This window comes from Monodelphis domestica, chromosome 1 (assembly GCF_027887165.1).
Source record: "Monodelphis domestica isolate mMonDom1 chromosome 1, mMonDom1.pri, whole genome shotgun sequence".
NCBI lineage: Eukaryota > Metazoa > Chordata > Mammalia > Didelphimorphia > Didelphidae > Monodelphis > Monodelphis domestica.
The window spans coordinates 494,499,986-494,644,164 of NC_077227.1; the positions used below are offsets into that span (position 1 = coordinate 494,499,986).

Sequence of the window (144,179 nt, forward strand, 5' to 3'; positions counted from 1 at the left end):
CTCCAATAGTTCTTCCTTTGGAGTTGAATAGAATTCTTTATCATAAGTCCTTCAGAATTGTCCTGGATCATTGTATTGCTGAGAGTAGCTAAATCTTTCACAGTTGATCATGCCACAAGATTGCTGTTACTGTGTACAATGTTCTTCTGGTTCTGCTTATTTCACTCTGCATCATTTCATGTGGGTCTTTCCAGCTCTTTCAGGGTGAGTTCATCCCATTCATGTTCAAAGTTATGATTGCCACTTGTGTATTCCCCAGCACTTTGATATCCTCTCCTAGTTTTGCCTTTTCTTCTTTTGCTATATCCTTTTAAACCAGTGGTTTGCTTTTAATCAGTCCCCCTAATCCCCACCCTTAATATGCTTCCTTTTCTGCCCCCTCCCTTTTTGTTCCCTTCTTATTTTGGGGGGGGGGTCTGTTAAGTTCCCTTCCCCCTCTCCTTCCCTCCCTTTTTGTACTTCCCATCCCCCTACCTTCCCCTTAGTTTTCCCTTCTCACTTTCCCTATAGGATAGGATAGAATTTAATACTCCAATGGATCTAGATGCTCTTCCCTCTCAGAACTGATTTCACTGAGAGTAAAGTTTAAGTATTACCTATTAACACTCTCTCCCTCTCCTTCTTATAAGAGTATGCTTCCCCTCCCCTTCCCATGTGTATCTTTGTGTGATAAAGATTATCCTATTTATCTTATTTCTTCAAGTATCTCTTGGTGCCATCTTCGATTCCCCCCCTCCCTTTTTCTTTTTTTGCATATCATCTTATACCACTTATTACCCCAATCTCTTCCTGTGAGTGATTCTTATAATTACTATTATAGTGAATATAATTTTTGATACTTACAAATAACATTTTCTCCATATATTAGTATAAATAATTTGATCTTATTAAAGCCCTTAAAGAAGAAAGTTTGAATAAAAAAAAACATTTTCCCCCCTTTTCCCTCTCTTTCTTATTTACCTTTTCATGTTTCTCTTGATCTTTGTGTTTGGATATCAAACTTTCCACTTAGTTCTGGTCTTTTCTTTACAAATACTTGGAAATCCTCTATTTTGTTGAATGCCCATACTTTCCTCTGGAAGTATATAGTCAGTTTTGATGGATAGGTGATCTTTGGTTGAAGACCCAATTCTCTTGTCTTTCTGAATATCATATTCCAAGCTTTGTGATCCTTTAGTGTGGAAGTTGCCAGATCTTGTGTAATCCTGATTGGTGCTCCTTGATATTTTTTCTTTTTGGCTTCTTGTAAAATTTTCTCCTTACCTTGGAAGCTCTTAAATTTGGCAATTACATTCCTGGGAGTTGTCTTTTGAGGATTTAGTGTAGAGGGTATTCTATGAACTCTTTCAATGTCTATTTTTCCCCCTTGTTCAAGAACATCAGGGCAGTTTTCTTAGATAATTTCTTGTAGTAAGATGTCAAGATTTCTGTTTATTTCCGGGTTTTTAGGTAGACCAATGATTCTCAAATTGTCTCTTCGTGATCTGTTTTCCTGATCCATCATCTTGTCAGTGAGATATTTTATGTTTTCTTCTATTTTGTCAGTCTTTTGACTGATTTATTAATTCTTGCTGTTTTGCAAGATCATTGACTTCCAATTGCCTGATTCTGGTCTTTAAAGACTGGTTTTCTTTTTTGGTTTGGTCTATCCTGCTTTTTGTGGCTTCCAGCTGTTTCTCCAATTGGGACTTCTTGTTCTTTAAACTGTTATTTTCTTTTTGAACTATCTCCCACTTTTCTTGCCAGAAGGCTTCCATCTTTTTTCCCATTTGAATTAGTTTATTTAGTCAATTTAGAACATTATTCCTTGGTTACAATAATCACATTGTTTCCCTCCCTCTCCTCCACCCACCCTTCCCACAGCCAATGTGAAATTTCATTGGGTATTACTTGTGTCCTTGATCAGGCTTCCATCTTTTTGATAAGATCCAATTTATATTCTTCAAGAGCTTGTGGACAATTTCCATTTTAGGGGGGGAAGGTTTTGGTGCATTTATTTGTATTTCCTCTGTAGCCTGGGTTTCTCCTCTGTAAAAATTATCTAGGGTCAACCCCTTCTTCTTGTTTTTCTTGGTGTTGGGAAGTTGTTGTTCCTGGGCACTGTTTGCCATCATTATGGTGGTTTTTCCTTCCCTTTCTAGTCAGAAATCTGAGTGAGATGGGCAGACTCTCTGTATATGGAGCTAAGAAACAAGGATTTTGCCTGAGGCCAGCTCTCAAATCTCTTCAGCTTCTACTGTTTGCTGCCCTTCTCTGTGCTATCTCCCTGTAAGCACCCATGGTCTGTGCTCTTCAGTCTGCTGGGGTTTCAGGTCTAGCTGCTCTCAGGGGTAAGTCTTTGGTGGTCCTAGTCATCTTCCAAGGATATAGAGGTGCACTCACTCTAGAGGTGCCCCTCACTCACTAACTGATTCTAGCCCATGCTGACTCTGACTCTGGCTCCGTAGGTGGGGTGGAGGAGGGTAGATCAGCTTGCATTTTGTTGGGAGCTTTTTCATCCCCTTATAGCATGGAAATGCCCAAATATCACATACCTTCAATGCTGCACCCTACTGTAGAGTCCCTTCATTCATATGAATTTGGATTTTTTGGTCTTTGAGGTAATCTATATTGGTAGGTGTTAAGGAGAGGAAGAGTCCTGAGTCTAGACTGCCGCCATGTTTACTGGGACTTTCCAGCTATTTCTGAAATCATTCTGTTCATCTTTTCCTACACCACAATAGTATTCCATTAGAGAGTTTTAAAATTTTTATATTTGCTGCAAGAAAATCCAAAATTATTTATGTCTTTTGAATTTCTAAATTTACATTCATTTCAAAGTACAGAAGTTAGACCATAGAGTTGGAAGAAAGGCAATGACTTGGTTAACCTAAGTGTCATTTCATAGTGGGATTTTTCTTGATTGTTATTAACTGGCTACTGAGGAAAACTGCCCCAGTGGCAAGAATGACTTCTTAGGAAAAAGCCTTCAGAGAATGACTTTGGCAGAAGCTCAGAAGAAATTATAAAATTCAATGTAAATCTATACTGTTTTAAAAAATAAATAGCATGTAGTGCTACAAAGGACAAAATGTATATAAGAAAAATTATGTAAGATATTATTGATAATATTTATGACAGGAAAGTGAGCTTGGCTTAGCATGGAACAAGAACAAAGGACAATAGATAGCCTAAGAATACATTGTTACACCTAAAACATTAAAAACAAATTAAAAAAACCCCCAACCAAAAACCAAATCCAGAGAGTTGTGTAGATCTGTAGTAAAGGACATATGGGAAAATATGGAAAGAGTTACACAAGATAAGACATGGAGGGATTGTAGCCTGGGTTCATTTGAAAAAGATTTGGGGTTCTGGTGGCCTTCAAGTTTAAGAGGGGCCAGGAGTATGCCAAAGCAGCCAAGGAAGCTAATGCAATCTTAGGCTGTATTAAGAGAGATGGAGGAATAAGAAGGAGATAGTCCTAATGTATTATGTACCTGTCAGATTACAACTGTACTACTATATTTAGTTATGGGCATTACCTTTTAGGAAATGTATTGATAAGTTTGAGAATGTCCAGAAGAGGCATGTTTAGTACAGTGAAGAAAAGACTAGAGGGGGGAAGAGTCAATATGACGGCCTAGAAGGAGCAGAAGTTCAGACCTCTGAATACCCTTCCTAACCGATCATAAACTGAATGTTCTCAGAGGACTAAAAAACAAACTTATCAACAAGACAGAGTCAAGGAACACTCCTGCTGGACTTAATTCAAAAGGTATGCCCCCCCCAAAAGCCAGAATCCAAGAACACTCAGGTTTAAGGGGAAGACAGAAGGAAGGTCCCAGGACCCATACCTCCTCCCATCCAGAGCACTGAGACTCCCAGACCCTAGAGGCAGCGGGAACTTCTAGGCGGGCAAAGGTGCTAGTCTGGAGGGCTTACATTGCAACCAGGGCTGTGATAAGTTCAGAGTCTCCAACACAGATGGCAGGGAAGGAGCTAGAGAGGGAGCATAGAGCTGGCAGCCTGACCAGAGCTGTGGGGATTCTCCATATTTGCTCTAGTATTCTAGGAAGTTTTGGCTTCAGAGCATACCCAGCCCAACCCAGCTGAACTTAATCCCATCAAAAGTCTTCAGAACTCAGGGAAGCCCAGGCTCCACACCCATTCTCATTGACTGCTGGACTTTAATCCAAATAAAAGACTCCAGAGGACAGGGAAATTCAAACCCCAACAAACCTCCACCAGAGACTACACCAAGAGATCTCCTGTTAAAGCTCCAAGAGGGGAGACTGACAGAAGCCCCCAAACCAAAAAAATGAGAGGAGCAAAAGCACAGACAAATACAGGGAGTAAAGAAGGGGTGAATTTGAGCAAACAACTGAAAAAGAAGAAAGAAACTATAATAGACAGCTTCTACTCAGCAAATGGAACAGAGGGGGAGTAATCAGCAAATGATAAATCAGAAATCCCAGTGAATTGGATACAGGCTGTGGAATAAATCATATATATATATATATATATATATATATATATATATATATATATATATATATATATATAACTAGAACTAAAAAAAAAGAGGCTAATACTAAAAGAAATGGGAATAGAAACAAATGGAGGTAAATTGATATGTCACAAAGTAGCTCATGGCGGGAGGGGGGGAGAACATCAATACACTGGAAGGGTAAAGAGGTTGAAGATAGGAAATACTCAACTCTTACGTGCTTTGAAATTGACCTAAAGAGGGAAGAACAATCCAATCCATTGGGGCAGAGAATAGATTTGAGCCCTATAGGGGAGTAGAAGGGTAAAAAACGGACTGGTGGGGGGCAGCTGGGTAGCTCAGTGTATTGAGAGCCAGGCCTAGAGATGGGAGGTCCTAGGTTCAAATCTGACCTCAGACACTTCCCAGCCGTGTGACCCTGGGCAAGTTACTTGACCCCCATTGCCTAGCCCTTACCACTCTTCTGCCTTGGAACCAATACACAGTATTAACTCCAAGACGGAAGTTTGTTTTTCAAACAAACAAACAAAACTGGACTGGTGGGGAGGGAAGCAGTACAAGGGAGAGAGGGGGGGGGATTTTAAAAAGACTATAGGGGAAAATAAGGGGGGAATAAGAAGGGAGGGGGGGTAGAAAAGGAAGTAAAATAAGGGTGGGAACTAGGGGGACTGATTATAAACAAACACTGGTGTAGAAGGAAATAGTGAAAGAAGAAAAGGCAGGACCAGGAGTAGAAATCAAAATGCTGAGAAATACACAGCTAGTAATCATAACTCTGAATGTGAAAGGAATGAACTCACCCATTAAACACAAGCACATAGCAGAGTGGATTAGAATCCAAAACCCTACCATATGCTGTCTGCAGGAAACATACATGAGGAAGGAAGATATGCATAGGGTGAAAGTAAGAGGATGGAGCCAAATCTATTGGGCATCAATTGATAAAAAGAAGGCAGGATTCACAATCATGATATCTGACAAAGTGAAAGTAAAAATAAATCTAGTTAAAAGAGATAGGGAAGGTAATTACATCCTGATAAAAGGCAGTATAGACAATGAGGAAATATCTGTGCTCAATATGTATGCACCAAATGGCAGAGCATCCAAATTTCTAAAGGAGAAACTAGAGGAGCTCAAGGGTGAAATAGATAGAAAAACTATACTAGTGGGAGATCTGAACCTTCCTCTATCTGAACTAGATAAATCAAACCAAAAAATAAATAAGAAAGAGGTGAGAGAAGCAAATGAAATCTTAGAACAATTAGAGTTAGTAGACATGTGGAGAAAAATATAATAGGGACAAAAAGGAATACACCTTCTTTTCAGCAGCACATGGTATATTCACAAAATTTGACCATGTATTAGGGCACAAAATCATTGCAAGCAAGTGCAAAAGGGCAGAAATAATAAATGCAACCTTCTCAGACCACAATGCAATGAAAATAATAATTAGTAAGGGTACATGGAGAGATAAATCAAAAATTAATTGGAAATTAAACAATATGATTCTCCAAAACCAGCTAGTTAAAGAACAAATCGTAGAAACAATCAATAACTTCATTGAAGAAAACGGCAATGGTGAGACATCCTTTCAAAACCTATGGGATGCGGCCAAAGCAGTACTCAGGGGTAAATTTATATCCTTGAGTTCATATATAAACAAATTAAGAAGGGCAGAGGTCAATGAATTGGGCATGGAAATTAAAAAACTAGAAAGTGAACAAATTAAAAATCCTCAGATGAAAACTAAATTAGAGATCCTAAAAATCAAAGGAGAAATCAATAAAATTAAAAGTCAAAGAACTATTGATTTAATAAATAAGACTAGAAACTAGTACTTTGAAAAAACAAATAAAATAGACAAAGTACTAGTCAGTCTAATTAAAGAAAGGAAAGAAAAAAACCAAATTGCCAGTATCCAAGATGAAAAGGGAGACCCCACCTCTAATGAAGAGGAAATTAAGGCAATCATTAAAAACTACTATGCCCAATTATATGGCAACAAATATGGCAATCTAGGTGATATGGATGAATAATTACAAAAATATAAATTGCCTAGAGTAAAAGAGGAAGAAATAAATTACCTAAACAACCCTATATCAGAAAAAGAAATTGAATAAGCCATCAAAGAACTCCCTAAGAAAAAATCCCCAGGTCCAGATGGATTCACAAATGAATTCTATCAAACATTCAAAGAACAACTAATCCCAATATTATACAAACTATTTGACAGAATAAGCCAAGAAGGGGTTCTACCAAATTCTTTTTATGACACAAACATGGTACTGATCCCAAAGAGAAAGAAAACTATAGGCCAGTCTCCCTAATGAATATAGACGCAAAAATCTTAAATAGGATACTAGCAAAAAGGCTCCAGCAAGTCATCACAAGGGTTATCCACTATGATCAGATAGGGTTCATACCAGGAATGCAAGGATGGTTCAATATTAGGAAAAACATCCACATAATTGACCATATTAACAAGCAAACCGACAAAAATCACATGATTATCTCAATAGATGCAGAAAAAGCCTTTGATAAAATACAACACCCATTCCTATTGAAAACACTAGAAAGTATAGGAATAGAAGGGCCTTTCCTAAAAATAATAAACAGTATATATCTAAAACCATCAGCAAACACCATCTGCAATAGGGATTAACTCAAAGCCTTCCCAATAAGATCAGGAGTCAAACAAGGATGCCTATTATCACCTTTACTATTTAATATTGTACTAGAAACACTAGCAGTAGCAATTAGAGAAGAAAAAGAAATTGAAGGTATTAAAATTGGCAATGAGGAGACCAAGCTGTCACTCTTTGTGGATGACATGATGATATACTTAAAGAATCCTAGAGAATTAACCAAAAAGCTAGTTGAAATAATCAACAACTTTAGCAAAGTTGCAGGATACAAAATAAACCTGCATAAGTCATCAGCATTTCTATATATCTCCAGCCCAGTTCAGCAGCAAGAATTAGAAAGAGAAATTCCATTTAAAGTCATCCAAGACAATATAAAATACTTAGGAATCTATCTGCTGAGACAAACACAGGAACTATATGAACACAACTACAAAACACTCTCCACACAATTAAAACTAGATCTAAACAATTGGAAAAAACATTGATTGCTCATGGGTGGGATGAGCTAACAGTAAAAATGACCATCCTACCCAAACTTATCTATTTAGTGCCATACCCATTGAACTTCCAAAAAACTTTTTTACTGATTTAGAAAAAAACCATAACAAAGTTCATTTGGAAGAACAAAGGATCAAGGATATCCAGGGAAATAATGAAAAAAAATACAAAGGAAGATGGCCTTGCAGTCCCAGATCTCAAACTATATTACAAAGCAGTGGTCATCAAAATAATTTGGTACTGGCTAAGAGAGAGAAAGGAGGATCAGTGGAATAGACTTGGCATAAATGACCTCAGCAAGACAGTCTATGACAAACCCAAAGACCGCAGCTTTTGGGACAAAAATCCACTATTTGATAAAAACTGCTGGGAAAATTGTGAGATAGTGTGGGAGAGATTAGGTTTGGATCAACACTTCACACCCTACACCAAGGTAAACTCAGAATGGGTGAATTACCTGAACATAAAGAAGGAAACTATAAGTAAATTAGGTGAACACAGAATAGTATACATGTCAGACCTTTGGGAAGGGAAAAATTTTAAAACCAAACAAGACTTAGAAAGAGTCACAAAATATAAAATAAATAATTTTGACTACATCAAATTAAAAAGTTTCTGTACAAACAAAACCAATGTAACTAAAATTAGAAGGGAGGCAACAAATTGGGAAACAATCTTCATAACAAAAACCTCTGACAAAGGTCTAATTACTCAAATTTATAAAGAGTTAAACCAGGTGTACAAAAAATCAAGCCATTCTCCAATTGAAAAATGGGCAAGGGACATGAATAGGCAGTTTTCAGTTAAAGAAATCAAAACTATTAATAAGCACATGAAAAAATGTTCTAAATCTCTTATAATTGGAGAGATGCAAATCAAAACAACTCTGAGGTATCAGCTCACACCTAGCAGATTGGCTAACATGACAGCAAAGGAAAGTAATGAATGCTGGAGGGGATGTGGCAAAATGGGACACTAATTCATTGCTGGTGGAGTTGTGAATTGATCCAACCATTCTGGAGGGCAATTTGGAACTATGCCCAAAGGGCATTAAAAAACTGTCTGCCCTTTGATCCAGCCATAGCACTGCTGGGTTTGTACCCCAAAGAGATAATAAGGAAAAAGACTTGTACAAGAATATTCATAGCTGCACTCTTTGTGGTAGCCAAAAATTGGAAAATGAGGGGATGCCCCTCAATTGGGGAATGGCTGAACAAATTGTGGTATATGTTGGTGATAGAATACTATTGTGCTAAAAGGAATAATAAAGTGGAGGAATTCCTTGGAGACTGGAGCAACCTCCAGGAAGTGATGCAGAGCAAAAGGAGCAGAACCAGGAAAACAATGTACACAGAGACTGATACACTGTGGTTCAATCGAACATAATGGATTTCTCCATTAATGGCTTTACAATGTCCCTGAACAATCTGCAGGGATCTAGGAGAAAAAACACTATCCACAAGCAGAGGACAGACTGTGGGAGTAAAAACACTGAGGAAAAGCAACTGTTTGACTACAGGGGTTGAGGGGATATGATTGAGGAGAGATGCTAAATGAGCACCCTAATGCAAATACCAACAACATGGAAATGGGTTCAGATCAAGGATAAATGTGATACCCAGTGGAATCGTGCGTTGGCTAGGGGAAGGGGTAGCTGGAGGGGGGGGGAGGAAAAGAAAATGATCTATGTTTCCAATGAATAATGTATGAAAATGACCAAATAAAATAATGTTGAAAAAAAAAGAAAAGTCTAGGGAGATCATAATAGCTATTAATCAAATATTTGAAAGACTATTAGCAGAAGGATGATTAGGCTGGTTCTGTCTGGCCCCACGGTATAGAACCAGGTATACAAGGTAATAAGAAGAACTCAGAAAGGAAGCCTTGCTTCAGTCCTGCTGCTACCACTAAATGGGCAATCTCCAATTTTATTAATAGACGTAGAGTGTTCAGTAACCAATAAGGTGATAGTTCTGTTGTCTTCTAATCAGTTGTCCTAATCAGTGCCTGCTTGGCATTGTTTTTATTTATGACCACCTAATTTTAGGAAGGATAGTAATAAAATGATGCAGATGCAGAGGTGGGCAAATAGATTGCCAAAGGGCTTAAAAACCATGCTACCTGAAGATCATTTGAAGGAACTGGACAGGATTTTCAGGGTAAAAAGATGGAGAGAGAGAGACCCAATAGATATTTGAAGGGTTGTCTTATGAACAAGAGATCATACTTGTTCTAGTTGTCTGAGGAGGACAGAATTGGGACAAAGAACTAAGGCACAATAGGTAGCATTTACAGAAAAGCCAGATGCTGGCTAAAGATAAATAAAAATAGTTTCCTAACAATTATTTCTATCAAATAGTTTTGTGGTTTACCCCTTGTGGGGCTCTGAGTTTCCCATCCCTGGAGATTTCAAGCAGAGGCAGAGAGTGGTGATGCTTCATTCCATTCCTGACTCTGCCACTAATTGGGTCATTTTGGGGTTCTGGGGGACTATAAGTTCAAAGGAGCTAGAAGAATGACATGGCAGCCAAGAAAACTGAGGTGATCTTTGATGAATTAAGAGAGGCAAAGGGATATTAAGGTTTATTGGGTTAAACCATTTCTGTGGTACTGTGCTTGCAGCTGAATGACCTTTGAGGAAGGGCATTGATAAGCTAGAGAATATTTGGAAAGTGGAAGAAGGGATTCCTGCTTCAGGCATGGTTCAGACTAGATGACCTCTGAGGACTCTGACAACTTTGTGATTCTGAGCACGCTCTAAGATCACCAAATTCCCAAAGCCAAAGCATGTATTAATAGGCTTCTAGATGAAAAGGACTGAATCTGCACTGGGTCAATAGCATGATTTCCATGAGTAATGTTCTGTTGTTCTATAAAAATGCCATTTCTGAGATAGTAATGCCTTTAAAAACCAATGTGGGATTTGTCCTAACTGTTTACTGCTTAATGCCAAAAAAGAGTTCTGAAGTGAGAGATGACTGGGAACTGGGAAGCCAAGGGGAACTGAATATGGCTAAACTCATTGCTCTTTTTTTTCTTCATGAATATCAAAGAGCCAAATGTCCGGTAAATTACATTTTCTAGTTGTAAATGAGTCTTTTGAACCCACCATAAATCATCCTTTCAGTTCTTAAGGTCCACCCCTTTCCTGAAACACCCACAAGTCATTCAAATGAGCATTTCCCTATAAGAACTATTATTGGCCACTTCAGTGTGGGAGAAATGGTCAATGAGATATTTGATTATGCTAGCATTATTTGGGGCTGATCTTACAAATTGCCCTCAGAGAAAAAAGCAGAGGGTGGATACAACCTACAAAACCATAAGGGGGAATGTCCAGGTTGACTTCATCTCTATAATGATATTTTGTCAACTTTGAAGGCTGCTTTGATGCTCTTTAGTGACCATTTCAAATTTTTCTTAGTGTTGCAACCACTGGCATCTTGCTGGTGGGCAAACTATCCAGCTTTAGATTGGAAATGTGCTAGAAAAGGTCAAAAATATTAAGTTTCAGACAACTAGAATCAGACAAGTATTTTTTTTAAAAGGCAATGCTTTATAATTGAATAGCTTTTTACACCTGTCTGAACACCTTTATGGGCTACCCGAGTGGCACACTTGATAGACTGCTAGGTCTGAAATTAGGAAGACTCATCTTCCTGAATTCACGTCCAGTCTTAGAGACATACTAACTGTGTGACCCTGGGCAAGTCACTTACCTTATGTTTTCCTCAGTTTCCTCATCTGTAAAATGAGCAGGAGAAGGAAATTGAAAACCTTTCCAATATCTTTGCCAAGAAAATTCCAAAGGGGTCATGAAGAATCAGACATAACTGATATGACTGAGCAACAACAAACACCTTCATAGTCCTTTTCTAGTTTAATGCTCACAACCTCCTCTTCACAACCTCCAATGCTTCATCATTATGCTCTGGCTACCCTGGGTTTTCCAAGTTTCTGCCTATAAGGCACAACTTCTGGCAAGAACTACAAAGATTGAAAGGCTTTGAGGATGAACCTAGTGATGACTTATATACCTACCATCTGAAGATCATTTGAGCTCAGTTTGGAGAGGCTTGGTTGGTTGGTTACAGGTCTATGAATGTTCTGACCATAATCACTGTCCTAATTTATTGAGAAGTTGCAGTCTGTGTTGGTGGAGGGAGAGCCTGCACAGAAGAAATCATGGATCCTTTCAGAGGTCTGGCATGATAATCCCTATTTTCAGATGAGGAAACAGAAGTAATGGAGAGATAGAACAGCCAAGTAGCAAGTTAGAGCCTCCAGGAAGTGAAATGATTATCATCAGCCCAGGTCCCCTGATCAATGGTTCAGTGCCCTTTCTATGATAGAGTATTGCTACTTAAATCCTGTTGTGGAAAATGTTCAGATGCCTCTAAACTGCCACTTGACTTTCTTATGCCTGCATTTAAAGGTCAGAACATTCCAGGACACAAGCACATGGAGTGACTAAAATGTTTCTAGGGACTATTGTGTAAAATATGAAGAAGAATTACTGACAAAGGAGAGTTTTCATTTTTCACACAGATGGTTTATCTATGGTGTTCATATGCCCACATTTTTTTTTCTTTTTTAAAACCCTTACCTTCCGTCTTGGAGTCAATACTGTGTATTGGCTCCAAGGCAGAAGAGTGGTAAGGGCTAGGCAATGGGGGTTAAGTGACTTGCCCAAGGTCACACAGCTAGGAAGTGGCTGAGGCCAGATTTGAACCTAGGACCTCCCGTCTCTAGAACTGGCTCTTAATCCACTGAGCTACCCAGCTGCCCCCAATATGCCCCACATTTTAACAAACATGTTGGTAGGCCTTAGGTTATATAGCAGCCCTTGTGAGGTGATAGTTGAGGCACAAGAGAAAGTACACAGAGATTTGTAAAATTATGAAGTTGTACCAGATGATCTCAATAGTCCCTTCCAGCTCTCCATCCTGAGAATAGCCCAATCTTTGCTTTTAAGTAGTTTGGAGTACAGGAAGGAGAATTAAAAAAAAAATAATAACAGTATTTGTATAGTGCCTTAAGGTTGCAAAGCTCCCAATAAAATCTCTTCTTTTACTAGAATTCTTCCTTTTGTTATTTTTTTAAATTTATCCTGTTTATATATTGGTTTGGATATATTTATTTGCATGCCATCTCCCCTATTAGACTATAAACTCTTTGAGGACAGGATTGCCTTTTGCCTCTTTTGGCTCCTCTAGTGCTCACTTAGCATAGTGCCTGACACATAGTTGTTATTCATGTATTTCAGTGTCCTATTCTTTGTGACTCCATTTATAGTTTTCTTGGCAAAGATGCTGGAGTAGTTTGCCATTTCCTTCTCCAGCTCATTTTACTGTTGAGAAAACTGAGGCAAACAGGGTTAAATGAATTGTCTAGGGTCACACATAAGTTTCTAAGACTGGATTTGAACTTAGAGTCTTTCTGACTCTAGACCCAGGATTATATCTACTATGCCACTTAATTGCCCAGTCTGACACAAAGTAGGTACTTAATATTTATTTATTGATTGAAACATCCCATCCGCTTAGCTTTACCATAACTCTGGGAGAGTCAGGCTATTAATATCCCCATTTTACACATGAGAAAACTGAGACAGACAGCTGTTAAGTGACTTATCCAAGGTCATGCAGCCAGAAGGTGTCTGAGACTGGATTTGTCTAGTCTTCTTGAATCCAAGTGCAACACTCTTTATCACCTTGCCATCTGCCTCTGGCTAAGACAAGAACACACACAATTATCCCACAAAGCAGAGAGGTGATCAGTGTCTCCATAGCATGCTTCATTTGTACATACTCTATACATTAAGATAAAAATGTTAAATGCTCAAAACCGCACCCAAAATTTATATAAATAACACACAAGAATAATAGTGATGATGATAATAATCAACATTGTGGCCCTGGGCAGCAGTTTGTGAGACCTGAACTTGAAATCATGGCTCTGGCATCAAATTTCTTTGGAGAAATATGTGTGTTTTTTTCCCATTTGGAATTGTGGTCTGTGCCACGTGTACGTTAACCTGACAAAAAACATTTATACTGTTAACACCCCACCCCCACCCCTACCACTGGTATTTTTAAAAAACTAGTTTTGGGCAAAGAAAACACCAGGGTGAAGTAGCTTATACATGTTGTACTTCAATGAAAGAAAAGATTTCCATGGAAAATAATATTAAATTTCATATATGCTAAAATAATTTGACTTTCCAGGGCAGATCTCCTTTCATCCACAGGTCTTCAGGTCCTATACAAATACAGATCTTCATTCCCATTTTACATATGAGGATACTGAGGCTAAGTGAGCCAAAGAAAGTGCTTCCCATTTTGGAGAAAACCTTTTCTGTGCCAAGGATGAGGTCTTCATTTTTGTTTCCATATAACTTTTCTATCATTACAGATGAAAATGAAGTCCCATACCTAGCCTGAGTACTGCACACACCAGCAGCATTCTTTTCTTCTTTTTATTGCCTTGGAGACATATGCTGACTTAGTCAAGATCTCTCCAGTAAGCTGTGACGGATGATGTATGAAATGAAAAATCCTTGTCCAGTACTTGGAGAATATTGAGAGTGCTGTGAAGGCTCTCTGCTTTGTGGGGGACACAACAAAACAATACCTTATATTACAATCTGTCTTTCATCCAGGGGAACCTAACCCCCAGGTGCAGAGTAGACTAATATGCATATCAGATTGCACCCTTCTGGGATGAAGCACGGGGTGCTTTCACCATCCGTGCTCCATAAGTAGCCACCAAAAGAGAAAGCTTGAGGGGAAACTGGATAGGCCCCAGGAAAGTGACTAGGGTTGCTGCCTGGAATGGGGGTTGGAGGAAGTATGGAATACAGAGCAGAGACTGCAATGGACTTTAAGAAATGCTCCCCAGCCTCACACCTTAAGAATGTTTTTTTCCTGTTCATGAGAAAATTTCATTCAGTGAAAAGAGCCCTAGTTTTAGAGGAGTCAGAAGATCCAAGTTTGATTCTAGCTCTAATACTTAAGAGTTTATGACTTTGGGTCACTCAATTAACCTCCATGTACCTCAAATTTTCTTCCTCTATAAAAAAAGAGGAGGAAACCTTGCCTCCCAAGATTTGCTTTTTTATTATTGTGAGGGAAGTGCTTTAAAGTTATCCTTAAAGCACTCTAGAAATGTGTTATTGTTTACCGTAGTCACTTATTAATAAATTATTCTTTGGCATGGCATAAAAAGAAGTGGCTAGAGAAATTAATTATTCTTTTTCTTTAAAGGAGTTTATAAAACTAGATGGACAATAATTTAAGAATACCCCAAAGGACCAAATAGATTTCTTTTTGCATCAGTTGACATGCCTGATTCTTCTAGTGTTTAAGACCTGCCTCTTTCCTGTTTCAGCTCGCTGGTCCCTTCTTTCAGGGTCCAACTTAGATGCTATGTCCTCTATGCTACCTTACTTTATTATCCCTTTCCCTAAGTGAAGGTAGCTCCTCCCTCCTCAGAGCTCTCATAGAACTCTGCTTGCTTCTTTGTAATCATCTCATTCTCTCCTGTTCTCCTTTGTTTACTTATCTCCCTCTCCCTATCTGCTCAATTAGATTGGAAAAGCCTTGACAGCAAAGTCTGTAACATATTTTTTAAAAATATCTTGTATATTTAAGTCAACATTCAGACAATCAGTACACACTCAATTCACTTCTTAGCACCTCGTTTTTTTTTTTTATTTGTAAACTGAAGGAGTTGAATTTTATGAACACCCCTTCCATTTCTAATTTCTATAATTCTATGATCCTACCAAGTTGTAAAGGCATCTGGCAACAGATCATGTTTGAAGGACCTAAGTACAGAGAAGCTCATTACCAGAAGTTTGGTCATTAGGTGATGATGATTCCCACCCCCACCCTGTTGGCAATTTAATCTACACTGAGGTCCCTATTAGTGCAAATAATGAATCTAGTGAAGTGGGCTCATTATTTGAATTCATATTCATGTTTCCATTGGGCTGGAATCCATTACCATATTTTACTTAATTATAACTCTGAATTGTATAAATCCAAATACCCAGGACCATTTATTTCACAGGATTCATTTGTTATTTGCACTGATTAGGACCTAGCTGCATTTTAAGTATGGAGAGTTTGTGCTCTGTATCAGAGGAGGGATTACCCACCCAGATGAAATCACAGATCTTTTGAAGTATATTTTAACACATGTTTGTTTTCTTTTCACCCAGATGCTCCACACTTGTAGGAGCTCCTGGGACTCCTTTAAGGTCTCTTCAAACTGAGATTCTGTGAGTCATTGTACTGAGCTCAATCCTGCCAGCCTGCTCCTTTCTATTGAATTGGGAGTTCAGATGTGGATTCTAGTCCATCTCTTATACTCACTGGTTTTGTGACCTTGGACGAGTCACTTTTACTCACTTGGAATGGTTTCCTCATTTATAAACTGAGGATAATAGTACCTGTACCACCTTATTTACAGAGTTATTGGGAGGAAATGGGAGCTATTATTAGGTTTGCCTTCTGAAGCAATATAACTGTAGTCATTCATTCAAAAAGCATTTATTGAAGGTCCACAGTGATTGCTATGAAATGTTTGGGGAATGATGCATAGAAGACAACTACCACCTCAGTCCAGATGGACCAGAGAGATAAGTCAAATTGAGGGTTGTGGTGTTTAGGAAGGGGATCTTATCTATACAAAGGTCTCAGATAATAACCATGAGTTCATTGACTCTCAAGCTTGCATTAGAAAGGATGGCATGCCTAAGAAAATAGCTAGTTGACCAGCTGCTTTCCTGGGAAACAGAGTTGGGAGAGATAAAGTTTATTTATCACAAATATAGTAGGATTAGTTTGCTTGTAGTGGAAAGTACACTTTTTGGAGAAGAGGGTTTTTAGTCTTGGTTCTGCCCCTCTGAGCAAGCTACTTAACCTCTCAGTTTCCCTTCTATAAGATGGGACTAATAATACCTGCTCTTTCTACTTCACTGGATGGGTGGGAGAGTCATGTGACAGTCAATGCATGTGAAAGTACTTTGAAAAGCACTAAGGGCTCTCTACAAGTCTTGGGGTCCTATTTCTTCAGAGGGATAACATTTTCTCTGTTTTTAGCATTTTAGACCACTCAAAAAAGTCAGAGATATAAATACATAAAAGGTAGCAATTTAAAATTATGCCCTAAGTGCCTACTTACCCCACCATTAAAGCCTTATTTAAATTTCATTTAGTTGTCCCAGTTGGTAATGACCTTCCTTCCTTTAGACTTTTATTTAATAATTCTCAAATTCACATAGTTTTGTGTATTAATCTATCTCCATTAGTGTTTTATCCCCCAGCAAATTCCTTTTTCAGGGACCCGAGGTCCTCTCAACTTCATTTAGCTATAGTGGGCATTTGTTAAACATCATATTATATTTTTCCTGTTAGCCAGGCTCCTCCTTCAGTCAGCAACTCAATGGCGTGAAGGCTGGAGATCAGTCAGAGCAGTCATATTTGGCCTTCCCAAAGGAGAGGCCTGCAGGGTGGAGCCACCCTCCCCGGAAAAAGGAAGACCAGAGAAATATTTGCTTCAACTTGTTCTTCCCCTCTTTTGCTACCCATGTGTGCATCTACCCATTTGGAACATCTCACAGTTAGAGTATTGACTAGAAAGGATGCCCATATCTGGGTTCTCCTTGCCCCTGAAGTGGAGTGCCGATAAGGGTCAGAGAAGAACCCAAAAGGAAATCACCCCGACTCCCAGCCCACCTGTAGAACCTTGAAGCTCCATCCCCTTCCAGGAAAGGGAGGTGGTAATTAATTTGCTTTGTTAGGTCCTTTATCCTCTAGTTCTCCTGACCTTGGTAAACTATGTAGGTCAGGGTAGACTCTAAACAAAACAAAACAAAACAAAAGACAGCTACCCTTCTTGAAGTGCTTCCCTGGGATCCTCCCCTGGCACTAGTGGCAGCAGCTGGTGGGTGGGTGGGGCATAAGGGTGTCGTTGCTGGCAGCTTTCCGGCCCAGAATGTTTCTTCCCTTGGGCGGGAGTGGAAAGTGTGTGTGTGGTGGTGGTGGTGGTGGTGGTGATGGTGGTGATGGTGGTGGTAGTGGTGGTAGTGGGAGGTGGATGGGATCTCCTTCTATGGATACCAATTGAAGGGGGGAGGTGGTAAGAAGATAGTGGGCTCAGGTGGAATAGTGGTGGGGTCACAGTTCTATTTTTACCCTTTTTCATTTCTTTACAACTATTGTTACTGAGTCCTGAAAGGCTCCATGCACAGTTTGAAACCAGCTTCTAAACTACTTAGGTTAATTTAACTGCTTGTGAAGAGCCCACCCTGCTTTGAGCCCGAAGCCTCTAAAACATCTTGAAAAGAAACCCGGTGAGCTCTGGGTCATAACATGGTTTTCTTCTCAAAGCAGTTTAGAGTCTGGCTCTCTGTGTGAGTGAGCTTGTGTGTGTGTGTGTGTGTGTGTGTGTGTGTGTGTGTATGTGAGAGAGAGAGAGAGAGAGAGAGAGAGAGAGAGAGAGAGAGAGAGAGAGAGAGAGAGAGAGAGAGAGAGAGAGAGAGAGAGAGAGAGAGAGAGAGAGAGAGAGAGCTCTGAGTTTTACTGGCTGCTCCTCCCACTAGATACAACCTCCCGCTGCCTCTGTCTGCAAAGCAACATTCAAACACCACTTTGAGACTTGGTGTGTGTGAGAAGTGAAGAGAAGAGGAGAGCAGAGCTGAGGACACCCCCTACCTCCAAGAGTTGAGAGCAAAAATCAGTCCGCTGGGGAGATTCATCTCTGTCGTGTGTCTTCTTTATGTGGATTTTACAAAGTGAGGAGGAACAAAAGCAATATTGAAAAAGTTAAGCCATGAGAAATGCCTTGCAGTGGCTATCTGGGGAAGTTGTGTAGCAAGTGACCAGGGCTCTGAGGCAGCCTCTCTTTTCCTCTTCCCCACCAAACTTTAGCTGTATTTAATGGTCAAGTATTTATTTGGATCCCCAGGCTAGCCCAGTTGCTCTTTTTCTCCCCTGCCTGGGGAGCCCTGTGAAGCAGGAGAGATGCATGTGGTGTGGCTCAAGCCGGGACCCCCCAGCTTCCTGGTCCTCTGGACTCCACTCTTCCTACTGCTGCGCTCCATCCTGGCCGACTTCACCCTGGATAACGAGGTGCACTCCAGCTTCATTCATAGGAGGCTCCGCAGCCAGGAGCGCCGGGAGATGCAACGAGAAATCCTCTCCATCCTGGGCTTGCCCCACCGGCCCAGGCCCCACCTCCATGGCAAACAGAACTCAGCCCCCATGTTCATGCTGGATCTCTACAATGCCATGTCAGTGGAAGAGGAGGGCGGCGGAGAGGAGGGCCAAGGTTTCTCTTATCCCTACAAGCCCATCTTCAGCACCCAGGGTCCTCCGCTGGCCAGTTTGCAGGACAGTAACTTTCTAACTGATGCAGATATGGTCATGAGCTTCGTCAATCTGGGTGAGTGGGGTCGATGAAATTTGCTCTTTCCCACAAAGTGGGAGAGAGGGGTGCCGGTGCTCCAAGGTGCCCCTATGGGAAAATTATGGGAAGGAGTCTGTTTGATAGGCAAAGGAGATCCCCGATCTCCTCTGGGAGTCCCGAAGGTGAATTGAAAAGGGAATTCGGGTGTTTGATGGGAAGAGCTAGGATTGGCGATATTTGAAAGGGCTCACGATTTTATTCCATCAGATCGGAGGAAAGCCGACTTTCTTCCTGAGATCGCTTTGAAGTGACTCGATTTCTCTTTGCTACAAGGAGCATTCATATTCCTTTAACGATCTGGGGTTCCCCCTTTCCCCTACACTCTCCCACCAGACACCTTTCTTCCCACCTGAATTCCTCCTCCTTTCCAAAACAGAAAGCGGATGTTTTTCTTTGCCGGTTCTAAGATGAATGTGAACTGGTAAGGTTCCCAGGTAGGGAAACCCTGTGTGTGTGTGTGTGTGTGTGTGTGTGTGTGTGTGTGTGTGTGTGTTCTGAAGTCTCTTTCTTTCCTCTTCCCTGACTGCTGCACCTCTTGGGGAAGATGTAAAACCGGGAGAGAGGCAAAGAGCAAGTGAGATTCGGCACAGTTCAAAGCATCAGGCTTTGAGTCATGTGAATGCTCTCAGCTAAGGCAACTGCAAATGGACAGATCCCAGTGGATTGGGGGAAGCTGCCTTAGTCAGATTTAAAGGGCCAAGCTTCTGTTAACCTGCTTTCTTAATGGCCCCTTTCTCTCTCTCTCTCTCTCTCTCTCTCTCTCTCTCTCTCTCTCTCTCTCTCTCTCTCTCTCTCTCTCTCTCTCTCTCTCTCTCTCTCTCTGTCTCTGTCTCTCTGTCTCTGTCTCTCTCTGTCTCTCTCTGTCTCTCTCTCTCTCTCTCTCTCTCTCTCTCTGTCTCTCTCTCTCTGTCTCTCTCTCTGTCTCTCTCTGTCTGTCTCTCTTTCTCTCTCTCTCTCTCTCTTTCTCTCTCTGTCTCTCTGTCTCTGTCTCTCTGTCTCTCTGTCTCTCTTTCTCTCTCTCTCTCTCTGTCTCTCTGTCTCTCTCTCTCTGTCTCTGTCTCTCTCTGTCTCTCTCTGTCTCTCTCTCTCTCTCTCTCTCTGATGTGATCGAATCATGGCCATTTAACATACCTTCCTGGTCAGACTTCTATAGGCAGAGTTCTCTCTACCACCTTATGAAGTTGTACCTGCCCTTTCATTTGGCTTCCTTGCATCCCTTTTACTGGGTTCTCTAGGACAGATGGATTTGGTTTGCATTCTGACAGCAATGCCCCTTCTTGAGTCAGCCAAGTTTGAGTGAAAACATTGCCATTGCAACCATTCTATTTAAAATATATAATGATAGGTCCCTGGCTTACTGAATCCATTTTAAGCATTTATCACGTGTGGCTCACAAACCACCAAACATAGAGATTGGGTGTCTCCAAATCTCGGAACTGAATCTAGAGGGTAGTTTAGGGAATGGGCCTCATGCTCCAACTCCACCAAGCATGACAGAAAGCTTTGGGGGTATTGAGATATTTCATATTTCATAGAGTGTGTGTGTGTGTGTATTGAGAGAGAGAGAGAGAACACAGATGGCTGTCCCTCCTTTTACTTTGGCCTTTGAAGGTGGAGGCCACCTGCTGGAAGAACTTTGGGATCTGTGGTCTCCTTAGAACCCTCATCTCAAAACCCCCATCACTGAGCTTCTCATCTTTGGTAGAAAGAATAATATTTATAGTTCAAGTGTTGTGATACTTGAAATATTGAAATGTTTAAGGTTTACAAAGGTGCTTATTTCCCTCACTTCCTCACTCACAATTTGTAGAATTCTGTGAAGCAGGAGATTCAGAGTCACTTGCTCGGAGTGATACAGACAGTAAGTGTCAAAGCCAGTATGTGAATCCAGAGTCTCCCAATGCCCAAGTTCAGGGCTTTCTTCCTTCTGTACTTTCGATTGGGTTCTTCTTTTCTACTTGTGGCTTTTTCTCTCTCCTCTCCCTCCTACTGTTTCATCATATTTAACCAGACTGTTCTCTCAAAACATTTAAGATGTAAAGTGTAGAGCTGGTGCTCAAATATTTGGTCTCTGAGATAACATTATTATCAGAGTTTTCTGTGACTTTCATTTTACATGTGTAAGCTACTGCTATAGCATAGAGAATGCTGGAACAAGCGACTTAAGCTAACAAATTTGTCTGTATGTTCAAACATGGAAATAATAATACTAAATCAATAAAAACTTTACTAAATCAAAAGTGGAGGGAGGGCAAATATTATTTCCCACTCCAGATAAGTTCTTAGGTTTTAGTGAGGCAGCCAAATTTAATGGAAATGGCATGTGATTTATAGTCAAGACACCTGGGTTCACATCCCTAGTTCTGACAGTTAGTATATGTCACCCTGGGCTAGTCAGCTTACTCTCTCAGCTTACTCATCTGTAAAATGGTAAACTTAACTCATAGTGTTATGGGAAAATGTTTAATAAACTGCAAGGACTTTATATGTGAACTTTTGTTAAATATTTAGTTCCCAGGAAACAATTTGCCCTTAAAAATTCATTCTCATTCCTCCCTCCCATGACTCTCATCCGACCAAAAAAAAAAAATCATTTGAGCTTCTTTAAATGAGACTACCAGAATGCATTTTTCCCCTTCTAAACTTTCTCTGGGAATATGAATGCCTGGCTACTCCTCTTCATTTTGTATAATATGCTGTGTTAACTAGTTTCTTTGGTGGGGTGAGGGAGAGGAGAAAGGGAGAAAGGACTACAGTTTTGGAAGTCTCTTCAAAGAGTTTGCCAAGTAGGGAAGTCGAAGGTCTATATTAAAATCCTGACTTGGTCCATTAGGGAGACATTTGTTCAACCCTGACTTTCTTTTGTAGTCAACTCTGAAAGCATGAAAGTGTCCTCCGTGTAGAAGGCTCCATTATATTGAATTACTGTCATCGTGGTCAGTCATTAGTTACTGGGCAGGCCAGCTCCAATCGTCTCTTATAGACAGGTGGAATGATTGCTAACAAGGCACTTTTGAGAGGTTTATCTGTGCTGTTTTGTTCCCTTGTCATGGGTGCATGCCGGGACAAGCTTAAAAAGGACCCAGATCCCAGTGGCTTTCCTCATCACTGTGTGCACACCTTTCAACCCGTTATACTCATGCTGCTTTCATCTTTAAAGGACAAAGACTGACTTGTTTGTGGACGTCCTAATGAATTAGACCAGCTACCAGCTAGAAGACATTCAAACGCTGCTGGCTCCAATGTGTGTAGTTTTCTGGTACTTCAAGGGCAAATTAGAAGAGATATTGTGGGGGAGGAGTTTTGTTTTGTTTTGTTTTTCTTTAAGGTGAATGAATGAGTATGTGTAGTCTGTATTAAACCTTATCCCCATTTGCTAACAGGGACAATTCCCACAGATTACTGTATTTCAGAGGCAAGATTTTGTTTCTGTTCAGAGCCAGAAAAGATGCAAATATCATAAGCCTAAAGAAACTGCCCAATTTTCTGTAGTGGGGACAATGAGTAGATCCCTGTCTTGTCTGTATGCGGATAGAATCTGAGCTTTTTTTTCTGTAAGTTGTTACACTTGTTATTCAGAAGCTTGTGTACGTGAGAGACAGAATGTGGTATGTAGAAGAGGCAAATTTAGCAGAAAGCCAGCAGCAATGGGAATGAAAGTTTCAGAAGTAGCCTTCCAACAAAGAGCAGCCTCTACAATAAAGCAGAATGTAATGTTAGACAGTTAATTCACGTTCAGATTTTAATGGGCCTGGATATTTCAGTTCAATAGCAAGATTTGTAAACTGGTTTGGATTAACAAGCCCCCAACTTCTCTGTGTAGATTAATTTTGGAATTCAAAACAGGCTACTCACTAGAAAACAGTCCCAGGGCAATGCATGGTTTCTTAACTGAATCCAATTGGAAATCCATTCCACTTCTCATATGGAAAGTCAGGCCACTTCATAATTCTTCTGAAGAACCCCAGGCGTCAGGGATGTGCGATTAGTGTTTATTCCCGGGTGCAGGTTATAAAGGAAGTAAATAGTTTTATCTTTGAAGTGAAAGAAAAAAATGGAAAATTAGTCCTCCTTGGAATCTACACACAACAGTGACTTTTATTAATATAACTCAAGAAACCTGAAGAGCCTCTAAGTTTAAAAAAATTTTTATTTTATTTTATACCATCTGGCTATCCTTTTTGTTGACAAGTGTTTGGCATAAGGAACTATCCTTTTGCCCTTTAATAACAGGCCCTACCACTGTAGAGTATTAGAAAAAGATTCTGTAACAGTTTAAAAATTTCCTTCAGGGAATACTTTATAAAGTGAGCATGGGCTACAGGCATCTGCAGCTGTAACCTGGCTTGTGTTAAAATTTGGAAGGGGCTGCACTGCATTCCAGCACACTACAGGCCTTCATTGGTGTGTAGCCAAAGGTTAATATAGATGTCACACAGTTTTTCTGTGGAGAGCCTTAGATATAAGAGTGCACATACAGCTGTGTTTTTAGTAACCCTTTCATAATCACTTCTTTTAAACCTCATTTTCCTCTTCTATAAATCAAAGATTTTTTTTTTGGGGGGGGGAGGCATATTTGACCTGGATTTGAACTTATTTGATCTTCCCTGTACTTCCCACTTGAAACAAAGCAGATTAAATCTTGGCCCTCAATGCCAGTTTAGACTCCCATGATTCAGGTCATTCTTTAGGCTCAATTGGTCAGATTTTTTTTTCTTTCAATAAAAAATGAAATGAGAACAACAACCACAAACACAAATAAGGACAAAGTCAAAAAGATTTGAGCAAAGGCAAAGTTTTTAAAGACAAAATCTATTCTTTGCACATAGACAGTCAAATTTATCATGATAAATATAGTTTATGTAACATCCACATACAGTTTATAGCCCTATCAGAATTCCTCTTGTCTGAGAGAAACAATTACATAGCCAAGAAACTAAATTGCCAGAGAAACAAGTGGGGATTTAGTGTTGGGGAAACCACTGTCTCAGCTGATTAAGGCTTAGTGTGAATATCATTCTCTAAGGATCTGCTTAGTCCACTGCATGCATGTTAGTGAGTGTCTTGGATCTTTCTTGTCTCAGCCAGGCTGGAGAGCCAGTGAGGGTTATTTTCTCTCAAGAAAGAGGGAGCCGTGACCACAAGAAGCTGGACTCATTAATTTCTTAAAGATAACTAGTAAGGCCTAGTCAGGACTGTTGACAGGCTCCTTTTTGGCAGGACACTGCTGTATTTTACTTTAATACATTTTGGCAGTGTCACTAGGGTTAAGGCTGACACAGGGATGCGTGGATCCTGTCATGTTATTGTCAGAAGGAATGCAAGGATTAGGCTTAAAAGTGGTGGTGGGTGAGTGGTGCAGCTGTGTACACTTATTATAAAAGATTTAAGTCCCACTGGTAAAATCAATATATTAAATTGCAAGACCCTCTGTTTTTAATTAGTTTAAATCAAATATGTTGTTAGTACCATTATGCTTTCCTCTTTTCCCAGTGAGTGAGGAAATGCCAATATTTACATAGAAACTGTTAATTTGTGGTGAAAATGATAACACATTTAGCTTTACACATCCAAATTGTTCTAACTTGATAAATACCAGAGCAATGCTGAGTTGACAAATGAAGTCATTTGACCAAAGGCATAGTGAAAGGACATATATTAATGATGGCAACCTATAAAGAATATTAGAAGACTCCCAGCACCCAGAGAAAGAAGATGTATTTGGTGTTTGGGGCTGTGCTGCTTTCATAGGTCAGGTTGATTATTTTAGGAATAGTAGGATGACTCTTAACTTCTCTGCACCGATCTAGTATCAAAATATTAATTGAGGTTCACAATTCATCATTCTGCCTTTCATTTTTTAAAAAATAATTTCTTTTAAGAATCACTAAAAAATTAGTGTGCAGCTGTTTTGAGTTGGAACATGGGTTTCAGCTCCAACAGTAGACTGGATCCTTGCACTGAGTAAAATCAAGGGCACAGTATTTTATTACTAGGCTTCAAATAGTTTTCTTTCCTAATCTTGAGACTGTTTATAGAGGAAGAGGTTTTCTTTTGCTGCAAATGATCCCCCAATGCAAAACCACTGCCATCACCATACTGGCTGCTGATTATTAGCAGTTGAATCGATGGCGTTCAGCTGCAGTTGAATTCAGGTTCTTGGAGCAAATAGTATTTGACAAATAATATTTGACAAAAATGTGACTTGATATTTCTTAATACAAAACAGATATTTGGTATCGTTAACCTTCACTGATGAAAAATTGCCAGCATCAAAAGTGGACTAGCAATGCAAATAAACATTGGGTTCCCTTTCTCCCAATAGGAAAAAAATAGGAGTGTTTATGATTTTGAGGAATATTCCAAATACATGAAGTTTGACACATACTTATGTAAAATTTAGACTAGCATGGTGGATTCTGTTCTTTCAGCGTTTGTGTCAAGCTACATGTTGAATGCAGTGGAAAGCCTTCCCTGATCCAGATTGAGTGGATTGAATTAATGGCAACTCGGAGAGTACAAGTTTTAGTGTAATTGCTTTATTGTTTTGGAACCAAGATGCTTATAATCTGGTTCCTGTGCAAACATGTTTAACGTGTGTTAATGTGTTTCCAGACCAGACTCTCTCAGCAAAATTCTGCTTTTCATTAATTGACATCGGTAGCATGGTACAGTATTTCAAAGAGCTGGCCAAATATAAACTGTGTTTCCAATTTCCTTACTTTCCTGTGTTTGGAATGCCAATGTTAATTTGTTCCCGTGGAAGAGTGAGGGCTGCCAACCACAGTTTTATATAAATGGCTTTACAGTGCACAGCTCCCAGTGTTCAATGATGCTTAGGAATGTCCTAGACTTCTCATCACACTTTTGTACCTAATATTCTGTGGTGAAGAGGGATACAACTGGTGATGCTGTGCCATAGAGAAAAATATTCATCATTAGTGGAGTGAGATAGTAGAAAGAACTCTGGAGTTCTCATTCTGGGGGAACCTAGATTTGAAGCCCTCTCTAGCTGGTGAGATCATGAGCCAGTAAATTTAGTCCCAGGGCCTCAGTTTCTTAAGTTGTAAAATGTAGATTATAATACTTGCAATGCTTACTTCCTGGGAAGACTGTGAGGAGAGTACTTTAAATTGCATGCTGTTGTTTTGTTTAGTTTTCAATGTTACCCTATGAATTTTTATCAGTGAATTTCCTTGATCACCCTAAGATATGCTAGTGGTGTTATTATTCAGTCATTTCCCACTCTTCTTAACTCAGAAGTTTTCTTGGCAAAGATACTGGAAGGGTTTGCTGTTTACTTCTCCAGAACATTTCACAGATAAAGAACTGAGGCAAACAGGGGTAAGTGACTTGCCCAGGGTCACATAGCCAGTCACAAATGTCAGAGGCCAGGTTTGAACTCGGGAAAATGAATCTTTCTAAATCCAAGCTCAGTGCTCCATCTGCTAGTCTCCTTTGTCTCACATATGATGTGTTCTGTAGGCCCTGAGCATTATTCAGTAGCTGTAGTTAGTTCTAATTTTTTGCTTTGTTGGTGATTCAAAAGTTAGTCTTTTATTACTTGATGGGAAAATACTTTGATAAAGTGTAGTAGGCTTTGTGTTTGTTTTTGAGAGCTAAACTAATGGTATCTGGTGAGAAGTGAATGAAGTGTCTTGTCCACGATATATTGTCATCCTGACCTTTTAAAAGCAGTCAGTCTTATATTTTAATTTGACCCTAGTAGGGGGTAGGGTGAGAGAAGTTTCCCTTCTGGAAGACAATCAAAGTACAAATTGTCCTACCCTCAAATGAAGTTCTGTTAATGAATGCTTCTAGTTTGCCTCTCACAACTTTCCCACTTTATTGCAACAGGTGTGGGATCTACCCTCTGTACCAGTGTGATGCTATAACAACAAGCAAAGTGTTGTTTTGGTTCACTGAATTTAGAAGTCGTTCGAGAGTAGGGAGAGAAGGTAAAAAGCGCCTAGCTAAGGAAAGGCACTTCAAATCATGTGCTTCGTCACTCAAGTCTTTCCATAAATTACCTTCAGCTATTTCTAAACTGTTTGAAAAATTCAACCCACCGAGTATTAAGTTTCCATCCATCTCTGAGCTCACGTGGTAGTCTTTAACATCTTTATCTTCCTGGAGTGGCTTTCAAGTTAGAACCTTTTGTTGTCTGGTTTAATTAAATTTGACTGGGAATGAGAACTTTCACCGTTTCCAGAACTAGAGCCTACATATTTTCATTTTCACAATTTGATTTAGATTTTGATGACACTTTACATTCAATCTTGGCTTGGTAAAAGGATGTTAGAATCTTGTAAGGTAGGACTTAGCATGGCAATTTTCAGATTTAGAGAGCCAAAGGCCCTGCATCATTAAACTGTTAGGAGAGAAAGGTCTTTTAATGTAATCAGGCCATTCCACTCTTGACTCATGGGGTATTTGACTTATGACTGGGGAGAAAAATAAAGCCCCTTTTGGTCCATGTGTCTGAATTACAATGACAGTACTGGCAGGGACACTGGGGCACCTGACACTATATAGCACTGATTCAGAAAAACATTGGTCACTCTAGTAAGGTAGAAAGCTAGGGCAAAAGTTTCACAAGCAAGATTCACTCACCCTCATTCTCTTTTGTATAACTTATATATGCCTTTAGGATGTCTCCCCCTCCCCCTTTGGAGAAATAGAACCCTTTTTTGCCAATTGAAATGCTCATCTGGCTCTTGATATTTAAAAAAGCAGCAGTGATTCCATTCAGTTTTACCTTGTACCCAATGAAAGAAGGAAACATACTAGCACTGACTTTTGTTTTAAAGGTATCAGTACAGAATGAATGAAAGATTCAAACTTTCCTGATGGGATGTTAGGTATTGCTTGTGCCAAATGAGGGTTTTGAATTTCAGTTATTTCTTATGCCAGATACATGCTATCTAGCATACTTCATCCTTCTCAAATACTTTTGGCACCAGAAGTTTTAGACTATGTTAACTGTTTGCTTATTTTTTTTAATGATATACTTTTTTATGATATACTTAGACATTTGCCAGTACACAACTGGAAACGTTGTCTTTTTTTCCTTTCTGGAAAGTGATATCTCCCATCATATATGTCTTTCATATGTGACATGGAAATATTATTAACTTAGCATCAGTTGAATGTGAACTTTGGATCATGCTAGTAATAGGCATACATGTGTATTGACCCATCTCCATTTTCTCTGTCAGAGCCCTTTATTACAGAGGACACGTATTTGGAAGAAGGTTGCCTAATATCAGGGAGCATTTTGGCCACTGGACAGATCAGGGCTTACTTTCTAATTTGCCACTTTGCTGGTAATTTTAAAATTATAACGTTTTATTACTTGATCTGATAATATTGTATTCAATCCCTATAGAGATCAAATTATGACCTTAGGCTCATTAGCTCCATGGGTTAATCAACTGAGCTAATGTGTAGTTGTACAATAGTCCCCTTTGTGTGTGTGTATGTGTAATTTTATTTTAATAATACATTTCCACATAGGTTTTCCAAAGTTATAGGATTCGTGTTGTCTCCTTCCTTTCTTTCCTCATTCCTGGAGTTGACAAGCAATTCAATCTGAGTCCCTTATTTTGCCCCATTTTTTTACAATCTCCCCATTTTGTCCTCTTATCCAACATTGATATTCAGGTCCTTTTACCTTAATTTGCATCCAGTGCATCAAGGTCAGTAAGGAGATACTGAGAGAGGTTTTGAACATGCCTTTTCCCAGAGTGATGCACTCAAATAAAAAGACAGAAAGAGATGCTCTACTTAAAAAAAAAACAAAACCTGTGCAAATGGCTAAAAAATAATGATTAACTTTTATGGAGTGCTTTAAGGTTAAAAATAAATTATTCATTCACTATTTCATTTGAGTCTCATAACTACACCACAAGGTTGTTGCTGTGGGAATAATGTTCCAATTATCAGGTAACTGAGGCTAAGAGAAGTCAAGAGACTTGCCCGTGATCACATAGTTAGGAAGATGAGAATTTTCCCTTTGGGAGAAAAGAGAAAGGGTGAGTTTGCACAATGTTCTTTATTCTGCAACCCTCAAACTTAGTAGCACTGGGATTTAAAGACCCTTTAAAGTCTATGGATAAGTTAGACTGGGTAAATACTGAAATGATTTGAAAACTATAGCTTTCCTCCACACCTCCTACCACAACTTTTATCTTGGTAGTGAAGGTAGCCACTGGGTCAAGGCATCAACATGAAAAGAATGAAAGGCCCTTATTTTCTAGCAGAATTATAGGTAGGCTTGGTGTTCTCACTAAACAGAAATCTTGCTAAAGCAATAGTTCGGAGATCTTTGAATGACAGTAGCTAGAAGTTTAAAGGGAAGAAAATGTATTTAAAAGTACCATTGTGTCAGATACTGTAGCTGAAGTAAAAACAAAAAAACAAAAAACTAGAATCAAATTCTGGCTTGAGACATCTACTAGCTAAATATCCATGGGGATCTTCTCTCAAGTGGAAGTTTATCTCTCTGAACCTTATCTTTCTTATCTGTAAAATGGGAATTATGCATAAGAGCTAGGTAGCATTATATGAACAAAGTGCTTTGTAAATCTTTTAAAGTGCTTCTTTTACTACTGGAAGAGGAGGGAAAGTCCATTTATTAAACAATTACTATGTGCAAAGCATTACATTCAGTCAGAGAGGTTGCAAGTTTAGATAAAGCATTCTGCAAAGATCATATTCTAGCAGAGATGAGGCAAGTGCAGGGTATCAATACAATTTGGAGATAACTACACCTTTAAGGAGTCAGTAAGGATTTTTTAGCCACTTTATTGCCTGATCCTTGTGAAGTCATTCTTTCCCCAGTCCTTCCCACAAAAATTCCTTTTCTTTCCCCCTAACTTGAAATTGAACATTCATTGAGAAAAAGACTTTTAAATGGCTGTGGGTCTCATAATCTATGTTGAGTAATAAATGTTTATATGATATAGGTTGCTGGTTGACTGTTTCCTTTTGGAGGAAACAATAAATGCACCCACTTGCATTTTAACTACTTTACCACTGGGCTCTTAATTGCCTTATATCCACTTAATAAATTGAAGGGGAGAAGAACCAAAAATCATCTCTGTTTGCTTATTGTGGCTCTGGCTGTTTTGTGTCTTGGAAATTCCTTCCAATTGGGTGCTGGATTATTTCTCAAATGGGATACTGGAAAATTAAGGTGAAGGCTTTAATATGAACCACACACTCCCTTCTTTCTCTTTCTCCTCCCCCACCCCGCCTTCACATGGAAGTCAGTAGAAAAAGTGGCATTTCAAGGCTGATGGTCTCTGCTTTATTTTCCGGTTGAAGAGAACATAGATTGTAATCAAAATGTGAGCCCTCTCTTGGGAGCTTAGTACTGCTTGGGACTGAGATATTTTGGTGACTTAGAAATGGAGACAGGAATAAATATGAGCCTGCCCTGATGGCAAACCTATTAGCACATCAGAATCTCTGTACTTAAAATCTCTGTACTGTAAAATTCTTTTACACAGTTTTCACCTAAAGATGAAGTAGCATGGTACAGTGAATAAAAACACTGGATTTGGACCCAGAAAACCATGATTCAAATCACTGTTTGCCACTTTCTATCTATGTGACCATGGGCAATTCACTTTAACTTTCTGGGATTTGGTTTCCTTATTTGTAAAATCAAAGTGTTGGGCTAGATCCTTTTCATGTCTAAATCTATGACTGCATTAAATTTATCAACAGACGGTTATTTCCAGTGTATTCTTACCCCTGGGTGATCATACTTCTGTCTAAGTACACCTTTGCTTCTCCTAACTGACCTCTGCAAATGTCTTCTTGTGAAAGGTGGCCAGAGGTTACTTGGTGTAGCATGCTTCAGTGTTGGAGAGAGAGAGAGAAGCTCTGAGTACCCCCAGGTATGGAAAGGGAATATCCAATCCTCAGGTAGCCAGGACTAGTCTGAAGCACTGGCCTCTTCCTTGGCAAGCAAAATAGAGCAGAAATCCACGTATCTTAAAAAAAAAAACAAAATAGAAAACTTCAGCTCCTCTATTCCACCCCGAGTCATTTAAATAATGTCATAGGCAATGCCTTATGAGTTTTTGCCAAGCAAACATTTTTGTCAACTCTTAGGCCAGCCTATCTGCACGACTGGTTTTGTTAACTTTTCCACCAGGAAACCTCTGAAGTGCCTCCAGACTTCCTGGCCCAATAAGAAAGTTTGCAGGGGGTAATGACAAGCCCATTTGTGCCAAACTTCATTGGGTTGACCTAGCTGCACCAGAACAAATGTTTTGTTTCATGGAAATGATGGCAATTTTTCAGTCCTTGAAACGTTTGTGGGCAAAAACAACGTTCTTGGCTGAAGTATTTACACGGTTAACATTGAAGTAAAACAGTGTTTTGGGGCTGCGACAAATGGAACAAGTAGTTTACTGGCCTGTATTTGCCAACAACATTGTCTAAAGTGTGGCACAATGGAGGGATTGCTAGATTTGGAGTTAGAGGACTAGGGTTCAAATCCTGACTTTCTCATTGTGTGATTTGGAATAAACCAGTGACCTTTTCTGGGCTTCAATCAGACTAGAGGATTCTCTGAGGTCACTACTGTGCCTAAATCGAAGGGCCTATGATCTAGCTGGGTGATGCAGAAAATAGATGGCTCTACTTGAAGTTGGGAAGACCTTGTTAGCTCATTTGCCACAGTTCCCATATGACTGGGCAAGTCTTTTAATCTGTCTTAGCCTTAGTTTTGCCACCTGTAAAATGGGAATAATAATAGCACTTTCTTCACAGGGTTGTTTTGAAGAACAAATATGGCAAGTATTTTGCAAGCATTAAAGCACTAAATATCATCATCATCCTTGTAGGGCTCACTGAAAGATACAGAAGCCCAGACTCTTGTTATAGCCACTGGAGTTCCCACCCTCAGCTGCCTGATTTTATAGGTTTTATTAGTAGACTTGAATGGGAAATCTTCCATAACTCCAGGGAATAGGTCAAAAGTATATCAAATCATGGTATCTAATAATAATTCTTATTCTAGCACTATATTCACAACCACCCTGAAAAGGAATGTGGAATCGATAGTATCCCTATTTTAAAGACAAAGAAATTGAGGCTCAAAGAGGTTAGGCAGTATATATCAGGGCTAACATATCTAAATTCTATTGTAGCGGAGCAGGGGATTGAACCCAAGCCTTCTGACACTAAGATGGCTATTCTTTGCTTTCCATGATGCTGTCTCCCAATGTATATGTGTCTTGAGAGAACTTTCTTCAATATAATGGCCTGAGATAAAAGTAAACGTTTACTTGTGTTGAAAGTTAGACACAAAGTAAAGTAAGTTCAGTCTCCTAGATCTTGTTCTACTAGAAAGTTGGCTCTTGTGATTCAAAACTGTCTTTACTCAGCATTAGCCTATGGAATGTAAGGCAGCTTAAATGAGGTTATGTCTACACATGCAAGCTGCTTTAAAATTTTTATTTTATTTTGGGGGGAGGTACATAAATATGTTGATGGTTAGCAGAGATGATAATCAGCTTTTGGGCTAAATTTTGTTTTCTCTATATTATTTTGCATATAGACCTGGAGTAAAGTTATATTAAGACTTATGTAAGAGAAACTTCATTTCAGTGTATGTTTTTAGAGATTTACTGAAGAGGGTTTTCTTTTCCTGGCCTTAGTAGTAGTCTCTGACCAAATCTGTGTGACCAGACAAGGACATTTACTAATCAGTAAAGAAAAGTAAAGTTGGATGGACTGTGGGAAAACAAACACATTAATATACTCTTGGTGGTGGTGTGAATTAGTTCATTCATTCTAGAAAGCAATTTGAATCTATGCTCTAGAAGATAGTAACCAATTCATGATCTTTGACTCAATGATGCTACTATTACATCCATATCTGAAAGTAATCAAAGAAAGAAGAAAAGGATGTATAAATACAAAAAATATTTGTAATAGCTATAGTATCAAGGAACTAGAAATTAAAGTGGTTTCCATGAATTGTCTGATAGGTACCTGCCAAAAGGGCTGAATGAATGATAGATTAACAGAATACTATTGTGCTATTAGAAATGATGAAAAGTTTGGTTGCAGAAGAAATTTGGGAATACTTCTATGAACTGATACAATGTGAAGTGAACAGAACCAGGAAAACAATGCAATAACGATAATGTTGTAATGACAAATGACGTTGAAATATTTAAGAACTCAGCTCAGTGATTCTGAATGATGACAAACAAGTATTGATGATAAAGCTTGCTCCTCACCTGCTGATAGAAAGGTAGGCGATTGATTCAAGATGACGAATGAGATGTATTCATGGATGTGGTCAATGTAGGAATCTGGTATGGGAGAGATAACTTAAATAAAGGCACAAAGGAAGGACTGATTTTGGTGCATTTGGGGGGAACAGGGAATAATCCAGTTTGATTGCTGCATTGTGATAGATGGAAATAATAAGAAAAAAACCTGAAAGATAAGGTCACTAAACTTGTAAGTGTCCTTGGATGTCAGGCAAAGGAGTTTGAACTTGGTAGACAACAGGGAAACTTGAGCAGAGGAATTCCATGATCAGTTCTACTCATGAAAAGAATTTGAAATATATATATCCTGGGGCAGCTGGGTAGTACCTGGATACTGGAGGTCCTGGGTTCAAATATGACCTCAGACACTTCTTAAAGACACTTCTGCTACGGAACCTATTCTTAGTATCCATTCTTAGGCAGAAAGTAAGGATTAAAAAAAAAACAAAAACAAAAAACATATATTCCTGAACTTCATTTAGAGATAATGTGAAGTCCAGATGGCAGTTTAAAACTGTTGTTCTCCTAAAATCAGCTCCATTTAGACAATACTGGAGTGCCTTTTACAAGCAAAACAGTCAGGTAATGAACATGGATAGAGCACTGAACTGAGAGCCAGGAAGATCCAGGTTCAAATGTGACTTCAGCTGACTAGCTGTGTGACCCTGATTGAGTCACTTAACCTTTGTTTGCCTTGGTTTCATCATCTGTAAAATGGGCATAATAATAGCATCTACTTTCCAGGGTTCTTGTGGGAATCAAATGAGACTATATTTGTAAGGCATTCTGCAAATGTTAAAGCCCTATACACATTGTTAAGACAGTTTGCTTAGGATTGAAAGAGCTATCACAAAAAGTAAGATTATAAACAATAAATAAACAATATTATATTATTATATATAAAATAAATAAGCAGCTTACACTCCAGTAGGGAAGACATAGAAGTCATAAAATGAAGAAGACTCACAGTTGTATTTTTAAGGGAGACAAACCATGTATGTTGATGTAATGAGTCTATAAGTCAAGACATCTGCCCTAAATTTAACTGCCTCTTTGGAAACTGAAAGAACTAGAGGATTTGATTGTTGTCGTTTGTCCTTTGTTTTCAGAGAGAACTAATTGTGGAGCTACTCTCCGTAATATTTGAAAGATCTTCCAAACAATAGAGGTACCTTAAAGACTTGCTATTCAGTCATGTCCAAATCTTCATGACCCCATTTGGGGTTTCTTGGCAAAGATACTGGAGTGATTTCTTCTCCAGCTCATTTTACAGATGAAGAAGCTGAGACCAACAGGGTTAAGCGATTTGCCCAGGGTCACATAGCTAGGAAGTGTCTGAGACTGGATTTGAACTTGGGTCTTCTTGACTCCAGACTCAGTGCTCTATTCCCTGAGACACCTAACTGCCTCACCATAGAGACTGGAGAAGGGCAAAGGTCACATTTTTCAATTAAAGGGAAGAGAATGTCTATAAAAACTAGGATGGATGATTAAAGAGATAGTAAACATCCCAATAAGTAAGTAGTAATCACCAAGAGCTATCATGGTTTCATAATAATAATAATAATAGCTAGCATTTCTAGATATAGAAATAGAAAGCTCTTTACATGTATTTGATCTAGTCATTTCAACAACCCTGGAGGTAAGTGCTATTATTATTACTATTTTACAGAGGAGAAAAGTCAGGCTGAGAGATAAGTGACTTGTAGGGGATCCAGCCTCTAAATTAAGTCCAAGACAGCATTTTAACTCAACCAAGCTTTAAGGCCTGCATTTTTTCTATATCTAGCTGCCTGCCTTGGTTGGTTGTCAGTTTTGCAGGATTCCAGAGCCTGTGACTGAGAACCCTTTAGAGGAGAGACTATCTTTGGTCCCTTTTATATCTCTTCTTTTGCCTCTTTTGTCCCCCCATGCTTAGCACATAGCATTGGCACGTAGTAAACCCTTAATAAATATTCATTGACTGGCTGTACTATTTAATATTTTTACCAGTGGCTTGGATAAATACATAGATGGAATGTTTATTAAATTTGCAGATGAAATAAAGGTTAGATGGATGGCTATCATAACAGATGAGAGTGAAGCTTCAAAAAGAACAGCATTGGTTCTGAATAGGAGCAAAAGATGGAATTGCAGAGAGACAAAAAAAAAATTAGGCTTACTCTCAGGGAGAACTAACAATTTGAATTATACAAAAAATGAATTGGCTGTGTCAGGACATAGTAGGTATGTTGTCACTGGAAGTCTTCCAGGAGAAGCTGGAGGACCAATTATTGGGCATGTTGTATTGGGAATTCTTTTTTCAGACATGGGTTGAACTAAATGACTGTGATTCTGTAAATAATTGTGTATCCACGGCAATATTCTGGATTCTGTGAGGGATACTATACACTATTGTATTCTCTCTTTAACCATAATGGGATATCCATGAAGGCAGGGATCATATCTTCAACTTCCCTATATAATATATGAAAAGTTCCCTCCTTCCCTTCCCTTCTTTTCCCTCCCATCCCTTCCATTTTTGAATCAATACTAAGTATCAGTTCCAAGGCAGAAGAGTGGTAAGGCCTAGGCAGTTGGGGTTAAGTGACTTATCCAGGGCCACACAGCTAGAAAGTGTCTGGGATCAGATTTGAACCCAGGACCTTCTGTCTCTAGGTCTGGCTCTCTATCTCCTGAGTCACCTAGCTGTTCCCATATATCATTTTTAAGTTCTTTCTCTAGTATGTATGTATATATGTATGTTTGTGTTTAAATATATATATATATATATATATATATATACATATATATATATATAATTTTTCCTTCTTTCCTAATGTTCTCTCCATAAGACTTAGTGTACAGATACAAAGGGGAAGGGCTTGCTAAATCTTATAATCTTGTAAATCAATGATTCTGTGACCTAAATACTTTTCACATTTTTGCCAAAGGCATATTGAAAACGTGAAGATCCATATGAAAGAAAGTCATGTGCACTCATGGGGGCTTACCCTAAGTACTAAAGATGAGCCAGCTCATGATCTCCTTCCCCAAGCCACCAGAGTTCCTCTTTGGTACTTAATCAGCTCTGGTTGAAACATCTGGTTTCCAGTCATTGTGCTCTGGGCTATTCATAGGAAGTGCAGGACCCAGGGCAAATCACACTGGGTGGCCCCTCTTTTCCAACACTCATCTCTTCGTGAAATTAGGTTAAGAGGACCATCAAGGGTAACCTTTAAGAGGGAAAATCACAAAACCTGTAACCTGAGGGCAGTTGGTAAAAGAGCAGTCCCTATCTGCTTTGCTATCATATTCATGGAGGCTTATGCACAGATCATGTTGTGAGCCTGGACTCTGTTCTTTCGCAGAAATATCATCCAATCCCTTCATTTTACAGATGAGGAACTAGAGACACGGAAGGAGCAAGTGACTCTCCCAAAGTCACATAGCTACTGGTTAGAAGAGGCAGAACTCCATCCAGATCACAAGTTTTTTCTCTTATTTAGCAATCAAGGGGCGCCCTCTCATTTCTCCTCCTTACCAAATGCTTCCCTGAGTCATTGCTCAACTGCTTAGTTGAGACATGGCAGACTCCCCAAAGGACCATTTTTTGAATTCCCCTGGTGAGGACTAATCCTCAGGTCCAGGTAGAGCTCATGGATAGTGTTATATTGGATTTGTCCTGACAGCTCAAATGTCAATAAGTTGCTAGCATGTAGAATGGGGCAGGAGGACCTTTGATATAGAATAGGCAGAATGGTCTCATGATTACTGAACTTTTGAAGGTTTTCTGTAAGTATCTGTTATAACACGGAGAAACTAAAATAATATGAAAGAATTTGCCTCCCCTGTGATAAAGTTATGAAATAAAATGGGTTTGTCTTTGGAGCTTCACGTCAACGTTTGCTGTCTTTTTGTGGCTTTCTGACTAATTAGGATCTCCCAATATGTCTCTTCAGCTTTCTATTTCAGATCTCTGTTATTTCTTCCCTGCCTTTCATATTTATACCATCACTAACCTGTCCCCCCAAACCACCATCCTATGTGCGCCTAATCAGCTTCTGACTTTGGATAATATAACAATGGGTTGACACTTACAGTTCATTTCCCAATGTATTTTAATAGGTCCTTCGATATTTTAATGAGTCTTGCCTAATTTCTCAGTGTACCAGTTTTGGGTATAATATCAAGATATATATTTTTAAAAACCTAGTCATTACATTGTTTAAAAAAATCTGAGTCCTTTTAGAGAAAAGAGGCTTTGTAAGCTCAAAATATCTTGATTAAGGGAAGGGATTGTATTCATTTTTGTTTTTCCCATCTATATCTTCTTGGTACAAAGCTGTTTTCATGTTGTATTTGCCATTTGACTGTAAGCTCCTTGAGAGCAAATGTCTTTTGCCAATTTTTTTTTCTCGTATCACCAGTGCTAAGCACAGTAATTGGCACATAGTGGGTACTTCTACTTGATACAGCATTAAATATCTTAAGCTAGAGGTGTCAAATTTAGCAAAAGTCATGCTCAGCAAAACTCTCAGAATGGCCTGAAGGTTAAAATGTAAGGGGCAGCTGGGTGGCTCAGTGGATTGAGAGACAGGCGTAGAGGCAGGAAGTCCTGGGTTCAAACCTGGACTCAGACACTTCCCAGCTGTGTGACCCTGGACAAGTCACTTGACCCCCATTGCCTAGCCCTTACTTACCATTCTTCTGCCTTGGAACCAATACACAGTATTGATTCTAAGACAGAAGGTAAAGGTTAAAAAAAAAAGATTAAAATATAATTGTGGATTATTTAAGAAAATAAATTGAAATACAATTAAATGTAGATAATGTTAATTTATGATGTTTTAAGTCAATATGCTGACAACAGAGATCTGTTTTTATTTGAGTTTGATACTACTTTCTTAATTAAACTCTGAGAAATGGGAGGGTCCTCAGAGGTCATGTAGTCTAGTTCATAACTGAACAGAAAATAGAATCACTCCCCAGCCACACTTCTGTCATCCAGCTTCTCCTTAGAGGTTAGTGAATAAAAATTCTAAGATTATGTCTTTTAATATGCTAAACTTAGGTTTGTGAATGATAAACCAGCAAGAGATAGTACTATTAAGTCCCATTTTCTGATTTGTGGATTTAAGATTTATCTATTATGTACCTACCTCTTCTACAAACAGGATTAACCTAAAGTGCCTAGCATAATGTTATATATAGTGTTTGGTAAAGTTTGTGGGTGAATTAATGGTGCACTTTCTCTGCTGTGTAAATTGAGAGAGTTAATTGTTGTGAGGTAGAGGGTTATTTTGTATAAGTTAAGTGACTTGCCCAATTAAAATTAATTTACTATTACATTCAACAAGGACTCTTCTTGAACTAACATTTTTTGAATGAAGTGCCCATATATAGTGTACCCATGACTGAGATGTACAAGGATCACAAAGACATACTTTTGTCTTTACAATCCATGTAATAATGCCTTATTTTATTTATTTATTTTTAAGGCAAACAGGTTTAAGTGACTTACCCAGGGTTACATAGCTAGGGAGTGTCCAAGGCAGGATTTAAATTCAGGAAGATGAGTCTTCCTGACTTTAAGCCCTGTGCTCTAACCATGGTGTCACCTAGCTGCCCCATAAAAATGCTGTATAACTTTCATTTAATAGAAGGAAATTTAAAATAAGCAACTAACCTAGTAGGATCAGTGTTGAATTGCCTTATTTTTAACAAAATTGAGAAGCCTTTAGAAACTTAGTTTGCATCTCAGAACTGAGGCTTGTGATGTAATGCACTTATTTTAAAAATCCAAGTTATGGCTAAAGTTAGGCTGGCTTTTTGGTTTGTTTTTCTTAACTGAGATTTCTTCAACAAAAAAAATACAAAAGAAGAACTCCAAATTAGGATGGTTATGATACCTTCCAGTTTGGAAAATTCTGAAAGCTGAATGAATTTAAGACTTCACAACAAAGATACTGTTTTAGCCAACTCCAGCTCTAAAGTGTCTATTCCACATTAGTGCAAATGTGTGCACATTCCATTTACAGAAACAAAGCATTTAGAGATTCTATCAAGTGATCTCTCCTGTTTTAAGTGCTGCCAATAGATGAACAATGTCCGCATATGCTTTTAAAAGACTTTTATTTTGAATGAGAGATGCAAATCTGTGGCATTAAGGAAAAGCAGAACAATCCTTTATTTAACTGCACCTGTACCCTCCTGCCTAATGAGTTTAGGCTGATGGAATCCAGACCTCAGGAAGGATTATAAATTCTCATTTACTTCTAAAATGCCTTAAACCAGCTGTGCCACTCTAGAATCCAGTTCTCCCTGGCTGATTTGGTAAATGATTTTGAATCTCCTCTTGTCTTAACTCTTCAGGGAGCCCAGAACTGAACCCCAATTTCTCCCACTCCATAGAACATGGTTCCCTGGCTAGGATTTAGCAAACTCATCTTCACTGGAGCATGAGGATGAAAGGAAAAGTTAGAAAAACTTCTGGGAAAACGAGTCAAATTTTTCAGGGTTTCTCCACATGTTAGGATCTTTGGGTAATGTGCCCCTGTCTGAGTAATAATTGAGATCTGAAATGTGTAAGAAAGAGAAGCAGTGGAGAGAACCCAGGACCTGGAGTCAGAAAGAGCTGAGTTCAATCCCTGCCTCAGATCACGTACTAGATGTATGACCCTGGGCAAGTCATTTAACTTCTGTCTGCCTCAGTTTCCTCATTTGTAAAATGGGGATAATAATCACATGGATCTTCCAGATTTCTTGTGAGAATCAAATGAGATGTTTGTGAAGCACGTTACAAGCCATAAAGTGGTATATAAATACTAGCTATGATGACAAATATGAGACGAGAGTAACTTGTTCATCCTTTGAAACCTCCCCTGAGATTGGACCAGAAAAAGAGCAGTCCTCTTTATAATGTCAGTATGAGTTCTCTGGGGAACTTAGGCAAGATATCTTTTTTTTTTTCCATGGAGAAATTATATTTATTTATTTTAAAAAATATTTTCCATGTTTACATGATTCATTTTCTTTCCTTCCCCCTTTTCTTCTCCCTTCCCAGAGCCAACAAGCAATTCCCCTGGGTTGTACAAATATGGTCACTTGATACCTATTTCGATATTATTCATTTTTGCTATAGAGCATTTTTTAAAGCCTAAACTCAAAATCACATACCCATATAATTTCTACTCCTATAGTTCTTTCTCTCAATGTGGATAGCATTCTTTTACATAAGTCTTTCAGGAGTTTCCTGACTTGTTGCATTGCTACTAGTAGCAAGGTCCATTACATTGGATTTTTCCACAGTGTTTATGTTCTTCTGGTTCTGCTCATTTCACTCTGCAATAGTTTTTTGAGGTTCTCCTAGTTCACATGGAAAGCCTCCAGATCATCAATTCTTACAAGCACAAAGTATTCCATCACCATCAGACACCACAATTTGTTCAGCTATTCCCCAACCAAAGGGCATCCCCTCATTTTCCAAATTTTTTGCCACCACAAAGAGCGTAACTATGAATATTCTTGTACAAGTATTTTTCCTTATTATCTCTTTGGGGTACAAACCCAGCTGGATCAAAGGGTATACATTCTTTTAAAGCTCTTTGCATATAATTCCAAATTCAGGCAAGATTTCTTAACTGAAATAAGGCTGAACTATGCACCACAGATAGTCCCTGGCAGCAACAATGGTTTATGATAATAACAGTAGCTTGTCTTTTTATATAGTGACTTAAGTCTATAAAGAACTTTACATATATTGTAACATTGAGTATAAAAGTAGGTAGGTAGTTGTTTTTGTTCAGTCATTCAGTTGTGTCTGACCCTTCATAGCCCCATGGACCATACTTTCCATGAGGTTTTCTTGGCAAAGATATTGGAGTGGTTTGCTATTTCCTTTTCCAGCTTTTTTTACAGATGAGGAAACTGAGGCAAACAAGAGTTAAGTGACTTGCCCAAGGTCACACAGCTAATAAGTGGTTGAGGCCAGATGTGAACACAAGTCTTCCTGACTCGAAGCCCACCTCTCTATCTATGGCTATATCTAGCTGCCCCTTCATGGCAGTAGGTATTCCCAAAGAACATAAACTCCTTGAGGGCAGGGATTCTTTTTTTTTTTTTTTGTATTTGTATCTTGTATACTTCACAGGGTCTGTCACATAGCAGATACTTGATATTAATTAATTAATTGGTATTATTACATAGAAGATGAAGCTGAGCTACAAAGTGACTTCTCTAGCATTGTATACTTAACTATAGGATAGTTAGTAGCAGAATTGACTCCTAACTGACCAGAGCACTTTTCCCCCAGAATATTTTAGCTCCCATTCTTCCTCCTCATCATAATTCCCAGTCTGTGTTCTATACCCACTATTTTGCCTAGCTTTCTACCTGATTTTTCAAAGTTCTGAAGGAATAGATCTATGGAATACTATTAGGAAAAACTAGCAGCTTAGGTTGTGAGGCATCACAGAGCAAGTCTTTGTTGCTGTTTTTATTTATTCTCTGAGTACCTGCGGTGTGTTTCAACCTTTCAACACATGCCAAAACTTGGTCTTCTCCCTTGAGGGCCTATAACCTGAAAGAGATAGACAGCACAATTCAGACAGGAAGAACCAGATGAGAAGGTAGTTAACTCTGGGCAGGTTTCCACTGCCCTACCCCTGTTCTTAAATGTTCCTCCCCCTTCCCCAAGCTAATTTTGAAAGCTTTTCCTGAAGAAGTCACTTTTAAGAGAGTCTGAAGTTTTGGTAATATAAAGAACACCTGAATAAGAAGACCAGAGTTCTGGTCCTAACTTTGCTACTAACAATGTATGACTTCAGATAATTGATGCAACTTCTATGTCTTAGTTTCCTCAACTATGAAATAGGAATAATATGAATTCTATAAGAACATTGAAGATCTAATCAGATATATAAGTACATTCAAGAAAAGTTATTTTTATATTTATGCAATTCTATTTTTCAGCAGTCCATAGTTTGGGACTTATGGATAAACATTCAAATATTTGTTGATCTTGGACTCTCTCCTAAAAAGTACTGCCAATGAGACACCAAAATTTTTATTTTATTTTTATATAGGAATATATTATTTTTTATTTATTATTTTATAGGAATTTTTATTTTTTATTTTTATTTTTTATTATTATATAGGAAGCCTCAAACATTGATCTTAATATAATTTCACATGTATAATGGATATTGTATTGCTTGCCTTATCAATGCGTGTTAGTGGGGCTGGAGAGAGAGAATTTGGGACTGAAAATTAAAAAAAATTAAATTAAAAAAAAGGATAATGCTATAGCATTATCTGAGTACCCCCCCCCCCCCCAAAGGAAACAGAAAGCGATGGTGTGATAGACTGAGAAAAGATGACTATTGTAGTGGGCTCTTTCACAATTCACATGTAGAGTTAAGGCAAAAAGATAACTTGTGGCAGTGGGTGGGTGAGAAGTAGGTGTTTTAGTCTATAGTCTAGTCATGTGGTCAGGAAATCTGAATACTTGATTAACAAATGGCAACTCCATTTCATGTAATTTGCCTAAATAACATATATAAATATGGAAACCAAGGGATCTGGACACTCACAAACTGGGTAGTTGTTTTGCTTTTTTAAAATTTGTTTTAGCTTTTTTTTTTTTTAAAGCTGGGTGGTTTTGAACAAGTTGTTTAACATTTTCTGAGCCTTATTTCCTCCATATAAATGAGAAGAATGTTGTCATGGCCATCTCAAAGAGCTGGAGGAGGAATGTCCTTTGTTAATTGCTATGGAAGTATGAAGGATGGCTAACCCCCAACCTCAGTGAATTAAAAAGACGCACCACATTGGAGATGGAGACTGGTTAAAAGATGGCTTGGACAGAGCAAAGGAGCATTGTAGTAGGATTATGCCAAGGTATAAGTCTAAACTTCACCTGTGGGTAAAAGAAAAGTACATTTGAACATATATTTAGGTCATTCCTCTAAAAGTTTGGTAAGCATAGCTTCTCTTCATTAGAGAAGACGTGCCATTCTTAACCACTATACCTGACCTGTTCCATTATATTTTGAAAAATGAAGTATCTTTTGTCAGCATTTTGATGACTAGGTGTAACAGAGTCCTATTTATGCTATAAAGGTGTAATTGGGAAGCTCCATTTATTTACTTAAATTTCTATATTAATTCTTCTTTATTTTTATTCTTAAAATAACATAAATAAAATAAACATAGTGATAGGAACTAGACTTGTGATTTCACTGATCACTTCCCAATAAGGAAATTCCCTTTATCAATTCAGATTGGCACCTTCTCTGTAATTTATAAACTTGATAGGTTGGCTGGAGCATTGAATGGTTAATTTGTCCATGGTTATACAGACTTTATGTATCTGGAATGACACTTGAACCCAGGTCTTTCTAGCTATGAGGCCAATTACCATTATGTTAGACATCTCCATACGATACTATTAAAAAGAAAAAAAAGTATGACAATAATGAGAATCTCTAGACTGAATAATTTAAAATTGCAGATAATCCAAAAGTCATTTCTATACTAAAAATATTACAATTAGCATTGATTTGCCTATCTAATAATTTTTAAATGTTGGCTTTGGAGGAAGCCCTTTATGCTATGTGATATAATCTTTCCATTTTATAGGCTAGGAAACTATGGGCTAAAGAAGTAAAATGACTTGAGCAAGGCATTCCAGCTCCGGGATTAAGACTGAGTTTCTTGGCTCCTCCTATAGAAGAGTTCTTCCCACTAAATCATAGCTGTGCTATGTGACCTCTACTAGTCAGTTTGTACTATTTACATTCACATAGGGCTGGGTCAAGGAGGTCACCTAGAAGAGTACAAGGTGGCAAAGCAAGCTTTTGTTATTTTTTAGTCATGTCCAACTCTCTGTGGCCCCACTGGAGGTTTTCTTGGAAAAGATCCTAGAGAGGTTTGCCATTTCTTTCTCTAGCTCATTTTACAGATCGATGCTAATTATAATATTTTAAATATAGAAATGACTTTTGGATTATCAGCAGTTTTACAGATGGGGAAACTGAGGTAAGTAAACAAGGTTACCCAGAGTCGCCCAGCTGCTGAGTATTCGAGGTCAGATTTGAACTCACAAAGATGAGTCTTCTTGACTTCAGATCAGGCACTTTATCCATTATGCTATGTAACTGCCCCAGCAAAGGAAGCTAGCTAGAGATTAAAACTCTACTAAGGGATGACAAGGTTGGGCTAGATGATCTCTCAATTTTCTTACAGCTCTGACATTCTGTAGCCAAATGAATATAAAATCACAAGGACTGACTATATACTACCCCAATTGCTATGTCTTTGTACATGTGTATTCCAGCATCTTTTTGAGACTAGGGAGCCTTATTTACCAGCATTTGGATTTCTCCTATAAACAATTTGCCTGTACTTGAGAGATAATTAAACCCATCTTTCCCACCACTCTCCCAAGCCCTACACACACATTTTCCCTATCGGTTTAGTTCATTCAGTTCACAATGATAACATTGTTCAGAACAGGGGAGCACACATGTTGACACTGAAATGTTTAATCTTGTGGTACAGTATTCCATTCTTTCTTCTCCCCCTTCTTCCCCCTTCCATCTGTGCGGGATAGAGAATGAGGGTGACAAAGGAACTGCTAACTCTGATGGCTGACTAGCTGAACCAAGTAGAGCTTTCCAGGCTCCATTGAGGCGGCCTTTCCCATTTCTGGAGCCTGGCACAGATGTGCTATGCACCATTGCTATTAGCACAGTGGAACACCTAACAAGGAATCAGTGTTTCAGAAGACTCCCCAGAGAGCCCTCATTTTGTTGGTGCTCCAGGTGGTCCTGTTGGCAGCTGAGCCATTTGGTAGAAAGATGAAAAGCTAAAGCAATAATTAAGGAGAAAATATTATCAGTGGAGGGGATTGTCTTATTCCCTCCCAAACACCATAGATTGCCAAATTTCTATGCCCGAGTTCCCATTAGGAGATAGGAATGGCCAGATTGGATAGAAGTGGAGGTAGATTAAAGGAACCTTTAGCTATTGGTCTCTTTAAAGGGCTGATGCTTCCAGAGGCCAGGTAGCCTCTGAGGGCAATTTTTTGGCCAGTTGGGGAATTTGCCAAGTCTCTACAGACACGATATGATATTTGGGGAGTATTCTAGTGGGAGTCTTTGAACCCCAAAGTTGTACTGGCAGTGTAGACTTTGAGCCAGTTCCTGTTTTTTGGAGGGGCAAGGGGCAAGGGGCAAGGATTTCTCTAAACAACATGAACAGCCATTTTTCAGAATAACTGGATAATAAAAGTCAATCAGATGCTGTAGTTTTGTCCAAGTTCTGTATTAGTAGTGTTATAAAAGACCATTTTCATGTCCATTACTCCCCTAAAGTGGTACATTTGCTGTGTTTCCAGAATTTCCAATTTATTGCGTGCCTTTGGCTGCTTTTTCAAGCTCCCTAATCTCACCATGTAAATCTTTTGGTCAAGGGGGTTGAATGAATGAAAACCAATCATTGAATTTCACATTCCCAAAGTCCTGCAGCAATAAATTCACCCCAACAGCAGCTCCAGTAACTCTTTCTGTCAAATCTAACAAGAAAGTATATGCCTGAGAACACCCTATTCCCAGTTGAGTGCATCCATGTGGAATGGGAGCCCTGGGGGAGAGAGAACCAGGGAAGGGAGGTTGGGGGGAAGGGACTAGGGTATCTGTGTCCTAAGAATTTTCACAATTAAACAGTCAAAGTTCTGTAAAAATGCGCTGTGCAGTCTTCCAGATAGATGGCCCAAGGAACCTTAGGGCTCATTGGGCTGAATTTACAGATCAATACCAAGGGAAAATAGAAATATTTGTTCAATTTCTGCAAGTAGTGAGAAGCTATTTCTGATGCACCTGAGACAAAGGGAGATGAAAGGGGTCTAGCTGGAGCTATGGGCTGAGAGTAAAACACCCTGACTTTTTAAATGCTGGCATTCCTCATTTGTGATTATTATCTTGTGGAAAATCACTTTCCTTTTATACAGTAGTTTCTCTTCCTACAAAATGATGTTTAAAACAACACTTGACCCACACAAAGGGATGCTGTTGAAAAAAAAAGTGAGGTGGCTATATCTCACATATCTTACAGGGCTGGAAGAAAGAAGCTTAAGAACCCACAAGTCTGGAAGGAGTACATTTAGGGAAATCAAATTGTTTTCCATCTATCAGCTCTTCAGAATACTAGCCAACAGAGCAGTTTCAAATAGCAAATGAAGGCCACAGACAAGAATTTTGTCTTCTTCACAATCAATTCTGTCTCTCTGTCTCTGTCTCTGTCTATCTCTCGGTTTCTGTCTGTCTATCTGTCTCTCTTTAAAATCCCTTACCTTCCACCTTAGAATCAATAATGTGTATTGGTTCCAAGGCGAGTCAGCTCCCTCTCTTCTTTTTTTTTTTTTAACCCTTACCTTCCTTCTTGGAGTCAATACTGTGTATTGGTTCCAAGGCAGAAGAGTGGTAAGGGCTAGGCAATGGGGGTCAAGTGATTTGCCCAGGGTCACACAGCTGGGAAGTGTCTGAGGCCAGATTTGAACCTAGGACCTCCCATCTCTAGACCTGGCTCTCAATCCACTGAGCTATTCAGCTGCCCCCTCAGCTCCTTCTCTTAAAGCACTTGCTTTTTTATTTTGTTGAATTTGTGAACCAATGGAATTAGTTTCATTAGTGGAATTCTTGTGAGTTTGGTCTTTACATATGTTTGTGATATTGAGGCAGAAATAAATATAACCTCCTTCCTAGATGAGAACACTAATGATGTACCAGAAATAAGATGTGTGCTCAATAGACATTTTTCCAGGAGGATAGGTCTGAGGTGAACCACTGATAATTTCTTATCTTGCTCATTCTCATGGCAAACAGCAACATTTGGGGAATGAATGAATGAAACATTTCTTAAGTACTACTATGCACAAAGCATTATGTTTTGGCAATAGCAGTGCCCTCCAAACCACCAGACCAGCTTCCTATCCAGCCCTCACAGCCATCATGAAGAGGAGAAATCATTGTGGAGAGAGAAACCCTTTCCTCACTGCTAACCCACTGCCTCTAACAGGCAGAAAAGAAGATCTGGGCCCTGGTCCTTAAATCTCCCACTAACTTACAGATCATTTTAAACCAGTAAATTAAATTTCCTAGGCCCCAACTACCCCCTTGGATATCATAAGGATCAGAGAAGGTATGAGTCACTATGTCATTTAACGTGGAAATGTCAATGTAAGATCATTTGGGTCCTTAAATATCACATGTGCACATTTAGGCTACCAGCATTTTAATTCAATGTTTGCAGTTGAAGTAAAAGGTGTAATCCTTGATTCCCTCATCCTTTTATTATAAGACTGTAACTAATCCCTGCAGAAAAAGAGGAGGAGGATGGGATTTGTTTTTTAAACTGTTTTGTGAGTGGTGAGGGCCAAAATATTCAGAACCTAGCAAGTCGGCTTCTGGTATGAGTCTCTTTGTACTTGGTTAGGCTGATCCTAAGGTACTGAGAATATTGGAAGCCTTTTCAGCTTGAGGGTTTCTCACAGGAGTCTGTGCTATGATGCCTTTGAGAACTCAAGGTCATCCTCTGGAGGACTATGCATGGCTCACCTTCTAGAAGAATATATGAAAAAATTCTTTCCAAAGAAAATACTACCTATATTTTTTATTGGGATAATAGTCCTAGCAAATAGTACTAATATGCCAATGAAAAGTATAAATGGTATTTGAAATCTTTCAATAGGGTTAATTCAATTAATAATGATTTTTTTAAAAATCAGAAATAGTCTCTAGATGAAGGGTTCTTATCATTGGGATCTAGATTTCAGGACTTCCATGAACATAGATGGGAAAATAATTTCATCTTTATTTTATTTTATTTTTTCCCCATTTTTCATCTTTAATTTAATTAACCTCTAATTAAAATAGAACATTCATTTCAAATATTAAGAACAAAACAAAACAATTTCCCCACCACTGTTTTGAGAAGTTTTTACCAGATTGCCAATGGGACTCACAATCTACCCACAAAAAAGTTAAAAACCTCTGCTCTAGAAGCCAAGCATCCCATTTGAAGCCTTAATTAGTAATGATGTCATTCCATTAGCTCTTCTGCCCCAAGTCCACTGGCAGCCATAATAATGGAACAAGATGATTTGGACTTTTTTCCTGATGGAGACTACAGGCCATTCCTAACAATGATTGATGTAGGCTTAGGTACCATGGAAACTCATCTACCATAGGTATATAATGACAGTAACAATGAGGTAGAAAGACTTTGATGTGTAATTATTGTAATCCACTTTATACTTACTATAGAGAAATCCAAGTTGATAGGTTATATTTCTAGATGTTTAAAATTTCTATAGAAGGACGTCTATAGGGCAAATTGAAGATATTATAGGAAAGATTCCCCTCCTTTGGTGCTCCTAGAAAAGTTTTGCTTGAAAAAAAATATTCCTATTGGCCTACATCCATTTTTAAAACCCAGTTGCAGTATTGGAGGGAAAATCTCAAAGTGTTTGTCTCTTGTTCCCACCTCACTTCACTTTATGAAGCAAACTAGAACAAAGACTAGAGGCAGTGTTGTAGTGGTTATTGAATTTAAAATAATTAAGATATGGGTTCAAATTCCGACTCAGATGCTTACTAGCTATGTAATCTCTAAAATGATAAGTATTGTAATTGCTAACTCCTAAATTCCCTCCCAGTTGAAAATTGATGATCCTATGATCCATCATAGAACATAGAATCTACTTTTTTTGTTTTCACCTAACTAATATTGGGATTATTGAGTTTGATACAGCTGTTTGTGACTAGAATTGGCTGTTGTGACAGTCACAGGGCTACAGACTCTGTCAGAACAGTGTTGTCTTATGGAATGCATTATCCTTTAACTTATCTTTTGGTCTCAGGAATCTGGGTCCTTAAAAAGATTAAAGATTAAAGTCCTTTGCAAATCCCTGCCAGCCCTTCTTGGGGGTTGGGGCAGGAATGTTAGGAGGGAAACAAAGCTTATGGAATTCTGACTCTATTCTCCATCAGAGAACTTTCATTTATTTATATGTTTCTTTATTGGGTGGAGTGGAGTACAAAAATGTTTCATGAGCTTGTGCATGAAAATCAATTATTGGGAAGGAGAACATTTTTGAAGTCAAGAAAAGAAATTAAGGGAAATAAGTAGTTTTTAACCTAAAAATTTATAGATTTGTGCATTTGGTTTAGGCAATGATTATTCAATTTCCCTTTTGATATGGAAATAAAGTAACAGTTAACATGGAATTTATTCATGCTCTATGTAATATTTAAATAATAAATAAATAAACAAAATGACCCGCAGCATGGAGTTTACACATATTCTATGGGCACCTCAGGATAAAAACCTTTTCCAAGGTAACTTTTGGTTTTAAAGCATGTGTTTGAAATACATTTCAACCACATAACTATTTCATTGAAATCAGCAGTTGGCCTGTTTTTCTCATCCTCTTATTTCCCCAAAGCACTTCAAATTCAGGATCTCTGCTCTAGAGTTCTGTGAAATGACAGAATGCTGGTAACTGCTTTGGATTAAAGGATGAAAGGGTGACTTTTATGTTAAAGCCCAAGGCTTGCCATTTTCTTTAAGAGTATAAAAGATGAAGAGGGTCTAATTGGTGTAAAGGATGGGTTGCTAGAGTTGGAATCAGGAAGACTTGAGTTCAAATATTGCCTCAGATACTAACTCGCTGTGTGACCCTAGCCAAGTCATTTAAACTCTCTCAGCCTCAATTTCCTCATCTGAAAGGTGGGAATAATAATAGCATCTGCCTTACAGATTTTCTGAGGATCAATTATAGCATGTAAAGTACTTTGCATGCCTTTTAAAATCACTAAATGAAAGTGACATTAATTAAAATTAAAATCTGGCATTCTAAATGTATATAGTTCTTGAGTCTTAAAAATCTCATGTATTATAGGAGCTGTCTAGTCTTATCACTTAATTTTATTGTGGAGGAAACCAAGAAACTAAGACCCAAAACAAAGAAATTCTTTACCCAAGGTCACATAGGAAGTAAATGGCAGACCTGGGATTTGAACTGAGATGTTCTAACTGAAATGTCTTTCCTAACTGCCCTTTATTTGCCTTAATGATAATTTTATTCTTCAAAAAGTAAAAGAATCAACATGGGGAAATTATTTTCCAGGTCTGATTCTTTCTAATAGACAATTCTTGTTATGAAGTTGAAAATGATGGGAACCCTGTGGGCAAGTGACCGCTCCCTATTAGAGTTTGTGACAGAGAAGAAAAAGATATTGGGCATGATCTGGTATGAAGCCTAGATTAGGAATAAGCAGTTTTCAAAGAACTCAAAGGAAGAATAAGAATGCTCCCACGAACTAAAATTCTATAGGGGAACTCAGCCAAAGAGAGATGGGAAACTCTCAGAAATGGAATTCCAAAGACAAATGGAAACAATTCTAAGGAGAAGGAAAAATAGAAATGTATTTGAAGAGACCCCAGATGATAGAAAAAGGGGCAGGTACCCAAGAATGAAATAAGACTATGGGATAGCCTTAGGGAAGTCATAATAAAGCTCAGGAAGAGGTGAGGCTGGAGAGGGAATCTAAAGATAACAATATTGTTGCTGTTGTTTTTTTTAATTGAGGAAAGAAAAATGAAAGAAGGAATGGGGTCTTTCTATGACATGTATGCATAATGATAATTGACAACAATTAGCTAGTAGGTCAGGGGAGTGCTATAGCTATTGTTTCCTTAGAATTTAGAAAAACAGTCAGCAGATCACATCATACTATTCTTGTGGAAAAGATGGAAGGTAGTGGGTTTGATGATGAAAACAATTGCATTTTCAATGGATTCTGACCTGGTTGAATGGCTAGACTGCATGCGGTAGTCATTAGTGGTTCAATGATGGCTTAGCAAGAGGGCTTCCAGTGAAGTGCCCCACTTGACCCTGGGCTGTTAAGTATTTTTATCAATGACTTGAATAAAGGAATAGATGACATGTTAAATGTTGCTGTGCATAGAGTGCTGGGTTTGGAGTCAGAAAGACTCATCTTCCTCAGTTCAAATCTGGCTTCAGACTCTTCCTAGCTGTGTGATCCTGGCTGTCATTTAACCCTGCTGGTCTCAGTTTCCTTATCTATAAAATGTGCTGGAGAAGGAAATGGCAAACTGCTTCAGTATCCTTGCCCAGAAGACCCCAAATGGGGTAAGCTAGGTGGCCCACTGCCAGGCCTAGAGTTGGGAGGACCTGAGTTCAAATTTGGCTTCAGACTTGTACTAACTAGGTGACCCTAGGCAAGTCATTTAACCCCAATTGCCTAGTTTTTACTGCTTTTCTGCCTTGGAACCAATATTTATATCAATTCTAAGTTAGAAGGTAAGATTAAAAAAAAATTTTTAATTAAAAAAACCTGTTACCTTATGTCTTAGAATCAATACGGTATATTGATTCCAAGGTGGAAGAGTGGTAAGGGCTAGGCAATGGGGGTTAAGTGACTTGCCCAGGGTCACACAGCTAGGAAGTGATAGAGGCCAGATATGAACATAGGACCTACTGTCTCTACACCTGGCTTTCTATCTACTGAGCCACCTTGCTACCCCCAGTTTTTTTTTTCTAAAAGAAAGCCAAATGGGGTCATGAACAACAACAACTCACAAAAGTTAAAAAAGATTCAAAGTTGGAAGTGTTGTGGGAGAAACATACCAAGTGTGTAGCAGGATCTCCCCACCAAGAATGGGAGATTCAAACTCCATTCAATCCTGAAGTAAGAAAAGAATTTTGTTTGAAGAAGAGGTTTAGGGTGTTGAAATAGCCTAATAGCTGGTGGAATAGTCTGGGTGCTAATCCAATAGCTTTAGGATTGATGGATTAGCCATGGGGCTGTTAGAGTATCCTCTCTGGAGCTGATGGCATAGCAGCTCTCCAGGTTCAAAGTAGCAGTTCCAAGGTAGCAGTCTTGGAGCTGATGGAGTAGCAGCTCTCAGGGTGATGGAGTAGATCTTGGGGCTGATGAAATAGCCCAATAGGTAATGGAGTAGCAGCCCCAAGTGAGGAATTGCAACCTGAGGAGTTGATCAGGGTTTGCATATGTATTAGGGCCCGGAGGCTAGTCATCTCTCATGCCAAGGATGTATCCATCTTTCCCTAAAACCTTGGAAAATAGGCATGGCCCGATTCAGGTGGAGGTGTGGTTTTGGGTTGGACAAATATGGCATAGGGAGCACGTGCAATGGAGCATCCTTCTGGACTGCCAGAGCCCTTAGTAAGCAAGTCCATTGTTTCAGCCATTGTCCACCTGTCATCATTTGTCAATGTGGGAAAGGCTTTGCTAACCTTCTGGGATGAGAACTTGGGGGAGGGGGTAGGTATAGCATGGTCCTAACAGTTCAGAACCAAGGTAAATAAAGAGCAATGTGAATAATTAATAAAATGGAGTGGCAAAAAGCGGATGCCCAGTATAGAACATTATAGATCCAGGACAGGCAATTGATGGTATAGAACAGGTAACTGATCAATAATATAGATTCTGCAATTCATGCTTGATTAATGCTGAAACCACACATCTTGCAGTTTATGTTGAACTAGTGCTAACCAGGGTTCTGCTTCTAAATGGACCATTGCCAACCTCTATCAGAAGGAATAGTTAATACACTGAATAATAAAGTTAGAATTCAAAAGGATCTTGATAGATTAGATCAGGCTAAATCATGTAGTAAAATGAAATTAAATGGGTGTAAACATAATAAATATAACAAGGGTTTTAAAAATCAACTTCCTAAATACTAGATAGTCAGACAGTACTATAGTTTGTCTTAAAACATTTCTAAAGGGTAGAATGAAGTGTTGCTCCGTATGAGTAAGGGGTGTGATATAGTAGCCACAGAAGCTAAAATGATGTTGACTGGCATAGCTTCCGGCAATAAGGAGATGATAATCCCTTTATAACCATGTTGGGGAATCTATGGCATGCATGCCAGAAGGGGCTGTTACTCTCTCCTCTCCACACATGCCTGAAGACATTTCTCCCATCACCTGCCCCTCTGCCCAGCAGCCCAATGGGAGCACTTCCTCCCTCCCCTGTCTGGGGCTTACATGTAGAAGTCTGGGCACTTGGTCTCTAAAAGGTTCTCCATCACTTCTCTGTAATAATCCATGGTTAGAACAGACCTGTGGTGTTGTGATCAATTCTCGGTAATACAGTTGAATAAGGACATTGTTACGCTGTAGGGTATTCAGAAGAGAGCATCCAAGATAGTGAAGGCTATCGAGGCTGTTCCTTATAAGGATTGGTTGAAGGAACTGGAGCTATTAGTCTGAAAGAGAGACTATGTTGGCAGGGGGAGAAGGTGAAGATCATAATAGCTGTAATAACTGTAGTGGGAGTTTATTGGACACCTCTGATCAGCTGATTTTTTAACTTTTCCCCTTCCCACTTTCAGTTGACTAAATCACAGAAAGGGCAGACAACAGAGACAAGGTATGACTGTCTCAAAACTACAAAGGAAGGTTTTTACTTTTCGCTCCTTTATGAAGTGTGAAGACATACTTTTTGATGGAATTGGGGAGCAGAGAACCATTGGTTCTGACAGCTTGCCCAGAGCCCTTGTGCACATTAAAAAAAATGGCTGAAAAAAATGATGACATGCTCTCTAAGCAAATGGGTAGAGGCAAAAAGCAGTGCTGAGGAATATGAATTGTGGTAACAAGAGAGTCACATGTAGAAGAAGAACCCAGATTTTTTGAGGGGTTCATTCCTTAGCCCTGGGGGTGGAAAGGCAGAGATTTCCTCTTTCATCTCAATTACCCCTTCCTCATCTCAGTCATGGCTACTTTCCTGGTAGGAGACACAAAATCCAACAGGGAAAAGAGAAAAGGAATAATGGAGGCAGGAGACTACCCTGAGGAGTGTGATCACTGGCAGCAGAGAAGTGGGCCATCAATGAAGTTGAGACAGAATGATTCTGTTGGGCAGCAGCCCATCTGCTGGTAAGAAGAGGCCCTGGAGCCCGGCTCACTACCGCATCCAGCAGAGATGCTATACTCAGGGGGTAGCAGTGTGAAAGCACCATGAGAAGACAAAATGTGGGAGGCATGATTTGCCTTGATCATGTAATTCCTGAAATGATGCTTCTCTTCCAATGTACTCTAAGTCTGCATCCATCCGCTCTTTTTGTTGATTCTACGTATTTATTGAGCAGTGTGTCCCAGGCTTATAGGAGTAAAGTTTTGTAGCTACTGTCCTTACGCTGGCATCTCAGGAAATGCTTCCGTTTTGAGCTAACTCTGCCCCCTCACTGACCATTAAAGGTTACGTGTACCAGTGAGGCTCGTGGGCTATGGATTTAGAAGTGTGAACCCACAAAATATTTTTAACCTGGGACAAGTAATCACCCCCCTAGGGACTCAACCTGCCCTATCAAGTAGAAGAGAGATTAGTTCTTATTTCATTTGATCAGAGAGGGAAGAAGTCGGCGGAATGGTAGAAGGTGCTTTAAACTGGATGTTAAGAAAAACTTTCAGGGCAGCTAGGTGGCTTGGTGGAGAGAGGGTTAGGCTTGGATACTTCCTAGCTATATGACCTTGAATGAGTCACTAAGGGCCATTTGCCTGGCCCTTACTGCTCTTCTGCCTTGGAATCAATACTTGTATCAATTCTAAGTCAGAAGATAAGGGCTAAAACAAAAAGAAAGAAAAATAAAAACTTCCTAATGATTAGAAATCTCTGTACACAGAATGTGATGCCTTGAGATTTGGTGGGTTGTCTGTTACTGGAGTCCTTCAAGCAGAGGCTGGATCACCACTTGTCAAAGGGGTGGGAAGGCAGATTCTTTTGGGCGTTGCTTGTATTATGTGGCCACTAAGGGCCCCTTCCAAACTATAAATTCTTTAATCCTGTGAATTCCCATTGATCCTCAAAGCATAATTCAAATGGAAACTTGTGGGAGGAGGGTGGATATACAATATTGCATATACTATCAGACAAAATTGATGGGTTGGTTGGTTTTGGTCTCTCCCTCTCCTAAAAGAAAAAGGATTTACTGGTGAGCAGTATATTTAGAAATAATATATAGTAGGTATTACTTTATTCCTTGTATTTATATTCTCATAGGCTAGCACAGTGCTTGGCACATTGTTGTCACTTGATAAATGATTGTTTTCTGATTAATTTAAAAACAAGCTATATTAGTAAAATATTTTTTAAAAAATCAAATGATACTTTTCCCAAAATATTTTTCCTGGTTTCTACTCCATAATCTTGGACCTTACAGCGTGCTTTTGCCTTATCACTCTGTAGTGTATTTATTTAGTATGAGTCTGATTTTTTGTGCGTAATATTCCTGTGATACTATAAGCTCCATGTAGGTAGGGATTATGTCCTTTTTTATTTTAAACTCTTACCTTCCATCTTAGAATCAATATTGTGTATTGGTTCCAAGGCAAAAATGTGGTAAGGGCTGGGCAATGGGGGTTAAATGACTTGCCCAGGGTCACATAGCTAGGAAGTGCTGAGGTCAGATTTGAACCCAGTACTTCCTAACTGTAGGCCTGAATTTCAGTCCACTGGGCCACCTAATTTTCTCCAGGGACCATGTCTTTATATAAACCTTGAATGTTGCTCAGTACTTTATATATAGCATGTTCTTTATATTGAATGTTGTTAAATATATACGTATTTTTTAAACCCTTACTTTTTGCCTTAGTGACAACTCTAAGAGAAAAGGGCAGGAGCTGGACAAACAGGGTTAAGTGACTTGCTCAGGTCACAGAGCTAAGAGGTATCTGAGGCCAGATTTAGATCTAGGACCTCTCATCTCCAGGCCTGGCACTCTATCCACTGAGCTACCTAACTGCCCACATTTGGGGTTTTCTTGGCAAAGATACTGGAGCGGTTTGCCATTTCTTCTCCAGCTCATTTTTTTTAGATGAGGAACCAAGGCAAACAGGGTTAGGTGACTTGCCCAGGGTTACACAGTTAGTAAGTGCTTGAGGTCAGATTTGAACTCAGGAAGTTGAATCTTTCTGACTCCAAGACCAATATTCCATCTTTTATGCCATCTAGCTGCTTCTAAATACATAATTATTAACCATTTTTCCAGAAACCAAGCCCAGAAATGTTCAATCAAGTGGCTTTCTCAGTCCTGTTGATATTTATAAAGATCTTGACTTTATTCTGTCTTCAAAGGGATTTGATTGTTCAGATATACTTCATTTGAAAGCTTTATCAATATATTTTTAATCACCATCATTTGAATCTGCCTTATAATCAAGAAAACCTAACTCATCAACTCTATCTGACTGTGTACGTTATGGGTTCCATCTATATTCCCCTGTTCCCTACCTCCTTACAGGAAGGAGTGAAATGTATTTCCTCATCTGTCCTCTGGGACCAAGACTGACCGTTACCATTTCTCAGAGTTCAGTTGCTTTTCACTGATGTTTTCATTCATATGATTGCAGCCATTGTGGGTAGTATTCAACTGATTTTTCTTACTTCTCAGTTGTACAATAGGGATAGGATCTGGACTTATGATTTCATTGATACAGGGAACTTCCAGGTCAGGAAATTCTTCCTACCAAGGTAGGTTGGCACCTTTTCTGCAACTTGTAGTCTTACTTTTTTTTTCAGTTTTAAATATTGCTTTAATTTAAACATTCATTGAGATATTAAATGACTTGCCCATGGTCACACAGTCAGTATGTGTCAGATGGGCCTTAAACCTAGGTCTCTCTGCTTCTTATTTTAAAGTTGGCAATGTACTTCCTTATCTAGCTATAAAAGTGGAGTTTTTGAAGAAAAGTAATTCACCATTATAAAGTGTTGTACAAGGGCAAATTACTATTTATTTTATACATAACATAGATAAATTTACAGGACTCTCTTTGAACTGAAAGGGCCATCAAGGTCATCAAGTTCATCCTTTACCTGAAAAGATATTCCCTTTATACCTTCTCTGAAAAGTGAAGACCTTAAATGAAGGCAAACCTGCTACCTCTGGAGGTAATCTATTTTGTTTTTTGACACCTCTAATTATTAAGGGTTTTTTTTTCCACGTTGGGGTAAAATCAGTCTCTTCACTACTTATATTCATTGGTTTTATTCTTCCCTCTGGAGCCAAGAAGAATAAGAGTGGTCCCTTTTGCCTGAGAAGTATTGTGTCATGTTGGGAAGAACAATCAGGCTTTGGAGTCAAAAGACTCAGGTTCACATTTTGGATCTTGAGTAGGTCACTTGAAGGGCAGCTAGGTGGCACAGTAGATAGAGTGCTGAGCCCAGAAATCAGGAAGACTCCTTTCCTGAGTTCAAATCTGGCCTCATATACTTACCAACTATGTGACCCAGAGTCAGTCACTTAACCCTGTTTGCATGAGTTTTCTCATCTATAAAATGAATTGGAGAAAGAAATGGCAATCTGCTCCAGTATCTTTGCCAAGAAAACCCCAAACGGAGTCATAAAGAGTAGGATATGACTGAAAAACAACTGAACAACAACAGATCACTTAAATTCTCTGAATGTAAGTTGCTGTACTTGAAAATAAGGAATTGAAGTTCCTCGTGAGCTCTAAATTTATCAGTCAATGACTATGATGGGTCTTCAAATATATGATGCTATGTCCTCCCCTCCCCTCCAAGACTTTTTTTTTCATGCTCAATTCCCATAATTCCTTCAACTTTTATATCAGGTTCCTATCCTCATTGTCCTCCTATGGTTGTTTTCTACATAAGTGACTAGAACTTAGCACAGTTCTCCAGAAGTAGGATACAGGAAAAAAGAATGCTATGTCTAGAATCAGAAGTCCTGTTATTGAATCCCAGTGATTCCCCTTACTACATTTTCTCTTTTGTGACATTAGGGGCTTGGACCAAATGACTTCTAAGCTTCTTTCCATCTCTAATCTATATTTATGTGATCCTCAAGTCCATATCCAAACTGATGTCAACACCTGTCAATGTCTTCTTTGTAATATCTCAAATATACTCCCTTCTCTCCTCTGACACTACCAGTTCTAGTACAGGCCCTTATCACTTCACACATGAATGATCTATTACAATAGGCTGCTGGTGAGATTGTCTACCTCTAGTTTCCCAGCTCCAAGCCAGCCTCCATGCAGCTACTAAAGCAGTTTTCCTAAAGCATACCTCTGATCATAGCAGTCCCTTATTCAATTAACTCCAGTGGCTCCCTATTGCCTCCAGGATCAAATTCATAATGCTCATTTGGCCTTCAAAGTGCTTTATAATCTAGCCCCCTCCTACCTTCCCAGTCCTCTTACACCTTATTCCGTACTACATACTCTTCAGTCCAATGACCTTGGAGCCTTCTGGCTGTTCAACAAGCAAGACATTTCATCTCTCAGCTCCAGGCATTTTCTCTCACTGCCCCCCATGTCTGGAACATTCCCTCCTCAGCTCTACCTACTGACCACCCTGACTTCCTTCAAACAAACTTCCTAACTTCAAACTTCCTAACAAAATCCTACCTTTTCCAGGAAGCCTTCCCTAACCTCTCTTAGTTCTAGTGCTTTCCCTCTTCTACTTATTTCCTAATTGTCCTGGATACAGCTTGTTTTGTATATATTTGTCTGCATGTTATCTCTCTATGAGATTGTAAGCTCCTTGAGGACAGAGACTTAACTTCTGCCTCTTTTTATACCTCCAATGCTTAGTATATGTCTGATATATAGTTAGTGCTTAAAATGTTGATTGATTGATTATAGAAGAGCACAATGGAACCCTTAAACTGTCTTCTTTTGGATGCTATATCTCTCCTAATGTAGCATAAGATTACATTAGATTTTTTTTTGGCTGCCATTATCTCAGCTTCATGTTTTATATATATATATATATATATATATATATATATATATGTTATTTGTAAATCTTACAAGTTCATTATCTATTTCTTCATTCAAATTATTGTTAAAAATGTTAATTAGCTAGGACTAAGGACAGATTCCTGATGTATACTATTTCTGTATACTTCTGGGGTACATACAACTTTCATCTAGCTTGATATTAAGCCATTAATGACTCATGTATTCACTTGCCCAGCTCTGAGACTACCTGATTATACTATTGGCCTAGAGCAGTGATGGAAAATCTTTTAGTGCCCAAACTGTACCCTTAAGCTACAAAAGAGCTGCCTACCTACCTCAGAAAATGTAGGGAAGAAGTGCTCTCATTGGGCTGCTGGGTAGAGGGGTGGGTGAAGTGAAAAATGTCCTCAGGTGTGATGGAGATGGGGAGAGGAACAGCCCCCCTCTGACATGTGTGCCATAGGTTTACCAGCATGGGCCCAGAGTTTCCTATATGTGGGCTATGGACCTTGTAGAGGATGGGGGAATATAGTTATCAAAAAGTTGTTGAATCCATATTCATGTCAAGCATTGTTATTTTAATCTATTCTTAGTTTCCAACAAAACAGGCAATTCATGATTTTGTATAGAATGTCTTACACATCCATATCTAACTGTTCTTAAAATATATATAGGTGCTGTTGGACTAAATAAGATATAAATTCATTTAAAAGTGGAGATGAAATCCCAGTAAATTTTTAGTCATTATGCATTTTCTCACTCTGAATATATGAATTGTGTTCCATTTAGTCAGAACTTTGGTTTTTCCATTATCAATGTATGACTCTGAGAGTTGAACTATTAGGAAAGCTGAGCACCACAGTATTAAATTTTTTTTTTTAATTGTGGTACTATATAAGACTTTTATTAAGAGTCTCTTGGACAGGAAGGAGAGCAAATCAGTCAATATTTACAGAAATTAATTCAGACTATTTCACTAGAAGGTCAAATGCTGAAGCTGAAGCTTAAATACTGTGGCCACGTAATGAGAAGGCAAAAGGAGAAAGGGGCAGCAGAAGCTAAGATGGATAGAGAATACCATGGAAACAATAAACATGAACTTGGACGGACTGAGAGATAGTGGAGGATAGAGGACCTGGCATGGGGCCATGAAGACATGACTGAACAACTGAATGATGACAATAGTATGACAATGACATTTTAAAAAAGACAACAGTGAAACACTAATTTATCTCTGTCTGGTTGACAAAGAAAGTTTGAGACATCACATACTTTTGCTGAAATCCAGACCTATTTCCTCTATGGCCTTCTTCTGAACTAGCAGTAAGTACTATTAACCTTGTCAATTCAATGGACAATTCACCCTTCATTCAGTGCCAACTGTATGTAAGCTACTATACACAAAAAGGGAAATAAGGTTAGTTTGTCTTGGCCTGGTCTTGGATTGTGGATAGAGTACTAGACCCTGAGTCTGGAAGACAGGAGTTCAAATTGTGCCTCAGGCACTTGTTATATAACTCTGAGCAAGTCCCTTGTTTGTCTTAGTTTCCTCCTCTATAAAATGAAGATAATAACAGCACTTGTTTCCAAGGATCAAATGAAATAATCTTTGTAAAGTACTTTGCAAACCTTAAAGTGCTATATAAATGCCAGTTATCAGTCATGCTGTCTCTTAGCAGCGTTTCACACATCCCCACAACCCCCACCAAAAAAATAAAGCATCACCTCCTTTAATGACATAAGAATAAATATAGCTTGTCAGGACCAATATTGTCTTGGTGTGTTTGTGAAGCCTAATTAAAGGAACGGCCAACAGTTAAATACAGATTAGCTGGGAGCTCTACTAGTAAAACATGTTGTACCATTAGAACTTTAGTGATTTGGCAAATAGCTTAGATTCTAGAGTATGTTTTCATTTGAAGAATCAATGGAAAGTTTGCAAAAACACTGTTTATCAATCCCATCATATTGAGATAATATTTTTAAAAGCCTTTGGCACAATGCCTGGCATATAGTAGGATGATATAAATACTTATTCCCTCGTGCCCCCCTTTTATATGCTTTTTTCATGGGCATCTTTTTTTCTTTGTCTTTTACTTGTCTGTTATTTTACCTTCTAGTAAAAAGTATTACATAGAGAACATTTCTTATATTCTTCCTCCTAACCTCCACCCTGTGCTTTGTAGGAACTAAAAAAAAATGTTAACTAATAAATCAACAAGGGAACTTTGGGCATCTTCTGAATTTTGACTAGATTTAAATACTCAAGTGCCAGTTGCCACCCTTCCTGAGCCTCCAGAGGAACACAGAGTATGCACTGGAGGTTTGTACTTATCTCCTTAACACCCTGCAAAAGACAGTGAGACAGTTATGGGCAGGTCCTGAGCAAATCTGTGGTGGGAGCCTGTGAGGGAGAGGCAGGAAGGACTGAGAATCTTCTGGGTTGTGAGCCTTCAAAGTCTATCCTTCCTCTCCCCCCAGGTATAGGGGAAGAGCAGCAGATGTTGACTTGACCAGCTAGAATGGGTCCAAAATTGTCATCATGGCTTGTATCAGCAGCCACCCCACCCATGTTATGTCATTGAGGCCCAGAAGGAACCAATGCAGGCTGGGTCTGTTGGATTCCTGAAACCTGCTCTGGTTTCAAGTGTCTGTCCCTCACATGGAACAGATTTCCCCCTCCCCCTTCTTTCCTTCTTTCAAAAAGCCAGTCTCCCCCTCCTTCTCACCCCCACCCCCCACCCCAGGCAGTTAATCAGACTCCATGGCACATTGTCAAAAGGCTAGCTTACACCCACAGAAGCTGGGGAAATTCAGACCTAAGGGCTCAAGCTCCATGCGGTGCTTACCTCATGCTGTTGTGTTTAAGGTATTGCTAGGGTCACCAAACAGTGCACGATTCCTAACTCACCACATGTGCTACAGTTTTGCTTTGAAACTATTTGCTGCCCTTTCTTAGGGCCCCGCCTCCATCCCTGCACCCCCTGTCCCCCACTCCTTTTCTTTGTTTCTAATTATAAATGATACATTTTACTATCTCGATCTAATATGTGGATTCTGGGTCAGTATTTCTCATAAATTAGGTCTGAAAAGATTTGTTACTTCTGGGTCAGGAGATCTAGCTGGAGTGTAAAGGGAAAGGGGAGAAACTGTAAACAGGGAGAAGAATGGTTCCTTGAGATTCCTTTGAGTTCCATTCCCCCACATGTTACCAGGATTTCAACAGCTGCAGTACATTCAGAGAAGCATGTGTGTTAATATCAAAGATCACATTTCCAAAGGGCCTCTCAGAATTCATGGGTATATCCACTTACATAGACTCAGAGTAATTAAATGAGCAATTACTTTATCTGTGCTGCATGCACAAATGAATGGCCCGGTTTGGGGTAGATTTAAAAAAAAAAAATCCTTTCAAACTGTAGTTCCAAATGTTTTCAGAAACCTTAGGAATTCTTTTTTCTTGGGGATCTATCTATCCTTTAAAACTTTACCTGATGATTCCGGTCCTAGAGCAAAGTTTAAACTAATTCTAGAGTTTTCAAAATTCATTGGGCTAAAAATGTCCACTTCCCTCTCATCCCAATCTTACTTTCCTTTAAACTTCACTCCCTAATTGTATCTTAATTGATCTCTTTGGGCCTTAGCTTTTTCAGCTGTAAAATGAGAGGACTGGGTTAGATCAGTGGTGATGGTCAACCTTTTAGAGACTGAGTGCCCAAATTGCAACCCTCACCATGCATGTGAGTTATCCCAGACAGGGGAGGGAGGAAGCACTCCCATTGGGCTGCTGGGCAGAGGGGCAGATGATGAGATAAATGTCCTCAGGCACTCCTGGAGAGGGGAAAGGGAGCAACCCCCTCCAGGACTCTTGCCATAGGTTCACTAGCAAGGGGTTGATGGTCTAAGGTCCTTGCTACCTCTAATGTTCTATTCTTCTTGAAAACAAAACAAAACAGAACAAAACAAACAAAAAACAAACCTTACTTTCCATCTTAGAATCAATTCTGTTTATTGGTTCCAACGCAAAAGAGCAGAAAGAGCTAGACAATGGGGGTTGAGTGAATTGTCCAGGGTCACACAGGTAGGAAGTATTTGTGGTCAAATTTGAACCCAGGATCTCCTGTCTCCAAGACTGGTTTTTTATCCACTGACCTTGTTCTATTATCCTTAAGGTTTCTGAAGTCCATCATAAATGCCTCCCTTCTAACCTTGTCTTCCACTATTTTCCTGCATAAAACTTTGGCTAGACAAATGAGTACTATTCCCTTTGCCCTTCTTTCAAGTTAACATGTTCACTCTTGCTGAATACACACACCCTTTGTGTATAGTTCTCTTAGCTCTGACACATTTTTCAATTCAATTATCCAGAATGAACTCAAACACCTGAGCATTCTGCTTTCTGTAGGAAATATTTTCTTTCTTCTCTCTCTCTCTCTCTCTCTCTCTCTCTCTCTCTCTCTCTCTCTCTCTCTCTCTCTCTCTCTCTCTCTCTCTCTCTCTCTTTCTGATTTTATGACTTTAAACAGTACTGTTTGATTTTGAGATTAGTATAAATCTTCAGCCTCCCCAGCAAAATTTTGTGATGGGGCCTTCTTCAGCCACCTCTCTTTTTCAGAATACTTGCTATGTATTTGGTCTCTCTTTGTGGTTATACCAAGTGTTTGCAAGGTGTTGAATTAATAGTTGTGAATATGAACCTATAGCACTTATAGGATCCCAGGATTCAGTATCAGACAGAGATCTTAGTTATCACTGAGCCCAAGCTTCTCATACTAAAGTAGAAGAAACTGACTTAGAAGGGAAAGTGATCTGTTGAAGGTCACAAAGGTAAGATGTAAGAGAGGCTAGAGTCTTTGACCTGAAATCCAGTGTTCTTTTGTAACTATACTGTAGGGTCCAAAGGAAAACTGTCACCAGCATAGCAGGAGAAGATACAGACTAGGTTTAGCTCTTCAGTAGAGAAGAAAGTGATAAAGAAGTATGGGAAATATAATCAATTGTTCCTTGTTTCCATCTTATTTCCTATTTATCTAAAAAGAAGTCATTATGATAATATAGAAGATACCTGCTAGAAAATTTACAAATGGAAAGTCAGTTACCCTTTCTTTTTTCCTTTTTTTTTCCAGTGGAGCATGACAAAGAGTTTTTCCACCAGCGCTATCATCATCGGGAATTCAGGTTTGATCTCTCCAGGATCCCAGAGGGAGAAGCTGTGACTGCTGCTGAGTTTAGGATATACAAGGATTATATCAGAGAGCGCTTTGATAATGAAACTTTCCGGATCAGTGTCTACCAGGTGCTTCAGGAGCACACGGGGAGGTGAGGATGAGAAGATTTACCCTTTGGTAGACATTATGGGGGCTGGGTGAAGAAGAAGGTGACAGGTGGAATATTGTGGGTGGCTGCCAAGTTTGCATTGTGAATGCCAAAGGTAATGGACAAATTTTTCAGCAGAAACTTATTTAGAACCATTGAGAAGAAGACCAGGTTGACATTCATTAAATTCTCAAATTGTATTCAGACTATTTACTTGTCTACTCTCTGTCCAATGTTATTTTTGGTGTTACTGGGGATGTGGTGTGGAGGGCATAAAGAACTGAATTGAAGATATAGAATAGAGTTATGTGAATTAGCAAGAACATTTGCCACTCACCATAAAATACAAAAATCTTTAAGCATTTCAAGAGCTGAAATTGCCAAGATTTGAGGGCATAATAACAGATCTGAATCAAAAGTGGCCTCCAAGGTCATTTGCTTCACTGTGTACCATTTAAAAACTTAATTTCTTATAAACATACTTTGAAAAGATACTCATTTTGAGGTCAGATCAGATTGGTAGGTAAGACGATAAAAAGCCGTATAGAAAAATCATTTCTAGCTTTTTACTCATAAGGTTAAAAAATACTGGTGCTATTTGTAAATTTCAAGTTAGTAGAGTTTGAATGAATACAGTCTTGGCAACTGGCTTTAGAAACATGGGGATATGCTGAAAAGGAGCCCTTGTCACCATTAGCATCTCTATGGAAAGACATAGGGAATTGATCCCCCAAACTTTCCAGATTTAAGACTTACCTTCCTCATGGCCAAACATTTTTGTTCCTTTTGGGAAAATTGATTTGGAGCTAGAGTGCAAAAGTACCTTAGAACTGACTAAATTGACATCATCAGAAAGATACCTCAGACATTTCTTTGGAAGTTTGATTTCTGGAAGTATGGTGTTCTCCCTCTGATGCAGGTTGAAACTCATGCTCTCTCCCACTTAGAGAATATCTTAATTGCAGTACTTTATTAGCAAAGGCATTTAGGCACCCTAATTAACTCAGACAGACCGCATCTCAGTCCTCCCATTGATTTATTGTTTTGCGTGTGCAAAATTACAAGATGAGCCATTAAACTCATTCCAAGCAATTATTAATGTATTCTCTACTCTCTGACAAATCCCTCAGGGCCCTTGAACAAGACCATATGTTTGATTTTTCTCATCTAGGCTGATTAATTGGGACTACAAGAACCTCAAAGACCATTTATCAATAACACTCAATCAGTTCTGTTGCATGATGCCTTGCTTACACCATTAGCCCACTGGCAGTCATAAAAGCTTGTTGTCGTTATGTTCACAAAACCTGCTTCAAAAATATTGGTCAAGAAGTTAATCTCAGGAATTTGGCTGGCCTGCTTAAATGCTGGGCCAGGCTCAACTCAGCTGTTCTGCATATCCAGTAACTATGGGACAGACAGCACTCAGTCTCTGTATTGTCAGGGTACAGACCCAAGTCATAAGAGAAAGCTTTGCCTCTAGCAGGGATTGTTTTTAATTGCTTGGTGCTTTCCTTTTCTCTTTCTTTCTTTCTTTCTTTCTTTCTTTCTTTCTTTCTTTCTTTCTTTCTTTCTTTCTTTCTTTCTTTCTTTCTTTCTTTCTTTCTTTCTTTCTTTCTTTCTTTCTTTCTTTCTTTCTTTCTTTCTTTCTTTCTTTCTTTCTTTCTTTCTTTCTTTCTTTCTTTCTTTCTTTCTTTCTTTCTTTCTTTCTTTCTTTCTTTCTCTCTCTCTCTCTCTCTCTCTCTCTCTCTCTCTCTCTTTCTTTCTTTCTTTCTTTCCTTCTTTCTTTCTCTCTTCCTTCCTTCCTTTTTTCTTTCTTTATTCCTTCCTTCCTTTTTCTTTCTTTCTCTCTTTCTTCTTTCCTTCCTTTCTTTCTCTCCCCCTCCCTCCTCTTTCTTTCTTTTGTTCATTCTTTCTTTCCTTCTTTCTTTTGTTCATTCTTTCTTCTTCCTCCTCTTCTTCTCTTCATTCTTTTCCTTTTTCTCTTCCTCCTCCTCTCTTCTCCTTCTCTTCATCCTCCTCCTATTCTTCTCTTCACCGTCCTCCTCTTCTATATCTTTCTCCTCCTTCTTTCTTTCTTTCTTTTTCCTCTTTTTAAAAATAACACAACAGATTCTCATGCCAGGAAATCCTTTTTTCTTCCTTCACCTTAACTTTTCCCTTTTCAAGAGGGCTGCATTCTCTTTTAACCTCTTACTGGCTTTCTGTGATTTCTTTTACTGTCTGCTCTAATTATCAAAGCTCTTTGGATTTTAGTTCCATCCTGGATCACTTTGTCTACCTATTTGATCTGACACAGAAGTCATCAGCAGATCGAATTTATAGCCCAGGACACTGAGGCCCTGAGTCACTATTGTTTGAAGATGAATCTGGTGTCATGCATGGCGTTTCTTTGGCAAGAAGAGTCAGGAGCCAGGCATAACATGTTGCATGTTGATGTGCAGTTCTGTTCCAAGATTACTTGGGTATGAGAAGTGCTCCTTTGGGACCCATTCCTTTGCCTGGGATTCCTGCCTCTGAGCTTTACAAGCTTAAAGGCCTTCAAAGGTAAATCTGCCTGGGTCTTGGAGAAAGGAATTGCTCACAAGTCATTTTCCAGGAGTGATCTTTTTCTGAAGCCAAATAATCCTTATTTGAGATACCTCATTAGATGCTGCATCTCTGAGTGAAGAATATGAGGGACTGGAGGCCAGTCTCCTAGTTCCCCTAGCCCTTCCATCTCCTCTTACACAGTTGGGCTATACCCTTAAACTTGTCAATTAGAACTGTCTCAATTAGGGTGAATAATGAATCCTGTGACGTGATTATAGTATTTATTCACTTTCTTACTGCATATTTCCTTTGGCTTGGAACCAGATGCCATATTTTATAGAATTACAACTTCAAATAGTATGAATTTCAAATATGTTTAATTCCTTCAGAGGATCAATTGTTGACCTTAATGGGGACCAAACTGGGCATCCTGCAAACAAAATCCAAAGAAAAAGAGACCTTTAAACTAAACTTTTAACTTTTCTCTAAAAGGGGTTTATATTTCTTCACCCCCCAACAATTGGCCAGAAAACTTATTGGATACCCAACCATTTTTGTCATCTTGGAACCTAAGGTTATGCTGGGAAGATGTCTGCTATCAGTGGAGTCCATGACCATGAAAGCCCTAGCTCTCTTTCTTGCATTGCTCCCTTCTTCGCGTCATTCCTACTCTCTTGTGTCTTTCTGCCTTAGCCAGGGGAGCAGTTTTGCTCATTAGCTGCAGAAGGCACGCAGTGTGCTGACTGAGGTTTCATGACTGGGCTGTGCAGCTGTAGGAGAGCTAGAGCATCTGGCTCTCTGGCTAACCTTTGTATACGCTCCATGAAAGCCTTGGGGATGCTTTGGGATTAACCGGCTTTGGATCTGGCTGCATTGTCTCTTCCCTCATGGGGGTCACTTTCCTTTGACTCCTCTTGATCTCCTATCCAGATAAAATTCCGATAATAAGTCCTTGTGGATGCGTTCCAGGCCTAGTCCTTTTGTGCTGCTCATTAAGGTGAGGACACAGACTCAGACAGGCTGGACCAGACAAGACCAGGCTGGAGTGGGGAGGGAGGAGGGTCTTGGTGAAACTGTAGTGTAAATTAGGAATGAGAAACTCTGGAGCCATTGGCAGCAGTCCTGGCCCTGGAAGGGTGGGGAGAGTGAAGAGAAGAGGCCTGGGTTCAACCAGGGAAGCAAACTGCAAAATGGGTGAAAAATGGAAGGGTGGGAAGGGACGGGACCATACTCTGAGCATATTGTTTTAAATACAGAGACTATAGCCTGAGAAAATGACCAAGTAGGATCATAGACTTGAAGGTGGGAAGGACCTTAGAGACTATCTAGTCCATCTTCATCACAGAATCATAGATTTCAAGCTAGCAGGCACCTTAGAAACTATTGAATCCAACCCCTTATTTTTCAGATAAAAAAACTGAGAATTAAAAAAAGCTGAGTGACTTATGGTCATATAGCTAGGATGTATCTGAGGTCCAAGTCCAGTGTTCAATCTTCTGTACCACTTAGCTACTTCTACCTTTTACAATGAGAAGACTGAAGTGTAGAGAGGTCAAAGATCACATAGGTTTTTAGGAAAGTGCTTTAGACTCTAGGCTCCCTGGATTCTAAGGGACCTGGGAATTTGTTTATTTCTCTTTTGAGTCTTGATTTTTCTAGATCAAGGTAACTATTTTCAGAGTCCAAATTGAGGTGGGGAGACAGTGTGGGTGTTATTAGAAAAGAAGAGAAATACAAAACTCAGTCAGATGCCATTAACCTTTTAATTCTCTGCATTGGGAACTGCCCATCCTTTCATCCCTGAAGCTTCTTAAATATTTTACAGGCTCTCCTTCACTTTTCTGTAGCTCCATCTGGGTAGAACGTGGCATTTCCTTCATAGCTGTGCTCCAAAACCTCATAGGGGCAGGATATTTGATCCAGCTGAAAGGGCAGGAGGACATCTGGGCAGCAGATACGACCCTGGTGACACTGCAGAATCCACCAAAGAAGGGTTTCCCTTGGACCAAGGATGAAGTCGTGCAAAAACTGGGCCTGCCAAAGGACAAATGATCCCTGGCGGTTGGATGAAAAAGTTACCGTGTTTGTTCCAAAGACCCAGGTCCTTTCCCTTAGACTCCTACCAAAGTCGGGATAAGCTCAAAGTCATGAAGAGGGCAACTTGCCACTAATCTGGTCTTGGCATTCAGAACACAAGTCAAGTCTAGAAGATATTTTTTTTCCTTCTGACACTTGACAAACTAGAGTGTCTCCGATATGCATACATTATGATTAGGAAAGGGAAAGAATAGAAACTCAAATTGGCTGACCTCTCCCCTCAGCCTAACTGTAAGTAATGGGAACGCAGGATTAGAGATGAAACAAAAGTCCTTTGTCTCAGGAGATAATGACATAGAAGCTTACGCCACCCAGGGCGTGACTAACAATACAGACAGCTGCCTTCCCCAGGAGCGGGGAGCTACTGGCCCGGGAAGTGGAGGACTTGGGCAGGATTGATTTGTTTTATTCCTCCAGTTGGGCTACCCAAGGTGCCAGCATTCTACCTTTCTCACCCGTGTCCCAGGTAAATGAGAGGGACAAAGCAAGGGAACTCTTCCACAGGTAAGCAGAAGCTACCAACAGGCTCTGTTTAGCTGCAAAATGCACACAGGCTCTCCCTTTTAGCTAGAAAATCAGTATTTATGCAAATAAACTCAAAACACATGCATCTATTTAACCCTGGGGGGGGGGGGTAGGGAGAGCAGGTATATGTTTGTTTAAACCTATAGGCTCTAACCAGCTTAGAGAGCTCAGTTGAGCCAGTCTCCTGCTTACACTTCTGAATAGAAGAGGGTGGAGACAACAGGATGCTCATCTTGAGGTTTTAAATTAGTCTATATGGCCTTTATCTGGGATAACAATCTAGGCTGAAACATCTCCAGGAGAAATTTTTAATCTACAGTCTATGAACCTCACTCTTACTCATTCTACAGAGCTGATCAGCTGCTAAATCTTCTGTTTGTGTTCAGTCATTCAGTTGTGTCCAATTCTTCATGACCCCATGGACCAAGTACTGGAGTGGTTTGCCATTTCCTTCTCTAGTGGATCCAGTGGATTCCACTAAATCTTATTGATTTCCATTTCTAAATATCTCATGTATGTTCTCTCCACTCACACAGTCACTAATCCCCTTATTCGAGATCTTATCACCTTCTCTTAGATAATTGAAATAGTTTTCTCAATGGCCTCCCTGTCTCAACTTGGATCCACCTTCCACAACAACTGTCAAAATGATTTTCCTGATCATCTCATCAGTCTACTAAATAAATTCTCAAGGCTTTCTATTGACTCTAGGATCAAATGTAAATTACTTTTGGTTTAAAATCTCTTCACAACCTGGCCCCCTTTTTTATCTTTCTTGTATTCTAATACATTATTTCCCTCCATACACTGTATGGTCCAGTGATACTGGTCTCCTTACTGTTCCACATACACAGGTTACCTCATCTCTCATCTGTTTGTTTATTTGTTTTTTTTTGTACATACTGTCCTTCTTGGCTGAAATGCTCTCCTTCTTGCAAAATTCCTGGTTTATTTAAGACCTAGCTTACCTACCCCCTTCTACAGGTGACCTTTCCTTTCTTCTCAGTTGCTAAGACCTTCCCTTCTAAGGTTGTGGTTCAGTTGTGTCCAACCCTTCGTGACCCCATGGATCATAGTTAGCCTCAGGATATTCTTGGCAAGGATACTAAATCAGTTTGCCATTTTCTTCTTCAGTGGATCCTTTTGTCAGGCAATCAGTGGTAAAGTAACTTGTCTTATGCCACATAGCTAGGAAGTGTCTAAGGCTGGATTTGAACTCATCTTCTTGATTCCAACAAAAACCACCAAGCTACTTAGCTGCAACAACAAAAAAAAATTTACATTTTATTTCCCTATTAAAGCACAAGTTCCTCAGGGATAAGTAGGGGGAGTATTTTTGTGTTTTCTTTATATCACTAAAACCTAGCAGAATGGTAAACTCTTAATAATGGTAAACTCTTAATAATGCTTTTTGATCAATAGACAAAGAATTCACCAGAAAGCCAGGCCAGTCCTGTTCCTCCCTCCCCAGCTGGAAAAGCACAAACATAGGCTTGTAGAACTTTAGAGTTGGAAGAGACTTGAGAGATTATCTCAGCCAACCACCTCATTTTACAGAGGAGGAAACAGTGCATGTCCTCCCAACCCAAGACTTTCTGGTACATGTTCCATTACCCTTTTTTTTTGTGGGGGGAGGTGGGGGTGGATAGGAATCTCAGACTTTTCAATAAACACGTAGTGAGTACTTGCTGTACATGAGAAAATTAGACTAGTGGAGGCAGGTGATAATGGCAAAGTAAAATGCAGTCCTGGCCTTTGGGAGTTTAGGTTAGTGGCAAAGCAGAGGCTTATAAGACAAATTGCATTTTTATAGAATTTTAAAAGTTTACATTGTGCTTCTCTCACAAGAAGTTCTAAAAGGCAAATAATATGAATGTCATTCCTCTAATTTTTTAGATGGAAAAAAGTCCTCCCCAAGGACCCTCAGCTAGAAAGCATCAGAGCTAAAATTTGAACCTGTGGTCCTTGACTCCTAAATCCAGCACTCCTTCCTTGCTACCACATTGTCTCTATGAAAAGAACTTCAGCTGTGAGACAATCTCTCACAGGTACTAAAGGAGTCACACTTAGGATAAGGGCTTTGTAAGTTCAGTGGAAGAGAAGGCAATTTTTAGCCAAAATGATCCAGGAAGACCTCACAGGGAAGGTAGGAACTGAGCTGATCCTTAAAGACTGAAAGATCCAAAGCGTTGGACAGGTGGGAGGAGGGCTAAGGGGGGTCTAATGGATTGTTAGAGTCAGGAAGGGGCATGGTGTGTTGGGGAGGTGGAACAGGCTCACTGACCCCAGTGACTTATTTTGAGCTGGTTTTGCTGCCCTGTGGATAGCCACCTCATGACCCCATTTGGGGGTAAGTACAGTGGGGGAGAAAAAGCTGAGCTGTCTGGGTGAGATCACTCCGTATGTTTGTATGGCGCTGTCTCTTCCCTTAGTACAATGGCACCCGTGGGACTGGGAGGAGGCGAAGAGAAGGTGGGGAAAATGAGTACAGAACACACATGTGGTGGCAAATGTGAAAAAGAACGCGTTGAGGACTTTTATCCTTCTATGTAGAATGCTCTGAGGCCAAGAAGTAATATGGATCCTAATGAATTGGGACATTTTCTGTGGATTCAAATTGGCTTAGTCCACCTGGAGGTGGTATTTTAGGCATTTTTTATATCTGCTCATGGAAAAAAATCTGTTTATTCGCATCAAATGCTGACTATGAGCAAGGAACTGCTGTGTTGGGGATACAAAGTTTTTTTTTTTTAATGAATTTGTAAAGGAGAGAAAAAAATCCTTTCTATTTACTGAAGTAGGAATTTGTTTGAAAGGATACGTCTGGGGGGCAGCTAGGTAGCTCAGTGGATTGAGAGCCAGGCCTAGAGACAGGAGATCCTAGGTTCAAATCTGGTCTCAGACACTTCCCAGCTGTGTGACTCTGGGCAAGTCACTTGACCCCATTGCCTAACCCTTACCACTCTTCTGCCAATACACAGTATTGACTCCAAGATGGAAGGTAAGGGTTTAAAAAAAAAAAAAGGATATGTCTGTCTTCCTTGTCCCAATTATTCCTCATTGGTTTTGTCTTCCAGAAAATACCTGTGAGAATGATGGTTCAGAGCCATCATCTAACTCCCACAAAAGATCTGAGCTAGACTAGAATCCCAGACACCTTGCTTGGATCTAGCTTTGAGTTCTCTACTCTTTGGTTGTGTGAAAGCAACTTTCCCTCTCTGGGCCTTGATGTCCTTCTCTGTAAAATGAAGGTGGTGGTTCAATTAGGTGAATGCTAATAGCCTCCTTTCCAGCTCTGACATTTAATTCCCCTAGAGCCTTGGCTTTCCTGGTAGTTGTGTGAGAATCAATTTACTAACCTTTGACCCCCATCCTATTTGCTTTTCCCCTGGGGCCTCTAGTTTTCAGCTCTACTCTTGGACTTTCCCTACCACTCCTATTAGTTAGCATCAGGGCCTTTTAACAGACCAAGAGGAGAAAACATTTCAAAGGAACCAGTCAGCTATCACAGAGGAGCTAATATGACATTTGGAGGGCTTGAGAGAACTCCACCCAAAGGGTGGGCTTAGTTACTTTCCTTGAAGCCTCTAAGCTTCAGTGACTCCTCTTCTTGGAGGATAGGGGGATGGGAAGGATAAACCTTCCCAATTACGTTGGAGTGCCTTGTTCGAACTCAAGCTGAACTGAAAACATCTTTATGTCACTTGAGAAAACTGGTTCATCATTGGCACTGGGGAGTGGGGTGGGGGGGACTTCTTCTGTAACTCAGCACTCATATTCTGCTTCATCTAGTTGTACCCTAATGGATGGTCATGCTAGAGAGGTACATGTGTACAGTCAGACATATAGAAGAGATTGGGAAAACTCCTTCCTGCCCTCCCTGGGCTACAGCTTCCTCATCTGCAAAATGATTAGTAGGTTCCCTCCCAGTTCTAATGCTCTGTGAAACTTGGTCTTGATGGTGCCATGTAGGTAAGAGCTCTGTGTCCTGTAACAAGGGATCTAAACCCTCTGGACCTCAATTACTCATCTGTAAAATGAGGGAGTTGGATTAGATGGCCTCAAGATCTCTTCTAGCTTTCAAGTTATGATCCCATATCAGCTTCAGCTGTGAATTCTGATGATTGGTGCCACTGTTTTCTTTCTCATTTATGATTCATTTTTAAAGTAGTTTTGCAGAGAGATACCTGTCTCTGTGTGCCCTTCTTCTCAGGAATTTGTATCTATGAAAAGTAGCAGCTGATTTAAAGAGGTTTTTTTTTGCAGAAAAAGAGGAAAAGGGAAGCCTTAAAATCTTTCTAAGAACCCAAGCTTTGGGAAGGTCTTTTATTTAGCTTTGAAACACCTGTATTGTTAGGAAAAAGGGGATGTTGATCTTTGGAAATATTAGTCAGAAGCATGACATTTGGATCTCAGGAAATCTTTGCAATACATATCATGTTTAACATATCCTTAGTTTGTTCAACTCAGATTCTCTTATCCAATCACAGAATTATAAATTTGTGGAAGTGTGGAAGACCTTCAAAAGATTCTAGTCCAACCTATTCATTTGACATATGAGGAAACTGAGGTGGGGAAGTAATTTGCCCAAGGTCACACAGAGCATGAATGTCAGAACTGCAGACCTATGAGATGGGTGAGATGAGTAAGGGAGAGCAACTCAGGGGAAACTGAGTTCTTTTCCAGTGTCACCCAGCTATAAATTAGGACCAGAGGCAGGAGTAGATCCATGAACTTCAGATTTCTTTATTCTGGCCTGGTATTTTATTTTCTGATGTCTTATTCAGGAAGAAAAATTATTCAAGTCTGAGGGCCTTATCCTATCTTTGGTGTCATTGATGGTGGCACAGCCCTCAGGGCTTTCAGCTGTCTGGTATAGCACGTCTTCTAAATAGGTAGCTGGCTCTTTCAGAACTGAAACTGGAGACTAGTTTTAAAAAGCTTTATTCAAATGTCTAACTGAGCCCAATTTCCAAAAAGTGAAAATTACCCATAATTATAATACTTTTCAATTCCATGGAGGTTTTCCTCTGATTGTTATAATTATATTTGCTGTTTGAGTGCCAACAGGACACACAATAGTGGATTCGGCTCTCATGCACTCTAGGGGAATTATCCTGTACTTATTTGATATTTGCAATCAGAATGTCCCCTTTATTTATTTTGTAACAAATGTTGGTAGAATTTACTTTTATGTTAAACACTTGTGGCCTACACCTCCAGATCCAGAATTCAATTCTGAAAGCATTTCAAACTTAGAACTCAACTTGTCTATAGAAAGCTATTTTTCCAAATGCGTTAACATCTGCATTTCATATCAGAGCCCTGTAATTGGTTCAACTTTTTGGCAGGAGGCAAAGAGAATTAATATTTTTCAGTTCTCTCATAAGCAGTCATCTGTAGCAGGGTACTGTACAAATCTTACATACCAATATGCGTAAGGGCTATCAATAAAGATTATCACTCAATCTATACTTAACAAGTGTTTAAGTATTTGACTCTCTTAACAAATTTGTGCTTATTCAAAAGATATTTCAAGTTGTGGTCAGGAATAGGGTTCTTGAGGCTTGATGAGGGACAAAGGACCTTTTAAAAAAAAGTCCCTTTCCATTCCCTCAGTCAACACCCTAGTCCAGGCCCTTATTACCTCATGCCTAGACTATTATAATAGTCTCCCCACTAGTTTCCCCCACCTCCAGTCACTCCCTTCTTCATACTGCCAGATTAATTGCCTTAAACTATTACTTTGATCATGTCTGTCACTCTTTTGCTCAAAAGCCTTCAATGGTTCCCCATTGCCCATAGGATAGAGTTTAGAGTGCTTAAACTCAGTTAAGGCTCTCCATGGCCTGATCCCCACCTCCCTGATCACCCCTCCCTCTTGTATTTCTTTTATGAATGTCTGTAGCATTGATTGTGAACTGGATGTTTGGTGTTCAGGGAGGACTACCACCTCTAGTTTCAGGACCCCTTTAAAGGCTGCTCATTCACTTTTTGTGTCCATCTTTCATTCAACTCCTATTTGTGGTACCAAGAAACTGTAGCATGAGCACCCTAGTCAGCGTGAGAGGTAGGTTGAAGGCAATCAACAAGTCTCAAACCCTCAGTGAGTTAGGGGAATGTCTTCCCCAAGCATGCAAAGACTTTCCCCTGCTGAAAGGGTGGATGAAAACAAACTGTTCCAATGCCCATAAAGGTGGCTAAAGCAGGCACTTAGAGCCTGGTCAGACAACAGAGATGCTAAGGTCATTCTAGGATATCACCAGTCATCTTGACTTTTGTACTGCTCCTGGATTTTGATAACTTTGGAAGAAAGAGTCAAGCTGATGACTTCGTGCATCTGTGCCTCACTTAAATTACAACTCATATATAAATCAAGATATCACTCCCATGATGTCATTAGCCCCCTTTGAAAACAAAAAACAAACAACTCAGGATGTTGGGTAAATGTAGAGGAAGAAGTAGGGAACTCTTAGATAACAATGGGAAGTGGCCTTCTATAATGGGAAAAGATAGTTAGGAAACAGGAGACATGGGTTCTAGTCATGACTTCCTTACTATTTAGCTATTTGACCCTGGGAAAAACACTTTTTAGAGATTAAAGTTCTCTGTATTTAAAATGAGGGAACTGAAAAATGATCCTTTCCAATGACAAAATTTTCAATTTATTAAATTATGTGAAAAAGAACAGGTGGCAAAAAAATATTTTCCTTAGAAAATTTATGTCCTGGACCAAGTTATATGGACATAATTTCATGTAGTTTAGGGATTCTTAACTTTAATTTGTGTCATGGATCCCTTTAGCCATCTGGTGAAGCCTATAGACTCTCTTTTTAAGGTAAAGTTTTCAAATACATAGAACAATAAAGGACATCAAAGGTTAATGAAAATAAAAATTGATTTTTTTCCCCTCAAGAATGCTGATCCTGGAGTTAGAAGGACCTGAATTCAAATTCAGCCTTAGATACCTATTAGCTGTGTGACCCTGGGCAAATCACTTAATTTCTGTCTGTATCAGTTTTCTCAACTGTAAAATAGGGATACAAATCGCATCTATCTTCCAGAGTTGTTGTGAGGAATAAGTGAGATGTTTGTAAAGCTCTTAGAACAGTACTTGGCACATAGAAAGCACTTGATAAAAGTTTGTTCCCCCAAGAGCCTCTAAAATAGATGCTAGTTCTGACCAACAGCAATTCCAGAAGATTCACAATGAAACATGTGCCACCTCCAAAAAGAGAGGTGATAGACTCAGTCTGCAGGTTGAGACTTTTATTTATCTGGTTTTGGAGGAGTTGAAGAATCTAGAAATTTATTTTGCTTGATCATACATGTCCATAACAGTTTTAGGGTTGTTTTTGTTTTTGTTTTTTGCTTTTTCAATGATTGGAGGTGGGGGAAGAGAGATGAGAGGAAGAGAATTTGGAGCTGAAAATAAAATTGAATTTTAAAACTTAAAAAAACCCCAACTGATGTTAGACCTTTCTGTTGATGCTATGGTTCTAATAGAATTCCATGATATTTTCATTGACTTTATCCTTAACTTTCCATCACCCACAATTCAGGAATAAACTAGCTGGCATTCTTACCTGTCCCATCTTTTCAGTGTTAGTTTTTCTAGATTGCCCAAAAGAAGCGACTTGGGGGCACAGACTATTCCATTCTTATCTCTATATCCTTAGTACTTGGCCCAACATCTGCCTCACTGGAGATACTGAATAAAGGAATGATGAATGAATGAATGATTCTTAATGCATTCTTAATATTAATTTATCCTTGACTCTTCTTTCAGACCCCATCCCACTTCCTATCTCACAAATAAATGGTCAAAATCCAATCTCTGTTCTTCCTGTTCCTATACCAGAACCTACCTCCCATGGTTATTGTGAAGATCAAATGAGATAATATTTGTCAAGTGCCTAGCATATCACCTGGCACATTTTGTTATTGTTGTTCAGTTATTTCAGTTGTCTGACTCTTCATTATCCCATTTGGGGTTTTCTTGGCAAAGGTATTAGAGTGATTGCTTGGCACACTTTCTATAAATGCTTATTACTTCCTTACCCCCTTTCCCTCTTCCTTATCTGTAGCTCATTTCTGACCTTGTGGGCCTTTTCCATTCTTAATTCAATTCAACAAGTATCTATTAGTATCAGTATATGTGTGACATTATGTTGGGTTACATTTTTTCCTTTCCCTTATCCAGGAGTCCCATTCTCTGACTTCTGTGATTGTTGTAACAACTTGGAAGCAATTCCACACATACTCTTCTATCTTTGGGTATGTTTGCATCTGAGGATTTCACTTGACTTGCACTTATTTCCTTCTTGTCAAATAATTTTTAATAGCTTTGTATGTCATTTGTTTAAAAGGTCAGAAAATGATGCTTGAAATTGCCAGTGCATTTATCTCAATGTTTATTCACTTAGAGTATATTCAAAAGATCCTAAACTTACTTCACTTCTATTTTAGTCAAGAACTGGAGTCACCAGAGGAAAGGGGGCGATAAGGAAAAAAATGCGAAGTGGGAATAATCTTGAGGTCCACATTTCCCTATCCACCCACCTCTGCAAATGCCCAAAGTGGACAGCTGATCAGCTAGTAATTTTCTTCTGTGGCATTTCAGAGGCTTCCTGGTTCCACCCGCAAGACCAAGTGTTTTTTTGGGGGGAATCCCACAGATCTTTAAATTTCACCACAAATATGTCTCCAAGTGCAGAAATCAGCAGCTTGGCTCACCTCTTGTTATCAGATTTCTCAGATGGCTTGAGGTTATGTTGAGTGGAGTAAGAAAGACTTCTGGTTTTATAGAAATTCTATGGCCTGAACTCTGGAATCTTAAACCAGGCAAAGAGGTCAGAATCAAAAAACACATTAAACACATGCTATCTTTTCTCCAGCTGCCTGCTAGGCTCCTTCTCCTGTTTTCTCCTGGCTTCTCCCACCTTTCTCTTATTAGCATTTGTGGCCACATGTGTTGGCCAGCATCTTGGCTCTATTGAAAGGAAGAGAAGAGAAAAAGAGGGAAGATGGAGAGCCTGAGAAAAACAGCTAAAAAACTGGGAAATTCTTGGATACTTCAGGGCCAGCTCCAATTTATTTGGCTGTCACTAAGTCCCACAGCAGTCGGCTACATGATTGTAGGATGGGACTGTGTGACACATTCTGAGGAGGATCTGCCAAGGATTCTAGGAGATGTTTTCTGTGTATGTAAGTTTAGGGCAGAATTTACCAGCTTAGCATGCTAAGTGTCTTTTGAAAGACCCCACTTCAATGGGCAGCAAATGGGGCTTTCCCCATGACTCTAGATCCTGCTCCTCTGACTCTTCATCCCACATAGGCTGGAGCCAGGACCACTCCAGTGTGGATGACTTTTAGTGGTCGTGGGAATGCTGACTTCCTTCCATTTATCTACTCTTTATACCAATCAAGTCATTAATATTGCTGAATTGTATTCCTGCCTCCTAACCACCTGCACCCCCCAACTTTTGATTTTAGTTGTTAAAGTCAAATGTATACCTTTAATTTTTCTCCTTGTGTACCTATTATTATTATTATTTTGCTAATTACATATAATAACAAATTTTGACATAATTTTTCCTAAGTAATGTGATGGAACTTACCTCCCTCCTTACTTTCCCTTTCCCTTCCTAGTGATTCCATCTGGGTTATACATGTATTTTCATGTAAACCAAATTTCCATATTGTTAATTTTCTTGAGTTTTCTTAAAAATCCAAAACCCCCAAACATATGCCCAAATAAATAAATGAAAAATTGTATGCTTTCATCTGCATTCTGACTCCAACAGTTCTTTCTCTGAAGGTGGATAGCATTCTTTGTCACAAGTCTTTCAGAATTGTCCTGGATCATTGCATTGCTGAGAATAGCTAAGTCTATCACAGTTGACCATTCTCCAATACTGCAGTTACTGTGCAAAATGTTCTTCGGGTTCTGCTTTTTTCACTTTGCATCAGTTCACATAGGACTTTCCAGCTCTTTCTGAAATCATCTTGTTCATCATTCCTTATGGCACAATAGTATTCCATTGCCATCATATACCACAATTTGTTCAACCATTCCCCAATTGAAGGCCATCCCTTTAGTTTCCAACTCTTTGCCACCACAAAAAGAGCAGCTATAAATATTTTACAAGCAGGTCCTTTCCCATTTAGAAAAAATCTCTTTGGGATACAGACCTAGTAGTGCTGTATTACTGGATCAAAGGGTATGCATTGTTTTATAGCACTTTGGAAATGTACACTTTATTAAAGGCCTATTTCTCTGTTTCTCTTCCTGTCCTTTTTTCTTAACTCCTTTGTTGTTGTTGTTTAGCTCAGGCTGTAAGCTACTATATGACCTTAAGAAGGATGGATACATTTGCTTCCTTGTAAAATGTTTTGATATATTCTTAATTCACTGATTAAAAGGACATTAGAGGGACAGCTATGTGGATCAATGGATAGAGAACCAGACCTAGAGATAGGGAGGTCCTGGGTTCAAATGTGACCTTAGACAGTACATAGGTATACGACCTTGGGCAAGTCTTATTATGCCCATTGCCCACTTACTACTCTTTTACTTTGGAATTGATACTTCTAAGAAATAAGGTAAGGTTTTAAAAAAAAAGAAAGAAAGCAAAGCAAAGGACACTACAGCCTTCTTTTGCCTGCTCCGGAGTATTTCTTTCAGGTAGAATAGACTTTTTTGTTTGTACCTCATTTGGTATTTTTCCTGTTCCTATGTTCTTAGGTTACAGGAATAATACTGGCAGGTTGGATCATAATTTTAACCATTAAGCATGTTGCTTACCAGAGTAGAATCATAGGAATTCATGCTATTTCACATGATTAGGTGTATATATGTATATGTACATATATATGTATGTATGTATATATATATAAAACTCAGTTAACAGTGACCTAGAAATCCCCATTTCTTTGGAGATATCTTGCTATTTTTTTCCTTATTTACTATTTGAAAATCTTTTAAAAGTGTTAAAATAGGGGGCAGCTGGGTGGCTCAGTGAATTGAGAGCCAGGCCTAGAGATGGGAGGTCCTAGGTTCAAATCTGGTCTCAGACACTTCCCAGTTGTGTGACCCTGGGCAAGTCACTTGACCCCCATTGCCTAGCCCTTACCACTCTTCTGCCTTGGAGCCAATATATAGTATTGATTCTAAGATGGAAGGTAAGGGTTTTAAAAAAAAAGTATTAAAATTTTCTGGATTACTTGAGAAAATTGGGCTTAAAATTCAGTTGAGGACCTGGTTTGCTTAAGTTATTTCTGTGGCCATGTAATTTATTTATCACCTATGTGTGTGTAGATAGAACAATACTTGCCCTGACCAGTAAAGGTCTTCAAAATTTTAAATGGGCTGAGCTTTGAAAATGCAGATTTAAAGAAGGTTCTTGATAGTTTGATGGAAGAATGCAGATTTAATTAAATGAAATCAACTCACATCTACAACTTTTTTTTAACCTATTGGAGTGAAGGACATAGAATTGAATTCCATGTTCTATTTATGTGATTATAGCTTATAATATAATATACTATACGATCTCTGCTAGCTTCTTAACTGTTGTCCTAGGGAAGGCCCTCCTGCAGCTAATTTGTCTGTTAGCTTCATTGGAGGAAGTTAGGTAGGAAAACACCTGAAGAGCATCTGGACTGGGGGGACTGAGGGGGGGGGGGAGGAGGAGGAGGAAGGAACTCTGGCTATTTTGTGGATGGAATATTGCTGTTCATGCTGGCTTTTCCACCTTCCTCTAAATGACTTAATTTTAGTTTTCCTGGCTTCTTCCTGCTTTAAAGGGATATGCTTTAAAAGCCTCAGACCTGCATGACTCTCTTTTTCCTTATGTAGCCAGGAAAGTGGGCACTATTTTGGTATCCTGGTGAGAGTGAGGGGGTGGAGGAGCAGAAGGAGGGGAAGAGTAGGGCATTCCCTGAAATCTATGGGGAAACCTAGATCCAGAAAAGCCACACATTTAGTTTGTTATGTGGTGTCATGGAGGAGGTATGGAAAAAGCAATAGCTGGGAGTCAGGAGGCTCTAGTTGTAGCCCAGGCTCTGCTATGAAAGCAATGGGACTTCCCTTCTCTGGGCCTCAGTTTTCCCACTCATCATATTAGGAGGCTAGATTCAGTTCTTGTAAAAGGAGCATAGATTTTTGTGCTAGAAGAGACTTTAGACAATATCAAGTCCAATTCCTTTATTTTGCAGATGAGAAAATGAGGTCCAGAGAAGTTAAGTGAATTATCTAAGGTTATTCAGTAGCAGAGCCTGGGATCCGAAATCAAAGATCCCTGCCAGACCTGACACTCTCAGATTCTGAGCTGGACTGAGGGGAAGGTGGAAGGGGTACTTTCCTGCCATCAGTCCACTTTGCTGAAAAACTGATTGGAGCTGACAGTGGATGTGAATATATTTTAGTCTGTGTGGGTGGGACAATGATCACCTTCTGTACTTGTCTTTAATCTTTCAAAGAGGGTTTTCCCTCTAGGCTTATTGTTTGCAAGTTTGGTCTAACTACAGGCTCTTCAATGGATTCCACAGTTTTCCAGACTGACTCAGCCCCAGGACTCATGTGTCATGTTGTCTGGTTGGGTTCCCCAATTTGCATCATGTTAGCTTAGAGAATTGAAAATAAAGTTACTGCAGTTGTGTCTGACTTGTTGTGATCCTATTTGGGGTTTTCTTGACAGAGATACTAGAGCAGTTTGTCATTCTTTCTCCAGCTCATTTTATAGGTGAGGAAACTGAGTCAAACAGGGTTAAGTGAGTTTCCCAGGGTCACATGGCTAGTAAATGTCCAAGGCCAGATTTGAACTTTGGAAGATGAGCCTTCCTGACTTTAGTCCTGGCACTACCTGGCACTACATTTACTACCTAGGTGCCACAGCAACATTTAGAGCTTTAAAATGTTTGTTTTCCATTTGTAGCAAACCCACCAATAAGCAAAATGGCAGAGAAGGTCAAGGTGACTCTAGGATGGAGACATTGGGGTTAAGGTGAGAAAGACTGCTATAATCTAGCCATTAGAACTTGGAAACTTCACCCCCCTTCAGAACCAGGAAAATCAATTGTCCCAGACTTTTTAGCAATTGAATATTATGCTACTGACCCTTCATTTAGAGTCTCAGAGTTCCAAGGGGCCTTGAGAGCCCTTTAGGGCAATCCATTTATCTGATGATCTGAGCTCTGGGTCATACAAAGATCAAATCTGTCATAGGCAGCACTATAATGCCTTGCTCTCATGTCCTTGCCATGGACATTTTGCCTCATTACATACAGTTCATTGGTAGCATCTTGTAACTGGGGGTGGTGACAACAATGAATTTCTGCCCTTCTTATTAAATGAACAACTAATTAGAGCTACTTATTATGGGGATCAACCTTCTTGGACTTATAAAGGAATCAAGTTAAGGTTCATCTATTGACACTACTAATGAGGACACTGGATTTGGAACCAGAGGTCCTAGTTCTAATTCAATTTCTAGTATTTGCTGTGTAATCTTGGGCAATTGACTCACTAAATCTCTCTAGGTTTCAGCTTCTTAATTGGTGAAGTCAGAAGACTGGACTGGCTGACCCCTCAAGTCCCTTCTGTATCTAAATCTGTGATCTTGTGATCCATGATCCTACCTGGATGTAGCTTTACCTGCATATTATATAGGAGAGGCATCCTAGTCTAATTACAAAGGATACTGAACCAGGAGACCTGGGTTCTAATCTTAGCTATATTATTTTCTAGTTGTGTGATCACAGGCAAGTTACTTTTCCTCTCTGAGACTCAGTTTCCTCAACTATAAAATATAGGAGTTTGCATTAGGTAACTTTTGTGGTTCCATTCAACTCTAACTTTGTATACTCCTATACTTTGCTCCTCTTCCCACATATTACAGTCCAATCCCTCACACATAATACCCTGTTTCCCATCTTTGTGCCATCCCATTGACTATCTCTCAAATGTTGAATGTATTCCTTCCTATCTTCTACCTCTTATGCTAGTAACTTCCTTCAAGACTCAGTTGATGTCCTGCTTTCTGCAGGAGACTTTTCTTAATTCCATTATTTTCCTTTACCAGCTGTTAGTGCTTTTCCTCAATATTTTGAATGTGCCTCAGTTCCTAGAGGGCAAGAACTGTTTCCCTTTTGTTGTACCCTTGGCGCTTATCACCATTCCTATTACCTAGTAGGTTTTGAAGAATTGATTGATTATCATAGCCTTGAATAATCCAGGGCCTCAAAAAGTGGGACAGGCTAAATATGGTAGTGTTTGAATGGCTCCCAGTGATGGATGGTTAGGGGTTACTTAAGATTTATCAGAGTCAATAACAGAAGAAAAAGAAATTGAAGGCATTAAAATAGGCAAGGAGGAGACCGAGTTATTGCTCTTTGCAGATGATATGATGGTATACTTAAAGAATCCTAGAGAATCAACCAAAAAGCTTGCCGAAATAATCAACAACTTTAGCAAAGTTGCAGGTTACAAAATAAACCCACATAAGTCATCAGCATTTCTATATATTTCCAACACAGCTCAGCAGCAAGAATTAGAAAGAGAAATCCCATTCAAAATCACCTTAGACAAAATAAAATACTAAGGAATCTATCTCCTGAGACAAACACAGACACTATATGAACACAACTACAAAACACTCTCCACACAACTAAAACTAGACTTGAACAATTGGAAAAACATTAACTGCTCATGGGTAGGATGAGCCAATATAATAAAAATGGCCATCCTACCCAAACTTATTTATCTATTTAGTGCCATACCCATTGAACTTCCAAAAAATGTTTTTACTGATTTAGAAAAAAACCATAACAAAGTTCATTTGGAAGAACAAAGGATCAAGGGAAATAATGAAAAAAATACAAAGGAAGGGGGCCTTGCAGTCCCAGATCTCAGACTTTATTATAAAGCAGTGGTCATCAAAACAATTTGGTACTGGCTAAGAGACAGAAAGGAGGATCAGTGGAATAGACTCAGGGTAAGTGACCTCAGCAAGACAGTATATGACAAACCCAAAGATCCCAGCTTTTGGGACAAAACCCCACTATTTCATAAAAACTGCTGGGAAAATTGGAGGACAGTATGGGAAAGATTAGGTTTAGATCAACACCTCACACCCTACACCAAGATAAATTCAAAATGGGTGAATGACTTGAATATAAAGAAGGAAACCTTAAGTAAATTAGGTGAACACTGAATAGTATACATGTCAGACCTTTGGGAAGGGAAAGATTTTAAAACCAAGCAAGACTTAGAAAGAGTCATAAAATGCAAAATAAATAATTTGGAATACTTCAAATTAAAAAGGTTTTGTACAAACAAAACCAATGTAACCAAAATCAGAAGGAAAGCTACAAATTGGGAAACAATCCTCAGACAAAGGTTTAATTACTCAAATTTACAAGGAGCTAAATCAATTGTACAAAAAATCAAGCCATTCTCCAATTGATAAATGGGCAAGGGACATGAATAGGCAGTTTACAGATAAAGAAATCAAAACTATTAATAGGCACATGAGAAAGTGTTCTCAATCTCTTATAATCAGAGAGATGCAAATTAAAACAACTCTGAGGTATCACTTCACACCTGGCAGATTGGCTAACATAACAGCAAAGGAAGGGAATGAATGCTGGAGGGGATGTGGCAAAGTAGGGACACTAATTCACTGCTGGTGGGGTTGTGAATTGATCCAACCATTCTGGAGGGCAATTTGGAACTATGCCCAAAGGGTGATAAAAGACTATCTGCCATTTGATCTAGCCATAGCACTGCTGGGCTTGTACCCCAAAGAGATAATAAGGAAAAAAGATGTGTACAAGAATATTCATAGCAGCCCTCTTTGTGGTGGCCAAAAATTGGAAAATGAGGGGATGCCCTTCAGTTGGAGAATGGCTGAACAAATTGTGGTATATGTTGGTGATGGAATACTATTGTGCTAAAAGGAATAACAAAGTGGAGGAATTCCATGGAGACTGGAACAACCTCCAGAAAGTGATGCAGAGCGAAAGGAGCAGAACCAGGAAAACATTGTACACAGAGACTGACACACTGTGGTACAATCGAATGTAATGGACTTCTCCATTTGGGTCAATGCAATGTCCCTGAACAATCTGCAGGGATCTAGGAGAAAAAACACTATCCACAAGCAGAGGACAAACTGTGGGAGTAAAGACACCGAGGAAAATCAACTGCTAGACTATAGGGGTTGAGGGGACATGACTGAGGAGAGACTCTAAAAGAACACTCTGGTGCAAATACCAACAACATGGAAATGGGTTCAAATCAAGAACACTTGTGACACCCAGTGGAATCACCCTTCGGCTATGGGATAGGGGGGCGGGGGAGGAGAAAAAGGATCTTTGTCTCCAATGAATAATGCTCGGAAATGACCAAATAAAATAATGTTTAAAAAAAAAGATTTATCAGAGTCAGTCTCTTGGAAAGTCTGGTTCTTGAGTAAGAGGGGAACCCAGCAGTACAATGTTTTGTCATTTGGGTCCTCAGGGGCTTCTTTCTTCTTTAATTGGAGAGTATCTGAGATGAGCCCCTTTAAATGCTCAGACCTCAGTAGAAATAATAGGCACCTTTTCCAGGTGATCACAGGAAAAATTATTTTAACAACTCTAAGAAAATTAAATCAACAAACAAAAACCCTTCACTAGACTCCATCATCCCTTCAAGTCTTTCTCTACCTTTTTGTGTCCATTAGCCTAGAAAAAAAAAAAAACAAACCTGAAGTTTTTTGACTCCATTTCCTTTTTCTTTCTTCTCAAAACCCTCTATACTCTGACTTCTGATCATATTACTTAGCTGAAAGGGCTCTCTTCAAAGTTACAAAATATGTCTTCACTTCCAGATTCAATGATATTTTCTGAGGCCTCATCCTTTTGGATTCCTTCACAGCAACTGATACTGATGTCTAGCCTTTTCTTGATACTTTCTCCTATGTTTTTGTAACACTGAGGTCCCTTGATTCTACTTCAACAGTCTGATTGCTCCTTCTTGGACTCATTTTCTGGATTATCATCCATATCCTGCTCTTTACCAGTGGGTGGCCCTCTATCTTGGGTCTTCTTTTCTTTCTTTTCATTTCTTTTTGGTTGATCTCATCAGTTCTTGAAAATTCAGTTATCTTTTATATTCCTCTGATGTCCAGATACATCCATCCAGGCCTGCTCCCCTCTTCTAAAGTCTTATCTGTGTCACCAACTGTCTTTTGAACATTTTCATTTGGATGTCTCATAAGCATCTCAAACTCAGGATGTCCCCAAACTGAACTCATTATTTTCTCCTCTCAAATCTATCCTTCTTCCTAATTTCTTTATTTCTATTGAGGATACCACTACCTTCCAGTTATTCAGCTTTATAGCCTTGGAGTCATATTCAACTCCTCACTCACCCACTGTATCCATACAGTCTCAAAATCTTGTTGCTTCCATGTCCAACATCTCTCACATCTGTCTACTTCTCTCACAACTCACATGGCCACTACCCTATGTTTAGGCCCTCATCACTTCTTGCCTGGGCTATTGCAATAGGCTCCTAATTGATCTCCTTCCCTCAAATCTTTCTCTCTATCACAGCTAATTTTGCATTTAGACTAAACTAATTTTATCTAATTAGTTAATTCCAGTGACTCCTCGTTGCTTTTAGGATTAAATATAAACCTCTGTCTTTGGCATTTAAAGCCTTTATAACCTTGCCCAAACTACCTTTTCAATTTTATTATATACCATTCCCTTTAGCCTTTCTTGGTGATCTAGCTTTCTTGCTTTACCTTACACATGACACTATTTCTGGCCTTTGTATTAGATATTCCTGATGTTGGGAATGGGTTCCTTCCTCAACTCTACTGCTTTGAAGCCCTCATTTCTAAGGTTAATTTATACAATTTCTTATATGTAGTGCTTCTTCCCCCCCCACCTGTTAATTCAATTTCCCTACCCCCCAAATTATCTTATGCTCATTTTATATTTTCTCATCTCTTCACCAGAGCCAAGATTGAATATTACAGTTACAGCATTCAACTTAATTTTATTTTTATTAACATTCTCATTTTCCTGATTAAGAAACCAAGATCCAGAGAGGTTAACTAACTTGCCCAAAATATCACTGATATTAAGTAGCCCAGTTGGGAATTCGAGCCCAGATGCTCAGATTTCGATCTAACCCTCTTTCCATTGTACCATACTGCTACTATATCATTCCAGCCTGGCCACTTTTCTATCTGTCCCTGAATACTGTCTCAGGCTACCTCTTTACCTTTGCTCCTGCTCTGCCAGAAGTGAAAGAGAAGATACCAGAGGAGTACACTCCTCATAACCAATACTTTCCAGTCTTTTAAACTCTACAGCAGACTGTGCTTATCTCTGTTTTTGTGCCTTGGCTTTTGCTGATCTTCTTGCCAGAAAACTTACCCACCCCTTGTCCTCCCCCCTTCCCTATCCACCTATGCCTATCTAAATAAATCCTGTTCATCTCTGAAAGCCAGCTCCATCTCAGCACTATCACACCTCTGAAGATTCCAACTCCCTTACTTTCTCCAGTTCTCTAAAGTATTAGTGCATTTAAAACCCTCATTTCTCATTTTGGCACTTCATTACTGCCTGGTTTGTTCAAATGTCTGCTTTCCTTAAATAGATGACTCCTTCAGGATGCCTGTGGTCTAATTAGGGGTTAATACACCAACACAGTTAACTTATGATAATGATGATGATGGTTGTGATAGAGAACATTTATATAGCATTTAGTGTAATTCAGGCACTATGCAAAGTGTTTATAATTATTATCTCATTTGATCCTCACAATAGCCCTGGGAGGTAGGTGCTATAATTATCCCTATTTTACAGAAGAGGAAATCGAGGCAGACAGAAGTTAAAGTGACTTGCCCAGAATCACACAGCTAGTAAGTGTTTGAGGCCAGATTTGTACTTAAGCCTTCTTGACTCTAAGGCTTGATGCTATTAGGCAAAGCTAGAACTAGTAATTTTGTACTTGAGGCCAATTATTTATGAGATGAGGATAGTTTAACTTCAGAAGTGTAGTATAAAGGACTATCCTCCCTAGGTTCATAGAGGTATTGAGAGGACTTATTCCCCCAGTGAGTCTGGTCTATGCTGCCATGGCAGAGCCCATAGACCCTCACTCTTTGTCTGGTCAGGTATAGTTGTGCCAGGAATGGGAACAGCCTGCTTTCTTGCAGAACAAAGGGAGAGGAAAAAATAAGAAGGAGGTAAAATTGGGGAAGGTATATCTTAGGAGATAGATGCCATAGGGATATGACTCTGGGAGTGATGGTAGCTGAGGACCAAGTGAAGGGAGTGATTGTACCGTTCTCTCTCCTCTATGTCAGTGTCCTGGGACAAGGCCTGGGATAACTTGCCCTGGTTAGTTTCTGATTTAGCATTAGAGATGTTCCATGAACCTATGAGGTTTGGAGAAAAATGTCATGGGGATACGAATAGTAAGGAATAGGAAGAGAATCAAAATTTATATTGATAAAAGGGGTTGCCTTGGTAATTGTTAGAGATCAGGTTTTGTAGTATACAGAACGGACAACTGACTGATTTCTCCAAACAGCACTTTGATATGTTTTAATGTATATGATATGATTTAGAGTATGGTGCTAGAAGTTGGGATTTAATCTCAGCAGGTAAGATTATGCTCCTCTGTCTTAAATTATGAGCCCATTGCCAATCTTTTAATTGCATTGGCCCTCTCAAATATATATATATGTATATGTACATATATATAAACATAAACAACCAGACTCCTTTCTCTATACCTTAGAATCAATACTAAGCATAAATTCCAAGACAGAAGAGTTGTAAGGGCTAGGCAACTAGAGTTAAGTGACTTGTCCAGAGTCACATAGCTAGGAGATGTCTGAGGCCAGATTTAAACCCAGGATCACTTATCTGCAAGTCTGGTTCTCTATCCATTGAGCCATGTCCTTCCTCCACATTTTATTTTTAATTGTACACACTTCCCTTCATTTGAAGGACCAGAGAAACTCAAAGAGGAAGAAAGAGCTAAAAAACTTCCTAGTCTCCAAACTCTCATTGATTCACAGATGAATCAACAAATCTGGCCTTTGCTTTCATGGTTGTAATAAAAGAATGTTTAAGACCATTTTGGCAAGGCATTCATTGTTTAAAAGATATAACTCCTCTCCCCAAATTGTCATTGTTCTGTGGTCCAAATGGACTTGTTCAGAGATCTCACATTTTCCCATTTTCTTGTAAAAGTTTCTAGCAAAGTCATCACTTGAATGTAACTCCTGTGTTTTGGGAAAAGATACCATCCTGATAGAAAATTATACCATGTCTATTTATATTTTAATAACTTTATTTAATTACCACTTTAGCATGCCAAATACTCATTACATGTCCACTATGTACAGAATGTTGTGCAAGGTACTAGGGGTAGGAGGTAGGAAGTAGGAAATGATGCAAAGTTCAAGACACATGGTCCTTGACCTCATGGAGCTTTTAGTCTAGTGAAGGATATACTATATGTTAACCCACAGGGGAGGAAGATAATCACTAATGGTCTATGTGATATAGCAGATAGAGCACTCTACTAGGAGTCAGGAAGATTTAAATTCAAATCCCACCACAGGTTATTTACTGTGTGATACTAGACAAGTTCTTTATCCTTTCTGGACCTCAATTATTTAATGTAAAATGTGGAATGTGGATTTTAAGACCAATAATGTCCCTTTTATCACGAAATCTATGATCTATCTTCTCTACCACCCCCACTCACTCACTCACTTAAATCTTTCCTGAATTTCATCTGTTTTCCTACCCACTGTCCATAAACTGCCCATGTCTCATTCATCTTAAGAAACCCTGATTTTATCAATCTATCTTCACTTGCTATCATCTCATATCTCTCCTACCTTTTGTAACTAAACTCCTTAAGGCCTGTTACACTAAGATTCCTCTACTTCCTTTCCCCTCACTCTCTTCTTAACTCTACAATCTGACTTCTAACCTTATCATTCAACAGAAACTGCTCTCTCCAAAGTTTAATTGACAAATCTAATGGTCTTTTCTCAATTCTCATCCTTCTTGACATCTCCACTACTCCTTCTTTTCCTTGATAGTCTCTTCTCTCTCTAGGTCAGTGATGGTGAACCTTTTAGAGATGGAGTGCCAGGCCCCACACTCCTATTATCCCACACAGGGGAGGGAGGAAGTGTTCCCATCAGGCTGTTGGGCAGAGGGGTGGATGAAGTGAAAAATGTCCTTAGCAAGTGTAGAGAGGGAGAGGGAAGTGACCTGAGATCTCTGCTCCCCTCTATTTCTGCTGCCTGTGTGCATCTACCTTATTTCCTGTGTGTTCCCATTGGGCTGGTGGACAGAGGAGCAGGGAATATGAAAAAATGTCATCAGGCACAATGGAGAGGGGGAAAGGAGCTGCTCCATCTGAGTCCCTCTGCCTTTCTAGTAACAAACTGGTAGGGATAGGGGGAGGGAGGGTGACTTCAAGCCCACAGAGAGCACTCTGTGTGCCATTTTTGGCACCCATGCCAAGTTTTGCCATCACTGCTTTAGATTATTCCAGTCCCCCCCCCCCAATCTATTTGATTATTTTCATCTTTTTTTGCTGTTATACCCACTAAACATGAGTATTCTCCAGGATTCTATCCTGAACCCTCTCTCTTTCTCCCTCTATACTATTTTACTTGGTGATCTCATCAACTTCCATGGATTTAATTATTATCTCTATGCTGGTAATTATCAAATCTACCTATCTAGCCCTAATCACTTTCCTAATTTCCAGATTAGGAAATAATATCTTCAGTTGACTATTGTACATCTTGAACTTGATGTCCTTTAGATTTCTTAAACTCACATGTATAAAACTAAATTCATTATTTATTCCACCTCTTCCATACTCTCCCTTCTTCTTGACTTCTTTATTTCTGTTGAGGCTACCACCATCCTTCCAAGCACTGAGACTTTCAACCTAGGTGTCAATCTCAACTCCTCATTCTTACGATTTTTCTCTCTTCCTTATATCCAATCTGTGACCTAGTAGCTTTACCTTCCTAACCTCTTTTGCTTAGGACCCCTTCTCTCCTCTGACACTGATACCACCCTGTTGCAACTCCTCATTACTTCACTCCTGTACTGGTTTAATAGTCTACTCTTTGACTTTTCTGCCACAAGTCTCTCTACACTCTGGTCTTTCCTCCACTAACTCTCAAAGTGATCTTCCTAAAGTGAAGATCTGACCCATCTCCCCTCAACTCCTCCTCAACTCATTAAATCCCGGTGACTCCCTATTACCCCAAGATCAAATATAAAATCCTCTGTTTGTCATTCAAACCTCTTCCTAACCTGACCTGCTCTCTCACCTTTTTAGTTTTCTTACTCTTCCCTTTCACCCTTCTTTCTTCACCCCCTCTTCTCATCATTCCAGTAAAAATGACCTCTTTGCTGTTCTTCAACAAGAAATTCCATCTCCTAATTCTAGGAACATACACTGACTGTCCTCTATGCTTGAATTGCTTTCCCTCTCTATTTCCACCTCCTCATTCCCTAGTTTCCTTCAAACCTCAGCTTAAAGCCGGTCTTCTTCAACAAGAGACCTTTCCTGACCTCCTCCCTTAATTCTAGTGTTTTCCCTCTATTGATCATTTCCGGTTTATCCTCAATATAGCTTGTTTTTACATAGTTATTTCCATGTTGTCTCTCCCATTAGTCTGTGTGCTTCTTGAGAACAGGGACTATCTTGCCTATCTTTGCATTCCTAGCACTTAGCATAGTGCCTGGCACATAGTAGGTGCTTAATAAATATTTATTGATTGTGTGACTGATCCTGAAAACTTTGGGGGATGTGAAGGGAAAGAGACCAAGAAAAGTTTTTATGGTAGAGATTTCATTTGAGTAGGGTTTTAAAGGACAGACAGAAATTCAGTAGATGTGGATTAAGGAGGGGGTTGCACTCTAGAAATAAGAAAAAGTATGAACATAGACAAAGAAGTGGAAAACACAGGAGGTTTATAGTATACATGGAGTAGTCCAGTTTAGATAGAATATAGACCACATATTAGGGGAAATAGCATGGAATAAGGTTAAAAATTAGGATGGTACCAGATCATAGAGGATCTTGAATGCCAGGATGAAGAGGTTGCCATTAGGCAAAGAGAGCCTCTATAGGACCTTGAGCACTAAAGGGATATAATTAGATTTGTTCCTAAAGCAAGCTAATTTGGCCACAGAAGAATAGAAGTTTCTCTTACAACAGTTAATTATTTAAGGTGCTGGATGATCATTCACTTTCAGATCTTCATATACTCTATCCTTCCTTTCCCGTCCCTTTCCAAAAATGTCATTAAAGTAAAATCAGAAATGGAAATTCATAACCATAAAAACTTAAATGGATTCAAGCACATGAGAGGGTTCTTTATTATGCTTAATTGCCACCTAGCCATTTGTTGGAGAGGTTCATTGAAATATAAGAAAAAGTGGAGCAGCTGGGTGGCTCAGTGGATTGAGAGTCAGGCCTAGAGATGGGAGGTCCTAGGTTCAAATCTGGCCTCAAACACTTCCCAGCTGTGTGACCCTGGGCAAGTCACTTAACCCCCATTGCCTAGCCCTTCCCATTCTTCTGCCTTGGAGCCAATACACAGTATATAAGGGTTTTTAAAAAGAAAGAAAGAAAGATAAGGAAAAAAGTGAAGATTAAGTGCCCTATAATCACTGTTTAGATTTAAAAGCAATCCCTATAGCCAGGGCTTACTAAAGGTTTTTAGGTCTTTGCATCCTTATGCTTCTGGACATTATTTAGTTTTATTTTATCTTTTCCCTTAATTCCAGAATAAAACTTTTTCATCCTGGAAAGTTGGTTGAATTAAAAAGAATTTTTTTCTGAGAAAATAAGGGGGGAAAATGCAAAGAATCTTGAGGATCTGGTGACAGCTGGCAACATAAAGAAGAAGCCCTGATGGGACGTAGCTTTGTCAGTGTTACTGGTAGAAATTTCACTGGCCCACTCAGACATTTCTTTGAACACTGTATACCAATATTGACTATGTTTGGATCCCAAAGCACTTCCATTTTTTTTCCCATAGAGGACATAAGAGACAAAGAAATTGTGGTTATATCCATTTTTACTGTAGGTAAAGTAAGGCTAGTATATATGAAATGACATTGGTATAGAAGTTAAAGTGATGAGATGAGAACTTGGTAACCTGGACTTCCAACCTTTATTTTATTAGCCAGAGGCTGTTGTATTTAATTTTTGTATCTACAGCACCTATCAGAGTGTCTTCAGAAGCCTCCTGGCATAGTGAAAGGATCACTATATTTGGAGTCATGAGACCTGGGTTCAAACCTTACCTCTGAGCCTTGCTAGGCTATGTGACCAAGGGCAAATCTCCACGTTATTCTGATTCCTGGTTTCCTTCAAAATGGTAATGCCCCAAATTGTGAAATTGATTACTCATTATTGATTAATTCAGAATTTTTTTAATCATAAAATTAACCATTGTAACCAAATTTTAAGACTGATGGGCTAACTATGTTTTCCTTTTGCCATGATTGATGAAGACATGACCATTGGTCAGATAGTATAATTAAGAACCAATTACAATCTTAGTAAAGTATGTATCTCTAGACCTTATATAGCTACTAAACTATATACAAAATCTATCTTGATTATGTGAGGGGTCTTTGGTTACTGAGGGACCATTGACTTCTATTATTAGTAATTGTCAGCCTTGCCAAAAATAGATTGAGCTTAGATTTTTTTGTGCCTCAATTTCTCATTATTGAAGACATATCATGACATAATACATAATTTTAGTGGTTTGTGAGAAAGAAACTCCAGAAAGGCCCATATAAATGCAAGCTGTTATTTTTATTATTGTATACAGTAAGTGGTTAAATGCTGTGTAGCCTTTATTCGGTAGAACATAATACTACCTGGACAGTATTTTTGCAAAGTATTTTCTTGGGTGCCTATTTCTCTATCTATCTCTCTTCCCTTTCATTATCAAATGAGATGATATTTGTAAAGCTAAGATTATCACAGTACCTCTCACATAGGTACTTAATAAATGCATATTCCACTCCATTTCTTTCAATAGCTTCTCTTTTCTTGTTATGGTGCTTAAAAAATAAAAGGGGCCCTGAAATTCTCAGTGAAGTGCTTAGGTCCCTTTTTGGAGAATTTTCTTTCCCTGCTTTCTTCTTCTCTTTTTAAAAAGACCTTATCTTCCATTTTGGAATCAATACTATGTATTGGTTCTAAGGCAGAAGAGTGGTAAGGGCTAGGCAATGGGGGTCAAGTGACTTGCCCAGGGCCACACAGCTAGGAAGTATCTAAGGCCAAATTTGAACTGAGGACCTCCTGTCTCTAGGCCTGGCTCTCAGTCCACTGAACCACCTAGTCCCCCTCTCCCTGCTCTCTTCTATAGTACCTCATAGATTCTTCCTATGCTATGATTGTACATTTCTTGCTCAATGATCAAACCGTTCCTAAATAACCTCTCTCCCAGGTGACTCATAGTTCTGTCTTCTTTTTCTTTTAGGGATTCAGATTTGTTTCTGCTTGACAGTCGAACTATCTGGGCTACGGAGGAGGGTTGGCTGGTATTTGACATTACAGCCACGAGTAATCACTGGGTGGTGAACCCACAGCACAACCTCGGCCTGCAGCTGTCAGTGGAGAGTCTAGATGGTGAGTTCCAAGACTGTATTGTCAGCAGTAAGAACCCGTGTGTTGAAGAGTTCGAGCCCAGACTAGTTTTAGCACAGCCAGTAATCATGTACTTAAGTGGGATCTCTTGAATGCTTTATGCTTGAGTTTCATTAAGGAGCAAGATTTTTTCCCCCCAAACAACTGAAAAATTCAGCATTTTGAGTAGGAATAAAAAGCAGTTTTTCCCCTCTTCTTTGTAGATTAAATAAAAGAACAGAGATTCAAATGATCACTCATTTATGCAAGAAAGAGCCTTGCCTTTGACTCTGGATTTTTTAACTTGGATGGAGAATCATTGGAGGAAAAAGTAGCCGGATGAGAAAGGGAGACAGGATATAGAATTAGAGAAGGGGAAGAGAAGGCCAGGGAAAGGCTGTGAGAAGGACATCTAGAAAACACAAGCCCTTCCTTCTACCTTTTTTTCCTTACATGATAGTCTTAGCTAAAGACATTCTATTTGTAAGAGTCTAATAAACTTCTTTAAAAATGCTTTTGATAACATTTCAATGTAATTGGTTCCTTTTGTAATACTATTGATTTTATCTTATGTGACTAAAAACATTGTTCTGAGAAGGGCCCAGTAGGTTTCACTGGAAGGAGAAAGGAGTCCAGGATGCAAAGTAGGTTTAAAACTCTTGTTTTTTTTAAAGGGATTAAAAAAAAAAAGCCAAGTACTTACCAAAGGACAATACTTACCAAATCATCCCAAAATCTCACTGGAAAGGATTTATTGACTGTTTTCCCTGACCCCCAACACCACCACACATCCATCAGAGTGAACAGCTTTTTATAGTATTTATCTCCACTCCCTCACCAAAATAAATAAATAAATAAATGAAAGTACTAGGACTTAGTTCTAAGGAGTCAATGGCTCTCTCTACCTCCTTTGGAAAAAGTAGGAAGGGAAGACGGTCCAGGAGAGTCCCTGTAAACACTTTGCCTTGAGCTTAGGAGGCAAGCCAGTTGTGAGTAGGATGTAGTTGGGCTGGCTGTATCAGTCACTCCTCCCAAGAAAATGTATTTCTAATTAGACTGGGATGGTTCCCAGCCTTGCTTGTTTTCTCCCTTTCTGTTCTGAGGGTGGTTGTGCTTAATTTTGTTCAGTAACAGTTATCCAGAATGAGTTCTCCAGAAAGATGGTGGTCAGAGCAGTAGGTGAGGTTGGGGGCTTTGGAAGTGTTGGGAAGCAGGCCCAGTCTGTTGCCAAAGAGTACTTCTGTGTAATTTCTCATACTTATTGCTTATCCCCTCTTGTAGCCCTCTCATTTGGACTTCTGGATCTACCTACAAAGGGGCCAGTGAGGGGAATTTACCTGGGGAAACAGGAATGTTGGGTTTGGTTCTCGGAACTATTCTGCTTATTGATACTGGACAATTCATTGGGCCAATGGCATTTTGGACATTCCACTTTTTCTCCTCTATCAAAGCTCATCTTAGAAGGAGGGATAGATGTGTGTGTGTGTGTGAGATTTGGAAAGTACCTAGTTCCTCATAAATGTAAAGCCAGCCAGTCCCATCAGATATTGTGGAAAGAAGTGAACCTCTACTGAAGTTATGGGATGATTTTCTAGCGGACCATTTTGAGGGAGTTTTCCTAGCTGGGGAGGATCAAGAAAACCCCCTTGTGTGGAAGAAATAGTAGTACTGCAAATGCATAAGATTTTTTTTCCCCTGAGGAAAAACCAACAACAAAACACACACACACACACACACACACACACACACACACACACATATGCGCACGTGCGCACATACATACACACACACCAGTTCTTGTCCTTCTGAGTATAAACAATATTGGTGGTTGTCTCTGACTCTTGGGAAATTAATCTGAAGCACAGACAGGTTATCTTTCAAGCATCAAACAGCCCAGCTGGGAGGAAAACCACCCACCTTGTCCAAGGCATATTCTTTGGATGATGTCTCCACTCCTGCTGAATTTCTGGAAGAGGACATACCACAGGAGCTTACTCATCAGAAGCTTCCTGGATGCCCTGCTGAGATCTCTTCACTGTGGCCATGTATAATCCCTCTTAGTTTGGGAGCTGGACCCATAGGAAGAAATAAGTTCCTTTCCTGGCCCAGATTAGCTCCTACTTTCATCAGTTCAAGTGATTTGTGGGAGATAAGCCCACATACTTTCCTTATCAGAAGTCTCACTCCTTTGATGCCATAGAGACCCAGCAATGGGCCCTTTGAATGCATGCGCACAGACCTGGTTCAATTCATCTCTTGCTTGAACCACTTAGTGCTCAAACCCAGAAGAGCCAGGACAAAGCTAGTTAGACCAGAAACAGGCAATCCACTTAGGTCCTAGAGGTTTTTTTCTCTGCCAACACACCAGGGTTGGGGGAGTGTGGATGAAAAAGAAATGGCTCATCATTCTTATATCTGCTATAAATTCCGACTCTTCTTTATTAAAAAAAAAAAAAGTTGACAAGAGACTGGTAGGCCCAGTGCCTGCCCGAATTAGGCCACTTGGAACTCCTTAAATTGACAGGCATTGGAGTTTTTCTGCCTTCTCCTGTGGGCTGGGCAAAAAGCCTGAATGAGATGCCACCCAAATGGACCTGATCCAAATGGCTGTTGCTCCTTCCTGGGCTTTTGCCATTCTGTGTGTATCATTGCCCTACTCTCTGACTAAAGGAACAGCAGACATACTACCAGCTGCGTGAAGATGCAGGTTTGGATGGCCAGGAGGAACCATATGGAAAGGTGGGAAATAGGCAAAGATTTCCTGATTGCCAATCTGCCTGCCCAACTTATCAGACACTATGACTTCTATATCCATAATGTCACAGAATATATATCTCCCATCATATGCAACGAAATTATGAAATCTGAATGACTAACATGTATTAGAAGGGAAGCACAATCCATGTGTTATACGTCTGGAGGAAGTATGTGGTTAGAATCTGGTATTGTCTCTTGAGGGACACTGTCATTTAAGATGGAATGATGATCTTTCCTTTTGGAAGAAAATGCAACCAAAAAAACTGGTTCTTCCCTTTCCTCCCCCTCAATAATTGAAATTATGGAATGAATGAATTGATGAGTCAATCAATAAATATTTATTAAACATTTCTTTATTATACATTGATTATTAATGCAGTAGCATTGATGTATTAAGTGTTTAATGAAGACTATCTTCTCACTGTTGGGCTAGTGACATTTTTTTCTTCTTGTATAATAGTTTGCTTTGGCTACATATGCACAGCACTTTAATGAAGGAAGCCTTGTATGTAGCCATAAAATTAATTCAAATTATTGCTTCTTATGATTGAGAAAAGAGGCTCATAACTAGGTATAAAAACCTGGAAATTTCAGGAGAGGGTAGGGAATAAGAAAATATTCTCTTATTGTACTGGGAATACCCATACATAGTAACTATCCAGTTATTGAAATTAAATCTCTAGCAAGCAGATTATTGTGGGCAGCACTGCTTGGCCAAAATGCCACAGAGAGGAGCAGCAAATATTTGTGTGCCTAGTCTCATGCTAGTTGTCAAGGGAAGATACAAGAGAAGAGGTAGAAAGCTGGTCCTTGGTTTAAATCTAGCATAGATCAATCAATCAGTACATTTTATTACTCATAATATAGAGCTTATTCTTGGTCCTTCTTTAGTTCTCTGGATTGATTTTGTGATGTGGTAGGAAAAGTGATGGGTTTGGAATTAGAGGATGTAGATTAAAATCCTGACTGCTACTAATGACCTGTTGTGACCACAGAAAGGTTATTTAACATCCAAGGGTCTTAGTTTCATTATTAGTAAAATATAGGGGTAGGTAGGATTAGATGACATCTAAGGTTTCTTTCAGTTCCAAACTGATGGTCGAAGAGTTTTTAAAAGTATATTCCTTTCTGCTGCCCTCATTGAGTTCTTATATGAAGAACACTATGAAGAAGCTAATCTCTACTTCACAAAAAAAAAGAGAAAAATCAATAATAAAACCCAATAGTTCTGGAATATATTTCTTATGGAATGTCAGCACCTAGATAATAAGATTCCTTCTAACTCTCTGCGACTAATCTATGAGGAAGCCGGATATTAATAAATAATCATACTGAAATCAGCTTGGTTTGAACCAAAGTTCTTGATTCAACTTGGGACTTTCTTAAATTTATTGAAAGCAATCTTTGGTCTCTAAATTTTGCCTTTCTTCCCATATCTGGCTATAATATTGGTGTGGAAGAATGAATATTACCTTCATAAAGATAAGTTGGTTATGGATATTTATCTTGGAGAATGGGAGTCCCATGGAAATAACATTAAATTTGGAGATGGAGGACTGGGATTTGAGTCCCACCTCTTCTGATTGTTACCGGTATGATCTTAGGTGAGTCACTTCCTTTCTATGGTTCCATAGGTTTCCTTATCTATAAAATGAGGAGGTTAGATAAGGTTCCCTCTGATTCTAAATCCTATGGTCCAAAATTGTCGTTTTGATCAAGGAACAAAAAAACCCGATCCTAGCATCTTTATATATTGACTTTTATATACAAAACTTTTAAGCATTTATTAGGTAGCTCCTGCCTTTATACAGGCAGAACTTCCCCTTAGTATTCTGGTTTTCATCTTGCCTCAAACTCCAGCCTGGGCTTGTACTCTGTGGTGAAGAATCAGAAGGCTGAAAGGAGGTACCTAGCACCAAAAATGATGAGAATGTTGTGAAGAGTTGGCCTGAGAAGACCTCTTTTAAAAAGATGAATTGGACTTTTTGGTGAGATCAGACCAAGACCACCATGACTAGACCACCTGACAACTATACCAGAGAGGCAGGCAACTGGGCAGAGGCACACAGGAAGGAGAAGAGATGAGACAGAGAGGGAGGCTGACTTGCCAGAGATTTTAGGTGGGGGTCATTTTACTTAAGGCATGGGAATAGATTATCCTCCTCCGGAATATTGTGTCTGGAATTTAGGATTAGCAATGTAGGTGCTCGCTGGGAGAGGCCAGAATAGACAGGAAATTACCCCAGAAACATGGCGCAAGTCAGTGAACTTGCTGGACTCTTGGTTGCACGACAGTTTTTTGTAATATCAGAAATCTCTGAGTTGATGCTGGTAATCTTTGGTCTCCAGATTTTGCCTTTCTTCCCTTATCTGACTGTCATATTGGTGTGGAAGAATGGATACTACCTCTATTCTGTTTTCATTTCCTTTGGGAGATTAAAGTGGCAAACTGAAGTGGGAGTGGCAGACATAGTATGTGGTTGTTTGAATTTCAATACTTTGTTTCTCTCTGTTTTATGAAGTAAATGTATTGAACTAACATGAATGCATTTTCTTTTGGGTCATATGAAGTGAGGAAAAAGTTGAGAGTCTTGGTAGTAAATGAAAGGTAAGGTATGAGCACTAAGACATCATTGGGGATTTTCCTCCAATAAAATCCAGATGGGAGCCCATTGGATCAAAATAGTGATATGTTTGTGATTTATTATATGCAAATGTTTATTTTCTATTTTAAAACCCTAGATGTCTCCCGGACCAGAGATTTTTGACATTTTTATGTTGCCATAGACTCCTTGGCCATTTGGGTGAAGCCTGTGGGTCCCTACACAAAATAATGTTTTCAAATGTATAAAATATCTAAGACTACAAAGGAAAGTAATGACTTTGTAATGAAGTTTTCAAAATTAAAAACAACAATAAGAAGTTCAAGGACCCCAAGCCTAGGAGAATATGGGTCAAAGCTGGAGACATCTATGTGTAGCCACATCTATCTCTATCTGGGAGAAAAGGGACCCCCTAGGGACAACTGCCTACCAAACAGATGGGGATGATTCTATATCCTGCCTATTTTTGCATGTGTGAATCAAAACCCTCATTCCACGTAATTGCTTGTGAGCCTTTTGTTGTTGTTGAAGTAAAGGAATGGAGAGGCAACTTGAAGTCAGATAACACATCTGAGAGAATAATTCTTTTCAGCCCACATTCTTCAGTTCCTTTTATCTTCTGAACTGGCTTCTTCCTTAATCTTCAGCTCCTTGGTCAGTGTTGATTCCTGTCAAAAATCACATTGACAGCTACAGCTTTGCTCTCCACACCCCCGTCTACCACATTCATTGTGCAAAATCCTCTGTGGACCAAACATTTGATCTGCTTCTGGAAGTTTCTTTCCAGTAAAGAACCTTGTACATATCTTCATTGCTATGAGGTAGCATTAGCTTTGCTCCTTCATAATCACCCCAGCTTGGAATTAAAAAATAGGAATTAAGGCACTTAAAAAAGAATTTGTTATTCTTAAGTTTGGTTAAGCTGAGGCAACTGAGTAGAGAAACAGAGGAATGATTCATTAGCTGGAGGCATTCTCTCAAACTAAGCCTACTAATATGCTATACTGACAGTACCTATGAGCAGCAGCTGACTATTTGAGTCTCTTTAGTCCTTTACTTATTGCTTCATATCCTGTTTGTAGCCCTTGTTTTAACAAGGGAGAAAATGAAGTGGGTCAAAGATAGAGATGATGCCTGGGTAGTCCAAGGGCTCAATGTACATTGGTGATAAAAAAAAAAAATTCAATTAGTGAATTAGTGGTAGGGAAAATATCTTTAAAATGGAACTATTTTCTGGTTTGACATTTAGTCAAAGAAATTGAGATAGATTATTGTAATTAATTTCCGCTGTTATATTCATGAAGAATATCTTGGTGGACATGGGGGTGTTTGAGGGACTGCCCATATAGAACAAGAAACAAGAAAGTCGTATCTTGAGAAATATCCCCGTCCTGTGGTTGAACCTATCATCTTCTTTCCTAAGGAATTTCATATTACCTCAATGCTTATTAATGAGTATCTTCTCCTTAGAATCTCTATTTAGCTTTCTCATAGACTGTGATACTGTTTCCATAAATGCCATTCATATTCTTTGAGGGAGCTAGACATTTTCATGTCTACTCACTGTCTTCTTCTATGTACACTATGCTTTAAGCACTTGGAAAAATTGAATAATAATGCTTTCAGGTTTTCAAAGAACTTTATGTATTACATTTGATTTTATTCTTACAAGAATCCTGTGGGTTTGGTGCTATTATTATCCTCAATCTAAGATACAGATGAGAAAACTGAGACTTAGACAGAGAAGGCTGATTAAGTATATGAAGCAGGATTTAAATCTGGGTCTTCCTGACCCCAAGACTAGTACTCTATCCTTTGTGCACAAATGTATTCATTCTAGCCACTTAAAGTTAGTAAATAACATGTGATTTTCTTAGGTGTTCAATTAGATCGAAGGTAGTTTTGAACACCACCATGTCGGTCATATGTAAATTTGTGACCTCCTATAGCACTTCACCCAGTTCTCTTGAATGTAGTAGTTGTTTGAGAAAGGATATTCCCTGGAGCCCATGCCAACATGCCTTGTGACTTGCTACAATTCATTCAATAGAAGAAAAAAAGAGAGTAAGATCACTGGCTATGTTGGATGACTCAAACTGTATAGGTAACAACAGGGGCAAAGATATATGTAACACCTCTACCCTGCTCTATTGGATGTGACTCCGGGTTCAAGGAGGTTATTCTTCAATTGGTATTTTGTCTGTCTGGTGACTTTTTTTCCTCCAACAATTATTTGCTTACTGAAAACATGTCTCTCTCTCCCCTAGATGTACATGGCCAACAAAGATTTCTTATTTTGGTTGGCATTGTTTGATCCAAGGAGGAAGACCTATTGGTCAAAGGCATGTTTGTTTTTCAGTACTCATAAGTACTGCCCTCAGGACTAGGTGAAGATTTTCTCCTCAACAGACTCAGTGTCATCTGCAAGTGATAATTCTTGGTGATTCCTCCACTTCTCCTGAGAAGAGCCAAAATTGTTATCCTTAGATGTGGCAGTAAGAAGGAGCTGAACCCTCATTAGATCATTGCACTTCCTCAATCTAGAGGCCTGTTTTTTTGTTTTTATTTTTGTTTTCCCCAGACTAGAGAACTATTCTTGACAGCTACACCATAACCAAACTACCTCCAGATCAGACCTATAGATGGAAACTGTTTGGAAATTTCAAATTTAATATATCTGGAACAGTGTCAAGGTTTTGTGCAAGGCATTTTTATTTTGACTTAATAACCTTCCAGGGGGAATTTACAGTTCCTAGGGGCTACATTTTATGGTTTCTTTTATAGAATCACTTCAAATTATAGGTTGGTGAACTTAAAGAAACCCCTCTAAAGAATGCAGAAAAATCTAATGTTGAGTGGTTTTAAGGTAAAATAATTATGGATGGGGGAGTTTTATTTTAAACATAGGTTTTAAAGAAGTCTCTTGTGCTGATCTGTTATTTTAGGGGATGGGATTTGTCCAGTTTCTAAGTCAGATGTATTCAATTCCAAGTGAAGTTAATTACATATATGCAATGATCATTGCATTTTCTTCATAAATCCTTTTACTGTTGTAGCCAGGCCTGGGTATTTGGCAGCTTCTCATTGTTTTGGCATGGCTGGAGATCCTTGATCCTGATCTCCTGGTGATCCTTCTCTGTGTATTTTTAATATCTCTTCAGGACAAAGCATCAACCCCAAGATGGCAGGTCTGGTTGGAAGACATGGTCCCCAGAACAAGCAGCCATTTATGGTTGCATTCTTTAAGGCCACAGAAGTACATCTTCGTAGTATCCGGTCTACAGGAACCAAACAACGCAGCCAAAACAGATCAAAGACACCAAAGAACCAGGAAGCTTTGAGGATGTCCAATATTGCAGGTACACAGATGGGGGAGAAGGGACTAGCAGAAGTTAAAGAAATTGTCATACATGACCCCTACCCCTTGGCAACCCCACAGGTACCTGAAAGGAAACTGAGGAGCAATGTTGTGGATAGAGGAAGAAAGCAGGCTTAAACTATTCTGTATTATGACAGATTCAGTTTAGGCATAGGGTACAAGAAATGTATGAGGATTAATTGATTGATACATTGTATATGTATAAGAGTCTTGAGAATATTAGGATGTGGAGCTATACCTTTTAAAAATAAGATAACGTCTTATTTTTTGGAGGATGATTTAGATAAAGGTCCATGAGGGGGCTGTTCTCCATGCATTTGGGCTAAACGGCTTCTCAAGGTTTCCTCTAGGTGATGGGATGCTATAAATGGTGATATCCTGAAATTATGTAATTCCTCTGCTAAGTTACTTTGAAAAACTTTCCTTAGTTCTTAGGAAGTCATTTAAAAAAAATTCTTCAGGGGGCAGCTGGGTGGCTCAGTGGATTGAGAGCCAGACCTAGAGATGGAAGGTCCTGGATTCAAATCTGACCTCAGACACTTCCTAGCTGTGTGACCCTGGGCAAGTCACTTAACCCCCATTGCCTAGCCCTTACCATTCTTCTGCCTTAGAACCAATACACAGTATTGATTCTAAGATGGAAGGCAAGGGTTTAAAAAAAATTCTTCATCTTTGTTAATAATGGGCTGTGATATATCTTATCAGTTAAAAATAATATAAATTTGTAGAAATACAAAAATAGAATGACGAGTCAAAATTGCTCTCCCAAAGGGACCTTAGAGATCAATTAGTCCAACTCCCTTCAAAATGTCATCATAGGATTTGGAATTGTAAAGTCCATAGAGATCATCTAATCATTCACACTGCCACCACTGTTGCACAGGCTCTCGTCTCCTCTCATTGGAACATTGCAATAGCTTTCTAATTGGTCTCTTTGCCTCAAGTAACTCCCCAGTCCAAGTAGGTTCTCTGCTCAACTGTGGAAGTGATTTTCCTACAGCACAATTCTGATTATGTCTCTGAACTAACCCCACCCCTCAACTCAATAAACTCTATTGGCTCCCTATTACCTCCAGGATCAAATATAAAATCCTCTGGTATTTAAAGCCCTTCACAGACCCTCTTACCTTTCTAGTCATCTGGTACTTTTCTGTCCCATACAGACTCTACAGTTCAGACATGTTGTCCTATTTGCTTTTCCTTATACACGGTACTCCACATCCTGACTCCATGTCTTTGTACTGCCTGTCCCAGTGACTGGACTATCTTCTTTACTCACTTCTGCCTACTAGTTTCTTTAGAGAATTAGTTCAAATGCTACTTTCTTCAGTTTTTTTTTCCAACCTCCTTACCAACACCCCTTCCCCCACTGGTACTTGTCCCTCCCCTATGAAATTACTTCCCCTTTATGCTGTATATATCTTGTGTATACAGAGTTTTAAATTTTATCTTCTCCATTAGAATGTGAGTTCATTAAGAGCAAGGGACCTTGTTTTATTCTTTTTTGTTTAACTCCGGCACTCAGCCCAGTGCCTGGCATAGCCCAAGCACTTAATAAATTCTTGTTGATTGCTCAATCTCATCCAATTCCCTTATTTTATGAATGAAGAAACAGAGATGTAGAAATGGAAGGTAATTTGGCCAAGATTGCACAGTTAGTAAATGGCAGAGCTGGTCCTAGAACTCAGATCTTCAGACTCCTATCCTTGGGATCTTTCCATTATACCCTGGCTACTTCCCTCCCAGAGTTCAATTCTACTTAACTTGATTTAAATGTTTATCTGTGATAAGGTAGGGAAGCAACTGAGGCTGTAATTAACATCTGCTTGTGCTGGAGGTCTGAGCTGAACAGACCAAAAACATTCCCCAAGAGCCTTCTCTGGCTGAGTATCAGGCCTTGTGGAAAATATAAGGCAGGGATTGAGAAGGAAGAGGACACATGTGCTTCTTATAAACCCATGGTCTAGGAGACTGTGAGACCATGGAAAGGAAATAAGAACAAATGGATTTGAGCTGGAATTCACCAAACCCTGTTAGTGACATCCCTTGGTCAATTATTTAATGCTGTAATTTTAAAGTTATAGCCCTTAAAAATATATTATTGCCTTTTACTTTTATGTTGCATTTTTTTCCGGTGTACCTCCCTTTCCCCCCTACCCCTCCTGCTCAGTGATTGAATCCTCCCTTTTAACATAGGAAAAAAAAAAAGAATAGACTACCAAAACCAACCTACCAATACTGCAGTAACTAAGAAATCTAATAGGATATGCACACTCCACATCCTTCACAGAATAGAGGGAAATGAGTTTCATTATCTGTTCTCTTGACTATTACTAGCCATTAGAATTCATCAGTTAAGGTGTCTTTTGGTGTTATTTTTGTTTACATTATGGTTGTCGTTGTATATATTGTTCTAGTTCAACTTACTTCTTTCTGTATTAGGTCAAGCAAATCTTCCCAAGCTTTTCCAGATTCCACATATTTATCATTTCTGAGGGTGAAATTGCATTCAGATTTGAGAGCCATTTAGCCACTCCTGAGTTAATGGGCACCTATTTTGTTTCTAGGTTTGCTACCACAAAAAATGCTGCTAGAATATCTTGGTATATGTGTGTGTAAACATATATATGTACAAATACACATGCATAAATTTGCAATATTTCTCTTAATTTTTGACGTCCATAGTTTATATGCAAAGTAATGAGATCTCTGGTCCAAAAGTTATAAAGAATTTAGGGACTTTTCTCGTGTGTGTGTAAATACACATATGTATATATGTGTGTAAATACACATATGTATATATGTGTATATATCTATGTATCTATATCTATAGCTATAGCTATATCTATATCTATAAACATGGGGTTTTCCTTTCTCTTTGACCTCCTTAGTTAAGATGCACAATGATGAGATCTCTTTGGTCAAAGGTTATGAAGACTTCAGTAACTTTTCCCCTAATTCCAAATTGGTTTTCAGAATGGTTTGGTCAAGTAATTTGAAATTTTCAATGGCATCTCAATACTCTCATTATCCTTATATTGTCTTAAGAATCCACTTCATTGACCTTTTTGGGTGTCGTTTCCAGTACAAAAATCATTCTTCTTGGCAGAGAACACAAAAATTGAGCAGCTTTTCTTTCCTTCTATAGTCAGCTATCTTTGTCTCATCCACCTCAAGCAGTTCTCAAATCTTTCCTTGGATCTTCCTTTTTCTCTCAATACAGATTAAAAGAGATCCTCTACTTTTTGTTGTCTTTATCTAGCTTCAGCTTGTTCTGAGTTTTAGCATGTCTGATATAATTTTTATAGTATTATGCTCTTAGACTCATCCTTTATTACCAGTCCTTGCTTGTTCACTAAGTGAATACAGTATCTGGCAGACAGTGGGCATTTCTAGATGCTTGTTGTTTGAGTGATTGATAGCTTCCAACTTCTGTACATATTGTTTTAATAATCTATGTTGGTTAGTAAGTCCTATATGTATCCACATTAGTCTTTTTATATAATTCAGCCCCTCCTTTTTTTCCTCATAGGAATTTATATTGTTAGAATTTCTTTCTTTGAGTTTCCCATTCCTCCTGGGCTAACTTCCCCTACAGAATTTTAGTCTAGGAGTTACTATTTATCCTTTATCTTATCACCTCAGAATTTCCCATCAATTCAAGTCCTGTTATGTGTTCAAGAATCAGATCTAGAAAAAGAAATTTCCCTCTTGCTGGTTCCTCCATTTTTTAAAGAATGAATTTTTTAAGACAAGTTATGAAGCTATTAGCTGTTCTGGTTTTTTTTTTTTTGGTGGGAGGAGAAAGAGAGAGAGGGGAGGAGAGAGAGGGGAGAAAGAGAGAGAGAGAGAGAGAGAGAGAGAGAGAGAGAGAGAGAGAGAGAGAGAGAGAGAGAGAGAGAGAGAACTCTTTCAGGAAATATTTGGATAATTGAAACTCTCCCATTATTGCAATATCTATTTTTTTTTTGTGCCAGGCTAGTAATCACTTTCCTGAGGATATTTATATCTGTTTCCTCTTTCTGTCCAGGTGGGCCATAGTGTACTCTAATAGGAAACTCACTTCTACTTCTCTCTTCTATTTATTTTTACCCCAATTCTCTCCACAATGCCTCGCCCCTCTGATTCCTGGATTTCCTCACCTAAGTATACCTTATTAGTATACAATTATACAATGGTGGGGCAACTAGGTAGTACGGTGGTTAGAGTGCCAGACCAGGAGTTGGAAGGAGCTGGGTTTAAATCTGGTCTCAGATACTTCCCAGCTTTGTAATCTTGGGCAAGTAACTTAACACCAAAAGTCTAGCCCTTGCCATGTTTTTGCCTTGGAACTGAGATTGAGTATCAATTCTAAAACTGAAGGTAGGGGTTTTACTGTTTCTCTCTCTCTCTCTCTCTCTCTCTCTCTCTCTCCCTCTATCCCACTTTTATCTATACTTAATCCTGAGACCTTTATGTTCAAATTTGTCTCCTGATATTAGCATCTCCTATGCTTAAAAGTTTAGCTAATTGTATATAGATATTAGAATTTATGGGTTTTATCCCTTGTTTCTGGGATTTTGTTTTCTATATACTTATGCATGCCTCAATGGCTATTTCTCTTCCTTCATTTTAGTTGAATTTAATTGTAAATAACATAGTCATCTTTTAACATGGAAAACTAAGCCTTTTTCATGCAATCTTGCTCAAGGATAATGATTTACAGTTAGGTATTGTAAACTAAACCAGGGGTTGGTCACACAGGTTTCAGATTAGCCAGGCTTTTCCCTTCCTCCTTCCTCCTTTATCCCCATAGCTGTCAATTAGACATCTCCACTGGGAGAAAAACCATGAATCTTGAACTAGTTATTATTTCTTTTTATTTGCTTGGACCATCCAAGCTATCCTCCATTATTGGTAGAAAATTTGAAATGTTCATTTTCCTAAATGATTCGAGTCCCTCATGTGCCTGACCCCACAACCTTACACAATACCCAACTAACTAGCTATTCTGGTAACTTATGCCCAGTGTCCTCAGTTGGCCAGAACAAATGAGTAACTTCTCACCCTTCCTCAGGTAGTAGCCTGTGAAGCTTAGATGATGACTTTCATTTGGAAAGTCCCTGGTGCATTCCTATTGCTTTCCTCTGGCTAAGGCCCCTGATGAGATGCTCTACTCCTGCTATTATATGCCTGATATCTTAGTGTTGCAGCACCCAGACAGCCACCCTAAGCTGCTCTAAACCCAGCTGGGATGTGTCATGGGGCTCTACCCTAAGCCAAAATAATCACTTTAGTTTAAGCTAAAGCTACCACCACTAACAACAACTTGCCTAAAAGCAACATTTTTTGCTATGAATCTGATTCTTAGAATTTTACTGAGGTTGTAACTGTGATTAAGAGCCAGTAGTCTTAGGTTGAGAGAAGAAATGACTCCTTTGTTTCTCTTTCTCCATGGGGCAGCAGAGTCTATACTGGGGAAGAGGATATTAAACTTATGATTCTAAGTAGTTTAACCAAGTAAGGACAGATTTAGTTCAGTTTCTGGATCAATCATTTATGACGTGCCTGCTGTGTGAAAGGCAATGTTCTATCATGGATATTTGCCCCTCTTGGAGTAAAGGAAGCTTATGTTCAAGTAGTGCCTCTGATACAAACTATCTCTTTGGCCATGAGCAAGTCACTTAAATTGTCAAAGACTCCTAATTTGCTAGAGTACATTGGTGTTTGGAATTTCTGTGCTTAGAAGTTACTGTATCTGAAGTTCCCCATACCAATGACATCACAAGTCTGGACAAGAAAGGAGAGGAAAGAAGAGGAAGCTACAATACACTGTATATTGAGGATGCAAAGATAAGATGTTATTTACTCTATGCCCTTAGTGAACTTAAATCCTACACTTACCCAATATCTAAACTTTAGGTCTGGGATTCTGGAGTTACCTAGAAGCATTTAGGTACAGTAGAAAGGGGCCTGGATCTGGGTTCAGAGGGCTTGGCTTCAAAGCCTTATGAAACTTCTTACTACATATGTAACTTGGGCAAATGATATCCTCTGGGTTTTAGTGATCTCATCTGTAAGATGAAGAGTCTAGACTAGACAACATCTAAAGTCCCTTTCAGCTCTAAATCCTATGATCATGGGAACAAAGGAGAACTGATCAAGGAAAAGTTTATTTATAGAATCAGATTTCTGATAATTATCATATTTTTATCACTGAATGCCTTTCTTTTTTTTTCTCCTTCCTTCCAACCTTCTCTTCCCTTTCCATCTATATTCAAAAGGATCACCAAACCATTTCCTGTTAAAGGTATATGCGCCCCTTTCCTTCTTTAAATCATCCTCCAGATGAAATGCCAGTTATCAGTGTTGGTTTAAATGTCCCATTTGAATGATTTGGGGAGATACATTGTTCTACATTTCAGCAGTGCTGAAGTCTTTGTACCTACAAACTAAATTCCTGGCAACCCAGAAGGCTTGAATCACATAGCCAGGAGAAGCCTCAAGGCCCTTTACCCAATATCAAGTTAGTTCTCTGTCCTCCTTGGTTTTTCTCTCCCTGGAATGTTAGAGTAATTGACTCCATAGCCCCTTCAGAATGATTCCAGCACATTCTGAAGGGGATTCATTCTAGGGGAAACCAGAACAGTAATTCCATTCCCCCTCTCCTCTTTCATGGAATGGACTAGGTTCCCTGCAACTTGTTGGCCACACAAAGCAACATCCTTCTGAAAGACATTACACTGAGTGGGGCTTCTGCAGCCTGCTGCTGGAAGCCAGATGGGGGTTTGATTATTTTTATTGAATCCATTCCTGATTTCACCACATACATATATACATATATACATACATAAATACATACATACATATGTATATGGTGAAATGAAATGAATGAATGAACTGAAATTCACATGAGGATTTGACAGGTGTTTTAAGGAATGTGTGTGGAGGGGGTGATAATAGTACGTAAGTGCCTCCTTTCCTGGAACCTTCCTGCCAAACTTTCAGCAGTAGGAGCTGGAGACTTTTAGCTAATGGGTTCCTAAAGGCTGAACTTTCATTTGGAGAAATGTGTCCTCCAGTGTCCAGTTATTAAAGATGTTATGTGCCTATGTGTTTGGGTCATGGTTGTGGCAGTATAGGTAACACTGGGATGTTGATTTTATTTTTGTCCCCTTTCCTGATTCAGAGAACAGTAGTAGTGACCAGAGGCAAGCCTGTAAGAAACACGAACTCTATGTCAGCTTCCGAGATCTGGGATGGCAGGTAAGCCCATCGCCCTCAAGGCTGAGTGATCATGGGTCCACAGGTAACATTTCTGGGACCTCTATAGAGGGGAGTCATATCATCTCTACACTGTAATTGTATGGGTTAGACCCCTTGGCTTCAGCCTATGCTATGGATGGGTTGCCACCTTTCTTGACTGATATGAATGTGGCCATGGGGAAAAACACTGAGTCTGTGCTCCACTTGAGAGAAGTGGCTTCTGTTCACAGGAGTGAGAAGTGTTATCTTTTGCAAGAGGAGGTCTTTCTGAATCAAGAGGGTTGCTGGCCTCATATAATGGCAGAACCAATGCTGAGTACATCAAGTAACCATTGTTTATGAGGGACTGATAAAGATATCAAGGAAAAAATAAATTGTGGTCTCTGCCTTCCAGGAGCTTCTAATACAGTGATGGCGAACCCATGGCATGGATGCCAAAGATGGTACACAGAGCATTCTCTCTGGGCATGTGGCCATCCTCCTTGCCTCCAGAGTTTGTTACTGGAAAGGCAGAGAGACTTGAGTGGAGCTGCTCCCCTCCCCCTCTCCACTGTGCCTGAGGACATTTTTTCACATCCCCTGCCCCTTTGCCCAACAGCCCAGTGGGAGTGCACAGGGGTAAGGTGGACAGCTCATAGGCAGTAGAGCTGGAGGGGAGCAGAGTGCTTGGGCCACTCCTTCTCCCTCTCTCCACTTGATGAGGACATTCCCCACTTCACCCACCCCTCCACCCAGCAGCCCAATGGAGGACTTTCTCCCTCCCCTGTGTGGGGTAAGGGGGTGAGGGGGACACAGCACTTAGTCTGGGGTCTGGGGTGGGGGCAGGGCCTGGCACTCCATCTCTAAAGGGTTCACCATCACTGTTCTAATCTAATGGGGGAGTCATATGAAATATGAGCAAAATTAGTCAATAGAAACATGTAACCCATCATAGCACATTGGCTTCCCTAGAGCTGTCATCATATTCTCTGCTTTAAGGAGATGTTCATGATGTAACAGGATATCAGAGAAGGTCATGATAAGGAATATTTGGAAATTTCCTCTTTTGAGAAAGGACCAAGACTTCACTGAATTCCATATTATAGTGCACATTAGTCCACCACTTAGCAGTCCTGCTTGTAGATTAGTGCAGGAGAGAGGTTCCTAGAATGGTGGAAGCCAAGTGAGGGTGACATAGCATTCTGATTGAAGAAACAACTTGAATGACATTCTGTGTCTAGCCCAGACCTTCTTTGATTTTCTCATTACTCAGCATCTGTTTCTCACTGATATAGAATGACACAGTATGATGCCCTTGGAATTCATCTTCCCAATTAGATCACTAGAGGCAAGAAGCAGTGTCTCCTGCTCTTGCATTAAGACTAGCAAATGGAAGGTACATATCATTGTGATGTTTCATTCTGTCTTCACCTTCCCTATGAGTTATTAAACAAATTCTTCATGACATATCTCTGTTTTCTCCAGGACTGGATCATTGCCCCTGAAGGTTATGCAGCCTACTATTGTGAAGGAGAATGTGCTTTTCCCTTGAATTCTTACATGAATGCCACAAACCATGCTATTGTTCAGACACTGGTAGGTTTTCCATCATCATAAGCTTGCTTGCTATTGGAACTCCATTCCCGAGTAAGCCCAATTGGTTGAAAATCAGCCTGCAATTTTGTACTAGATGGATAGACTGTCTTGCCTCTTATTTTGAAGTAATAAAGAGCCTGTTCTTTGAGGAAATGCAGGGTTGTATTTAGAGTAAAAATCAGCATGAGGTTAATTGTTCTTTGTTGTAGGTATTAAGAGGGAACTAAATTTGACTCTTTGAAGGTGACCATCTGCTGGTCTAGATTTTCAGTGAAAGATCAAATTGATGGCCATGTCCTTGTCAAAGTACTGCAATGATTCTGCTCTCAATGCCGTGGCCATGTAGCCATGCTGGCCTTGGAGCTTCTTGGCTTTGAAGGTTTAAAAGGAAGTGATAAATGGCCACACTCCATCTTTGCCTCTAGAGACTGGGGTCTTTGTTTTGACTAAGCCAGTGGAGAGATGTCTGAACAGCATTCATTCATTCAACAAACATTCATTTGGTATTGTAAGATTTAAATTAATATCAATAACTTCAAGTATTATGTTTTATAAGATTTATTAGTAATCACTTAAAGTAGAAGAAATAAAAAATAGAAGTACAAAGCTTAAGTATGACCACATGAGTAAACTTTCCTGCCAAACTCTCCCCACCAGCCTCCATAGCCATGTTCCAAGAAAAAGAGAGAGAGGGGCAGGGTTACACCAGAACATATCCTCCCTATGTTAGCATGTAGCATAAACACATAAATAGGATGCTGGGTAAGAGAATCCTGAGGAGCAAATTCTATCCATACTGTATCTACTGGATTCAGATCACTATGTGAAACAACAGGAAGAGACAGAGTTTTGGTAATACTGTGAGTTCTTACATGCTTGGAATTACAGTTTACGAAAAACATAAAACAATCACAAATGAATAATATAATATCAAGAAGAAATATTATAGTCTACACTGTTACATATGATAGAAAGCTTAGTATGATAGAAAGGACCTTGGATTTAAAGTCAGGGGACTTGGATTTGTATTCTGGCTCTGCAATTTACTATTTTTAATTAGTCATTTAAACTTCTCTCAGTTTTAATTTCTTCCTCTGTAAAATAAAAGATTCATATTTGAACATCTCTAAGGTTCTTTGCAGCTCTAGATTTAATTCTATAACACCCTATCTAATAAATAATAAACATATTTATCTCATATATTAGAATATTCAAATTATATGTCAGAGAGGAGGAAGAGTGGAGGAATAGGTCATCAGAAATGAATAGACTGAGGGGCAGCTAAGTATCTCAAGTTGAGGAGTTAGAATATTGGAGAAATTTTTAGCTCCTTAGCATGAAAACAAGAGTTGAGATACAGAGGGAGACTGTGAATCAGTCAATGAACTCATTGAGAAAGGAAGAAAAATGTCTTAGGGCCTGGTAGATTATGGTCACCAGGAAATGAATTAGGTGATAAATGTGGATATCATAAACCTCAAAGGAGAGAAGAAAGCAGAAGTTCTAAAGGAGAGGGGATAGGAGAGTGAGTCAGCGTTGAACCTAGAGTTCACAGAGGGGAGTAATCGGAGATAAGGTCAGAAAGGTATAGTGGTACAAGATCTTGGAAAGTCTTAAATCCCAGGCAAAGAAACTTTAACCGTACTGGGAAGGCAGTGAGGAGCCACTAAGGAGCTGCTGGATTAGATAGAAGAATTATTCTTCTGGCTTTATTTGGAGGATGTATTGGAAGGGTAGAGAGTAGATCTGGGAAAATTCCTTAGCAGACTAATGCAATACTTTTGGAAGGCAATTTTCAAGTTAGGGGAAGAGAGAACCCATTGTTCCACGTGAGTGGGTGGGTTAGAGCTGGGGGAAGGGGATGGAAAGGCTTCAAGTTCAATTACAGAGATTGTGTCAGTGGGCAGCATCTACTGGGAAACTTGGGTTCTGAGTGGTATTCTGAGTAGCCCGCATCAGGAGATAGGGAGAGTGTGCCCAGGCTCGTGTCCAGCCTGAGCTGGTTAGCTCTGTTGGAGTTGCTGAGATTCACTGATACAAAAGTTATACAATACTGAGTGCTTATTGCATACTTAGCCTCATACTAGGAGCACAGGATGCTGAAGAACATCTCCAGGAGTTTAATCTAGCTGGAGAGATATTACAGACACATGAAACAATTAGCAAGGAATACAAAAAATGTTATATGATTTAAGTTTTGAGTCATGAGGCTTAGAGAAGGGGATGAAAATCAACCCAACAGACATTTATTAAGCACTTCTAGTATGCAAAATACTAAGATAGGCACAGGGAAGGATATAAAATTAAAGCACCATCCTTGACCTTGTTGAGCTAATAGTCCCATAAAGGGATTGATACATATACAAATTGCATGTATTATTGTCATTTCTATTTTAGTTAAAGTGCATGAGAGATACAAACTAACTATGTGTGGTCTGAGGAAACAATGACTTTATGACATTGTGGGGAAGAGGTGGGGGGACCAGTAGAAAACTTCATGAGAGAAGTAGCAGTTGGAATGAACTTGAAAGTATATGTAGGAATTCAATAGGTGTAAGGATTAAAGGAGAAGGACTTCCCTATAGAGGGAACAGTATTAGGGCAACCAGGTAGCACAGTGGATAGAGTGCCAGATCTGGAATCAGGAGGACCCAAGGTCAAATCTGGCCTCATATACTTCCCAGCTACGTCTTATCTGGACAGATCACTTAACCCCAATTGCCTAGCCTTTACTGCTTTTCTGTCTTAGAATTGATATTAAGACGAAGGTAAGGGTTTCAAAATTATATTTTAAAAAATATAAAGGGAATAGTATCAACAAAGACAGGAAAGTTTAGGTTGTGTTTAAGAGACAGTGAGTCTGGGGGCAGCTGAGTAGCTCAGTGGATGGAGAGCCAGGCCTAGAGATGGGAGGTCCTACGTTCAAATGTGACCTCAGACACGTCCTAGCTGTGTGACCCTGGGCAAGTCACTTAGCCTCTTTCAGTTTCAGTTTCCACATCTGTAAAATAGGAAAACTAATAGCACTTACCTCCCAGGATTGTTGTAAGGATCAAATGAGAACATTTATGTAACGTATTTTGCAAACCTCATAGCACTACAAAAATGTTAGCTCTATTATTCAGGGCCCAGGCCAAGTCTTATCTTTTCCAGGATGTTGCCTAGCCCTTACCACTCTTCTGCCTTGGAAAAAATACATAGTATTGATTCTAAGACAGAAGGTAAAGGTTTTTAGAGAGAGAGAGAGAGAGAGAGAGAGAGAGAGAGAGAGAGTCAGAGAGAGAGAGAGAGAGACAGAGAGAGAGACAGAGAGACAGAGAGACAGAGAGAGAGAGACAGAGAGAGAGAGAGAGAGAGAGAGAGAGAGAGAGAGAGAGAGAGAGAGAGAGAGATAGTGAGTGGTCTAATATGACCATGGCATAGAATATTTACAAGGGAATCATTTGAAGTAAGGTTGGAAAAGTTTATGAGAGTCCCGAATGCCAAACTAAGCAGCTTGAATTATTTCCCCTGCTTAAAAGTCTCCAACGAATACCTGTCATCTACAGAGTAAAGTCATGCCCAGATCTGTGCAGTGTTAGATCATTCAGACAGTGATGTAGAAAGATGAATTTGAAAGCAGTGAGGGTAGAAGAAGGAAGTTGATGAGACAGTCCAGATTGGTGGTCTTATAACCTCTAATAGAATTTTGGCAGTCAAAACAGAGATGTATGAAAAAGATTCCTGAGGTAGAAGATATGTGACTTGTTATTAACTGAATGAAAAGTAAAATAGAGGGGCGGCGGTAATACATTGGGTAGATTGCCTCATCTAGAGTTAGGGGGACCTGGGTTCAAATTTGGCCTCAGACACTTTCTACCAGTGTGACCCTGGGTAAATCACTCAACCAGTATTACCTAAACCTTTTTGCTTTTCTGTCTTAGAATTGATACTGACAGAAGATAAGGGTTTTAAAAAAAAAAGGCAAGCTAGGAGGATGAGTCAAAGACAACATGAAGGTTTCAAATAAAGGACAATAGTGGTGAAGGGTAACTTCCTGGAAAAGATAAGATTTGGCCTGGGCCCTGAATAATAAATAGAGCTAACATTTTTGTAGTGCTATGAGGTTTGCAAAATGCGTTACATAAATGTTTTCATTTGATCCTTACAACAATCCTGGGAGGGAAGTGCTATTAGTTTTCCTATTTTACAGATGTGGAAACTGAAACTGAAAGAGGTTAAGTGACTTGCCCAGGGTCACACAGCTAGTAAGTGTCTGAGGCAGGGCTAGACTTGGGTTTTTCTGATTCCAGTGTTCTGTCTGCTATTAGGGAATGTATTCTGTAGGGAAAGAGTGGAAGCAGGAAAAAATATGTTCTATTCTTGGAAGATCAGTTTGTGGTCCTTATTTGATAGCACCAGGAATTATTTGAATAATTACAATGAGATGTGATTATGAAGGGTTTTCAAAGACAATCTGAAGAATTCAGTTTTGATGGGGTAGGAAAATGGGAGCCATTGAATGTTTTTGACCAGAGGAGCAATGTGATAAAAGTGGAATTTAGATAAAATTTGTGAGAGTGGTAAATACTCATCACTCAAGATTTCCTAAGTATCTAGCATAGTCCCTTACACATATTAAAGTGTTCAGTCAGTGTTTGCTGAATTCTCCAAATGACCACTTGTTGCTAAAATTGAAATGTGGTTCAAATTTTTTTTTAATACCGTACTAATTCACTTACTGCATTGACAGCTTCTTGCCCTTCTTTCTCCATCCTAAGCCTATCCTTGTCATTGGTCTAAAGGAGTAGCCAAATTGGGGAGAGTAAATAAGTCAATATAAATCCACTTCTACTGCTAAAATCCCCAAACTAATAATAAATCTGTTTAAAGCCTATGGAAGAAGAGGAGTTGTTTTTTTTTTCTACCTCACCAGGTAGAAAATGTTTGTGGACAAGGCTTTGGTAGTAAATGAACAAGCAGGACTCTTTTTTTTTTAACCCTTGCCTTCCATCTTAGAATCAATACTATATATTGGTTCTAAGGCAGAAGAGTAGTAAGGGCTAGGCAATGGGGGTTAAGTGATTTGCCCAGGGTCTCACAGCTAGGAAGTGTCTGAGACCAAATTTGAACCCAGGACCTCCCATCTCTAGGCTGGTTCTCTATCCACTGAGCCATCTAGCTGCCTCCACAAGTAGAACTCTTTATGGTTTATGTGCCACTTCTTTAGAACTTCATTCTCAAAGAGTTATAGTTGTAAGGGACCCAGACGATCATCTAGTATAACTTCTCATCCAGTATAGTCACCCATTACAATAATCTTGATCTTTAACCAGACTGGGCTTGAACATTTTCAGTGTCCAGGGGGTTACTGCCTTACAAATTATCCTGTTCCTTTTTTCTACAACTTGAAAAGGTTATTTCTCCTAATGAACTGAAAGCTGCCCCTTTGCAAAAGTTCTACCTGTTGGTTCTAGTTCTGACTTCTGGGGTTTTAGCAATATTAGACATCTAGATATATTAAGCAGCTTTTATCTCTCCCCCCCTGCCCCTTAGTCTTCTCCTGAAGAGGCCCAGAATATCTTTGGTTTCTTCAATCATTTCTCACATTGAATGATTGTCAGACCTTTTAGTTGTCCCATTTTCCTTCCTATGGATATTTTCCCATTTGTAAATTTAATGTAGGACTCAGAATTCTAATCTCAGGACTCCAGATGTGGGTCAGATCAGAAGGAGATATGGCTTTCTTGTTCTAGCTGCTCTCCAAAAATGGATATCCCATGTTATTCAATGCAGAAGTCCAGGGTTTAAAAAATAAAAGCCTCCCCCTGTTTTATGTGTAAATGATGCCTGTAGGAGAAAAGAATCAAGAATGCTTCTAAGAAGAGACCATCTTACCCTTCTTTTTCTTTCTCTTCCTTTCTAGGTTCATTTTATAAATCCAGAGACTGTGCCAAAACCTTGTTGTGCTCCGACCCAACTCAATGCCATCTCCGTCCTCTACTTTGATGATAGCTCCAATGTCATTCTAAAAAAATACAGGAACATGGTCGTCCGGGCCTGTGGTTGCCATTAGGCTTTTATCAGTTTAGCCTCGGGTTTCATATCTTCTTGTGCTGCAGAAGAAACTCTGTTGTGGATCATTTGGCAAAGAGCTGGGGCCTTCCACAACACGTCCTTTTGAGAGGAACCACACTATGCTGCCATTTTCAAGGGTGTGGTGTATGTCTTGTGTGTGTGTGTGTGTGTGTGTGTGTGTGTGTGCATGTGTGTAAAAGGTGTAGGGATGATTGAGCAAAATCTTAAGGGCAAGTTGGCACAAGACAAACAAAGCGGTCTTACTGAAAATCTGGCCACAGCAATTGGCTTCTGAGTCTCAACCCAAAGATGACTCACTCTCCAGGGGTAATTATGAACGCCCCTTCATCGAGGCCACCCAGCAGGGTAGGGGTGTGTGTGTCTGTGTGTGTGTCTTTGTGTGTGTGTGCGGGTGTGCACGTCTATATGTGCTTAGTAAGAATGACTTGGAAGTTCCTGTAATAAAAGTCATAATAAAACGAATGAATGAAAAATGGTTAGGATGTTAGATACATTTCCTAAACAATTTATCCCAATTCCCTTATTTACCCCAACTTCATAAACAGAAGCTGTGGCTGGGTATCGGAGGACCCTGAAATCCCGGGAAGGTCTTGACATTTGGCTCACAAGAACAGAAAGCACGCATGGGTTTACTCACTCAAAATACAAGTGGGTATAAGGGGGAAATGAATTTCCACTCTGGGGGATGTGTTGACATTGATTGGAGAAGGAAAAATCCAAAGTAAATAAACTCCAAAGGACGTGTTCACTTTCTGAATTTGTGTTGTGTGTGCCAGAGATTAAATAGGCATGTTAAATACCAGCAGTAATCTGATTTGCTATTGTGGGGGGGAAATTGTTTAAGTCTGAAATCAAGAGGGGCCAGGGAGATAAGTGGCAAATCACTTCTGTGATTCGGAACTTTGGGGGATACACCCAATGTTTGAACTCAAAAATCAGCTCTGAGAAGCCACTGCCAGGTCCCCATATCAGTGGCCTCTGAGCTCCCTTTTTGAGATTTAGAAAATTGTTTCTGAATCTGGAGTCTAGTGAAGGTCCTTGTGAGAGGCAACTTCCATTATGTATGTAAATTACCCAAACATGAGGTTCCATTGACACACATTGGGAGCCCATCTCAGCAAAGGATTTGCTTTGAAAATGTCTGGGATATTTGAATATATTTAGTTCATGCTTAAAATGATTTCCAGCCTGTAAACTAGACACAAGGTTAACCTGCCAGGCTGAGTAACAAAGGAGAATAAGGGCCTCTCCTTTGCAGGTGAGGGTGTAGTGTACCCATCAAACATGGCTTTGTGAGTGTGGTATGCCATCCTGAAATCAGAAATTCAAGGCCATGGTTTCGTCAGTCTTTGCCTGTCTCTTCTGATTAGTTTCTTGATGTTAAGGGACTGGGGTGGTGGGGAGGAAAAACTCAGTGCCTTTTTAACCTTCAAAGTGATGGTTCAAATCTGTACCACGTGCCTTATTAAAATTGTTTTGAGCCAAACTTGCAAAATATTAAGAATTTATCCGGTGGTTCTTATATCTCTCGTAATGAGAACAAAGGACAAGTTTATCTCAGATCGAGTCATATGGGGACACTGAAAAATAAATACTTATTTCAAGGTTGAACAAACTTTTGTTCATCCCTCAGCTAAGTTGGCTTCCAGGAATATCGGGCTTCCAGTCGCCTGCTGCTTCCCAGTAGGTCAGGCTGAGATGCTCCATCAATTGTGGGCAGGATATTCTGTTCAGGCTTGGCTGAGGACTTTAGGGTCACAGTGTGTGTTGGCTTTAGGCATAAGTGGCCCCACAGTCAGTACTGTCTCAATCCTTTACCCAGCCCAGGTTTCTGTGGCTGCTGGGTTAGCTTACTTGTTTGTTTGTACATTTTAAGTGTAAATAGTTGTCACAACAGAAAAATTATTTATTTCCATCCCAGTTTCCTCTTTAATCACTTGTTCAGGAAAATGATTTTCATCTCTTTAAACACTTTTTTGTTTCCTTATTTAAGAAAATATTTATTTTAACAGTTGGACAGATATGTACACTTCTGTTTTTTTCTCTCCTTCCAATAGAGCAGTCCTTAGAGAAATTTTGTACAAAAATAGAAAAATAAAGCATTTTGACTTTTTACTGCAAAGAAGCTTGATTTGTGATCATTTCCCCCTAAACCTGGCCTTTGGACTTAGGAGGTAGGTGATATATAGAGGAGAATGGTTCCATTTTCCAACTAGTATGGGTCCTTAACCTTTTTTTGTGGGATGTACCTTTTAGCATCTTGGAGAGGCTTTATGGACCCTTTCTCAGAATGTTTTTAAATACATGATCTAAAACAAAAATACATGAAACCAATTAAATCAAAATCCAGTTATAAAAAACATTTCTTTCTTTTTTTCTCTTTTTAAGCCCTTACCTTCTGTCTTAGTATTATTTCTAAGAAAAGCAGCAAGGGCTAGGCAATCAGGGTTAAGTGCCTTGCCCACGGTCACACAGTTAGGAAATGTCTGAGCTCCTCTCATCTCCCAGTCTAGTGCTCTATGTACTGTGCAACCTAGCTGTCCCTTCTTAACATTTCTTAAAAATCTAGACCCCAAATTAAGAATCCATAGTATGGTGCCAGGAGTCAGAAAACCCAAATCATGGATTTCTCATTTGGGCAAGTCATTTAACCTCAATTTTCTCATTTGGAAAATGGAAATGATGGTGTTTGCCATACCTGCCTAATGGATTTTTGAGGCTCCAGTATTTGAACTCTTCCTAAAAAATGCTTTATCAATGCACTGCTGATCCCTGCTTCTGCTTGCTTCTGTCAGTACTAGGCTCTTTCTACTCCACTTCAAAAGTGAATGAGCACTTGTCAGTCCCAGAAGCAGCTGTTTTGGGTCTCCTGTACAGAAGAGATTGAACAAAACAAAATGAAACAACAAAAAACTCTGAATGTTTGGTAGGTTTGACTACAAAGATCCTTGATTGAATTATAGTGCAGCTGTCAGCAGCTGTTTTCAAAGAAGAAGGGGGTAAATTAGTTCTGTTTACTGCTAACATAGTCCAGAGATTTAGTCATCGCAATAAAATTATAGAGGCACAAGAAAGGAAAAAACAACAACAACAACAACTCTGAAGCAACCATCACCAGAGAGCTGACATTTCTAATGTGGATCATTAGAGCATATTTCAGAGATGCTGCTGGCAGAAAGCTCTCCCTCTGTGTGGATATAACAGGCATTTCCACGGAGGCAATATCTTTGTCTAAATGTAGACTTAAGACAACACCAAAACTTGAGGCATAGAATAATATTTGGGGTTTCCAGAGGCTTTGAAGGGTAAGTCAAAGTCCCCTGATTGATGTTAACAAAACTCCTGACCTGAAGAGGTGGGAAATGGTTGTTGGGTTGAAGGACTCCCTCTGGCAAAAATGATCCAGCTATCCTTCCCTGACAAGTTCCAGCCATTTAGATTCAGGACTAATTTTTCCTATTTGTTTATCCGTAGAGTCATTGAGGCTTTGTTTGTCGTTTTTCCTGAAGAACAGGCCTTTCTGGCCTTGTTTCCTCACATATATTCCTTTAACCACTTTGCCCTTTGTTCACATTCTATCATCTCTCCCCTCCTTTCCTCCTCATCTTGGAATGATCTCACATTTCCCTTCTCTCTTTTCATTTTCTTCCCCAACTCCCCCAGGATCTACTAATCTCTTCCTTTTCTAAAAGCTTATTATATTGGATATTGCCTAGTTTGCTTTTAATTATTCTCCAGGTATTTTTGCCTGTGAGTACTCTTTCCTCTATCAGAAACATCAAACACACAGCAGGGCTTTCAAATTGTACATAAGGATACTTGTGGCTACATATAGATAGTTTCAACATGTAGTGTTATCTATATCTTATTGTATTTTAATTTAGTTTAAGTATTCCCCAGTTACTTTTTAATCTGGTCAAGTACACTAGAGAGTGTTACAGGCACATGTAAGCTGGTGTTTGATACCTGTTCTGGATTCTAGTTCCTTGAGGACAGAGTACTTTGCCTGGAATACATGCCAAGCATCCAAAGACTTGGCTTCCTAGACTTAGACCTGAACTTAGGTTTACAAATTTAGATCTGAAAGGAACCTTGTCAGGGAAAACAAAGATCAGAGGTAAGAGAAGAAAGCATTGTAGGCATGGGGAACAGCCAAAGTAAAGGCACATAATGGGAGAAGGGGTATCATTTTCCAGAAACTGAAGTAAGGAAGTATGGCAGGGTTGAAGAGTGAGTGGGATAAAGTATGGGAAGACTGGAAAGACAGGAAGCTACCACTATGATATTGGGTGGTAGGATAGGTAAAAAACTCATGCCCTTCAATTTTTAGCTATCTGACTGGTCTATGACAATTAGGTGTCTCTTTGAGGGACGTCCAGAACTTTCAAATCTATTTTTATTATGCATTCATTGATTAAAAAACAAAACAAAACAAAAACTTCTTACTTTCTTCTTTTCAATCAATACTAAGTATTATTTCCAAGGGAGAAAAGGGGTGAGAGCTAGGCCATTGGGGTTAAAAGTGACTTGCTCAGACTCACACAACTAAGAAGTATCAGATAAAATTTGAACCCAGGATCTTTCTTCTCTGGGTATGACTCTTAATCCACTGAGCCACCTAGCTGTCCCACATTATTGATTTTTGAGAGAGTTTAGAACAAATAAGTATCTACCAGACTAAAGTGCAAAGAGAATCAAGTTGAAATGAAGATATATGAATTTGAATTTCATAGGCATCTAGGTGGTACATAGATAAAGCCAAACTTGGAATCAGGAAGTCCCAAGTTTGAATCTATCCTCAGACACTTACTAGCTTGTATGATTCTGGGCAGGCCACTTAACTTCTCTCAGCCTCAGTTTCCTCATCTATAAAATAGGGATAATAATAGCATGTAACTCCCAGGGTTGTTGTGAGCATCAAATTGAGATAGCATTTTAAAAGTGCTAAGTCACTTAAATTCTTGCCCCCTCCCTTCAGTTCCACACTGAACTGCTTGTGAGACTATTTGGATAACCTACAGGAATTTCAAGCTCTGTATATACCAAGCACAACTCATATTTCCCTCTAAACCCTCCCCTTCCCAGATTTCCCAAGTTCTATGGAAGGTTCTATCATTCTCTAAGGTTCATAAACTGAATCATCTTGAACTCTCTCCTCTCTTTTACTCCTAGATCTCTATCTGGTCAGTTACCAAAGTCTTGATGAGTTGACCCTTATAAAAACTTTTACATCTTCCCCCTTTGGACCTAATACTAATTCGAACCCAATTGCTTCCTGGGTTATCGTAACAGTCTACCAGCTGATATTCCTGCTTCTAAGGTCTCCCCTTTCCAAAAAATTTCTCAACACAGTTGCTAAATAAGGAATGACTGGTGATTTCTCTTTCTAAGGTATGATGTAAGTTAAGTATTTCCTTGCTCAAAACCTTCAATGGTTCCCTACTAAGCTTAAGAAGAAAATGCAACTGTCTTTTACATCCGTGTATTTATGGTTTTAGTTTGGGGTTTTGGTTATGTATGAGTGTGCTCTTTCAACAATGACCAATATGGAAGTGTGTCATTTTACGTGATGATAAAAATAAAATTTTTAAAAAGAAGAAGAAAATGAAACTGCTCAATTTGAGGTTTACCAGCCTCCTCTATCTAGCTTCTACCTCCATTTCTAGGCTCATTTGACACTTATTTCCCTACATCTCTTATGTGTTTCAGTCTAACTGACTCAACCTTGAATTCAACATCACATTTCCCTATTTTCCTGAATTTGCACCAAGTGTCCTATATGCCTAAAAAATACTGCTTCCTCCCCTCCATCTCTCTCTGAATCCTTAACTTCCTTTAAGGTTCAGTTCAGATACTCCCTACTCTATTAAGCCTTCCCTGATTCCCCCTCTCCACCAGTTGATAGTGGTTCTTTCCCTTCTCAGATTGCTCTTTTTGTAGACATGCTTTGTGGACCTCTCATCCCCTCCAAGAAGCATTACTCTTGAAGACAGAGACCAGTTCGTTTTGTTCTCTTTAAATCCCTAGCACTTCACAGAGTGATTTGCACAATTGCTAAATTGAGTTAATTTCAGTGTGGGTTAAGTGATCATGCTGAAAGTTTAACAATAGTTTTGAAGTTGAAACTGGCTTCCGCGTGCCCCTCATTTAAGATGAGTCTTGCTTTATACAGCAGAAGTATTCCTGAAAACTGGATGTAAATTTATTTTACTTAATATATAGCTAACATTATATTTATAATGTTATTTATACTTATAACATTATAATAATAGCTAACATTAGTGCCAGGCACTGTGCTAAGTGCAATACAATTATTATCTCATTTGTTATTCAGAACAATTGTGATAAGTGTTATTATTATCCTCATTTTACAGATGAGAAAACTAAGGCAAACAGAGGATAAGTGACTGGCCCAGGGTCATTGAATGTTATTTTGAATGTATTTAGGGAGTTGATTCTTCAAAGGTTGCTTGCAATGAGTCCTTTTATAGTTGTAAGAATCGCCTCCTAATTTAACTTTCACAGCCATCTGAATTCCTACATATTGGGTTTGCTTTAACATGAACTCCACCTGTATTTCACTAGCTAAAGGCCTCTTGAGGGAGGGAGGAGGGGGCTAAGATTACTGCTGATTAATTGTGGACCATGGTTGTAAACCCTTGTTCACTTTTCTCTGGCTAATAAAGTGGACTAAGGTGCCCACAGTTCTGCATTCCATTTAGAATAAACAAAAGCATTTAAAAATTATTTCCTTGTCAGGTCCTACAATGCCTCATCTCTTTTTTCTTCCCTTCAGGTTGGGTTTGGTTTCAGCAGTTCAGGGTTAAAGATGAGAAAATCTAGAATTTCCTGGAACCCTACTGGATCTCTTTTGATACCAGCTCATTTCAGTAGGCTTTTTTAAAAAAAAATCTAGCTAACAATAGTAATTGCAATCACAAGGGCAATTATGTAGCCAATTAACCTGAGTAGTAATTCTTCCAACTCAAGAAGGCAATACTAGCTTGGTGGCAGTTTGAGATTCAGAGCTTTCAAGGGAAGGAAAAGGAATCTCCATCTTCCTTTGGAATATTCTAGGCCTGTGTTGGTGAACCTATGGCACTTATGTCAGAGGGAGCTGCTCCACTCCCCCTCTTCACCATGCCAGAGGACATTTTTCACTTCCCCGCCCCTCAGCCCAGAAACCCAATGGGAGTGCTTCCTCCCTCCCCTGCCTGGGGTAAGGGGGATGGTACACATGTGGCATGAGGGTACAGTTTGGGCACACAGTCTCTAGACTATTCTTTCATGGTCTTCCTTCCCTGGGCATCCCTTGTCACTCTGACCTTGGGAACAGACCTTTCTGAATCTCCTATAACAGTCACAAGTGAGTCTTCTGCAGTACATAAAGGACTTAAAAAATATATTAATAACACCTACTTCCTTTGGTTGGTGTGAAGCTCAAATGAGACAGCATATAAATGCTAACTTATCATCATTATTATTATTTTTAAAACCCTTGCCTTCTGTCTTAGAATAATATTGGGCCCTGGTTCTAAGGCAGAAGAGTGGTAAGGGCTAATCAATGGTGGTTAAGTGACTTGCCCAGGGTCACACAGGTAGGAAGTGTCTGAGGCCAGACTTTAACCGAGAACCTTCTCCTGTCTCTTAATCCACTGAACTACCTAGCTGCTTCCACTAACTATTATTAAAAATATTTTTTTTAAATTTTACTTTGCTATAGTCCTGAAGGAAGAGATAAGTAGAAAGACTTTACAAGTCAGTTCCTAGAAAGGATATAACATTCTGCTTAAAAGCAGAGAACTGTATAGAGCTTTCCCATTTATCTCTTTAGTTAGAATAAATATGTCCTTTCCAAAGTCCAAATCTGAGTTTTAACCTGAGAAATCTGATTTTTCAGTCCAAACACACTCTTTTGCCATCCTGATAAATCTCATCCCTTCCTTGGGCAAATCATGGGTTCATGGAATTCTTGATCTAGAGTTAGAAGGGACCTCTGAGGCTATCATATAGTCCAACCTTCCTCCTTTATATGTGAGGAAATTGAGGCCCAGGGAGGTTAGGTGATTTGTTAAGTGCCACAATGGTAGTAATCACCAGAGGTGGAATTTAAACCTGAATCCTGTCTCCAGAGACAGTGCACTTTATGACGTCGGGCAAATCACCTCTGTTGGCCCTAGTTTCCCCATTCTTCAAATGAGGAGGTTAAACTAGATGACCTCTAGGACTCTGTGATGTCCAAATCCTTTTTTTAATAAAAACTGATCTCTTTTCTCACTCTTATGGTTGTTTTCTTTGCCCTTTGATACCTGGTTTCCTTTTGGCCAATGGATGACTTCTGAGATCCCTTCCTACTCCCAAAAGTTTTGATTTCATTTTTGGGCAGTGTTTTGAGATCATGAACTGAAAACTTCCTCAGGTATATTTGTTAACATGGATTTTTTTCACCTTTATAAGGTCCCACTTTGAAGACTTCCCCAAAAGTCTTCTTCCCAAGCCCTCCTTGTGTTGTAGCCATGACCCTGAATTCTCAAGGGCCATGTCAACAGAGGGCAAGCTGAGGTAGATTCTACAAAGAGAGAATCTGGTTAGTGTATAAGCAGTATCCTTATTATGAACTTGTTATCTCTCACAGTAGAATGTCAGCTCCTTGCAAGCAGGGATTATGTCCTTTTTGTCTTTGTATCCCCAATCCTGGGGCAGACCCATGCTGCACCATTTTTCAGCTACAGCAATTTCAAAGCCCACCCAATAAGATATTTTTCTTGGGATGAGATGGGGAGTGGTGAGGAAGTTACTAGCTGCATCATGGAGAGAGCACTCACACTGACCAAATCATAGACCTTTTAAGTATTGAAACAAATGATGACTTGTAGCCCAGATTTTGTAGCGATTTCCCCCTTTTTCATTGTTCCAAGAAAACAAGTGGCTCTGGGAAGTTAGGAAAGATGAATTTGAGCTTAGATCCTTGTTACACTAGAACACTCTGATTGTTTAATGCCACAAGCAATTCACAAAGGAACAGGCTAAATACTTCCAATGCTCAGGCAGGGGGAAAATGGCTTTGACCATGATTTACAAAGCCCAGAGGTCACCATCTTTGTATTTTACCCTTGCTTGTGCATATCATATTTAATTAAGTTATATAAAAGCTGCATAAAATGGTTTCAATTGCTGAAGAGAACAGAGAAATTACATATTTGAGCTTTGACCCTTTCTAACCAAATCCAGATTTTGGGTCTTTCCATTTTGGGATATTTTATTTGAAATCATCCCCCCCCAGCCCTCTTCCAACTTGACATATCTATGGCAAGTAAGGTGGTAACTTATCCGATACTGAGCAATTGGCCTTCATTAGTCAGGCCAGAGGTCAGGTGGCTTTGTGGCTTGTCTCTAACACTCTTTCTAGGGACTGTGGTCTCTCTTTAATGCCCAGCATTTGTCCTTTTCCCGTTACCTTGATCCTTCCCTTTGGCTTTATTCTAGATTGAAGTCTTAATGGGCTTCAGTTTCTTCATGTGTAAAATGATTTTGGCTGTGGAGTGGATCACCTTTAAGATTCCTTCAAGCTCTAAATCTGTGACCATCTGATCCTATGACTGACTGACAGGATTTACCATAGCTTGCTCTCTGTTGATCTATGACTGATCTCTAAGGTCCCTTCCAGCCCTAAATCCTCTGCTCTCTTAGGTGCTTTCCAAAAGGGTGTATTTACTGGCCTACTTGAGTAACTTTAAATCAATGGGGAACTCAGCCCAGTTTAACTTATTTTGAGCGTTGACAAAGGAACAGATGATGGATGAGTTAATGCTTCCATCACCCCTTGAGCTGTCCCTAAAATAATACCATTAGTCTAGCTTTGCAGGGTTTTTTTTTTTAATCTAAGGAATGAGGCTTCTGTTAACACTGACCAGATTCCCTGTAGAAGCACTTGACTGAGCCAGTAATCGGGGGCAAACGGTTCCATTTCTGATCTAATTCTACCCCCATACACATGCCTTGGCCCAAGCCCAGCCCCAGTGGTTGCATTCCAGGGTATATAAATAGGCTAACTTTTTTGTATATATCAATTGCTAAATACTGTACATGGTGGATGGAGCCCAGCCTGGCAGTCTTTTTGCAGACTGAACACCCACTTAAGTCAATAGAGTTCATAAAAGGGTGATAACCTTCAACCTCTCTCCCTTTCTCAACTCTAAAGAGGTTGAGAGCTGTCAGCCTATGAGCTGCCTTTTTGGTCTGGGATGGAATGCCTCATCAGCTTCTTTTTGCATTTCTTCCTTCCCCTTGCCCCCATCCCATTACCTCTTTCTCCTTTCCTCCTGTATGTTTTATGATAATCCCCGCCAACTAGGAAGAAGAATTCTGACAAATTTTACTTTATAAGGAAAATATGGTTCTGAAAGGTCATGTCTCTATTTTATGTTTTAAATAGAATTCCATTAAAAAGGCCCAAAGGAGGTTTCTTGTATGAAATAAAAGTTCTTTTTATAAAGAGAAGATTCCCTTAGCAGAGTGAATAATCACACCCTTAGATTTGTCTGTTTGCTAACTCCATATTTTCGTGTATGTTTGTTTAAAACAGAGTATGACTGTATTTAAAAACACCCAGACAGTGCACCTGACTGTAGTGGTAGGCCTTACCATCAATAGAAGCCTAAGTCTGTTTTCACAAAGGGAGGAGCTGAAAAAGATGGTTACTGTTGACCAATTGTTGACTCAAGGAAGTGAGGTCTCTTTTTTAAATCCAAAGCTTAATATTCCTTATTTTTCCTTCTGCCTGTTTGATTCAGTGCTAACTTTGATCTAATTTGGAGCACTATTAGTGGTTTCATGGAACACTTTCATTTGATTCATGGCAGAAATAAAATGAGAGCCAATAAAAGTTTTGCAATGGATTTATCATCTATTATTTTAAAAATTTGATTCCAATTAACTTGGTCCACGTATAGAGGCTATAGAGGGATGTGATTTTACTGAGATCTACTTGTCAAATCCAATGGCCTTTTCTCAGTCTTCATTCTCCTTAATCTTTTTGCAGCCTTTAAGCGTGCTGATCCCCTTCTTCTCCTTGATCCTCTCTTCTCTCTAGGTTTTTGAGGAACCATTCTCTCCTGGTTCCCCTCCCACATATCAGTCTCTTTTGTCTATCCTCATACAACTCATGATCTTTGACTATACATTGGGTTCTTTCCAAGCTCCAGTAGATTTAAATGATCAACTCTATGCTAAAGATTCTCAAATCTACCTATCTTGCCCTAATCTCTCTGCTGACTTCCAGTCTTGCATCTCCTACTGCCTTTGACAATATGCCTTTCAGACGTCACAAACTGGTTATTTAGGAGACATCTTCAATGCTATGCATCCAAAACTAAACTCATAGTCTTTCTCCCAAACCCTCCCCCTTTCCAAACATTCCTATTAAAGATGAGGCCAACACCATCCTCCCAGTTCCTTAGGCTTACAACTTAGATGTTATCTTCAGTCCTCAACTACCTCTTATCTCTTTCATCCAGTTGATTGCCAAAATCTATTCATTTCACAATTGAAACATTTCTTGAATGCAACCCTTTTCTCCTCTGAGACTGCCACCATTGTGGTACACTCTTGGAACTTTATGCTTGGACTATTGCAAAAGCCTGCTACGAAGTCTAAATGCTTCAAGTCTCCATCCACCCCAATCCATCCTCCACTCAACTGCCAAAATGATTTTCCTAAAATATTAATATATAATATACTATCCTACAAACGCCACCATTCCTTAAACTCTATCGGCTCCTTATCACTTTAAGGATCAAGTGAAAACTCCTCTGTTTAGCATTATGTCTTATTATCTACCCTCTCTCTCTCTCTCTCTCTCTCTCTCTCTCTCTCTCTCTCTCTCTCTCTCTCTCTCTCTCTCACTCTCTCTCACTTCCTTTCCATGTGCCCTGCAGTCTAATCACACTGATGTCTTTGCTGCTCCATGAACAAGACACTCCATCTCTCTGCTCTAGAAGTTTTTTCAGGCTATTCCCTATTCCTGGATTGCTTTCCCTCCTTATCTCTACCTACCACCTTCCCTGGCTTCCTTCAAGTCCAGCCAAAAATTCCATCTGCTAAAACAAGCTTTTCCCATCCCCTCTTAATTCTAGTACCTTCTCTTCTTTTTAAATTATTTCCTATAGCTTCTTTGCACATATTTGCTTGTTGTCTCCTCTATTAGACTGAGAGCTTTTTGAGGGCAGGAACTTTCTTTTGTCTCTTTTTTGTATCCCTAGAGCTTAACATAGTGCCTGGCATGTATGCACTTAATAAATGTCTGTCAACTGACTGACAAAACTGCTAGTACTTAGGTTTCAGGACATGAAATGAACAGTCTATAAGGGATTTTAAATGTTCCTTTCCACAGGTTCACATCACATTTTCCTTTTAATTGGCAATTGGCATTTGGTTCCCAGAGTTATTCAGAGAAGAAGTCCCCTTTTCAACAATCCAGCATTTTTTGATTTCCTTTCCTGCAGCAAGGAACTGGAGCCTATCCCAGAGGGAAGGGTAGAGGACTGAATTCAGGGAACCTGGATTAAAGAGGAATCAGGTTTCTCTGGAGAAGCTCAGAAGTGGGGTACATGCAGATGCAGTAGGTAAGTAAAAACCAGGCAGCAGGAAGATGACTCTGGATACCAAAGAATACGGTGGATAGGAGAACAGATGCAGGGCCCCATGAAGGAAGCACAATTCTAAGGCAAACTTATTTGCCAGCTGGAGACTATTGTGGTGAAGGTCAATCCTAGACTTACCCAACAAAGTGGTTGCACCCATCTTTGGGGAGCATGTGGGCAGATCCTGACTATGAGTTTCTGAAGGTAAGAGATCAAAACCTCACAATAACAGTTGTTTGCATTCCCTGAAATAAAAGAATCCCCCTTTTCTCCCACCCCCATCCTATAGCAGATGTCTACCTTATACGGAGCACTGAGTTTGTGGACATAAGACAGTTAGATAAGATGTAGGCTCTTCCTTCAAGGAGTGTATACCATGGGAGGGGAGTAAGGCAATTATTAACACAAATGGCTATATTTTCTTTCATTAAAGATGCACAATAGTTTCTGACAAGTGTATCAGAGAATAAAAAAGCAAAGTGCTTTGTGAAGTTTGAGAGAGAAGCTTTACTAGTCACTGGAGATCAGAGAAGACTGACTGGAGGAGGAAGCATTTTAGTTGGATGGCATAGACAAGGAAGGCTAGAGGACAGAGCACCAGACTTAGAGTCAAGAAGATCTGAGTTCAAATATGACCTCAAACACCAGATATGTGATCCTGGGCAAGTAATATAACTATTTATCTCAGTTTCCTCATCTGTAAAATGAGCTGGAGAAGGAAATGGTAAACCAGTTTAGTATCTTTGCCAAGAAAACTCCAAATGGGGTCACAAAGAGTTGGACATGACTGAAAAATAACTGAACAACAGCAATAGATAAGAAGTGAAGAGGTAGGGATGGAAAGGAAGGTATTCCAGGCCTAGGAATAGGAAGAACAAAGGTAAGGAGACAAGAGAAGCCAGTGCATGCTTAGGGGCACTAGTTGAGTTTGGCTAGAGTATAAAAGGCTTAGAGGAAAGTAATATGAAAAAAAGGAACGTTTGGATGATGCTTGGTTGTGGAAGACCTTGAACTCTAAGCAAAGGTATTCAAATTTTATATGAATTAAAAATAAATTAAAATTAGATTTTTATTTTATTTTTTATTTATTGCAATAGGAATTTTGTGCAAAGGAGTGACATATGGATGAATTACAGTCTTAAAAGAAATCTCTTCTTGAAGGAACATTTTAGGAGTTTTGGAGATAGGGAACTGAAAGCAGGACTATTAAGCTAAAGAGAAAATTTTAAAAAGCATTTAAACCCTTGGCTTTTTGCTTCTTATCCAAACTGGGAATCAAGAGTCACTAGTTCCAGCTTGGACTCAGTCACTATCTGTTACCATGGATAAAATGATCCCATCTCCAGGCCTCAGTTTCCACTTCTATAAAATGGGAGGGTAATATGCCCTGAACCAGATGATCTGTAAGGTCCCTCCTACCTCAAATGGTCTACGTCTGTATGATTCTTTCCCTTTTCTCATCATCTCCTTATTTTGCTGCCAGAGGATTTTCTGGATTGCTGGATACTGTGGCCAATCCTAACCACCTATGTGGTATGGGCACACTTGGAGGCCTGCTGCATTTAAAAATGTGGTGACTTGACCACTTAGCCAAAAGCCAAGAGGATCCAACTCTCAGCTCTCTTCTGAAAACCACATAACCACCTTTCTTTGTGGAGAATAGGAAAGCAGCATTGAACAGAATGGCCCTTGCCTGAGCTCCTCTTATGTATAGGTTCCTTCCTTCCTTCCTTCCTTCCTTCCTTCCTTCCTTCCTCCCTCCCTCCCTCCCTCCCTTCCTTCCTTCCTTCCTTCCTTCCTTCCTTCCTTCCTTCCTTCCTTCCTTCCTTCCTTCCTTCCTTCCTTCCTTCCTTCCTTCCTTCCTTCCTTCCTTCCTTCCTTCCTTCCTTCCTTCCTTCCTTCCTCCCTCCCTTCCTTCCTTCCTTCCTTCCTTCCTTCCTTCCTTCCTTCCTTCCTTCCTTCCTTCCTTCCTTCCTTCCTTCCTTCCTCCCTCCCTTCCTTCCTTCCTTCCTTCCTTCCTTCCTTCCTCCCTTCCTCCCTTCCTCCCTTCCTTCCTTCCTTCCTTCCTTCCTTCCTTCCTTCCTTCCTCCCTTCCTCCCTTCCTTCCTTCCTTCCTTCCTTCCTTCCTCCCTTCCTCCCTTCCTCCATTCCTCCCTCCCTCCCTCCCTCCCTCCCTCCTTCCTTCCTTCCTTCCTTCCTTCCTTCCTTCCTTCCTTCCTTCCTTCCTTCCTTCCTTGCAGGTGAAGTTAAGTGATTTGCACTGGGTCACAAGCTAGGAAATGTCTGAGGGCACATTTGAATCCAGGTCTCCTGTTTCCAGGCCTGGCTCTCTAATCACTGAACCACCTAGTTGCTTCTGTCTCTTTCCTTCTTTCTCCCTCTCCTTTCTTCCCTTCTTTGCTCCCTTCCCTCTTCCTATTTTCCAACTTCCTCCTTTCCTCTACTTTCTTCCCCTTTTCAATTTTTATTTATTTTTTACATCATAATCATTTCTATATCTTCTTTAGTATAATCCCCCCCTCCATATACATGACCTTCCCTTATAATAATAAATATTCAGGTAAAACTAACCAATACAGTAACCACAGCTGAGTGCACTTGACACATTTGATGTTTCTACCTAAAAGAGAGGGTGTATTTCTATACCTTCTTCTGGAATCAATATTGGTCATTGAATAGAACCTGAGTCTTTTTCTATTGTTTTAATTTACACCATTATAATCTTAATTTATACAATTTTCCACTCATTTCTTTATTCTGTGACAATTCATAAAAGTTGTATCTTATGTAATAATGATATTCATTACATTTATACACGACAAATATTTGAACTATTTCCCAAGCAATGGACACCTATTTTGTTTCCAGTTTTTGTTAACCTGAAAAGTACTATTTTGGGTATTTTGACATATCTGAGTCTTTTATTTTTGCTTTTGATTTCCTTGGGGTACATGCCCAGAAAAAGTGGTATTGCTATATCAAATAATATGAACTTTTCTTGCATAATTCCAAATGATTTTACAGGAAAGCTGGACCAGCTCACAATTCCACCAATAATGTATTATATAGTTTCTATGGGGATTGATATGTTTAAGCTAGCTCATTCCTATCAAGACCTTTTGTCACAAGTTCATGAGATTTAGAGATGGAAGAATCTTTATAGCTTATGCAATCACACATGTGGAATTTTAGAATTGGAAGGGGCATCAGGTGTTATCTAATGCATGAGTTGGAAAACTATAACCCAAGAGCCAAATCTAGTCCCTATGAATAATGATTGGAGGAACTGGGGCTATTTAGCCTGAAGAAGAGAATAGTTGGAATGAAGGAGGAGTGGATATGATAAGAGAAGTTGTCGAATTTGTGAAGCACTTTCACCCAAAAAGGGAATTAAACTTTCCCTTGATGGCTCCAGAAAAAAAGAACTAAAGAGTGCTGGCTGAAAGTTGCCCAAAGTTAAAGCTAGGCTTGCTGTCAGGAAAAACATCTTTATGATCAGAAGAATGGGTTTTCTCCAAAAGGACTGAGTTTCTCCTCATTGCAAGTCTCTAAGCAAAGACTAGGTGACCCCTTATCAAGCATGTTGCAGGAGGGATTCTTTTTCAAGCATGATGGATTGGACTAGATCAGAGGTCAGCAAACTATGTCCTAAGGGACAAATGTGGCCCACTGCCTGTTTTCATATGACCTGTCTGCTAAGAATGTTTTTCACATTTTAAAAAATGCCCCTGGATGTAGTGCAGGGTTGCCATTGTTTTTGTTACAACCTGAGAACTAAGAATGTTTTTTATATGTTTAAATATAATAAAACTTTATTTAAAAATGTTTTTAAAAAAATTCTCATCTCTCAGGCTTGTACAAAAAACTTAGGAAGCTGGCCGGATTTGGGCCTTGGGCCATAATGGTTTGCCAACCCCTAAAATGGATAGTGGTGAAAGGAGACATATATGAATTCACTTCTTTAGAATCTTCTAGCCCTGTGTGCTTAATATAATAACATCCCCCTTTCCTCATCCTACTCCTAATACACAAAGCCAAGTTCTCTGTTTACCATACATTTTATCTAGTGGTGGTGCTATAACTGGATTAGAGAATGGGAGGCAGAGGAACTGGGCTCAAATTCCAGCTCCACCATTGGGTCAATCACTATTTGAGGCTGCCAGGTGGCACAGTGGATAAAATGTTGGGCCTGGAGTGAGGAAGACTCATCTTCCTGAATTTAAATCTAGCCTCAATGCTTACTAGCTTTGTGACACTGAGCAAGTCACTGAGCTCTGTTTGCCTCAATTTTCTCATCTGTAAAATGAACTGGAGAAGGAAATGGCAAACAATTCCAGTGTCTTTGCTGAGAAAACTCTAAATGGGGTCACAAAGAGTCAGACATGACCCCCCCCTCAATGATTGAACAACAAAAATCACTACTCTGAGACTCGATTTCTTAATCTGTAAAATGAGGAAGTAGGTGTCATCGATAGAGCTCAACTCTTCGGGTTCTACCATCCTATATTATATGTTTTAAGGTCCCTCTACCTTTGACACTCCATAAGTTCTTTTCTTACTCTGATATATTTTCTTTGATCAAAAGCCATTTTCACTTTCGACGTTCTAGATGTTCAGTTCTAAGACTCATCGCAGTTCTGACGGTCTACATTCTAAGGTCACTTTAGTTCCATTATGCACTGCTTCCAATATCCAAACCTATGGCTATTGGGAACCAGGTGTTCTTGGATAATGACTCATTGAGTTTGTAAAACCTTTTTGTCATCGAGCAAAGAAAGAAATAACGAGGTAGTTTTCCCATCTCCTCTGTCTTCAGGTGCTTCTCCATTCTGAGATAGGTGAGAGTGACAGGGAAGCAAAGGGTTATTACTAATTCAATACAAGGACGAGAAATGGAAACACCCCCACCCATTCATTTAAGAAGGCTTTCTTTTGCCCAACTTGCCCCTTTTCTTTTGCATTTGCAACTGATAATCACCATTTTGGGGGGGTGCCCTGTTGTAAAACCATGTGTCTAGTATGCTTCTAAATCTCCTCTTCCTGACTCCCTTGGCTTTTAATCAAAGAAAACAACACATCTTCTCCATACTGTGTTTGGAGGAAGATACACAATGCTGCTTTTGAAAGCCTCTGTATGGGATGTAGCATATGGGATGAAGGATTAGCCTATAAATCAGGAATGGCTGTCCTCAGGCTCTCCAGCTGATAAGGGGTGAGCTCAGTGGGCTCTCAGGAGAAGGCAAAATCTCCTTTCTCATAACTAAACTTGGCCCTCACCTTCTGAGTTCCACCTGGCCACATACACCCCTGCTCCCCATAGGCTAATGAGTCAGAAGCAAGAATCTGCCCTGAAGTTACTGTTTGCAAACTCTAGAGACTAATAAGTCCATACAGGCATGTCATGGATCAAAAGGATTTTTGAGATGATTTTAGTTCAGCCTTTTCATTTTATAGAGACAAGAACTAAGGTATAAAGAAGGGAAATGGCTTCCCAAGAGCATTCACTTAGAGGGAGAATTCAAATGAGAACCTGGGTCTTTTGACCCTTGAACCTCCCTCCCCCTTTTTCTGGGCCACTATATGGATGGCCAGGGTTAAGTGCCTTTTGGGCAGGGAGGAGAAAGAGTTAAGGTAGACCAGGCACTCGGAAATCACGATGCAGGGCTTTGGACTGAATGTGGGCAGTCAGCATCTCGTGCCCATTTCTTTGAGTCTCTCATGTGTACAGGAAATTCACAGTACAAGGTGTCTGGGAAAACTGTTTTGGAAGGGGCATATTGAAACCATCTCTGAAACCTGAAGTAGAGTGGAGATCTGGCAATGAAGTACCTCATCTTTGGGCATTTGCCCAAACGGGATAATTGGGGCCAAAAACTTCACTCTGATTTGGCTGTCTTAGACCATGTGGATAATTGCCAACTTTCCATAATTCAGAGACATCCCACCTAATATCATTAGTGGGTGTCATAAAAATTCATGTTAAGTGGCAGGCCCAGTTATGACATGTCTCTGGTGATCGCCTGAACCATGTTACTTATGACAGGGCTTCTCTCTGTTAGAGCTTGACTTGGCAATAAGAGATGACAGTTTTGAGGCATGATATTGGGAATGGAGGGAGCCTATGCACATAGTATATACTCTTTGCTTCCTACATCGCTTTACTCTGCTATTTGGCATATAATATAATGGATGGTGTTGGATTTAGAAGCAGGGCAACCAAGACCTGGGTTAGAATCTCACCCCCAACTTTTATTAGCCATAGAGTCATGGATAAAGCCCTTAACTGCTCTGAGCCTCACTTCCCTCACCTGTAAATTAAGATTAATAATACCTGGAGTTCTGCTCTCACGGGATTTTTTTTGAGAATCAAATTAAATAATGGATAAAAAAATACTTTTGGCAGCTGGGTAGCTCACTGGATTGAGAATCAGGCCCAGAGGCAGGAGGTCCTGGGTTCAAATTTGACCTCAACACTTCCTATCTATGTGTCCCTGGGCAAGTCCCTTAACCCCCATTGCCTAGCCCTTACCACTCTGCCTTGGAACCAGTACACAGTATTTATTCCAAGATGGAAGGTAAGGGTTTAAAAAAAAACTTTTAAAATCTCAAAGCCTGCATATATATATATATATATGTATATGTACATATATACACATACATGTTAGCTATTATTATTATCTTACTACTCTTTGTTCTTTCTCATGGCGCACGTGTATAGGGTCAAGTGTCTGAAAGAGTCCTTGTGTTTCTGAAAACCCCAATGATAAATGATGGGAATGACTATCATTACTGAAATTGCTAAGCAAAGAAGAAAAACCCACTCACAATAGAATCTGAGCTGTTTAAGTCCCAGCCTGCAGAAACCACTGTAATTACAACCAGGATTTTAAACAGTGCCAGTTCAAACAAGACCCGGAAATGGAAAGAACTAGGATGATCATTAGGGCTGGAGATTAATGACAGCTATGGAAGTGCATGGAACTAGTTACTCACCACTGAGCACTGGAGCTGGAGGATGACGTCCCACTCACCACCTCCATTGACCACCTGGCACTGAAGATGAAAGATTGGAATAGCAGGTCTGCCTCATTCATTCCTCCTGCTTTCCCTCTTGTTCTGGCTCCACTATTCTTCCAGTCCAGAGGTTGGTCAACTGACCTGCCTTTGGTTGTCTCTTTGGCACCTTTATGTGGAAAATAGAGCCTGATTTTGGCTCCACAGGAGGTGCTTCTTCCAACCCATACCCAAGCTGCAAGACCTCGGTAAGGAGAAATTTAATTAATTAGGTTATAATCATTTTGCTAATTCATGTGTTAAATTGCAACTGTGTGATTCCTAAGAGATAGCCTCAGTTATTAGTTCATTGAAGAGCTATGTATAAGATAATAATCAGTAAGAATAATCAAGAAATAATCATAGATAAAGAATGCTGGGTCAGTAATTAAAGTAAGATGATGCACTTTTGACCCTGAGCTCTCAAATTGTGTCATAAGGCAAGAGAAGCATTGAGAGCTCACCCTGTGGTTTGCTGACCATCTGGTACCCAAAAGAGGAAGTCTCCACAGTGGCCCCCTACCCCAACTAAGAAGGACTGGCTTGAGACCCATTCCTCTCACCACTGCCTGTGCTTATACTTATATATTATATTCATGGTCTCTAGGACTCAGGATCACAGTCCACACTCTGGATCTGTTGATCCTGGCTTTTGTGACCTGCAGCTCCCACAAATCAGTTGCTCAGATCTTTGCTTTGTTGTTTTCCTTTTAACATCTCCTTTTGCTGATGGCTCAGTGCCTCCATTCTCTTGCATTCTATTTCATTTATTCACTCAATAGACATTTGTAGAGTACTTATCTTGGCCAGAGCACTGAGCTAGGCACTAGGGAGAGGTATAAAGTTTAAATAAAACACATTCTTGGTCTTTGTGGAGCACGTAATCTGTGTGAAATGAACATAAAATATAATTCATAGTTGGCACATGCACATTGAGGTAGGACACAGAGTGACAGTGCTGTTTCTGACTTCCTGAATGGATGGTGGAAGACCCTTTGTTCAGCCTCTGACCTGGTGGTGTGGAGTAATTATACACCTGAATGTCAGAACACATGACCTGGACTATCAAATCAAAAGCCAGATAGGTGTAATGTCATGGGCAAGATATAGGAGTCAGAACAAGCAGAAACTGGGTCTCTCTGCCATTTTTTTTTGTTTTGTTTGTGAAAGAAGCTCTCTTGCTGTCCTGTAGCTTATTTATGGAAGCCATCTGTAGCAAGCAGTGTAGCATGAGCTGGCACATCATTGGGCTGGTGGGGACCATGCTGGGCTGGGAATCAAGGAATTTAGTCTTTGGGGCTCAAGATTGCTCCTTCACCAGCCTCAATTTGTTTGGCTCAACCATGTGGTTAGCTGGCCCTCCTTGCCACCATTTGTGAAATGGACCAGGGTCATGAAGAATCTAGAACCTGATGAAGCAGAAGCAATAGACTTTAGGTAGTTAAACTGGTATTACCTTCTTTCTATATTTCTTTCTCTTTACTAATAAATACTTATAATTTTAGTATAAAGTCTATGAGATTAATTTTTATTTATTACAAGTCTAAGAGGGGATTATAGGCCCACATAGAGCCTAGGTGGGACATAGGGTACGCAAGCATAAATTACAATAATACCCAATAATACTTAAAAAGGACATTTAGAGAATTTCAGAATAAGGTGCTCTGTGAAGCCATGAGACCATAAATCTGGAGATTGAAGGAACCTGAGTGGATAACCCTTTCATTTTACAAGTGAAGAAATGGATACCCTGAAATATGACCTAGGTCATGCAGGTATTAAGTAACAGAGTCAAGATTTGAACTCATATCCCTTAACACTAAATCCATTATTAGTTCCATTTTACCCAAGCATCAAGAATCAAAGAAATCTTTATGATCTTTGCCAGCTAAGTAGTAATTTAACAGCGGGGGTGTGGGGTGTGGGGTGTGGGGGTGTGGGGTGGATAAGGGGGATGAGGGGTAGAAGGGGGAGATGTATAGCAAGGGAGGAAGGAGGTATGGGGACTAACAAAGGAATGGACGTGGGAGAAGGTCCAAAATGCTATCATTCTTCCTCATGATTTCTCTAGAGAGAATAGCAGAACTATTAGAGCTGTAATGTCAGAAGAAAAGCTTATCCCATATGAGGGAAAGAAAAAACTGGAAGCCCTTCTTACCAAGAGCACACGGTTCTTCCCTTTCCCCATTCTTCTCTCTCCCCCCTACTTCCCCCTATGGAGACAGTGCTCACATTCAATCCTTAGTAACTTCTACTAACAGGATGGAGTTCCCTTTCCAAGCAGTGAGCGTGACAGGCTTAGGCATCAAGGGCAAGATTTGCTTTATTAGTTTGAATGCTCAGCTGTCCTCCCACCATGTTATGAAAGCTAATCTCCAAACATTGTCAAACTAGATGATACTTATCCTTATCTGTAATCTGCCTGACAGGACAGCTGTTGCTAGTTTCTGTGTCTAGAAATGGAAAAAAGAAAGAGAACAGCTTCATTGAAAAATCTTAGTCATAGAATCATAGAATCTTGGAAGCTCAGAATGTGATAGAATCTTGGAGTCATGGAATTTTGGCCTCAGAATCACAGACTCGTAGGAAGCTATGGAGTGGAAAGAACATTGATTTTGAAGAGGATGGGGTTATAAAATCCTAACTCTGTTACTATCTGTGTTACTCCCTACTCTATCCCTCCAGTTATTTTATTTGTAAAATGAGGAATTTGATTTAAATGACTATTAGATCTTATGACCTTACCTTGAAGAATCAAAAGATAGTATTTGAAGAACTACTTGCCATTTCTGTAATCTTCTCTGCCTTTTTTTTTTCTATATTGTAATCCTCAAACCCATCAGTGAGTCAGGGGGATGTCTACCCTAAGCAGGTGAATATTTTTCCTGGTGGAATGGATGGATGAGAACAATTTGTTCTAATGGCCAAGAAGGTAATTGAAGCAGGTACTATGGAATGCTTAGAGCTTGCTCAGACATCAAAGGCAACAAGATCATCTACTGTATTCCAAGACTTTTGTCTTTTGCCACTGGTCTTTGATATCTCTGGAAGAGAGACTGAGGCTGATAACTTTATGCAACTATTTCACTTAAATCCAATTCAACAAAAGTAATCAACTCATGATATCACTGGTTCTCTTCAAAACAAATAACAAACAATAATACCTTTGCTCATTCTACAACAGGAGTTCTTAACTTGGGTTCCATGATGGAAAAAAAAATATTTTGACAACCATAAATCAATATAATCAGTTTCTTTTATAATTTTATGCATTTAATTTTATACATTGAAAAATATTATTTGAGAAGGGGTTCATTGAATATCTAAAGGGGTTCACATCATAAAAAAAGGTTAAGAACCCCTGATCTACAGGATGTTAAAGTAAAATCTTGAACCTGGAGTCAGAGATCCTGGGTCCTACTTCTGCTTTTACATCAGACACAATACAACCTCTCTGGGTCTAGGTTTGCTTCTCGGGGAAATGAGGAATTTGAACCAGATGACTCTGAAGATTGCTTCTATAACTATGACATTATTCTCTCTCTCTCTCTCTCTCCTTCTTCCTGCCTCTGACATTGGAAAATACTTCAAGGCTCTCAAATATTACCTTCTCCATGAAATATCCTTAAATATCACTGGTGATCATTCCCATTACTTCCTTTCAGAAGTGACATCTCCTGTCAATCTGAAATAAAGAGGACTACCAAAGCAGTAACAATAAGGGTCTTTAATCAGGGTGGAGGAATTGTAATTTCGGGTCTTCACACAACACAGGGGTGTAATTGAGAGGCAAAGGAATTGGCTTAAACACACTTCAACAGGAAGGAGTGATTAGATGGGGCAGCAATGAGGAGGAGTGACTCTTTCTCTCTCCTTCTGTTTAGTATCTATTCTAAGATGAAGAGCAGTAAGAACTAAGCAACTGGGGTTAAATGACTTGTCCAGAGTTACACATTTAGGAAGTGTCTGAGGCCAGGTTTGAACCTAGCTCCTTTTGATTCTAGGCCCAGCACTCCATCTATTTACTACCTACCTCTCCCTCAGTGTAGTAAATTTCCAGAGATATCCCAAGACCTGCTCTAACCTTGAGATCAGTGAGATCAAGGTAGTCCCTTCTGATAACTGCATTTAACATTCTCTTTAATAAATTCCCAAGCAATTATTTATGGACCTTATTAGGCAAATATTTCCTTGTTTCCCAGTCATTTATTTATATGGTCTCATTTCCCCTAGTAGGTTATAAGTTACATGACTGCAGGGACTAAGTATCATTCATCATTGTATATCCCATAGTCCCATAGCACAAAGCTCTGCAGATGATGACCAATAAAAGTCCATTATTCAAGGACATCTTGAGACAACTGTTATATTTGAAAATTAAGATAAATTGAGAGACAAAGTTCTGAGCATGATCAATTTATTAATTAGGTGAGCAATAACCAATAAATTAGCTCAATGGCCTCTCTCAATGAACCAAAGACTGAGTGAGAGATAACAAGATATATTTTTAAAGCAATCAACAGTATGATAGAACAAAATTTAGAGCTACATAGATGTCTTCTGATTGACCATCAGTGATATAGTCAGAATTGAGATTCATCATTTGTGCCTCCTCTTCTAAAACCTCCTTAAGCATAGCCAAGACATGTGATTAGATCTCAGGATATGGATGTTGCTATAATAATTTAAATTGTTGAGATTTGACCTTTTCAGTTAATCAAGTTTTTCTAGAAAGTGGGTGATAGGTGGAGTTGCAAAGGTAAAGGGAATTACAAGACAAAAACTTTATTCAAATTTATCTGGGTTATGGGTAGTAGGTGAAGTTTACAAAGTGAAAGAACCAGGAAAGGGAATATTAAATCTAGTTCAATTAAATCTTAAATTAAATGTAATTGAAATCAATTTTTAATTTTATCCAACAAAAGGAACTTTATTACTAGACCTCAAGTTGGGGTTTAGTAAAGTTTGTTTTCACCTTGATCTTGCTAACACTGGGCAGGGGGTGAGAAATACTAATAGGGTCCCACACCTAGAAGTACCAGCAGCTCCAATCATATTAAGTAGAAAGGGAGCTAATATTGAAGTCAGCTGGGAATTGCTTTCAGTTTCAATGTACTTTGATCAGACCAACTCGAGTTTTTGAAGAATCACAGTATAATGGGTGAGAAAAGTGTGGGGCAATCAGCAGCAGGTGGTCCAGGGTTTTCTATCTCATTATCCTCTGTTTTTAATCATATGTCCCTGACTGCTTTCTCTCCAAAAAAGGCAGTCAAAAGCTAAGGTGGTATGTATGGGGATCTTGGGTGTTTTTGTTATTCTTGATTAGACCACTTGTGCCTCCAGAGTCACAATATATATATATAAATATAAGAGGGGATATGAGTATCAATATCTGTCCAAAAAATTTGACTTGTGCTCTAGATTTAATTCTTCGTGGTTTTGCTCAGTTTAGC

The 144,179-nt window shown here is 39.4% G+C and overlaps 1 protein-coding gene across 1 annotated transcript; it reads left to right on the forward strand.

Annotated features, from left to right (window-relative positions):
- Nucleotides 1-18,179: 18,179 nt before the first annotated feature.
- BMP7 (bone morphogenetic protein 7) lies at nucleotides 18,180-119,785 on the forward strand. The gene is made up of 7 exons (XM_016428304.2): nucleotides 18,180-19,083; nucleotides 64,341-64,533; nucleotides 95,250-95,398; nucleotides 103,917-104,114; nucleotides 111,303-111,379; nucleotides 112,844-112,954; nucleotides 118,860-119,785. The coding sequence occupies exons 1-7, from the start codon at nucleotides 18,663-18,665 to the stop codon at nucleotides 119,007-119,009; spliced, it is 1,299 nt and encodes a 432-aa protein (XP_016283790.1). The 5' UTR covers nucleotides 18,180-18,662; the 3' UTR covers nucleotides 119,010-119,785.
- The last annotated feature ends 24,394 nt before the right edge of the window (nucleotides 119,786-144,179 follow it).

Excerpts from the sequence above, each read along its gene's own strand:
- BMP7 (XM_016428304.2), top strand. The coding sequence starts at position 18,663 with ATGCATGTGGTGTGGCTCAAGCCGGGACCCCCCAGCTTCCTGGTCCTC. Across the intron at positions 64,534-95,249 it reads CTTCAGGAGCACACGGGGAG|GGATTCAGATTTGTTTCTGC; the intron begins GTGAGGATGAGA and ends TTTTTCTTTTAG. Across the intron at positions 111,380-112,843 it reads TCCGAGATCTGGGATGGCAG|GACTGGATCATTGCCCCTGA; the intron begins GTAAGCCCATCG and ends TGTTTTCTCCAG.